Below are 144,179 nucleotides of genomic sequence, written 5' to 3'. Positions count from 1 at the left end.
ATGACTGCGAAGCAAGCAAATTTCATCCCATAGCCGGTTTTATGCTGCTGCTACATGGTGCGGTTCGCCTGCCGTCTGCTAGTTCCGTTGCTGAAGACGTCGTGGAAATCGAACATATCTCTTATTATGGGACGAGTTCACAGTAAAGGGGTGCCGAGAGGAGCACGTTTCTGAGCGCTGGCCAGTCCCGAAGCGCCCTCAGCTGCGAAGTCGATACGAAACCAGCTAGGCCTAGCGACGACTAGGGCAGTCTGGGACCAGCGCGCAGGTCGTCGCCCGGCGTTGCCGCAGGCAGTGTCGTTGCCGAAAGATCCACTTTTAGCACAGTCTTGCTGTCGTATCTCGAATCTAGGAAGCATATCCTTTCTGGTAGCATGGCTGTTTTGTATTTTCTTGTGCGGACGTGAAGTACGCCGAGCCTGCCGGCCGGTCGGCCAGCCTGGATACCGTCTGCCGACGTCTTAAAAGCGTGCTGAAGAGTGTTCTTGACGTAAATAATAAACCATGGGACAAGAAATGTGAAAAAATTGTCATTTTTGAGGATCGCTGACTAATACTGAGCTGCTGGTATAGGTAACAACTGTGATATGAGCAAATTTCTTGCCACAACCGCCTCGCAGCTGCCGCTGGCCCGACGTTCGGGTCCGGCTCGCCTGGCGCCCGCAAGCTCCGCTGCCGAAGGCGTCGAGGAGATTGACCATACTATTATTTTATTGTGAGATGATGCTGTTGACACTAAAGCTATTTGTGAAAAGTAGGCCTTTTTTATAGCGCAGGCGACTTCCGAAGCGCCGGCCGCTTGCGAAACAGGCTATAGGCCTAGCGACGACCACGGCAGCCAGGCAGCAGCAGAGCTCGTCGCCCGGAGCGCCCGCGAGCGGTGCCGTTGCCGAAAGCTCCCAACATAAGCAGGTATATGCTTTGTCGCTGCTCGAGTATAGCTGGCAGTTCTGATAACAAGGCGATCTTGTCTTTTCTTGTGATATTTGTACACCATCCCAAGCAGCGCTCAGGTACTGCTGCACGGCGGCGAAGTGTGACACCGGTTGTGGGCGCAGCTTGGGTAGAGCGGCGCAGCGATGCTCACTGGCATCTTGCAATGTGTTTCGCATCCTCACGCGAACCCGCAAAGGCGATATTAGCGTGCGATAAAAAAAAAGTCGCTGTCCTCACTCATTGGAATCAGATCCGTCAGAATCCGAGCTGCTATAGCCATGCCGTTGTTGTTTTTCATACGTATGTCAGCACGTGTGTGAGAAAGCAGACGATGCAGCAGTAGGTGCGTCACAACTTTTGTGGGCCCACGTGACCAGGCGAAGTAGTTGATCTTCCCCCTCTGTGACGTCACTGTACAACTCGGCGTTCCGAAACCGAAACCGAAAATCGTTCACCTAAAAATGCGATAATAAATTATTCACTGTGAATATAGGAATATTTGAGTGTGTATCATGCTTCCTGGAGCCATAAGAAGCGTTTGAAACTAAGAACGCGCGAACCAAAAATTTGGTGTCTCCACCCCTTTAAGGATCTTGAAAACACCGTGTGTCTTTAAAAAGAAACTGGCAAAGCAGTGCAAAAAACCAAAGATATGTTGCAGTGTACAAAAGCCTGTGATGCATTGGAGTGCACCATAGAGTCAGGAAAAATGCCAAGGAAAGACAAACATGCACAAGAACACCCAGCAGAATTGCAGACTCAGAGCTGTGGTCACCTTTGGAGTGTTAGAGAGCTATGCTACTCTTTTCAAGCAGAAAAGAGCATAGCTATGACCAAACAGTGCAGTTTGCAGCAGTCTGCCGGACTGTTAAAAGACGATCAAAAAATCAAGGCCCCACCGCGGTGGCTCAGTGGTTATGGCGCTCGGCTGCTGACCCAAAAGACGCGGGTGCGATCCCGGCCGCGGTGGCCGAATTTTGGATGGAGATGAAATTCTACAGGCCCGAGATGCGATGTCAGTGCACGTTAAAGAACCCCCAGGTGGTCGGAATTTCACTACGGCGTCCCTCATAGCCCGAGTCGCTTTGGGACTTTAAACCCTAATAAACCATACCAAACCAAAAAATCAAGAATTATGAGAACAGCACACATGAGAACTCACATCAGATTTTGGAATAGGAAGACTTCAGGATAAGGCCACTGTCAGGGGCACTATGCACCGTACTTTTACTGAATTATTCATGAGCATCAATCGTGTGGTGCAAAATTCCTTCTTAAAATGCATGCGTGTCCAGCTCGCAGCACAAACCTGACATCACAAGCAAGTGCACAGTGTTGCGTGCGGTACATGACACGCCCCTCAAAATCAAGTGTGTTATCAAGAATAGACATGTTGCATTTGATCTTCTCGAGAAATGTCCTCAGTGCAATTTTGCACTTCGGACATTTTCTAGCACATTACTCCGAAGGGAGTGGGGCCTTTTTTTTGGCCTCTTGGAACAGGGTTGACCTGGTGGGCGTCCAGCTGGCACCCTTTTGGAGCCCCTTGCCAACATGGTTGTGGGCAGCTGTCAGCCAGCGCCACTCTGCCTGGGCCACATGAAAATGGCACAGAAGCTGCCTGGCTGGAGGCCATGTTTCCTGCAGTGCAGCCTTCTCTGCACTGGAGTTGTCTGTCATAAATACGTGTGGTGCCTGCAGCGATAACAATAGCCGATTTCAGCACGCCTATCAAGCCAAGAACAATTGATAGCTTTTAGTGTTTGTTCTTCACGTGACCTGCAAGGATTCATCCTTGGATCTTTGTTTTTTGATTAACAATATTGTGGCTAGCTTTCTTCTAGAAATCTGACTTTACATCATCTGTTGCCAAACATTTGCACATAGTGTGAATCCTGGCGGATATCCGCTGCTTTCAGAGGACTGTTGTAATGAGGATCACAGACAAGAAAATTCTGCCGCAGTTTAAAGCAGTTGAAATAATATCACTATGCAGAAGTGACAGCGTATGCATACTCTGGACCCTGGCGTACTAGTAGGGGTTGGACTTTTCGGTTGAAACCAAAAAAAAAATAAAGAAAAAGGTCAGTATCCATGGCATAGATGCCATGGCTAGCTTGCTGTTAAGTAGAAATAACCCAATCTGCTTGTCGATGGAACTGCATAACCAGACCTGGGGTTAGGTCCGATATCGGTGACCAGAACCGACAGTGCACTTCCTCACCAGAGCAGGATTTGGCCGCCCTGGTGTAGTACTTGGTCAAAACCTCCTGTATTAATACACTAGTTAACCCTGTCTCCAGCGGCAGCTCAGCAACTGACCAAGGCAGCAGCCAGGCCTGTGACACAACAGAGGGTGCCAAGAATCTCTTGCTCTGGACAGACCGCCGCTGGAAACTGAACCTGGTGACTGTTAACTCTAGCCTTATCCAGTGAGGCTAGTCTTGCAAAGCTTTTTGAGGAACTAGCAGGCATTAAATGAGATGTCGTGGGGCATAGCGAGGTTAGGACAGATAAGGCATATACAGTCCTAAAAGAGGGCACATACTATGCTATCGTGGATTAGTGGAGATAGCAGAACTAGGTGTGGAGTTCCTTATCAGTCAGAATATAGCTGGCAACATAGAGGAATTTATATTATTAACAAGAGGGTGGCAGCTATCGTAAATAACCTTAAGTGCTAACTGAAGGTGGTACAAACGTATGCACCCGCATTTAGCCATGATGACCAGATCACTGAAAGCTGCTATGAAAACGAGGAATCTGCAGAGAACGAAATAAAAACACACTGCAGTGTACTGATAGCTGACTTCAATGCCAAGGTAGGAAAGGAGACCAGGCAGTAGGCGACTATGGTATAGGCTCTAGGAACAGCAGGGGGGGAGTTATGAGTAGAGTTTGCAGAGAGGAATAATTTATGGATCATATTCCTTCTGAAATGAAATAGACTTCATACTGTGCGCTCATCCTGGTATCGTGCAGGCTGTGGAAGTTCTCAGAAAGGTGCGTTGTAGCGGCCACAGGATGGTAAGGTCTCGATTTAGCCTATGCTTGAAGGGATGGGAAAAAACAGTGAGACGGAAGCCCATTAACGCGTTAGCGGTAAAAGGAAAAGTAAAGGTCTCACTGCAGAACAGATATTCGGCTGTAACCAAGGGCGACGACCTTAATGTTCAGGCATTGGACGATAGTCTCACATCTATCATTACGTAGTGTTCAGTAGAAGTAGAAGGTAGGATGGTAGACTGCTTACTGCCAAGCTCTCTGAGGAGACGGAATATTTGATTCAGAAACGCTGAAGCATGAAAGCCTCTAACCACAGGTACGGAATAGAATCAATACGGAATAGCTAATCAATAAGTGCAAGGTAACCGTCATAAGGAATTTTAATATGGAGAGAATTGAGTGTGCTCTGAAGAACGCAAGTAGCCAGTAATGTGAACATTTCAGCATTTTTGCTTTTATACTGTAGGCCCAAAAAGTTACGTATGCTTTCTTTCTAGTCTGTACAACAATTTTTTTACCTTTAGAGAAATGGCTGTTCGCATGTTTGTATGACCATTGCAATTTTACAGGAACTGATATCATTCCCTTTCGTGCCGCAGACATGTTAGTAAACTGCAACATTCTGTTCCCCTCTATTCTTCACTCAAACTTGAGCCGTAACTGCACCCTCACTGAGTGCATATGGCGAAGTTATGGGTTTTGTCTAGCACAGTGTTGAAATATCGTTCTTACATTTTTCATTATGGGGTGCTTTCGTGAACAATATGGCAGCCTAGAATTGCATCTCTAACACTGACCTACAACCTCTTGCAATGCTTGGCAGACAACCACATTTTATGGTGATGAAGTAATGGGGAAGGAAACATGAAGGCATATTTTCTTGAAGTTAGCTTCTGCAATGCACAAATTAAAGGCAGTGTTATTGTTTTTCCTACTTACGGCCTGACCTCCGAAGCAGAAAGGATGAGTGTCTTTTAGAAGTTGAAATGCAGCCATGTAGCCTTCTGTGCTCTGCTCATTGTGAAGTAGCACCGCTATTGGCACAGCACCAGCCATTGTAGCCACCAGCACCACCGTGGTTACTTTTGACAAAGACTGTACCTAGAAAACGGCCACGAAAGTACAGTGCGCGGGTGGAGGGCAGTGCGAAATGCGTAGGAGGAGGAGGTAGAAGAGGAAAGGCAGGGAGGTTAACCAAAGAATAATCGGTTTGCTACCCTACACGGGGGGAAGGGGGTGAGGGAATAAAAAGAAAGAGAAAGGAGGGTAACAGAAAATTGAAGTCACAGGGAAAGTCAGCGTTCGTTGAAGTCACAGCCTGTCATGCAGGCCAGGCCAGAAGAAGCCGAGCAGTGCCCCTTCCCCCTTTTGTCGGGGCAATCATGAAATAAGATACCACGTAGTACACTGATTTGCTTAACATTTCCTGGTGATAAAATGAGTCATGGTCTTGTCATTCTGACGTGCCCACTTTCCTCACGACACTGCTGCCATGCGGTGAATCTACCCAACAAGGGTGCATGCATTATGTGGTGAAGTCCACCTGGTAGGCGTGTAGTTGCGAATTTCTCTGGAAAACAGTGCGCAAGACTGCAGAACATTCTACTGCTTGCATAATCCGACTGGCGACATATCATTTGATCGACATATGCGTACTAAACTTAACGCTTTCCAGTTTTCAGCCCATTCGTGCGTTCAGTCGTTTCTTTTCGCACTGCATGTCAGGCATTCTTCGAAAATGAAGTCTTGTGCAGCTAGCTTCTCAACTATTATTACCTTAGTGATACTTGTTGGGTATGTTAAGATCGGCGAACACAGGCCTGGGAGGAATTCCAGTAAGACGTGAGTCATGCAACAAAGGTGCGGCGGGGAACAGCGGTGACGGCGGCGGCGTCAGGTGGCCAAGTCTGCCCACGGGTCGCCGGACGGAGTGACGCCGTGAAAGGTCACGCTGTTGATTTTACTTGAAAGGCGACTGCTACATTGACTGAGGTCCTGCGTTTCGGACATCAGGCGGGGGCGTACAAGGCCCCTCATTCACCTGCTGGGAAACGCAGCGCACTTACTTTCCCAGGGGGCACCGATCTCAACACAGTGCTGAATCGACACGACAGCCTTCGATGACGTGTCTTTCCCCCTGTCCACCGGCTGGGAAACGGCGTGGCCTTCCTTTCCCACGGAGGTGCTGCACCTGCCAATTCGACACGACAGTGTTCGAGGTCTGCTGGCTTTCCCCTTTCCCATCGACCGAGCTGCGGGAGAGTTCAGCACCGCCCCTTGACGTGGGTGGTACCGCCAGCGCCCACAACTGTCCACCTGACTGGAGAACGTTTTCCGAACTTTATTCCCTAGTCAGAGATCTCGGGAATACCAAGGGCATTTAAGGGGGTGTTGTTTTGTAACCACCACACTCCCATCTCGTCTGTAAATATGTAAAATAAACCTTATGTACAGTTTCCTCCATGTCGGAGTTCGACATCGTTCTTCGGAGCTGGGACCTGCGGGGCTGAACGAGTCAGTCAACTCCAGGACCCCCCCCCCCCCCCGTCTCCAACAGGTGGCTAGTTGGTGCATGTTTCCAGAAAAAGGGTTCAACACGTGCATGTTATAAAAACAGGGTTACACGTTCATTTTCATTGTGCTAAAGCACTACAGAGTTCAGGCGCTGACTGAAGGCAGCAAAAAACTAAATAGTAGCACATGCTGCACAACGGGCGCTATAGGAGCAAATATCAGACGCGTGATGCCCGGAAAAAACAAGCTAACTACTTTAACAGCGTTTATATTCATCAAAGAGAGTTGACAACATCTCGCTTAACTATCGGCGCCGACCTCATGCCCCCTAGAAAGCCTGCGGAAAAGAAAAGGTGTGTACAGTCGCCGTTAAAAGTAAATGGAAGGCGACTTTGTCAAAAAAATTAATTTCTTTAAATATAAAGCATAATGGTCCATGTTTGTTGGTGGACAGTGCAATTCGCGCAACCACAATTAGTCTGCACATATGTATTCAAGGATGCATGAATTAAGGGGGGGGGGCGTAATTATTAAATTTTTCGTTAATATTGCCTTCCATTTACTTTTGACGGCACCTGTACGTATCACTGCATCCACTGGTATACGTTGCACGGACACCAGCGGATGTGGTTTTCCTCTGTGCTGAGCCTGAGCTCGCTCGAGCTGCACGCAAAAAGAGAAAAAAGCTGTGCAATGACGTCGCGCCCACGCCTGCGTAAAGAGAACAAAAAAAAAAGCGACGAGAACCCAGGCAGTGCGTTTGAATCGAGTGCAAAGCGCCGCGTTGCACGCAAAGAGGAAAAAAAAAAGCTGGGCGCACCCTCGCGCAACGACAAAAACAAAAAATGCGACGAGGGCCGAGGCAGCGCGCGTGAATCGAGTCCCTGCATGAAACCAAAACCGAAACTTCTCTAGAGTCGCTTTGCTAACGCTAGGCGCCGCCAGCGCTGCTTCAGCCGACGGAAGTGGCGTGATGTCACGTGATCGCACTCCTGGGCGTCGTCTGCTCGAGTGCGTCTACGGGATATGGTTTGGCAATACGCTTCCCGGGCTACGATTACTGTGTTGTAACGAAAGGACGACAGGAAAGGGATAGTTTTCACTCTTCCCTGAAACGGCCCCGCCGCGGTGGCTTAGTGGTTACGGCGCTCGGCTGCTGACCCGAAAGAAGCGGGTTCGATCCCGGCTGCGGTGGCTGAATTTCGATGAAGGCGAAATTATAGAGGCCCGTGTACTGTGCGATGTCAGTGCACGCTAAAGAACCCCAGGTGGTCGAAATTTCCGGAGCCCTTCACTACGGCGTCCCTCATAGCCTCATAGCCTGAGTTGCTTCGGGACGTTCAACCCCAATAAACCAAACCACCTTCCCTGAAACGTCATTTCGAGCTCTAGATTGTTCCACGGTAGCTTGAAGTGTAATGCAAATATGTTTACGTGGACTGCGCATTTGTGTGAATTTAAGTATATCTGGACGTATTCATTCCGTATTTACGAAAGTACACTTTAAAAACATTGCCAACCCCAAAATGGGATTTCCCCAAACTCGAGTTTGAGCATTAGGTTGCTCAACGGCAGCTTGAAGTGTGCTGCAAATATGCTAAGGCGGACTGCCAATTTGTTAGAATTTAAGTATTCTTTGGAAGAATTAACTGCGTATCTAGTGAAGTACACTCGAAATACGTTGACAACTCGCAAATGCCATTTCTCGAAAAGTGATTTTGAGCACTCGACTGTTCAACGGAAGCTAGAAGTGTGCTGCAAATACGTTTAAAAGGACTGCCCGTTTGTTAAAATTGAAGTATATTTCGGGTGAATTACTTTCATATTTCTGAAAATACACTTTTAGTACACTGACAAGATGCTAAAACTGCATACTTTGTTTTTCATGTATTTTAAAACTGCTCGAAGTATGCTTTAAGTGAGGTATCTTTGGCATATTTTCAGAATATATTTCAAATACCAACCATGAAATTTCAGGAGCGTATTTCCTACATATTTTTAGTGCACTCATGAATACAAAATATTGTTACGTGACGGCAAGCGATGAAGAAAGGACTGCATGACCGATGGCGATGATATGATTTAATGTCTGCGAGCCTAGCACGAGCGCTCCTGCCCATGCCACTGCCCGCTTCGTCGTCGTCTGGTCCGTCACATGACTCGGGGCCACGAAGCGATCGTCCCGATCGCGCGAACTAGAAGAATGCCACAGACGATGACAAGCAGGACGTCACGATGGGCGTGGAAGAACACATGAACAGAGAAGAGAAGATGAAGGGCTTTCCGTCACGATGAAAGAGATGATGAGCGGGTGAGGCCAGGTCCACGAAGACTGAGGAGCCACCGGTTTCTGGAAGTCAACGTCGAGGCCCGTGGACACACCCAACGGCAGGGGCTTGGGTACCTGTTTCTCGTGCGAGTGTCGGTGGTCAATGGGTTCTCTGGTCAGTGGCGGCGGTCTCGGTTCAGTGGGGTCGTAGGTCGTTGGGTCTTCTAGGTTCTCATGGGGGTGGTGAGTGGGGTCCCAGGGCAGTTGCGGCGGTCGTTGTGTCGTCGTGTCTTCTGGTCGGGGCTTGGGGTGGGGCGGTGAAGAGCGGCGGCGTCGGGACATACCTGGCAGGCTGGGGAAACGCCGGGAGGTGCGAAGCCGTGAGCTCTCCACAGAAGACCTCGGTGTACAGCAGGCTCCTAAGCTCCGGGACCGGGATGAAGATGGTACCCAGCACCTTACACCAAATGTTTCGTGACGGAAAGCGATGAAGAAAGGACTGCATGACCGATGGCGATGATATGATTTAATGTCTGCGAGCCTAGCACGAGCGCTCCTGCCCATGCCACTGCCCGCTTCGTCGTCTTCTAGTCCGTCGCAATGTGTTTAAAATACAATCTAAATAGCACACCGAGTATTCCAAACGTATTAGTTTTTGCTAAGGGGCGCCACAGGCCAGCCTAGCAAGTAGCTCGCTGACAAAATAAGAGAAAACGGGCCACGGATCTCTGCGGCTGAAAAACGTGCATGAAGGTAACGCGCTTGACCCCTAGTGCACTTTTATCAGACGAGGAAGACGGAAAAACAGATAGCCTACATGTTGGAAGTCCATGAAAAACTGTAATTGGCGGCGCAAAAGGCGGCCAGCAGAGTTTCGGTACGTTTTGGGACGCCTAGCCGCTCTGCGCTTCGCGCTCCCACGTTGTTCCGTCTTTGACGCGCCTCGATTCACAAGGGTTGAGCAACAGAGGACTTCGAAGTGCCTCTCCACGTGCTCCTCAAACGAAGTTCGTGCAAAGGCACGCACCTGCGACAAGGAAAAGGAGCTGTGGATAGCTAATGTTCCATGGCCGCTCGGAGTGTTGGCTTCGTCTACGTACCAAGACGGTGGGCTGCATAACCAGCTCTGCTAGGAGCATTATTACAGAATTTAAATATATCAGTACGTACCAGTCATTACAAATTAGTCGTGACTGTGGCTCGGCAGTGACAGTGACGCTGCTGACTTATCGGCGCTCAGACTTCTCCGAGAAGCCCGTCGCCTCAGTCCTCGATAGGATCGCGCGCTGTCTGGGAGTGTTGGCTGAAGTGTATGCCGCTATTATTAACAAGGACTCCGCTGTCGTAATCGGGAATGGTGTCCATCGTAACGTCGGTGCAAACGTAAACGAAGTGATGACTACTCACAGAGGCCTTCAACGTCCGGCCGGCAGTAGTCTCCAATTCGGTTGCGTGCTCCAAGGCGGCAGCGCAACGCTCGATGCCAGCAGTCACGCAGTTCCCGTTTCCCACTTTACGTCACACTTCTCTTATTTCTTTATCAGGGAGCCTCGAGTTTGAATTAGAGTGACGGGAAAAGGATTTCAACTTCGAATCCAAATCTCTTAGCTATAAACACACCTTTCGCTGCCGAACAAACGGCGACGAAGCCACAAAATGACGAACCATCGAATTTTACTAACAAGAAAAATTTAAGAGTTGTCCCAGGTATCTTTTTAAACGGTAGCTGACACGACTGAGAAGCGTCCTTCACCGCTTCTCTACCCTCACAGCCACATCAAGCATCCTGTCACGTAACTCGACGCACCATCGCCTGAATCGACATCCGGATGGATACAATCACATTTGAATATGAAGTGTTCAATTGTTTCTACATATCTACCACACATTGCACATGTGTCAACTTCTTCGTTATTTTTTTTTTTGTGGCTGCACGTTCTAAGACACCCTTACCTAGCTTCAAAGCGTAGGGTACTGCCGTCTGAGTTATCATAGAACAATTGCATCCTGATCTGCCTTTTACAGTATCAATATATATCTACACAAAGCTTCTTTTGCATTGAATTAATCAAATTTTTACCTTCCGCGTTCTTAATCTCTCGTTTAATGCTATTTTTTTTCTCCGTCCTTGTGTCCGGCCTACTTACTGGTTGTTTCGTAGTTCTTTTGCGCCAGTGTGAGTCAGCACTCATTCTGTATAAGTATTTCAATACCTTAGCTGCTCACCACTCATTGTCCAATTTCCTCAGGCGTTCTTAATATTTTATTCGGAGCTTCTCGTGCTTCGAACGATTCCCACCCCATATCCCCCTGTGCCGCCTCGTTTGTGGTTTTTTCGTGGGCACCTAATGCTAATCTTCCAACCGCTCTCTGATTTACTTCTCATCTCGACAGAACTTCTGCCCTTAAGCACAGAACCGCATTCGCGAAAGTAAGCCCCAGCCCCATTATTCCTTTCCAAATACCTCTCAGCACTTCCTATTTTTTGTACCCTCATAATGCCCTATGTATAATTATCCTGGCATCTCTTCACCCTTTTGCCCTAAGAGATTGCTCGTGTTTGTCTGTGTATATCTGCCCTTCCTTTAGCCATAACCCAAGATAATTGCATTCGGCCACTCTGGGTATTTCATGGTCTTGTATTGTAAGCACCTGATCAGTTGCATCGTTGAAAATCATAACAGCTGACTTAGTTGCGCTAAAACTGAAACCTAGAGCGTCTCCTTTGTCTCCATAACAATTAACCAGAGCTTGCATATCTTCCTGGCTATCTGCTAATGGTACAATATCGTCCGCATACATTAAACCCGGGTGCTCATCGGCATTGCCGCTTAATCTGTACGACAGTTCTTAGCCTGTATTACTTCGTTGTAGCCTTCTTTCCGTATTTACTACATAAAGCAAGAACAGGAGAGGGGTAGAGGACAACCATGCCTTAGTCCTTTGTGTACCTCCACAGTTCTCGCACTTTTTATCCCTTCCCATGAGACTCCAATTTCACTAATGCGAAAGCATTTTTAAGCTATATCGGTGGGGCCGTGTCATCGCAAAACATGTCCGCAGGAGTTGCTACGTTATCATTAGAGGTAGCATCACGAGTGGTTGTAATCGAAAGAGGTCGATGTGAGGATGCTGCGCGAAAAAAATATGTCGATCAGGTGATTAGTTAATTATTTAGTCAAAAATGTCGAAAAAAATGTCTAAATAGCGCTGGCGTCGATATAATAAGTGGACAGAAAAGCAGCCGTTAACGAGTAAATAGTCCAAAAAATGCAGAGAAGGGAAAATAAAGTTCGAAATGAATTGCTATCTATTTGATGAGTGATAATTAATCAAACAAAAATTTGATTGACATAGATTAAGTACAATATTGCCACGTTTGCACAAGCAGCCACTAGGCGGATGCTCTTCGCAAGTCGCGTGCACCGCCGAGTGAAAGAAGAAGAAGATCGGTTCCGGCCTCCTCTGGGCGCTCTTGGCTTGTTCTCCGGTGCCGTACACGTCACCCCCCATTAAAGCCTTTCGGTTACGAGCCCCGACGGCTACGTAACACTGGTGGAGGTGCATTCAAGATCCCATGTCCCGGACCTCTTCTCGCAGCGGTTCAGCGAGTCCCGACCGACTCCCGCTGGTGTCTACGCCCGTTCATCGCAGCAGCCGCCGCATTCACGGCCTCTCCCCAGAGTTCGGTCTCCTTCCCGACCGCCGCCCCGTTCAGCTTCATCCCATGGCGCAGGCGAGTTCCCCTCATCTAACCCTCCAGCAGCCCCGTGTACCGACAAGTTTCCATGGCGTTCCTGCTGAAGACGTCGACGACTGGCTTGAACAGTTTGAACGTGTGGCCAACTTTAATCAGTGGAGTTCTGCCATGAAGCTGCGCAACGTATACTTCGCGCTGGAAGACGGCGCCAAAACCTGGTACGAGAACCGGGAGACCGGTCTTCAAAGCTGGGATGCCTTCCGCCAGCAGCTGCGCGATACGTTTTCCAGCCCCGACCGCCGCGACCGAGCGCGCCGCCTCCTGGAAGCCCGTATCCAAAAGCCCAACGAGATCGTCGCCATATTTGCCGAGGACGTGACCCGTCTTTGTCGGCGGGTTGATCCCGACATGACGGAGGCCGCGAAGTTGCGCCACCTGATGCAGGGGGTAAAGGAACATCTTTTCGCTGGTTTGGTGCGGAATCCCCCCCAGACCATTGCCGACTTCATCAGTGAAGCAACCCTCATTGAGCGAGCCCTGCAGCAACGTTCCCGACGAAACGAGTCTGCGTGCGTTCAGCCCTTCAGCTCAGTGGCCGCTTCGTGCAGCGCCAGTGAACATTCCTCTTTGCGAGAGTTGATCCGAGACGTAGTTCGCGAGGAGCTCCGGAAACTCCACATCATCTCGCCTGATCCCACAGCCACTGCCCTCACTGAAGTCGTGCGCGAGGAGATCCGGCAAGCGTTTGCACCGCCTCAATTGCTGCCCGAGCTACGCCCTCTGAGTTATGCAGCAGCTGTCCGTCAGCCCGCGGTGCCTCCCGCGCAGCCTATCCCGTTCGACTCGCTGCCGCCGTCCGTTCTGCCGCCACCCTCCTACCAGCGGCCACCGCAGCAGGGACTCGCCATGCAACCACCGGTCCGGAAGGCCGACATCTGGCGCACTCCTCGTCAGCGGCCGCTCTGCTTCCACTGCGGGGAAGCCGGCCACCTGTATCGGCGCTGCCCCTACCGTGAACTCGGGCTTCAGGGATTTTCACGTCACGCCCCGCGCCCACGGTTCGGTGAGCGACCTCGGGAAATCGAGGAATACCTTGCTGCCCAGCAGACTTCATCGAACGGCCGCCAACGGTCACCTTCTCCCGTCCGCTACTCGTCACCTAGCCGTCGTACTTTCAGCGATACGCTGAGGGGGCGGTCGCCAAGCCCACGCCGGGGAGACTGAAGGCGGCGACCTCAGGGGGCAGGTTGCTGAAAAACGAAACCGACGTCCCGAAGACCCCCCAGTGACGACGCAGCGTGATTCCGTGACAGCGATGCCGCCGCAGCGTGATTCCGTGACTCCGAGCTTCCCTCATACCGATGACACAGCTAGCGCCGACCTTCCCGTGCTTGTTGACGGGCACCCAGTGACTGCTTTAGTAGATACAGGAGCAGACTTCTCAATAATCAGCAAGCATTTCGCGGATCGGCTCGCAAAAGTTAGGACTGAATGGCCTGGACCCCAAATTCGTACTGCTGGTGGGCACCTTATGACACCTTTAGGGCGCTGCACTGCACGAGTCACCATTGCCGACTCCGTGTTTGTTGCGGTTTTCGTTATTCTGCCCAACTGTTGCAAGGATCTCATCCTCGGCCTTGACTTTTTACGACAGCATGGTGCCGTCATTAACGTTCCTCGCCGTTTGGTCACGTTTTCACCGCCTGCACCGACTTCCGCAGACGCCGAACGACGCCACGCACCTTTGCGCATCCTTGACGCGGATGTAACCGTGCCGCCACGCTCATGTACTCTCGTTAACGTCAGGTGCGATGACCAGTCCAGTGCTGCAGGGGTGGCCGAACAGAACACTGAGCTGCTGCTCCATCACGGCGTCTGTGTTGCCCGCGGTATCGTCCATCCGACCAACGGCCTCGCGGATGTACTCCTTACCAACTTCGGCAATGAGCGACAACGCATCGCTAAAGGGACCATGGTCGCCTACTTGGAAGATATCGCCGAAACTTCTGATTGCATCGCACTCCAGACCGGGACATCTGCCAGCCGAACGGCCCAATTCGCCCTCAATGTGAACCCCGCTCTATCACCTACCGAGAAGGATCGACTTGTCGGGCTGCTCTGTCAGTTTCAAGACTGTTTCTCGTCTGCCTCCGCGGTCAAGCAGACGCCCCTCACCAAGCAGCGCATAATAACCGACGAACGTATCCGACCAGTCCGACAGAACCCATACCGAGTGTCACCGCGGGAACGCGAAGTCATCGCCCAGCAGGTAGACGAAATGCTGAATGACGGTGTCATACAGCCATCGAGGAGTCCCTGGGCTTCACCTGTCGTCTTGGTTAAGAAGAAAGACGCCAGTCTGAGATTCTGTGTTGACTACCGCAAACTCAACCAGGTCACAAAAGAGACGTCTACCCGCTACCACGCATTGATGACTCCTTAGACCGGCTGCGCCATGCGCGCTACTTCTCCTCGCTCGATCTCAAAAGCGGTTATTGGCAGATCGAAGTAGACGAACGGGACCGTGAGAACACTGCGTTTGTCACGCCGGATGGACTTTACGAGTTCAAGGTCCTACCGTTTGGATTGTGCTCCGCTCCAGCGACATTCCAGCGAATGATGGACGCAGTCTTATCCGGCCTTAAATGGCAAACTTGTTTAGTATATCTGGACGACGTTATTGTGTTTTCCCCAACGTTCGAGGAACACCTCCAACGCCTTTCCACCGTGCTACGGGCTATAAGATCTGCCGGCCTCACGTTAAAACCTGAAAAGTGCCACTTCGGTTACGAAGAGCTCCTGTTCCTGGGCCACGTCGTCAGCCGTCCAGGTGTTCAGCCCGATCCCGCCAAAACTGCAGCCGTCGCCAACTTCCCTACTCCATCCGACAAGAAGACAGTCCGGCGTTTTTTGGGACTCTGCGCCTATTACCGCCGATTCATTGCAAACTTTTCACGAATTGCTGCCCCGTTGACGCGTCTCACCCGAGAAGATGTCACCTTCGCCTGGACAGACGAACAGCAAAAGGCATTCGAAGAATTACGGCACCGCTTGCAAACAACGCCTGTGCTTGCCCACTTCGATGCCCATGCTGAGACCCTGGTTCACACGGATGCAAGCAACGTAGGCCTCGGCGCTGTGCTCGTACAGTGGCAGGATGGCGCTGAGGGAGTCATCGCGTACGCTAGCCGGACTTTGTCTCGTGCTGAAACCAATTATTCCACCACCGAGAAAGAGTGCCTCGCTGTTGTCTGGGCAGTGATGAAATTTCGCCCGTATCTTTATGGCCGCCGCTTCCAGGTCGTGAGCGACCATCATTCTCTTTGCTGGTTGACGAACTTGCGCGATCCCTCCGGACGCCTTGCACGTTGGAGTTTACGTCTACAAGAGTTCGACATGACCATCGTGTATAAGTCCGGACGCCAGCACAACGACGCCGACTGCTTGTCCCGTTAGCCTATCCAGCCGGCGAACGAAGACGAAGAGCCCGACTTCCCTCTTATCGCAACTGTCTACGCAGTCACTGTTTCGCAGCGCCAACGTGAGGACCCGGGACTCGCTCCACTCATCGACTTCCTGAAAGCGCGTACTACGGAAGTACCCCGTCCCTTCGCCAGAACGCACTCCTCGTTTTGGCTCCTAAACGACGTGCTCTACAAGATCAACTTTTCTCCAACGGGAAGGGATTATCTCCTCGTCGTGCCAGACACTCTCCGCGACGAAATCTTGCTGGCATGTCATGATGAGCCCACCGCCGGTCATCTCGGCTATGCTCGAACTTTGGCTCGCATTCAAAAGAGTTTTTACTGTCCCAAACTTGCGGCGCCAGTGCGCCACTATGTACGAACGTGCCACGATTGCCAGCGACGGAAAATACCGTCTGTAAGGCCAGCTGGTTTACTGCAGCCTGTCCAAGTGCCCAGACTTCCATTCGAGCAGGTTGGCATGGACTTGTTGGGCCCTTTTCTAACTTCCTCTTCGGGCAACCGGTGGATAATAGTCGCTACCGATTACCTCACGCGCTATGCTGAAACAAAGGCCCTCGAACGAGGCACGGCAGCCGAAGCAGCGAAATTTTTCGTCGAGCGCATCGTCCTCAGGCACGGCGCCCCGTCAGTTGTCATAACGGACCGAGGCACAGCTTTCACGGCCAAGCTGCTGGAATCCGTCATGCAGCTGAGTGGCACTACCCCCCGTAAATCCACCGCCTACCATCCACAGACGAATGGCCTGACCGAACGTCTCAACAAAAGTCTCGCCGACATGCTGTCTATGTACGTGGACATTGAACATCGGTCCTGGGATGACATCCTACCGTACGTCTCATTCGCGTACAATACGGCGCAACAAGAGACCACGCGCATGACGCCCTTCTCTCTGTTGTATGGCCGCGAGGTGTCCACCATGCTAGAGGCCATGTTGCCCCATGACGGTCATGACCCCAAAGCTGGTACCGAGGAATTTACTCAGCGCGCCGAAGAAGCACGGCAGCTTGCGCGACTGCGCATCCGGAACCAGCAAGGCCGAGACGCTCGGCGTTACAATCACCGCCACCGAGTAGTGACCTTCGAACCGGACGACATGGTGTGGGTGTGTACTCCGATTCGACGCCGAGGGCTTTCCGAGAAACTGCTAAAGCAGTTTATAAGATTCCGCTGACATGCGAAAAAGTTTACATCGGCCAAACTGGCCGGTGTATAAATGAAAGGCTACGAGAGTACCATAACTCTCTGACTCCGGCTGACGGAGCAAACTTGCCTCGCCATTGCCGCGATCGCGGGTGCTACCCGTTGTTTTCGAATGTCACTTTTCTCGGTAGAGGCAAGGGTAAGGTTGTGCGGGAAATCCTCGAAGCATTTCACATTAGCAATCATGGAGATAACTGTGTTAGCACGGCTTCTATCACGTTGATGCAGAAAGAATTAGGTTACTTGTCCCGTTGACACTGCAGCTTGACTTTCTTACGAGCTCGCTGTTGTTGTTTTTTGTGCTGGTTTTGCGGTGCCGTTGAGCTGCGCATGCTCTGTTGGGTTTTCTCGGAGACTGGCTGTTTTTCAATAAAGCACAGTTGATAGTGCAGTCGTTGTGTGTGCCTCGTCTCTCCTTTGTCCCCGTCTTTTTGGCTGGTTTTTCTTAAGTATAATGTACCAACTAACCCAGATTTCAACTCTTCTGCTGAAGCAGTACTTCGGTCCCTACAGATTGGTCCGTCAGCTGAGTGACGTCACATATGAACTTCTTCCAGACGGCTCTTCTACTTCTCATCGCTGCCAGCGGAAGCCCGAAGTCGTCCACGTCATGCGAATGAAGCCGTACTTTTCGCGCGAGCACCGCTAGCAGCCTACCGCCACACCATAACCGCATGCTTCTTGTGACCGTTCATTTTCTCACCATCCTTGCTTACGAACTGCTTATTTTCTGCCATGTTCTTGTGAACTGCTTTTCTTACCTTCTTTTCTTGCGCATGCATCGGGTCGATGTTTTTTTTTTAGGGAGGGGGGTAATGCCACGTTTGCACAAGCAGCCACTAGGCGGCTGCTCTTCGCAAGTCGCGTGCACCGGCGAGTGAAAGAAGAAGATCGGTTCCGGCCTCCTCTGAGTGGTCTTGGCTTGTTCTCCGGTGCCGTCCACGTCACCCCCCATTAAAGCCTTTCGGTTACGAGCCCCAACGGCTACGTAACAATATGAATTAGCAGAAAAAACTTTTGGATGGCTGAATAGGCTGGAAGGGAGTATAGCAAGTGGACGCAAAGGAACCACGGCGCCAAATTTGAAAAACCAAAATGGTTGATTGTGATAAAACAAGCTATAATTAGAGTAAAATAATAGATATGTATTTAGAGCTTAAGAAAATAGCGCTAATTCAGTAGTTAAAGTAAGAAACAAAAAGGAAATGATAAACAGAGGCAAAGAGAGGCGACGAGTGCCTAGGAGGCGTCCGTGCTTTCGCGTTCTCCCGGGTCGCCGCAGTGATCTCTCAATTTTTGTCTCGGTTGATTTCCTGCAGAAATTCAGTCACCACCTGACCGATACCTTCATCTTTCAATATGTTCTACAGGAGTTCTCTGTTCACGATGTCGTAGGCACCGCTTATGTTCAGAGAGGCTAAATACAGAGGTCTGTTTTGCGCCCTAGCTTGGGTCACCCTCTGTGACAGAGCGCAGAGGGTGACGTTTAAACTTTCTGAAATGCCATGTCAGAGGAGGTTCGGTGAAAGAGCACTAACAGCAGCTAAGAGAGCTGTGTTGGAGCGATGGTCTAGGAAGCATCAGCGCGAAGCACAAGCCGCCGGCTCAGGCCAATTCTTTATCAGGGTGGTTGCCTAGTTTAACCAATTTTTGTTTCGCAGTCCTCCTGAAAGCAAACGAGCAAGACGAATTTTTTTCGCCTGGTCAGTGAAGATGGCCTGTAGACGGCATATTTATTTATTGAGCCTCATATTCATCCGGCTTATGTTTCTGTTAAACGTTGAAAGTATCTGTGTCTGCACTGTCAGTCAGTTGTCTTAGAAGCCGCAGCGGAGGCCTGGTGGTTTCAGCATCCGCCTCGCATGCTGGAGGTGCGGGGTTCGATCCCCAGTGCCGCCGGGTGCCCACCGGTGAAACAATGGGTACAAGCTTTCCCCTGGCCTGGTGCTCGGCTGAATCAGGATGAGACACTTGGTAAATGTGTCTTTGACTCCACCTTGAGCAAACGAAGGCAGCTTCTGCCATGGTGCTCTATGGCCGCAGATGCCCTTGCGCCATAAATATTCATTATCGGGTTGATGTACCCTCACAAACTAAATTTATTCTTTATGCTGATGACACCAGTATATTTACTGCCTGTCCAAATGGCAATGACGCTTTTGCAAAAGCAAACGATGTCTTGCGAGCTTTAGACATCTGGACGAGAAATAAACACCTAAAGGTTAAGGCTACAAGAACAAAAGCAATAATTTTTCAACCTAGAGGTAAACAGGCTGCCAAGATTACTGACCTAATATTTAAATCATCGAAGATTGAAACTTTGCAATGCGTTAAAGTTCGTGGAGTACATATTTCCGAACACTTGCAGTGGGATAATCACTTAAATTTTGTGTTGAAGAGACTGAGCAGTACGGTAGGAATGGTTTGGTTTGGTTTGTCGGATTTAACGTCCCAAAGCGACAAAGGCTATGAGAGACGCCGCATTGGAGGGCTCCGGAAATTTCGACCACCTGGGGTTCTTTAACGCGCACTGACATCGCACAGTACACGGGCCTCTGGAATTTCTCCTCCAAAGAAATTCAACCGCCGCGGCCGGGATCGAACCCGCGTCTTTCGGGTCAGCAGCCGAGCACCATAACCACTGAGCCACCGCGGCGGCGTACGGTAGGGATAGTAAATTGAAACAGGTGTCTTTTACCGGAGAGCGTGGAGTTGATCATATACAGGTGTCTGTTCGCATCCTACTTAAATTATTCATTTATAGTTTGGGGCATAACCACAGAGGGTAATCTAAAGAAAGTTGCTAATAACACAAAATAAATTTCTACGCAATATTGCTAACGTCTCATATCTGCAAGCTACCTCTCAGCTTTTTAAACAGTTATGTTCAGACCTAGTGAGCTATATAGGTTTAGGTTATCACGACGATATTATATTGGTCAAAAGCGCGGAAGGAATACCCTTACCGACACTGCCAGTCTATGCTTAGCCGATTCAGTGTACACCACCAGGTCTGCCCCATATTGGAAAATATATACCTGCCGGACTAATTACGGTCGATAAATGCTGCATGATCTGTTACCACGTATGTTAAATGACTACGTAAGTCAAGGTATCGATATTTCTAAAGTGCAGCTTTCTGATCTCATCCCCATGTTCATCCGTTGAATCTTACTCTATTATTTTGTGTACCATGTGATATGCGCTCAATTGGTGCAGTGTGATGTAGTTTATTTCGATAAGTTGAATGTTTCTACCACTTGCTACGGTTCCATTTTTACTGTTGTATACTTCGCTTTATAATGACTGAGCTAGCTGCGTCCTAGAACACTGTTTTTTTTTGTGCTGTTCTCGCTGCTGCTAGTGCCTGATAAGTGGGGCCAAGGACACCTCTAACCGTGCTTGAACGGCTTTTCCCTTGACTCCTTTTTCACTGTATAATGAGAAACAAAATAAAGATGAATGAATGAATGAATGAATGAATGAATGAATGAATGAATGAATGAAAAGATAGTATACGGACCGAGCACAAGAGAGTAAGGACCGAGTGCGTCACTCGACCAGAAAAAGAAATAAGCCCGTATGTCTACTGTCCTCATAGAAATAGTGTCTTGCTTTTTGGGATGAGAGGAAATGTTTTCGTTTCCACGATCCGTTCGTTTTCAGGTTTCATTTTTTCTAGATTTTGGGGAGGGGAGGGGGTAAAAATCTGACCATATTGTTTTTAATTCAAATTCTGGCACGAATCGGGTAATTCCGCAAAAGTTTCCGTAAGTTGGGTTTTTTCGCGTCCATTGTTTTGGAGCAAAATACAATTTACTGCAACCACTCTTTGTTGTGAAGAGTGCAGGGTTAACAATTTTTTGCTCAATATCTCACGAACATCGAAAGAAAAGGTTCCTAAAAACAAATATGTGCACCAAGTGAGATTCTTCAGTTATTAGAATTATTTCGCCGCGTTAACTGCTCTTCTACGCAGCACTTCATGTGACATGCATACGTGGCCTTCGAGTCCTGCGTAACTTGTACACTGCTAAAAAAATCATTAAACATTAAAGAGGCTATTTTAAACGGGCAAGAGTCCTGGAGCAGGACGTCTTTAGCGGGTATAGAGCTTGATAAATGATGCCGAATAAATGCCTGATGAGTACCCGTGTTTTTGTTTTGGCCTCACTTCGAAAAGGGACATCTTGAACCCATGCTCAAATTTAATTCGTGAAACAAGCGCTACTACAACAACAGGACGGCAACTACAGGGTTCAGATTTAGCCACATGATGAATAAAAAGCGTTACGTAGTCCATGGTAGAGAGAAGGTGTGGTTGATGGTCCTTTGCGATCACAAAAATGAACAAGGGAGGGGAAAACCTCAGGTTGCTTGAGCCAACGTTTCGACAAGGGGACTTGTCTTCGTCTGGGCAAAGCGTTCATCATTGGCAGGGATTAAATAGGGCCTTCGCTCCGAGGAGGAAGGCCCCGGGGGTGGGGACGGAAAGTGGTGTGAGGGGGGATATGTGTCAGGAAGGGGAGGGAGGTGAATCTTGATTCTTTGAGCTGCAATAGTGGAAAAACTTATATCCGGGGGGTGTGTAATGAACACAGGCTTTGAAGGGGCTGCGACGGGGGGTTGGCGCTGGATGGACCTGAAAAACTCAGGTAAGAGGATTAGTCAGCGTGGTACAGGGAAATGAGAACAAGGCAAACAAAATAGGCTGACCCTGGAATAGCGTTACGTAGGGTTTAGTCGCCAGTTGAACGAACATTCCTGTTAAAATTGCACAGGGCATCTGCTGATTTTCTTGCGGCGTCCTCAGTTTTGTTCAGCAAAACCTAAGCTCTGTATGCCCTTTCACACATACGTATATATTAACGAGAAACTCACTCCCTTAGGTCTGTGTGTGCTCTCTGCAAGTTGCATTTTCAGGGATGAACTGGGTTTAATCGTATTAATAAAAAAAAACCTTAGAGTGCACGGACTAAGTGAATAAAAAATAAGATTTTGACGCTATCAGGAGCTATTTTCACCAGGTTTTTCTGCGATAGGGTCAGTTTTTTGGCTTTTTTGCTTGTCTGTTTCTTATTTCAAATAGTCACTCTTTTGAAAGAAGAGCGTAGCATGAAGACAACACACAGAAGAGGCCAGGACAGGGCGGGCGGTACACTTGCCACTGAATGAGATTGAAAAGAGTTCCATCGACCACCAAAAACTTGCAAGCTCAAACCCGAAAAGATTGCAAACGCAATCATGGTAACAAGACTTAGACAATTGGGCGAGTTTATGTATGCTTGAAAGAATTTCTTTCTCCAGCTGGTCAACGGAGGGCGCCACTACGGCATTTCTCGATTTTATGCGCTCTCTAGAATTCCTTCTCTGGCCAACACAACGTTGCTGTATCCTTTGAAAGCGGGATTCCAGTAAGGTGATTTAGCAACAACGAGCTCGCAAGTTGTCATCAGATCATACTATGGACTTACTTTTACTTCAACGCTATCCAAGGGGAACCTCAATGCCACTCAAGCGAGAAATTTTTCGTGGGAAAACCATGCGAAACTTAGTCCATTTTTTCGGAGTAGAAAGCCCCAGAAATACATTGGGCAAAAAGGGTCCTTCCCTCCAAGAGTTAGCCATAAATACGCCACCTCGCTGGCCCCTTATCTTTGAGATAAGAAAGTTCAAAAATGGCCCGCGGAAATAGGACCTCTCCCCCCCCCCCCCTTCCCGCACACACACACCCTCCTGCCTTTTGTGCGTCACCTCGGCAGTCAACTCTGTCGGAAATGATGCAGGTAGCTCGTGACATCCCCGAAACAGCGAAGGCTGTAGTCACTGCTTCATTGTGCCTTGGGTGCCATACATACCAATGCAGCCAGTTTGCGGTTAATTTCCGGCCTATTGGTACTTATAGCAGCTTTTCACATCGTCAGCAATATTCGCGTACGACGGTATGAGTCCACCATGCCATTGTAGGACCAAATAAACCGAGAACAAACTTTTTATTTTGTCACTGAAGGAGAAAGGTTGCGATGAGTAGAACCCACGAGATTGCAGCGTGATGGATGCGGCCTCCTTTAGTACATTCGACAGCAGGCAAGTAGAGAGGTGCAAGTTCCAAAAGTGGTATTGTACAATAATAAACAAATAAACTCTCACAACAATATTTACACGAAGAGAGAAAAGCAAAACAGCCAGAACAAAGCTTCAATTTGAACCACTTCAACAAAAAAAAAGTGTCATTTCAAGAGAGTCACAAATTATAAAGAGCAACAGAAAATGGTCAAAAATAAAGGAACTAGACGGGGTGAAAAAAACGAAGACGACGCTTTTGCTGCGCGTTCTCCCCTTCGATTGCTGGGCTGGAGCGCGGGGACGAACCTCCTGCGTGAAGCCCCGCTGGCTCCGCTGCTCCGGCGGTGGCATGCGTACTCGGCGATGTGGCGGACGCCTCCTGCCGGCCGAGTCCGTCGACGGGCTGACATGCGAAGAGGACGGCAGAGACAGCGCCATTGTCTGGTCATTTGTGCAAGTGCTTAGGCTCGAACAGAACACAACGCTTCGCGCCCAAGGTAGAGTACTAGAAGAGTCTTCTAGGACACTCTACCCAAGAGGGCTGCGGTGAAAAAAAAAACGAAAAACGAAAATGGCTGCGGCTCAGCTCGGCTAGGCTCGCTTACGCAACCAACAGCAGGATGGTCCGACGCAGCTTGCCGCTAGCGCCACTAGGACCGCGCAGACAACTTCGGCACAGGTGGGCCAGCGCACTCGCCCACTCCTTTCACCTCACGATGGTTGCACTGAAGCGCTGGCCCGGGTATTGGCCGCGAGATCGACCGATAGGTGGCGGCAAAATCCCTCCACTAGTGTGGATCGGCAGCCTGCGGCGCCCGCTGAAACGTACGCTCATAGAAGGTTTTCTGTCGAAGAAAACGTGTCCTCTGCATTGAATGAGTGTTCTACTGCCTGAAATGTCTTCATTTTGCACAGAAAAGCGTAAAATCGGCAAACGCTGCCCAAAAGAAGCGCGGATTTCATCACGTTTTTTGTGCGTTTTTCTTGTACCCCGGTCACAGACGTGGTATATTTATTGCTTCGCACTTCCCTAACGGCAGTTTTCCTTTCTTTGCCATTTTATATCAATGCGCGTGCCACCATCCGTACCACAGACGTGATATATTGTATGGGTGGCTGAGGGGCAAATTTAGTGTGAGTGACTGCCAGCGGGTGCATTTCGCCTCATGAAGTGCAACTGTGGCAGGACACAGTGCTACACTTAGCAGATAAGTGCCATGCGCAACGTACATTTTTCGGAAACGTACTATGCATGCGCTTTCCCTCCTTCACTATTTTGCTGTGGAGACGCCAGTGGAACTGTCTTCCACGACAGGCGCTGAACGACGAACTTCAGAATGCTGGTTGCTGTGCTAATATTTTCGCACCGAGGCGCACGTGCTTTCCACCCTGACCTGCTTCAAAAAAGACACGGTCTGGTTCACTAGCGCTCTCGAGTCGAAGATTAAGCGGGTTTAATGCAGCGTCGGCAGTCTACTGCCCGCCAAGTGCATCCACATATGGTGAGCGCACATATCTGGTCTGACTAGACGGCACCGGCACTTTTTCGAGCTGCTCCTCAAAAGTAAATCACGCCGGCTTTGCACAAAAATTTTCCTCTCACAGGAAAGCTGACTGCTCACGCGTGTACCGTGTGAGAATGTTTCAGCCGACTGGAGTGAGCTCGCCGAACTCACTCGAGGCTGATTTTTACAACCAATTTCAGTGAAGTTAATAGCGTGGCGCAGCGCAAATGACTTTGAACGCGAGTGTCAATCGTTTAAGATGACAGTTCGGCCATGTGACAGAAGTATTACGGCCACTGAAGCTTAGGAGCTTCAGCGATTAATTTTTTATATGTTCATGGGCAGGTTATAATCAGTCGCCGCGAAGATACTGCAGATAACTGCATATGAGTGCGGTTACGTGTTTGAAAGGAGTTTTCAGACAACGAAGATTTCTTTCGCTCTGTAATTATCAGCAATGCCAGTATTATACAGAATAAACTTAAGGGGTATTTGGAAACGGGGTACCGGAATAATAGTCAAGAGGTACAGAGGACAATGGGAGCTAAATGAAGGGTTTTGAAAAGACCGCGGAGCCGAGGGCAGGGAAAACAGCGCCTGTGTGACGCTGCATGGGATCGAGACTTTGCTTTCAGCAATGTCTCGTTTCCTTCCCACCACACGAGATTCTGACTCGGCACCTGCGGGTGCTCCGGCGTCACACCGAAGTTGATGCACCAGTGAATCGTCCGGAGAAACGCACCCTACCAGCCCGCCAATACGGGCCGCGAAAAGTTTTCCGCACGTTCACACGGGTAATCGAGAGAGCGAGTTACGACGGATAATTTCAGTTTGCCCCATCCGAATAATGCGGATGATTGTGCGCCGTTTCGGGTAGATATATTCAGCACCAAAAGACCAGTGGGGCTCGTCCGTGGTTTGTTATATCCTTTCGCAGGAAAATTTTGCTTCTCGCAAACTAGCTATCATATACACGGCCTTCTATGGGAGCCAATGGGTGCATTTGAGGCCGCTCCATTGTTACTACGTACACTTGTTAAGAAAAAGAGGACGGGCAACGCGGTTAAGCACACTTAAACGCTTAACCGTGCTGCCATCCTCTCTCTTTGTCCCTTGTTAACCTGCGTCAGTCGTAACTAAGCACCACACACAAATGACCTCATCGGTATGGAACCAGCTAGCCTAAACGCAAGCTACAGTTTCTATGGGAGCTTCCAACGAGAATAGCCATGTCTTCACTAAAATCATTATTCTTTATCAATCGTTTCGCCGTACCGAGGATCCATCGTATACAGACTGCGGCGAAAGGCTGCGCACATGACTGATTCCCTTATCTCCAGCTGCTCTTGTTTGCACTGCTGAAGCAGAGCTGTGCAAAAAAAAAAAATGGCATTCGTGACCTCGCATAAATACGCTTTCTTGTGGCACTGTGTTGAGTTCTCACATGCAACGCGCAGCGCTGCCACATACCTCTACACATTCAGTCAGCAAAATAGACGGCTGAACACTACACCTATAAACTCACAAAATGCCATGCAGATCGGCAAGAGGGCAAATAAGCGTGTTTCAGGCGGTTCTATAAAGCACACTAGCTTTAAAAGAGTTAGCTGGTGGGCTAGATGCTTGTCAGACATAATCAAATGATTGTAGCGGCGAGGCATGCAATACACAAGAAAGGAGACAACACGGGCGCTTAGCATTTCCCAACCAGCACAGGTAATCGACCAAATATTGCAAATGGATGGCTTCACTGAGGTCCTTTATGGGACCGGCCTTTGCCAATGCGTTTCCAATACTGGGTCGATTGTCTGTGCTGCTTGGGTTGGGACATAAGCCTTCCCACATTAGCAGGCACATTACCATTTGTCTGTTCCTCTGCATGCATACATTACGCGCACTGTTCCTATTCATGAGCAGATCAAATATCGAAAGGGGAGCCACTCTGCTACCACTATCTCAAACGCAGAAAATTTGTTAAGTATTTGCCGCCTTACATTCATCGACAGCCAACCTGTCAACAATGTTTATAGCGACTGAATACATCGCAGAGTAGGACAGGACACAAGAAGACATGGACAATACGAGCGCTTTGTGTTCCTGTTGCTAGTGTCTTCTTGTGCCTTGTTCTACTCTGCGCTATATTCTCTCGCTGTGATCATGCACCAGCAAGCCCGAAAAGCCACGCTTTTAAACAATGTTTATTCAGGGAAAACAAAGGCTTCTTATGCTATCTTCCCCAAAGCAAAAACAATACGTGCCTTGGCTCGTGACGCCAACCAGGTGAAGCGACACACAAAGTTTTGTACAACCAGGAAGGTGAAACAGCTTTTAACTGACCACATTCTTTCTTCGTTAACAGCACAGACGGTGAGCTGACGCACTAATCACGCAGCCTAGTTATTTCGGCGGCCCCGATGATTGCGCCGATCATCTATTCTCTGTGTCTACCCAGCACTTTGCATAGAGTTAATTCAGGCACGTAGGTTTGTGAGGGCAAATCTCTGCCGTTCAATGTCAGATTTCTGCAAGTTTGCTTAAAGTTAGTTTTCTGTTCCAGGAATCTTTCACTGGGCCATCAATGTGTTTGACCTGCGTATTATTTTCCACATGTCCGTAGCACACAATATACCACCGCTTTCGGCCATTCTATGAAGGGGATTTGATGCTTTACCATGCATTCCAATTTCTTTCCTTGCGGGTCAGCATTCACACGCAGGCAGAGGCTCTTAGACTTGTTCAGGGCGGTCAGCACCATGTCCACGCTTGCTTTTCGAGCAATCTTTTTTTAAGCGTTGTTGAACGTTACGCTCATACGGTAATGCCATAACCTTTTTTTTTTCTTTTGCTTTTTCCAGGCTCGCCTTCTTTCTTAAGATTAGCACGCGTCATGTTATTTGTGTTCGTGCCGTGTCTTGGACACGTGTTTTTTTCCTTTCAGGGCAGATGAATAAGAGGTTTGCGTTTTATTTTTTTGAATAAACATTCTTGAATTCAGCACTTGTCTCTTGTCTACGCCCCTTCGCTCTGCGCTTTCACTTCCAAATGGATAACCCACATGCCCATGCTGCTAGTGAGCCAACGTTCTTGCCTGATAAAAATTTGTGGATCTGCTAGCATTCTACTGATAAAAAAAACTGCCTCAGGAATTTCACTCTGAATGACGGCACAAAATAGCGCAGCCACAATTCCTCAGCAACTAACCGTAAATTTTGGGTCCTTCCTCCTTTGTCCACGGCCGAAGCCCCGCAGCTTCATGCGTTGGTTGACCACTTCTTCCTCCAGATCAGGGAATCCTGGTCAAAAAGAGAGAAAGCAAGAGCTGCTCACAACCCGAATAAGCTAGTAAGCGAACCTAATTCATTCTTTATATCTCTTCAATTTATTTCCGCATGTTTCGTGGTGTCTTCTTGCTGCCGAAAGCCTCCTAAATCAGCCGCGTAGACACAGGAGTTCGAGTACTTTAATACTTCCCATCCGTTTACGAGTATCCACCTTCAGTTTCCCGCTCTTGTCCAATATCCAAGTCACCTTATGGGTTTACTAGTTTTTCTAACTTCACTCGTGTGAATGATAATTCAATTGCAGATATCTCAGCTGATCCTTTCCATGCCTTTAATGGACCCTCTGACAGCCAGAATATAAAATTCCTTGTCAGTTGGATTGAGCCTTGTGTCAGTTTATGTGTACAACGCTTTGTTTTTACAACATCTAAAAAGAGAAATTTTAATCTTCTTTGGATCACTCATGACCCTCTGACAGCCAGAAGATAAAATTCCTTGTCAGTTGGATTGAGCCTCGTGTCAGTTTATGTGAACAACGCTTTGTTTTTACAACATCTAAAAAGAGAAATTGTAATCTTCTTTGGATGACTCGTGACCCTCTGACAGCCAGAAGATAAAATTCCTTGTCAGTTGGATTGAGCCTCGTGTCAGTTTATGTGAACAACGCTTTGTTTTTACAACATCTAAAAATAGGAATTGCAATCTTCTTTGGATGACTCATGACATTTTGCATTTGCCTCGTTCCGTTCGTAGGCAAAGACGTTCTAGAAGAAGCACCGGTCCCCTGCTGTCGTGTTTCACCAGCTAGCACGCAACAGCATCATCGTGATCGTTTTCTCGAGGCAAAAGAGAGCGTAACTTTAAGTTGCATATGGCCAATGATTTCTTTTTTTTTTTGCATTCACTTGCATGATCTGTTAAGGGTCTTCTATCTTACCTCGCAACGCTTCATCCACTTCATCCAGAATAGCTAATGACGTCATCAGCAACCCGGCAGTAAATTCTGATTCTTTCAACAACTTCTTTTAGTCTGTGTTTGTTCTAGATAAAAAATTTTATCCCACCACTTTTCAAATAAAACGTTATTAAGGAATCAGTGACATTTAGATCAATAGTTATGCATTCTAAACCTTATATTAAATATATTTGCTAACAAATGCAGCAGTCCGGACGGAATATACAATCCGTTCCTTTTTCGTTACTCCATGTGGTTGTAAATATATATTTCCACCATAACTAATAAATTGTTATCTGGTACTGTTCCTTCTTCCTAGAAATAAGCCGAAGTGTTTCCTATGCAAATATCCAGTGATAAGCAACGTTTCTCAAACTATAGGTCAATTTCACGACTTCGCAGTCATGCAAAATGCCAGAACACTTCATTCATAAACACATTATGCTTTTTTTAGTGAAATAATTTGCAGTCTGACGTAAAACATTGGTTCAGACGCGGGTTTAGCCCGGCAGCGTAATTAGCTGAGTTAACGCATCGCATTTCGCTTTGCCTTGATGTTGGCAATCTGGTTGATGACATTTTTACAGAATACTCGACAGCATTTCACACCGTTAAATTATAAACTTCTTGCTGAACCTAATGCTGTAATTAATAACCCTCCTTTTGTCAACGCCGGGATTTCAATCTTCCTCCCATGTCGCTACCACTTCGTCTCCTAGGGTGACGCTGCTACAGTTTATGTTACACCGACATCAGGAGTGCCACAAGGCCCCGTCGTTGGGCCGTTACTCTTTTTATTACTCATAAATAGGCACCGCGGTGGCTCAGCATTTATGGTCGTCGGTTGCAGACCCGAAAGACGCGGGTTCGGCCCCTGCCACGCCGGTCGCGTTTCGCTGGAGGCGAAATGCTAGATGCCCGTGTACTATACGATGTGGGTGCACGTTGCAGAACCCTAGGTGGTCGAAATTATCCGGAGTCCTCCCCTACGGCATTCCTCATACTCTGATTCACTTTGGGGGCGTCAAATTCTATAAATCATAATACACATCAATGATTTGCATCCAACATTTCTTCAAACATTTGTTGTAAGCTGATTACAGCGTTTTATATGAAGTTAACAGTTTTACAGATCATTATCGCCTCCAAGAGCAATTTTTTAAGTTTAGAAACTGCTGCATTACCTTGGAAATGAAAATAATTTAGATAAAACATTCGTGATGTCGTCCTGCAACAAACCTTCCCCACATCCCTTTTTAGTTACTCTTTCAAAGGCCGTGCGGTTGATAAGGCTCTCAGAGTGGGTACTTTGGTGTCATTTTTGCGCATAACATGAAATGGTCCAATCACATTCATTACATATGTTTGAAAGCACTAAAATTTAAAGTTGCCTACGGTGTACGCCGGCCCATTCTGTCAGGGACACCAACTTACTAATCTGAACATATTAAATACGTCCAGGATTTGATGATTCTTCTGTATTTTAGATCCCGCAAGGCAATATTACTATATTACCAATTTAGAAGCATTCCAGAAAAAAAGCTGTGCGACTCGTACGGCATCGGTATTACCACGGCTTTTCTCCCTCTTGCATTTTTTGTCTTTGAAGCTTAGCCCGCGCTCATCATGTCGCCGCGTTGGATTATTAAATTTCTTTCAAACGACAACTCGACTAAACTTGCGGCTGCATCATCAACGAGAAGACATCACGACTTAAACTTGACACCCTCCAAAGCACACTCTAACATGTAAAATTCAGTTTCTTTCCTTCGCACATTTGAACACTGCAATTCATTACCTTGGTCTAATCCCTGACGTCCACCCCGAAGTTTCGCATCCGTCATCCAAGATACATACTCCAGGTCATCCTTGGCTGGTCTTTTTATTTTTCCTTTTCGTCTGTGCATTAATCTACCTTCTAAAACTTAATTTGTACTTACCGCTCTATTTTAAACCCCTGTGTATATTTTGTACTTTTTAAAGCCCCTTCTGCCATACGGCATATCAGCGCTGCGGTATGGACAAATAAATGAAAATAAATAAGTAAATAAAGAACGCTAGAGGGCACTGCGGAAACCGCATTGGATTAATGCGAAAGCACTGACGCCTCCTCGCCGCCTCTAGTTGCACTGCTTTGCCTCTAGCTACGCCTGTTTCCCTCTGTCGACTGTGTCGTCGCGTCTGACAATCGAATCACACAATTCATTAAACCATAGTTAATTCACCTAACTGTATATTTCATAACACTTAATTCACTGTATTCACAACTCCGACAAATAATCAACAATTATTCCATTTAATTCACACTTAATTCGTTTATTCACAATTTATTCATTTATTCATACTTATTCACTATTAATTCACAATCTATTTACTCTAATTCACCTTTAATTCATTCCAATGTATCATTATGTGACATTATACCTACAATAATCCACCTTATTTATAATTAATTCACCTTAATTCACTGCAATGCACCTTATTTGATCTTCATTTACTGCAGGCGTTTTTATAATTTGTTATTGAGTAGACTCCGATTAACTCCAAAGCCCCCATCGTGTCACCTCGGTACTCATTTCGGACATGCAAATTTCGCGCCGCGCGTTGGCACCGCCCACCTTTCTGGGCATGGGGGGGGGGGGGGGGGCGTCACTGACGCCCCACGTCACTGCCCACTTCCAGCGATCAAAATTTCGCACCACTCCGGCCCGACAACGCCCAATTTTGTCTGTTTTTTGCCTGTAAGTAATTAACTAATGATACGATCGGCACCAATTTTCTCACCCCGCATCCTCACATGATCCCCATTCGATCACAATCACTCTTTAAACGATATCTCATTACTGTGCCCCGCAGATGCTGCCGACACGTTTTGCGGACACAAACCCGTGGACATTGCCGAGTAATGCCTTCGCATTAATAAGAAATCATATGTGAAGAGTTTGCTGCATCGGTTACTGGAGGCAGGGTGGCGTTTTAGACTCAAAAATAAATGCTAATGCTTTGACGACCCCACACAGTGCGCGGGACACCACATACTGCGCGGGTCCACGCACATTGCCCAGGTCCACATGGCAGAGGCAAAGAGACACTGCTAGACTCTGTTGGAACAAAACGTATATATTCAAGAATTGCATGGCAAAGACTACATGATGCTGAGGCTGGGGTGCCCAAGCTTACATGCCGCCTTTTCAGAAGCAACGGAGGGGATGCGAAGTTCACCTTGTTCGTTCGCTCAGCCTCAGCTTCTGGCTGGTGGCTTGGGCTTCTCAAGCGCCTCGAGTACCTGAGGAGCGACACCCAGGGGCGTCGTCCCGGGCCCTGCTCGCCACCACCCAACTAACTGGCTTTTTCTACTACTTTTCGCGTCCATTCGGGCGATCCTTCTTTCCAGGATGGAGCGCCTCCCTCTCCTCTAAGCCTCAGCACCTGCGGCAGTCCTCGACCTCCCCCGCATTTTCCGAAGGCTTGGGCCTTTACTCCTCCGGCCGGCGCCACTGTCACTCTTGCGGAGTATGCTTGACCAGTTTAATGATTGTTGGCGTGGGAATAAAGATGACGGCCAGGCTGACGGCCTTCAAACCCCTAATGAGACCCTGGCCCCCGACACCCGACGATTACTAGCGCCATACACTCTCTTGTTGAGCGCCTCTGAGGTCCCACAAAGGGATGAGGCCGGAGATAGTGGCCCTCCGGAGACGGACGGTGCACTCCAACACTCGCTCATTCTCCAAAGAAATGTTCTTCCAACATTTAAAGTACATAAACTGATGCCGCTTGCCATGGCGCCGCAGCAGTACGATGGGTCCGACAGCACTCTCACTCCACATCGAATCTTCGCAGAACACCACGTTCCGGCAGTCACAACTGGACTTGTCACACTGCTGCGCTGAACATTGGCACAGATAGCCGCATGAAACCGAGTACCAAAGCCTCTCCCTCCCTTCAGTACAGAGTGGATGACATAAATATTTCAATATTTACAAAGTAGCTCCAACTTTCCGCGCGATCACGGTACAAAATAAAAAAGGGGCATAGCGGAAAGAAGCGAAGTATGTTACAGAACAGTCCAGGCTGATCTGTGAAGGTACTACTTCGTGGAGACAAAGACATAACTGGCAACTCCAGGGCCTTAGCTCATAACCGTGAACATTGTTATTAGTTGCAATATAATGCAGAGCTACTAACAATTTTCCAGCTCGGTTGGGTAGATGCCATCAGTCCAGTGTTGCTCTCCGCTTTTTTAGCTGCAGTCGGCATTCTCAACTTTTACCGGGTAGGTCTGTGCCCCTTTGTGTGGTTTGGGACTCGGCGGTGCTTGTGGCAGGGGCCTCCCCATGTGCCACCGGCGCGGCAACATTGCGCGCTTCGCCTTCCAGCAATGCATGAAGTAGATGAGGCTGCATTCCTGTGATAACACCTCGCACCTGTCGGAAAATACACGATAGGACGTTTCCTGCGAATTATCTGAGCGGCCCATTTCAGAGCTGTCCTCGTCTAAACCTTGGTTTTCACATCGCTCTTTTGGTGAGTACTGAGCTGAGCGATTTGCATGCATCGTGTTCACGCGCCGGCTCACGTTTCGAATTTTGAATGTTACTGGAGAAAGCTTCTTGACAACCTGGCATGGGCCTCTCCACTTTGTCTGGAGCTTTCTGGCTAACCCTGTCTGCCGTTGGCAGCTCTCGATGTACACGCTGTTCTCCACATGAAACAGCGCTTCCCTGATCACGATTATGCGTCTCTGACCTTGCACTTTATCGGCAGTCAGGCCGATGAAGTGCCATACCTGGCTTGCAGTTCTCTGGGATGGAAGATCCGAAATACATTTTAGTTTCTGCGGGTCAGGCCATAATGAGTCAACAATCTGCCCGAGGTATTTAACCTCCTTTTTTAGGAACTGGCACTTTGAAGGCCTAAGCTTAAGGCCCACTCATCACAGTCGAACCAAAACCATTTGGATGTCACGCAAATGTCTCTTAAAGTTGTCACTGTATGTAACTATTTCGTCGGTATACACGACACACAACTTTCCCCAAAGGCCTGACAGGATAAAATAAGCGGAACCCTGTCAGACAGCAGGGCTGTTGACCAACCCATTGCCATCCTTATTCATTCATAGTGCCCTGAGGCTGTACTGAATGCCGTTTTTTGGCATCTGCCAGGTCCATTGCTATCTGCTAAAATTCTTCCGCCAGGACCACTACCGCGAGGTACATGGCAGAGCCAAAGCTGAGAAAGCGCCTCCTGTATATGGGGATGGGGTACAGGTAGCTTCGAGTTACGGCATTGAGTTTGTGGTAGCCCACGAATAGTCGGTAGCAACCATCTGTCTTCTCCACTAATAGGGCCGGTGCCCCCACTGTGACTTTGAGTGTTCGACTATGCCATGATCAATCAGATCCTGCATTTGCCGCGTCATCCCCTCGCGCTGGGAGCAGCGGATGCGGTATGCGCGCTGGCAAATGGGTACCCAAGTGCTGGTTTGTATCCTGTGTTGTACAAGACCACAGCAGCTCAACTCCGAGTTGGTTGCGGCCTACACCACCGAGTATACATCCAGCAGGGCAGTCAGCGCCTCTCTCTCCTCGGACTTTACGTGAAAAAGATGGAACAAAGCGTCTTGAGCGACCGGAGGACCAGCATGCCCTACAGGGGCGAGAACCGTTTCGGTGGGCTCACGTCTCTCAATCGCAGTTGTAAAGAAAGCTAACGTTTTGTTTTTGGAGAGGCTCAGTGTCTGCTAGCTGCAAATAACCACCCGCAGAAGCACTCTGTGGTAGCCACTAACAGATACGAGGCGCGCGGCTGCTTTCAGGCTATTGCTAAGAGAATCGACGGGCTCAAGCACTCCCACGGTGCCGCTCTCTACATCTGAATACACATAAGCATATAAAACGTGCTCCGACCAGGGAAGGACGAAAGTCTCTCTGAACAGCTTTATGGCGATTAGGGAGAACACCTCCACCGATACCATGGTCTGTTGGATGTCAGTATCGCTAATGCAAATCTCAGCCATTTTCTTGTTTCCAAAGGGATCTTTTGTTCCCCCGCATGCACCGCTTACTCCAAGAATGAGACACCTACATTTTCCTTTCTCAAATAATCCTGTCTAAGATAACCGACACTCCTTTGGTAGAGACACTGTGTTTGGGAATATGTAGCAGGGATAATACAATGCAATTCCGGTGAGAGGTCAGTGGAACTGGTAGACCCCTCTTATGCCAAGAGGATCCCCCGTTACAGCTGCAAACTTGGTCGAAACTCTGCCAGACGCTTCCAACAACTTGCCATTTCATTTGTTTCGAAGCGTGTTAAAGCCGCTTGCCTTAAGCAATGTCGCCTATGACCCTGTGGCAATCAGCACTTCTAGGCAGGAACCATTTATCTTGCAGCGCACAACAGGGAACGTTCGTCGGGAAAGCAAGCCCCTGCCAGTTCATTTCCCCTGTTCCTTCCCCACGCACCTCAGGCTGGGGATGGCTTCTATAGTTGTTCGCAGAGCACTGGAGCCTGTCCATACCCTTGTTTGAGATGAGTCTCATCTGCTTCAGTTTGTGGCTCCCCTTGGCGCACGTTTGGACAGAGCCTTACATTGTGTCCGCGCCTCTTGCAAGCGAAGCACACGATTTCCTCAAAAACCTCTCACGCCACGACTGAAGCTTTGTGGCGTCGCCGGTTGCCGACGTGTGCTGAGTCTGCGCTTCATCCTTGTATTCTACCTGCTGCGCTAGCAGGAGTTATATGCGGCCTAGCCGCCCCTTGATAAAAGCAACCTCGGGGTTGAGCTCTGTACTCTCAAATACGCGTACTCTCCGTGCTCACTTGTAGCTTCTCATTTCGCTCCTCATCCAATTCGGCCTCCACAGCTCGGTCCAAATCGCTCGGCTTACGCAAGAGCACGAACCGGCGCATGGGATCTCGCAAATCGGCCGCAAACAAAGCGGGAATTTCCTCTCTCAGTAGGTACTCCGCATATTTCTTCATTAGCGGGTCACTTTCCTCTTCCCTCCATGGTGCACCACGTGCTACGCGCTAAGTCGCGAAGCAAACGTTCGCGTCTCCTCACCAACCATGTGTCCGGCCTCGCGGATCTTCCGTACACGCACATGACGGGGTTCAGTATTGAAGAGCTCGAACGTGACCTTCTTCAATTCCGAAGATGATTTTGCGGACCGAACCTTTTCGTCTCGACATGAAAAATCATGAGCAGGTCCTGCCATCTTTCACCATTCCTAGCAGTTGCGCATCAAACCATATCCCCATTTTCCCATTTTTTTAGGATGGAAAAGAAACGTTGATGGGAACCCCTTCTGATCACCCACAAACGAAGGAATAACACTTCCTAATACCACCAAGCTTGCTCCGAGCGATAGCTGCGGAGTGGAAGCTTCACATATACACACATTTTGTTCGTTCAAGACCTTCCGTGTCTCAAGACTCTTAAATGGAGCTCAAAGACGACAACCAGTCACGTGGTTTTCCGGGGATTAAAAATTTGAAGTCATGAATGCCGCAGCATTCACAGGACCTTTCTGTTTGAGACCCCCGCTTCTGACAGCACGTGTGTTGATTCCACATACTCCGCAGGTCCACAAGGGACGGAGATGCAAATGCCCCGCTTGATTTGGTTGGAACAAAACGGATATGTTCAAGAAGGACATTTCATCGAGTACATACATGATGCAGGGACTGGGGTGCCCAAGCTTACACGTCGCTGCGCTGGCGCCGGAGTCTTTGCAAGAAGTAGCGAAGGGACTGCTGAATGGACCTTGATCGTTCGCTGAGACTCAGCTTCTGGCTGATGGCTTGGGCACCTCGGGCGCCGGAGCACAGATTCTCATCGGTGTCCTCTAAGTCCTTGCTCGTTTCCTTACTCACCAGTCTTCCTCGTTTTTTTTTTTCTCGTCCATTCGGGTGATCCTCCTTTCCAGAGCCGGCGCCTCCGGCAATCCCCGTCCTCCCCCGCATTTTCCCACGGCTTCGGCCTTTTCTTCTCCGGCCGGCGCCACTGTCCCTCTTGCGGGGTGTGCTTCACTAGTTAAATGCTTTTGGCGTCGGAATAAAGATGACAGCTAGGCTGTCACAGTTCAGACCTATTATGAGCCTTCGCCCTCTACACCCGACGATTCCAGGCGGCATGCATACAGTCCCTTGTTGAGCGTCTCCGGGGTCCCAGAAAAGGAAGAATTCGCCAGAAATAGCGGCCCTCCGGAGACGTGCAGCACGCTGTCACAATGCTGGTCCCGAAAACATTGAGCTCATTTCGTTCCTTTTTCCGCTCTCCTATATGGCTGTGACAAGCTAGTCATTCAATTTCGTGCAGCACTCCAAAGGGGAGAAAAGCCTGCAGTGAATCACGCGCCTTTCAGGCTAATAATCTGTCTTGAGATGACGCCCTTTTATTCCGCTGCGCAGCTTTTAAAAGTACAATTATTGTGGTGTAAGACGTATGCATACCTACGCGCCATTCAAACTTCTCTATAACAGAGCGAACGCTGAGGTCATAGAATATAACATTTGCAGTCATTGGCAATAATTCTATGCTTGCACACTAAAGTGTTTTATGCTGTCATTCACCTAGCCGCATTATTTCTCACACTTTCTGTGATACTTGCATTTCTGTAACACATACATTTTTCGGAACCAAGCATCTAGATTTGCGCCCCTCTCGAATGGAATAACATGGAATAACAACCCATATCACAGTAAACACTGACATTCAGGCATCTTCCGGAATTAGCCGTTCTGTATCACCAAAGCGGTCGCAATTTCGCTTTACCGATAGTTTTTGTTTTGTTCCTTATTATTTTTGCGTATCATACTGCGTAAGCTGCTAGTTTTAAGGGTGCTGACTTTTCCCTCTGAGACTGCAGCACGTGTCTGTCATGTGAGCTTTCTGCTGCCCGGCTGTTACCTCCTGGGTTTGATGTGTTCCACGTACACCGACTGTAATAGAGAGGGCAAAGCGGTAGTTCTTTGTCGGAGCTGTGTTTTAAAGCGTTCTCGGTCGGTTTAAAGATTTCACACGAGGCAGCTAGAACGGACACGTTAGATGCCTCAGACTACAACCAATCGATGGACTTGCCTGGCATAGTTTACAGAGCTAGCACCACTCAAACAAGCTTTTGCATAGTTTTGTGGAACTGCACGCCATGCTATGGCTACTAAGGCCGAAGTTGTGGCAGAAAATGATTGTTACATGAAGCTTTATTTTAAATTCATCTTAGAATATCGGCGACCTTTCTCTACTGTTCAATTGATTTATGCTCCCGTTGGACGAAATGGTGAGCTTGTGTTATTCTGGCATTACTATATCATTACTGTCCGGTTGGTCCTTCGTCACGTGCCGCAGGCAGTCCAGACAAAATGTCCATGCTCCAGACTGCTTTCTGAATTGCCTCACCTGCGCTGCTCAAAGCTAAGCACGGCTAACCGGACGCTTGCTTTTCATGGTCAGCCAGAAAAAAAAAATATCAGTGCTGCTTTCTTTGATACTTGGACAAAAAAGCAATTTATTATACAATGCTGACAAGAGAAAACACTAATCATCGAATACATGAACAGTTGATCTGGCTTTCGCGAGTGGAGTTTATTCTTGGTTGGGTAGGATGTATGTCTTAAGGAAATAAAATCAGGAAGTTTCGAAAAAATAACGAGCCGCCACTTTTCTCACTCCTATATAAACATTAGTAACAGGATTTAGTACTTCCAGCGTCCACGGTGTTTGCCCACAATAAAACAACAGTGAGATAAACGGGTCCTGGGCACGAAGATGCCAACTCACTTTAGGCAAACGAGTGTGACTGAACTTCCGGAAGCGAGAAAAATGGCTTCAGGAAGCATTCACAAATCGCTCAATAGTATTTAATCAAATTTTCCAGTGCACAGCAGCCTCCTGAATGTTGGCCAGGAATGTTATCAGGTCTTGGGAAGTCTATATACGGCAGCATATTCGTGAGACAAATCATTTAACCAAAGCTCATGATCCCTATCTGCTGGCACAATGAAGGCCCGATTTGCCTGCATGTGCTGCTGGTTAGTGAGGCCATATACTGAGCTCGATACAGAATGTTAGCGGGCTTTTGCGGAAAAAATCTTGTAGGCTACCTTCCTGCGCTACACGCAGCATAAACACCCGCGAAACTAAAGCGTAGACAGCCGCTGCCGTTGCTCAGAGGGTAGGGAACCGTACCCAGCACGCAGATGTCTTGGGGTCAGATATAACAATCGGTTTTGTAATATGTACGAGGGGGGACCCAAAAGAAACCGGATTTTTCGCATAAAAACTTTATTTATTAACTCTTGCACAAAATTCCTTCAGTCATCTTCAAAGTACTCTCCATGAAATGCGATGCACTTATCTAGTCTTTTTTCCCACTATTTGAAGCATCTCTGGAACTCTTCAACTTTGATATCGTCCGGTGCCCTCTGCGAAGCTGTTTGTACGGCCACCACATCACCAAAACGGTTCCCTTTTAGACTTTTCCTCATTCTGGGAAAGAGAAAAAGTCGCACAGGGCTAGGTCTGGTGAATATGGAGGGTGGGGAACGACAGTCCATCCCCGATAGGCCAAATAGTGGGTCACTCGTAAGGCCGTGTGTGCGGGGGCGTTGTCGTGATGAAGGAACCAGTCACCTGATCGCCAACGTTCCTTGCGTTTCCTCCGCACATCCTCTCGCAGACGTCTTAAAACTTCCAAATAAAAGTGCTTGTTAACAGTCTGGCCAGGGGGAACAAATTCCTGGTGCAAAATTCCACGAACATCACAAAAGACAATGATCATTGTCTTCACATTCGACTTCAACTACCTTGCTTTTTTTTGGTCTCGGGGAGTTGGGAGACTTCCACTGGCTTAACGCTTGCTTAGTTTCTGGATCATACCCCTAACACCAACTCTCATCACCTGTAATGACTTTGGTGAAGAAGTTTGGATCACTTTCAATCTCTTTTTTTTAATCCCTACTCAAATTTAATCGAATGTTCTTTTGATGTTGTGTGAGAATGCGAGGAAGAAATTTAGCGAATACACGTCTCATTTGCAACTGCTCAGTCAAAATTCGCTGACAGGAGCTCCAACTCACCCCTGTCTCTTCAGAAATTTGGTCGATCGTGAAACGACTATCTTTGTTCCTTTTTGGCGGATTTTTTCAACGTTTTCATCGTTTCGAGACGTTAAAGGATGCCCAGAACGAGCATGGTCTTCGACACTCATCTCACAACGTTTGAAGCGCCCAAACCACTCGGAAACGTGTGTGCGGCTCATAGCACCCTCTTTAAAAGCGTGTTGCAACATTTGGTAAGCTTCCGTTGCCGATTTTTCAAGCAGGAAACAAAACTTCAAACACACTCTCTGTTCTTTTAAATTTGCCATAAAGATTTCGCAGGCGGAACAAAGTAACTGCAAGCGAAACACAACGCTACGCTCAAATGTTTGCCTACAAATTTATGTCGTCTGAACAGCTGTTTCGTGAGGTCTCTGCTAACCTCATCTAGCGGTAGAACTCTCTACTAAGCCTACGAATGGTAGCGCGCTCTCAGTTCGGTTTCTTTTGGGTCCCCCCTCGTATGTTTGTCTGAAAACTGTGTAAGTAATTTCGACTCATCAACAAAAAATTACGTTAAAAATATCTAGCATTCTCCTATGCCTTGCCCGGCCTCACTGTTCACTACTTTCTGAACACATATTCTACCAATTGTTTCACTGTAAGTCAATTTTTTTTAAACAGGCATTTCCAGGTATCAGAGGCGGTTTCTGCTGCAGAATAATACCTGCATTGGCAGACATCAGAAAACATATAAATAACGTAAATAGTTACCGGCTTGACTAATTTCTGATAATTAACTTTCAACTATAACAGTTAGGTTGTAGTTAGACACTCGTAGCCGGTCTTTTGTATTAGCCATATCAGTTTTTTTTTGTTTATTTACAGAAGACTGCTGGATTTATTGCAAAGCCTTAAGAAGGAGTGGGTTCTAAAATACACTTTGTCACAAAAGAAAACATCCTTGTAGTACACGCAACTCAGCACACAACACCGAAGAAATGAACGAGGAAAAGAAACAACATTATACAACATTAGACGACACCTCGCGATTTCTTAGAACTGCGAAAACGCGGTTACCCTCGCCACTCTGGCCCGACAAAATCGGCTTTTTGACCTCGTTACGTGCACTAGACGGGTTCCTTCGCCTGCATGCTTTCGAAAGCACATGTATTTTCACACGATTCTGCCAAATTTTGTCCAGCCACAGTGGCGAGGGTAATGGCGTTTTCGAAATTCAAGAAATTGATATAACCACTCCTAAGGACCGGCTACAAGTCTCTAATTGCAACCAGTAGCCTGTTTTAGGAAAAAACTTACCAGAAATTAGTTCGGAGGCAAATTAGTGAACATTATTTACATGTTTCCTCAGCTCCGCCAACGGGGGTATTATTGCGCCGCCTTTATACCTGAAAAGCCTACATTTAAAGATAATGCTCCACCTTCGCTGAAACACCTGGTATATGTATATACGTATATTGACAATCTGCTTCTGCAGTTCAGTGAAGTAAAAGGGGCCCAGAAACACAATTATATTTGACTGTTCTGCCTGTTGATCGCATACAGTGAGTTACAATGGTTCTATTAGCGTCGGTTACACCACGCATATTTCGTTTTTTTAAGATTTTAATGTCCTCCCAAAACAAAATCATGGCTCTGATGGTGTCCTCACACAGTGGCGGATTTTAGCAGTGGATATGACATCATTGGGCGCGAGCTTGATGACTAGACAAACAGTAAATGTACTGCAAATTGTGTGAATAAAGAGAGACACATTTTGTCACCTGTCGGTGTTTTACATTAGATCAACAAAAAAATCTTGTTTGTCTAGGATAAAAGCCCTGCAAAGCAAGTAAAATAAAAATACACCACCAGGGGCTCTGGCATGCACACGACCCTGCCAGTCTCAGCAAGAACGAGTAACAGAGAGCAGGCAACCATGGAGTGCAAACTTCCGCGACGTGCTCTGGCAGGCTGTTTTGATTGGTTGCGCCAGGTGCCGTCATTTGGAGAGCGAAATAGGAGTGGGAAGCCCCCCCCCCCCAAAAAAAAAATCGATTTGAGGAAAGCGTTTTGTTTGCTTCTGTTTTAAAATTCTTTCATTGAATAACTCCCGTTTCTGTGCATCGATTCCTGTAATTCTTTTTGAGTCAGCATCTGTGTGACATAAAGAATCCACCTGAAGTATAGCCGGTATCCCCCCAAGCAGTGTTTTGCAGCCCCTTTAAGCTGTGCCGCTCAAAAATTGCGAATCAGCTTACTCAAAGCGGAATGCGCCGTTAAACAATATAGTCAAAATTACCACTTACTTTTCAACGGAGCTGAAAACAAAAAAAAAATAATTGGCAGTTGTTGACGTACACACTGTGAATACACTACACCCACAAACAAACGTAGGATGCTTTTCGCGAGACAGTGCTCAAAATACTTGTAAAGAGCGAAAATTAAGGCTCTTTATTAGCCAACTGCCTGTTAAGTAGCATGCAGTTGTAGGATTGCCCTGCTGTTTGAGCTAAAATTCAAGTTGTCCAATTCAACATAGGCGAATATAATCGATCATGCAGCGCAGAACAAAAAATAGAAGTGACCACTTACTTTCATTGGGATCTGAAAAGAAACAAGGATTTCGAATTGTTTACGTATGCTTCGTGAACAAGCTACTCTCAAACTTAAACCACACAGATATATGGGTCATTCTGGAAAGAAACATTGCTAGAAATGCCTGTAAGGAGGAAATATTAGCATAGTTTCTGAACAAAGTGACTTATGCCATCACGCAATAGTGGGACTGCTCTAACGTGTGACCTAAAATTCAGTCTGTATTCAGATTTAAAATCGTTTGGATCTTACAGCTGCATAATTATCACTAAAGAAACACTTCATTCTTACGTTGGAGTATGAACTCTTGCCTTTCCAACTACCGGCGTGGTTCAGTGGCTTTGGCGTTCAGCTGCTGACCCCACGATCGCGAGTTCGATCCCGGCCGCGTCAGTCGTATTTTGATGAAGCAGAAAAACAAAAATGCTCGGGTGTATTCACATGTCAGCGCTTTGCTTTTAAAGAACCCCGGGTGTTCTAAATTAATCTGCAGCCCTCCACTACGGGCTTTTTCCACCCGCGTCTCTCTTCGGGGCATTAAACCTCTCAGTTTAACCCTCCTTCCACTAAATACGCCTTTTTCTTTGTGGACCACAATGATGTTGTGCGGTGAGAAATCACGTTAAGCACGGTTTTAACCGAACAAGTTCCTTTTCTGAAGGTGCCCTAACCATTCAGCAGATAGCCGAAACTATCAGATGAAGGATGAAAGCGTACAACGAAGGCCTTGTCTGACAACGCTAAGTGCTTCTATTTCCTTGACTCTACGGTGCTTCAAAACGAATTTGACCGATACTTGTTGCATATGAACTACATACCACAAATATCGATTTGACGCCTTATTGCCTCGAGAGCTTCATATGTTGCACCACCATAAGTAACGTCTTTATGCAGACCATGAAATTGCATTTGTGATAAGGTTTCAAGGTGCCTAGCTAATGCCAGATGGCTCATTCTTAAAGAGATTATTGCGGATGAATCAGGCAATGATGTCATGAAAAAAAAAAGCTTTTTTATACTAATTTAATGTAAAGAAAAAGCAGTACCCTAGAGAAGTATTCTACGGCAAATCTTATTCGGCTTGTATATCACTGATCTGCACTATTTGCTTCCGAACCGTAGCCGCCGTCGCAGTTAAGCGGTCATGGTGCTCGGCTGCTGACCCGAAAGAAGTGGTTTCGATCCCGGCCGCGGCGCTCCAGTTTCGAAGGATGCGAAACGCCAGAGAGCGGCGTACTGCGCGATGTCATGTAGGTTAAAGATATCCACATGGTCCAAATTGTCTCTCCCCTCCACTACAGCGTTCTTCTTAGCATGAGCCGCTTTGGGACGTTAAACCCATAAAATAAACTGAGCTTGTAACCGAACTCACACGTTCCATTAATCCGGCATGTCGACCACACATGCTTACTAATCACCGGCGATACATCCCTGGACAGAGGCAAAAATCTCCGGTGAATAAGGACCAATTTTCACCGCATGGGCAAAAAAATTCATTATGTTCATTTTTCGTAATCTTAGTGTTCATGATATCAGTTTTGATTTTTCTAGCAAACTATTTTGGAATCAATACGTTGATGGAGCCTACAAGAACATTTGGACACCTATTGCAATAACACACAAATGTAGGCATGTGTTACAGCACAAGATTAAGCTACTGCCGGGCAAAGTACTCACTGATTCTTCCTCAGTTCACGTATACATATTTGGTATGGGAAAACACGACAAAAAACAAATACATTTCTTAATTACGAAAGAAAGTATTGAGAATGATAGCTAACAAAACATATGATTCCACACAGAACTTTGGAAAAGATTTGAATTTATTAAAATTGGTCATTGTTGCTATAAACTGCTTATTGTCTTACTGTATCGTGCTGTGCAGCTGTGAAAAAGAATCATTTCTACCACTATGTTTCTACATTAAAGAAAACCGTCCTCACGTATAACACCCGACATCTAGATGTGTGGTACATATATGCCTCCCCACAAGAACTATACCCCTCAATAACTAACCTATAGCCTTGCAGTTCTCCCAAAAAGTTGTCCTCATAGGTCTCTAGCTATTGCCCGGTTGCCTAAAAAATGTTCGAAAGACATGTGCTTCTGCCGACAATAAGTAACAATGTTAACATCATGAGCCAACCTTTTTGACTCAGTATGCTGCTTTTGTTTATGCTGTAACCCCGTCAGTGCTATTTTCTTTCTTGTAAAACATAAGAATGGTTTTGTTTTGTTATCTTTTGAATCAGGCTTTCGAATTTTCTCTCTCCTGCTATTATTAGTTGAGGCAGTCAATTCGTCAAGCTACTCGTAGAAGTAGGTTTTTGCGGCTGTTCCATCCTTTCACACTGTACGAAGGAAAATAATATTTGATGAATCTAGTTGATTGGGAGGCCTCGGTAAAGAGCTTTATGTCACGCCAATGACGACACGCCGAATACGACACCGTCACGCTGACTCTAACTCCCTACAATGCCTGAACTAAAGTCTGTAAGTATTATTTTTTCTCACGTTCTATTACAGATTAGAACAATTTCCCTCAGTCGCTACCAACAGTGTCATTCTGTACAGCATTTGAATTATTGAAATTATCGTGCTGTTGGGATATGTATATCCATTTGTATCTCAGAATTATCGTTCTTTTACTGCACTCATATTGTATTGATGGCAAATGAAGGAGGCCTCTATAGGCACTAAGGAGAGCGACGCCTGAATACAGCTGCCGCCACATATAATTACAGCCTTGATTTCTTAAGCAGAACGTATTCATTATTAGCAGTGCTAAAGGACGCTTCCTTTACTCGGTTGCGAGGCTGTGTTTTTAGCGTCCCGAATCTCCACAAAATTCAGTTCATATACGCCTCCTTTCCCCCTATAAACGCCGCCGAAATGCCGACGTCGAAATGCCGCCGCTTTTAAAATTTGAGCACTGCGTACTGAAGCACAACTAGGTGACGTCATCCTCAGTGCAAAAAAAAAAAAGAGGGATTTTTTTTCCTGCTGAATTTTATTAAGCATCGACATATCTATGTTCTGGGCCTATTTCTGAGACATGTTCACCTGCGCTGTAAACGTAACTATAGAAGGCGCCGTAGCTAGGCTGCTATGAGCATCCAGATTATTTTCGTCCTGATTTGGCATGCCAAGAAGATTTTTTTTTCTCTAGCGCCACGCGTTGATGGCAGCGCTTACAAGATGCAATAAAGTGCCCCTTCGGTAGGAAGTTGGGGCCTACGCGGTCTTCGAAGTGCCCACGTCGTCTTCGAGGGGAGCAGTAGCGACCCTGTGGACGAACCCATCTCATCTTCGGTAACGAAAATGTTAAAGAGAAGAAGAACATAGGTATGTAAATGTTGGAGCACACCTAAATGGGCCTTCGTTCAACCTTCAGAGGGGGAGCTTGAAGAACCAAAGTAGAAGACCTTCAAATCACCGCGACGGAGCTTCCCTCGCCCGCAACAGAACGACGGCTGCTCCGTCTTTGTGCTTGGGCCTGCATCATTGTCCATATCATCTTCGTGCCCTCTCCTCCACCAAATAGTCTACAAGTGCTGTGAGGACAATCTTCGCACGTAACCAAACGACGTTTTCTTTTGCCGCAGGAAAAACCTTTTTATTGTGTATTAATTTGTGCGAACAGCAACTGGAAGATGATAGAGATTTCCCATCTGCACCGTCTATAAAAAGAGAATTATCGTTCGAAAGAAAAGAGCGCGGCTTCACGCATCTTCGTTCTTGGAGCCACCGAATAACATTGATCCAGCTGTAGGGGTCATGTGGTTTTGACTTACACCTGCGTTAAAAAAATGCACCATTGCTGCTAAATGAACGATAGAGAGCCGTAGCTTCTCTGGTCTCGCGGCAGGGCTTGATGAGAATAACGTCTGTTACAAAAAAAAATTAAACCGCGGATACATCGTTCACAGTGAAATGCAAATCGATAAGCACTTGTAGCTAATTCCTTCACGTCACGGTGAAAAAGAAACCAGCATAAATTGAGGGATCAAGTGATCAAAGTAAAAGTTCTGAGGGCACAATTCTGCTCGCATTGCGGAATGCGAAAGCAAGTGTTTCGAGGAAAAGAAAGGTTCTTGAGGAAAGGAAAAGGCGCAGTAGCTCTAAAATCTCTACATCTTGATGGACACATCAGCCGCACCTTAATGCATGCAACTTAAGGTTCATATGTCATCGGTTCAAACCCTTGCCGGAAGCTACCCTTCAACTTCACATCTCGACATCTCTGTAGACACATTAAGAAAAGATGTAGTCTCAGAAAGTATGCAACTGAAGATCCATATATCATTGGTCGGAAGCCCTGTCGCAAGCTAGCCAGTAACTTGACTAAAGTGTGTAAGCTTTATGCAAGGATAAATGCTATAACAGCACCGACAAGGCTGTACAACTAACGGTTGCTCAAAATTTGTGATTGTACTTGGGAATACTGCCACAACGTGGAGAGTCAACTAGTGATGACAAAGCTGGGATTTGGTCGTAACCTGCGATATCTTTTGCTCAAACAAGCGTCGTCGCTTTAGTCGGTGCGATTTTGCAACGCGCCTCTCTATTCATCATTTTTGCTAGCTGCACGTGACAGGGATTGTTATTCAGCTAGGGTGTGACGTCATAACTATACTTTTTGCAGCCGCCGCGGTGGCTCAGTGGCTATGGTGCTCGGCTGCTGTCCCGAAAGACGCGGGTTCGATCCCGGCCGCAGCGGTTGATTTTCTTTGGAGGAGAAATTCGAGGCCTGTGTACTGTGCGATGTCAGTGCACGTTAAAGATCCCCAGGTGGTCGAAATTTCCGGAGCCCTCCACTACGGCGTCTCTCATAGCCTTAGTTGCTTTGGGACGTTAAACCCCATAAACCAGCCAACCATACTTTTTGCGTCACGCTGGCGGCACGAGTTCGATTCCCACTCAGGACACAGATTTCTTTTCTCATTTTTTCTCTAATTTTTGATGGCATCATATGGCCGACGGCGTCACAGGGGACCATCAAGGTAAGCTGACAATGCAGTCATCAGAGTATGATTGCAATAACTTAATTACCGGAAAATGCGTAGACATAGCCCACGTAAGTCAACCACTTCGGAAACCATTTCTTTTGTTGGGTTCCGCGAACAGAAGTTCTAGCACCAAGTGGACTTGCATACTAGTGCACAATTTGGAAGTGCTGTTTCATGGTTATCTGCCAGGTCAATTCAACGCGTTTCTCTTCATTTTAAGCATATTTATGATGGAACATGCGGTTATTTATTGAATTCATTTATATCGCTTTGTGACTGCGCAATGGAAATTTCAAGCAAAAGAGGCCTATTGAAGTTTCAGAAAATTGCTGACATAAACGGGCCACGTCTTTTAGCTTTCTATTACCTAACATCTCTAATAGTAAACAGAGTAAATGTAATCAGCACGGTGATATTCGTACCTTGTCACCACTCAGAATGAAACATTGTTTGCAAGAAACATTGTTTGCAATGCAGTCCTTGCGTCTTTTCTCGTGAGTCAGTCTAGTTTTCTGCCTAATCCATTTCATCATTTAACCCTCAACCATGAGGTGCTCCTGACACGCTATGCGGCCTGACACGCCATGTTCACTGCAACAACATTGTTTTCATTCCGCGAAATACGATCAGCTTTTCCTGTTAGTTTTTATTTTTGTTCACTTCTCTGTCATGAAATAATGCTTTTCTAGGGCAATGCGATTCATATTCCCGTTCTGATAATCTCAGAGGTGGTTGTGATCGCATAGACTGAAAGATGCAAATCCAATATCCTTCACAGAATGTGTATGAAGGAAAGTACATTTATAAATAAATAGAGATGGTTTTTGTAGAGAAGCTGTTTAGGAGAAAAACATGGAATGGAAACCAGTCTCCGCTACCTATCTTGCAATGTAAGAAAGATCAACAAACTGTGAGTAGTAAACAATCTGTTTCTCCATCTAAGCTGTGCAGATGAGGCAATATAGAACACAAGCCAGGTTTTTGAGAAAAGGCAGACATTTCTAGTAACTACGTCTGTTTAGGGCATTTAAAGAGTATTACTGCTTTTTGGTAAGTCCCGTCAGCGCTAAATAATGTTTAAGGGGCACACTTTCAGTAACGAGTAATATGCATATTCGAGCTGCGTTGATACTGCACTGACGGCAGGGGTTGAAATATTTTTTGATCCGGACATTCCGGTAGGAGGCAGGTACCCTTGACTGAAACTATAACATGGCTAAATAAGCACAATTCAAAATAACCACGCAGTTCTCAAGTGAAAAAAACTCGCATTGAACAGAATAGACAAGGCATGAGTGATGTGCCTCAGCGTATAAGCCGTTGCTACGTTTTTGTACATCCGGTCAAATCTGGCGTACGTGACGGCCGTGTTTTACGTGCTCCTCCAGCTGAGGAGAGAGCAAACTTCAGAAAAAATTAAATCTAACCACAGGCTCACTAAGGCCTTGCGATACCCGTGCTACGTCGTAAAGCACAGGAGCTCAGAAAAGGCGGCTGTTGCGCAAGCTATCTAAAGATATGGCCGGCTGTACAGATCTAATACGAAGGCGTCTACTGCCCTAACCTTGTGTACAAGTTGTCAGGTTAAATAAGGAGAGTTTTATTATGCACATCCTATACTACGGCCATGTAGTGTCGCCGACATCCTTTACAGCCTAAAGCTGGTTACGTTACATGCTTGCATGCTGCTTATTCTCGTGGCACTTTACGCTGATTGCCGGATTGCCGGATATCCTGTAGCTAGGTTGTAAACAGCTTACGTGTGAGGACGTTCTGAAGCAGCACTTTCCAAGCATACTGTGAAGAAACTATATAGGGAACCACTTCGGCAGCAGGTTTCCGCTTCTGTAGATGTCTTGTGCTCAGGCTTTTACGCTATCAAGACGTCTGGCGCCTAGTAGAGGCATCTGAACGCCATGGAATATAAAAATCTTTAGACCTCTCGATAGTGTAATTCTCCCGATGTTTCCGCACTGAGTGCCAGGTTAGTAATGAAACTCTGCAAAGAAATAGACTCCCCTGTTCATGAGAGGTCTGAAACAAACCTCCTCAATTTCCCTGAAAAATGGCCAAAATGTATTCACGAAAGAGCTCTTTGTTCCTGTTCCCTACCACTAGTACACAGTGGGAGCTGTTTTTACACATTGAATAGTGTAATAAAACTTTGTGTGATATATTAAAGACGATATGGCCGAGAAGCTTTTAAAATGGTAGAGAGTCTGCAGGAATGGCTCATTAAATTATGTCGCTGAGATGCTCAAAGCACCGAAGTTTTAAACGAGACCTCTTAGTGTTTTTTTTCAAACACATATTGCGTTTCCTGGGTGGCCGCGATATATCTTTTGTGTTACAATCTTTAACAGTTTTTCCTGACTCTCTGGGAGTTGCCTATACACACATCATACAAAAAAAGGTTCGAAGAGGCGGGTTGGTGCATTTCAGGTGACTTTTCTGTTTTCTTTTTTCCAAACCTCGGACTCTGATTGGAGGTTGATTTTTTCGCTATTTTAAAAAGTGGCTTTCGACGTTGACTGTCGACAGAATATAGCACTTAGAAATAATAGAAGAAATATATTTTCTTGAATTTACCGGCTAATCTTAAGCAACATTCATACCTCAATTTAATTCTAAGAGCCCCACAGCCCGTAGAAGAGTCTCAATGGAACAGAACTGCAGCAGTTTAAGTGTATTTCCGAAATTTCTCCGCCTGTTGCTACTTGCGTGTATTATGGTCTTTGCCAATACTAGTGAAGAGTTATCTTCTATATACATTTTTCCTAAAGCACTTGAAATAAGGTTTCAGGAAGTGCGAGAGAAACTGTTGCTAAAAGAAAATCAACCATTGCCAATAGAGTTCACCACAGCGGCCTTCCTCTTGGATATAACGGCACTTATATACACTGCGCATATAAATATGCGATACGCACACACATAAAAATACGCCGGGCACGGTTCTCCCAAACATCTTAGAAAATGCAGTTGAGAATATTTCAGTAATATGTGAATGACAGTTCCGGTTAAATAAATGGAACGATTTTGCAACAAACATCCAGCAACTCAGTGGATCCATCGTGAAACCATGCAGACTAGGAGTGTAGGCTGAGAAGCAAGCACGTCTCCGACACATGCGGAAAGACGCCAGACAATGGCACGCCAGCAAAAGCGCTCAGGAACCCGAGGCGAGGATCGAAAAGATGCGAGAGCGTGTTTGCAGGCTAGTTGGTGCAATAATGCCATTGGTTTTAGCGCTCTCTCCTGTCAACTTCGTTTCTTCCTGTGCTGTGGTTTTGAGCTAGCAACCGATTCCAGTCGAAAAGATATATCAAGTTAGGCTTTCCTGTGCGCTGCAACAACAACCTGCTGCAGGGGCCGATGTCTACTTTGCACTTAATACAAGATTAGTGAGGAGTACATTGATGCATGCGTGATTGGCTGTGGAGCGCCTTCCGGGAGAACAGCTTCGCATCGCTGAAGTCATTGGCCTCAACGGCAGAAATTCCACCGACTGCAGGATTAGTGCCCCTCGCCAAATCAGCGTGATTCCCTCATGGCAGGTGACAGTGACCAAGAGGTGTGGGCTCCCGTCGTGCGCTGATTTTTGGACACAGTGAGAGTTTGACGGCACCTCGTAGCCCATAGACGTCGCTGCTTTAGCCTATCCTTTTCTGAAATTCGTTCGTTCGTGTTTTCGTTTGCGAGCTCATTGTATTTTCGTAAAGCCTTCAGTAAGCAGCGAGTGTATCAACTATGCATGCCGAGAGCACCGCTTAAGATTTTTAGGGGTACCTGAAGTACAATGTGGCGATCTGTACCGATCCAGATGAAATAAACAGCTTCTGAGAGACACGTATATTCAAGTCTTGCTCTCACTGCATCTGCCCTTGTTTATTTAATGGCTGGGACTCTTATATGCTAGTTGTGCTGGCAGAGGCCTTTTTTATTGATACTTTATACCTTACTGTAATTACTCTATTTGCTTGTGCCGATTAAACACTTATTACAGATCGTCTAAACAAGGCTTTCATTAGAGCATCAGCGCCCCCACAGCACACCTTGGATATTACTAGAAAAAAAAATGAAATGAAGGTGGGGAGACATCCCCTTTGTTCTAATGCACAACAGATATTTCCAGCCAGTGGCATATCTCACCTTCCGCGCGTGTGCCTCGGCTCTTGACTCTTTCGGTTCCCTCGACATGGGTCCTCCTATCTGCATGGCCTTTTCCCAGTTTCGTACACCGCACGTCTTCTCCGCCGAAACTGTGGCGACCCCGCACCTTCTGCATAAGACATGCTTGCTCTGCCAATTGCACTCTGAGCAGTTGCGTCGCTGAAGAAGAGGCACATAAAAGCATGTTGAGAGAAAGCGCTGCCATTTGCATTGCATACCTGTCGTTGCATGCTTTCTGTTGCTGGTTTCGTGGTTACTTGTACTTCCCGCAGTGAGTCGCAAGCACGATTCTTCTGCAGTGATGACCAAGAAAAAAATCTTTTCTGACATTCATGTGCTGCTCAACAATGTACTATGGAAATAATAAACTGCTCGCATTTCGGGTTGTCCGGGAATATTTGCCGTCTCTAACACGACACAAAGCAAGTCCGGTTTTAATCTTTATTTCCACGAGACATCTCCCGTATTCAAAATATACTCTGTCAAATTTCCTGCAATCTGACAGTTTTTTCATGTTAAAAACCACCTGTGACTTCTTCGGCGGCCACCTAACCAGGGCTGCAGGGCGTCAGATTCTGTAATGTTATGTCCTTTCGTTTCATTGTATTGCACAACGCAACTTCAAACAACGTATGTGGCGTGTCATTTGTGCCGGCAACTTCCAGCCCTCAACACCCAGCCTAAACCTGAAAATTCAAGCGTTTTTTCGAATGCCGAATCCAAATTTCATGTTTAACCGTCCAGTAATGTTCGAGCAACAGTATACTATTTTCTTCCGTTGGCGTCTGAATTGGCACCTGCTACTTTCTGTAGAGCTTCTCTAATAGTTTCTTCTTCTCCCCTACATCTACATATGAAAACACACGCTGCCCGTCGCTTCTACACCATTTACCTCAACCGTTTTTCATACCGAATAGTACATTTCTCGCGTGCTTTACACGTTGGACATCCCTTATTCTCCTTTATTGATCAGTCCTAGTATCATCTCTCCTTAAGGCTACAATGTCGGGTGTCCTCGGGGGAGGATGTGGATGTCCTCGGTAAGGTATGCTGCAGCGACCACAAAATGGTAAGGTCTCGTGTTAGCTTAGATTTGAAGAGGGAACGGAGGAAACTGGTGATGCGAAAGGCTATTAACGAGTTAGCATTAAGAGGGAAGGTAGAGGAATTCAGAATGTCGCTGCAAAACATATTTTCCGCTTTAACTGAAGAAGACGACCGTAGTGTTGAAACAATTAATGATAATCATGCAGCTATCGTTACAGAGTGCGCCGCAGAAGTAGGTGGTAGGATGATTCGACAGGATACCAACAAGCTATCTCAGGAGACTAAATATCTGATTAAGAAACGTCAAAGCATGAGGACGTCTAACTCCACAGACAGGATAGAACTAGTTAATGAATAAGCGCAAGGTAGCCGACATTAGAAAGTTTAACATGGAGAAAATCGAGCATACTCTAAGGAATGGAGGTAGCCTAAAATCAGTGAGGAGAAAACTGGGCATAGGTAAAAACCAGATGTATGCGCTAAAAGACAAACAGGGCAATGTCATCAGCAATATGGATAAGATAGTTGAATTAGCCGAAGAGTTCTACACAAATCTATACAGCAGCGAAGGTAATCATCAAGTTACTGAGGGAGGCAGTCGAGCACAGCAATGGGACATCCCGCCAGTAACGAAGAAGCAAGTAAAGAAAGCCTTAGGAGCAATGCAAAGAGGGAAAGCAGCTGGTGGGGATCAGGTAACAGCAGATTTGCTGAAGGACGGAGGAGAGATTGTGCTACAAAAACTAGCCACCCTGTATACGCAATGCCTTGTGACCTCGAGAGTACCAGAAGCTTGGAAGAACGCTAACATTCTCTTAATTCATAAGAAAGGAGACGTCAAGGACTTGAAGAATTACAGACCGATCAGCTTATTGTCCATTGCCTACAAGGTATTTACTAAGGTAATCGCTAATAGAGTCAGGAGAACCTTGGACTTTCGTCAACCAAATGATCAGGCAGGCTTTCGTAAAGGATACTCGACAATAGACCACATTCACACTATCAATCAGGTGATAGAGAAATGCGCAGAATATAACCAACCCCTATATACAGCTTTCATTGATTACGAGAAAGCATTCGACTCAGTGGAAACCTCAGCTGTCATGCAGCCATTGCGGAATCAGGGTGTGGAAGAGTGCTATGTGAAAATATTGGAAGATATTTATAACCATTGCACCGCTACTATAGTTCTCCATAAAGTCAGCAATAAAATTCCAATACGGAAAGGTGTCGGGCACGGAGACACGATCTCGCCAATGCTCTTCACTGCCCGCTTACAGGAGGTATTCCGAGGACTGGAATGGGAAGAGTTGGGGATAAGAGTTAATGGAGAATACCTGAGTAATTTGCGATTCGCTGATGACATTGCCTTGCTAAGCCACTCGGGACAACAACTGCAAAGCATGATCAATCAGCTAGACAGGCAAAGTAGAACGGTGGGGCTAAGAATTAACATGCAGAAAACCAAAGTAATGCTCAATAGCCTTGCAAGGGAACAGCCGTTTGCAATTGGTAGCGAGGTGCTGGAATTCGTAAGAGAATATGTCTACTTAGGGCAGGTAGTGACCGCAGATCCGGATCATGAGAGGGAAATAACTAGTAGAATAAGAATGGGGTGGAGCGCGTATGGCAGGTTCTCTCAGGTCATGAATGGTAGCTTACCAATATCCCTGAAGAGAAAAGTATATAACAGCTGTATCCTACCGGTACTCACTTATGGGGCAGAAACGTGGAGGCTAACAAAGAGGGTTCAGCTTAAGTTAAGAACAACGCAGCGAGCTATGGAAAGGAAAATGATAGGTGTAACGTTAAGAGATCGGAGGAGGGCGGAGTGGGTGAGGGAACAAACGCGGGTTAATGACATCCTAGTTGAAATCAAGAGGAAGAAGTGGGCTTGGGCAGGGCATGTAATGCGAAGGCAAGATAACCGCTGCTCCTTAAGGGTAACGGAGTGGATTCCAAGAGAAAGCAAACGTAGCAGGGGACGGCAGAAAGTTAGGTGGGCGGATGAGATTAAGAAGTTTGCGGGGATACAGTGGCGGCAACTAGCAAAGGACAGGGTTAATTGGAGAGACATGGGAGAGGCCTTTGCCCTGCAGTGCGTGTAGTCAGGCTGATGATGATGATGATGAAGATTTCAGCCACATCACAGACATAGGACACTGTTGGCGAACGTGCATCTTTCTAGTTTTCACGAATCTCTTCGAATTTCGCATTTGTTCCAATCCCAACGAGCGCTATTTCAAAGGCAACTGCATTGTTCATGCCATCGTCATTTCCGCGTTTGATTTTCTATGCACCGCCGCGGTGGCTCAGTGGTTATGGTGTTCGCCTGCTGAGCCAAAAGACGGGGGTTTGATCCCGGCCGCGGAGGTTGAATTTCTTTGGAGGAGAAATTCTAGAGGCCCGTGTACTGTGAGATGTCAGTGCACGTTAAATAACCTCAGGTGGTCGAAATTTCCGGAGCCCGCCACTACGGCGTCTCTCATAGCCTGAGTCGCTTTGGGGCGTTATACACCATAAACCAAACCACCAATTTTCTATGCAGTCACCAAGAAACTAGTGGCGGTTGTGTTTCGATGGACGCGAAGCGTAAAAAACACCGGTGTGCTGCGCGATCTTAGCGCACGTTAAAGAATCCTACGTGGCTTAAATTAAAATCTTATGTGGCCTCTTAAGCCCTCTCATGTTGTCTTCCATAATTCGCTGCACGGTTCTCAATTCAATTTGAACCCTGCTGATTAACATCCAAGTTACAGGTGCTGCAAGGACCAATCATGCTTTATTTATTGCGCCTCGCATGAGGGGGTAGCCGCATCCAAGTAAAACTGCGGGTTTCGTCCCAAAGCGCGTGCCAGAATAACCTCGGGGACACCTAATTCTATTATGTGTTGGCAATGAGATAGCAGTGAAGCTGATAATGATGCTTAAGCAAGGGAAATACGCAAAAAGAAAAGACACGGACGAAATGAGCAGAAGAACAGCCTTAGGAGCTGGTACTTAAAAGGGTGCTTAAGACCTGCATTCTAAACGTCCTGCAAGATATCATAGAAAAGCAAATATGCATGTTCTAAGACACACTTTATTTAAATTTAGAGCCGATGAAGGCGGATAGGGTTGTGTATGCCTTAATTTCTGGCATTTCTTGGAACTCTTATGGAATATGACATAATTGATGGACAAAATACAAGAAGAACTCCAACAGAAACTACCAGCGCAATGTATTTGAGAACATACGCGTAACTTTATATCCGACTGCGATTACCTCTCGAGGAGAGCAATTTTTAACGAATGTCACAGCACGCTCGCAGCCTAGTTTCTGTCTACAATATTTTTTGGGTCAGTGTTTTCGTAAGAACCGCATTTCCGCTCCCCATGCATTGCACTAAATACGAAGCCACACAGGCTAGCCTCAAAAAGGCGCCCCTTTTTTCTTCACATGTGCACCAGCAGGTTTGCACTGAATGACTTCAAACACGAAACAGTACCTGCTATGGAGCCTTTGCGGATTACATGAAAAATTACTTGGTCCTTTAGTTGAAAGTGTGATCGTCCTCCACATCGCTTCACGAACGGAACTAGGTTAATCTTCGCATTGGCGAGTGAAAGCAGTTAAGACAGCAATCAGAGTTCTCTGTTATATCTTCGTTGTCACATTTTGAGGCAATGAGCGACAGTATTTTCGGTAACCTTTCTTTGCTTAAGGAGCAGCTGCTGACCGGCAACCTGAACTACTGCTATGTGCACGCTTTTCGCCACATGGTAGCAATGGTAATGCCTCTATTTGCCACGGCAGCTTGCTTACTCAAATTTCGTTGGCTATCTTAAGTTCCATGTGCCAAAAATCGAGCGAAACTTGTTACGCTGTGCACATGCAGTGAAAAATAAGGATAACGGCAAAACAAGAACGTGCACTGCGATTGCACCTGAGTGAGTAGAGGTATTCTTGATGAATGCGATGTCATGTGTAAACATTTAATTTCTTTCTATTGTATTAAGTAGGCAGGGCGACAACTTCGGTAATAAAGAAGAGCAGGCAGTCTTCTGCTGGATAAGCAGATTCATAGGAACAGAGCCGAAGTTTAGATTTATATCAATGGTTTATATTTATTGTGGTTTAATGTCTAAGAGCAGGCGATGAAGGAGGCCGTATTAAAGGGCTCAAGAGTTTTCAGTTACATCTGGTTACTTAAAAAAGTTTCTCATCGTACATGGGCCTCTGGACGTTCGCCTTCATCTAAATGCGGCCGCCGTGGACGAGATTTAAACCCACGTTCTTAGTGTCAGCAGCCCAATGCCATAACCGCTAAATCACCGCGGCGGCTGATTTATATCCATGTAAAAAGTATTGTCGAATGAATGTACCTTCGTGGTAAGATATATATGTGGCCGATAATGGTAGAAGGTCGTGCCATCTTCTCAAGTTTTTTCACTATCAAGAGCTTATCTTCAAAGTGCAATCTTGATCGGATCTGTCACACAGTATACAAAAATTAAATGGCTGATTTAACGTTATTTTTTAATGTAATGCAATTTTTCACATCTGTTGGAAATTAACACGCAGATGCACAAGAAACAGCTGACTGCGCTGTTACGCGTACACACAGACAGCAACGACGCAAGCGTGTGGCTTTGAATGCATTGCGTGCTCACGCAAATCTTGGAAAAATTCACAACAGCATGCGAGCAGCAGCCGCACTCTAACGCACCTACTACACACCACATCTAATGAAAAAAAAATGCCCGTGCTTCGCTTATCAAACGACACGCCGTGCCCTCGGATTATCGCGAGCTGGGTAAACACGCAGTAATGCGACCGCAGACATTGAATCTTGCATGGTGATTGAGATCTGACGTGGGCGCGGGGATTTCTACGTACGTCAACTGCCTTCTGCTAGTTGTAAGTGCAAAAGAATAAAGGTACGTTGCGTCCAACTGTAGTCACCCGGCCGCGAGGAGTTGCTGCCGGCAAGGGTTGTGGGCATAATCTCGATATAAGCTCAAATGAGCTGCCTAAACGTTTTTGTCGTGGAAACGCGTGCAATCTAGACCTTTAGCGGACTATTGATTCTCTATGCAACAGCCTCACCGAAGAGTGCCAACACTCGATTAAGAGGCGTTACAATGCGGCCTCGTGTGTCGGCGCCTCACTTTTGCTCGTGCTTGCTCGATGATCCGCGTTCTGAAGTTTTTCTCTTAAATGAGTCAAATGCGCAGAGATGTATACATGTGGTACTTCTGGAATATTTTTCAGCATGTCTCAAAGGATATGTGCCTCTCAATGTACTACGCAGAAAACAAGGAAGACTACGCGCTCCTATCGGGCTTTACACTTAGACTGTATGCATACAAACGTACAGTCCCGTGTCAGATCGCGTACTCACAGCGGAATTTCCGGCCGCTCGTGAGAAAGGCCTAGGTAATAATGTTAATATTAGATGGGTCTAACCGACTTAACAGGAGAAATATTTCGTGAACGCGAATTCGAAGCATGCGACTGTAATACGAAGCTAGCGCTTGTGTTTGATCGATAACACGCACGCGCACAAACGCACACAAACGCACACACGCTCACGCACACACACAAACACATGCACCAGAGTAAATAAACAAACAGCTAACAGATAAAGAAAAAGCGCGAACTGTCGGAAAAGGTGCCATTGTAGGTCATACATGCGATGTGCACCTCAACCTTTTCGAAGTTCGCGAGTTCGTCGAGCTTAAGATCATAGAAAACTTCGCACGAAGTACCCGGGTCCTTCTAGGCCATATAATAATGGCTTCGAACCGAGCGCTGCCAGCACAAAACCGTCCTAACAAGCGCGACTGTTTTCTAGAACAGCAGAAATAGACAAGGACGGAGATAGATAAACACTGACACGCGCTGACTTGCAACTGAGGGTTTATTTTTTGGTACGTGTAAATAAATTGGTCAGGCTCCAACTAAGAATAACAAAACATACTGGTGATGCACACTTGCCCATCTACACTAAAAATAGCCAAAATGGTAAAACAGCATTACTTTCCTGCAGATAGAAATTCTAATCATTTGGCAGACAACGCTAAGGAGCGACAACGGACACATACATCCTTTAACCGGGGGATTCGAGCGGCTCCAATAATTTCTCGAGTTGGCGTGTTTGGATGTGTACTCAAAACGTTCTTCTGTTGCAAGTATGGCTGGCAAGTTTTGCTTTCACAACCTCGGCAGTGGATACCGAGATGCCCTTTGATTGTATTCTGAACATTGTTATTTTGTTCTTTCAGGCTCTCGTTCAGGCATCTGCCCGTCTGACCGACGTGTTGTTTTCCACACGAAAGTGAAATGGACTAGATGATGCCTTCTTGGAAGGCAACTAAATGATTCTAATGCTTTATGGCGAGATTTTGTGATGTGAGTTCGTCGTCAAGTTGTTTGCACTATTTTCCAAACTTTTCGGTAGCCGAAAAGCAACTCTTAGATGAGTTCGGTTGCCTATCTTCTTAAGAAAAGACAAAAATTGTTGTCTTTTCTTTTGCATTCGTGAATTTTGTGAGTTTGTTGTTTTGTTTGTGCTTTAACTTGCGAGCATCGATTCAGATACGGACACGAGCAGTTGCTTAGGATATCCTGCCTTAACAAGGCGATCAGCATTGTGTTTGAAAATACCTTGTTCAGAGTGAATCGAATATTTATTTAGAGCGTTACTGTAGCCTGACATATCCTACGTGCGTTTAACCAGCTTTGAATGGGACAATGCGAATGGGAGCAGAGGGTTGTTCCTTCGCGTTTCATAACATCAGCAAGTATGATTTGGCTTAAAACTTAATCTGAACTAAATAAATCCAAACGTGTCATTTTCAACTTAAGAAGTCAATGTGAGTGGATGAAGGTACTGAAGAAAACACTCTTGAATCTCTTGATGATGATGACTTGAAAACTATAAAGCATGAGAATTAGTTTGTTGCATATCAAGACGGCGTCATCTACTCCATTCCCCTGTCGTGCGGAAAACAGTACGTCAGCCAGACGGCCAGGTGCCTGATCGAGCGCCTGAGAGAACACAATAACAATGTCCAGAATACTGTTAAAGGGAAACTCGGTGTCCACTGCCGAGATTGTGAAAGAAAAACTTGGCAGTCATGCTTCCAACAAAAAAAAGTGTTGAGTACACACCCAAATAAGCTAACTCGAGAAATAATTTAAGCAGCTCTAATCGACCGGTTAAAGGACGCATGTGTCAGCAGTCCATCCTTAGCTTTGTGAGTCAAAGAATTAGAAATTCTATAGGCAGGGAAGTAATGCTGCTGTATCATTTTGGATTTTTCGTGTGCATGCAGAAGAGTGTATTACCTCTACATTTTGTATTGTTCTTTGGAGCGTGATCTATTTATTTCCACGTTCCAAGCAATACACTTTAAGTTGAAAGTCATCGCCGGTGTGTAGTACGTGTCTTCCTTCCGTCCTTGTCTATTTCACGCTGTTCTTCTTGCAAATGGTATCCCAACTCACTCAAGCATCGGTCCTAACAAGTCTGGCTGCCGGTGGGCAGCCCGAAACGGCTGGAGAAAAACGAACCCGTTCTGTGCAGCCACTGGAGGTGCGCGTAGCAACGCCAGAGGAAGGAGCGGCTGTTTCTGCGCCTTGGCAACCCACGGGTAGGGCGCAGGCAACTAGAGGTGGATGATTGAAGAGATCCACTGTATATCTACCGCGACGTTCGTTGCAATAGAATTCCCCGCTGAGCTTATTGTGCTGCCGCTATTAGTGCATCCAGTGAATCCTTCGGAGATACAATAGCGAGGGAAGCTCCTAGGGCTCACTTCGGTTTTCAATGGTCTCTACCGCGCGGTCCCCCAGTAAACTTCTTGCCTAACTGCAAACAGGTCAGCGCAAGCCTAGGCAAGCCAAGACCAGAAAGTATAGCCGCGAACGCTGAACCAGTACGAGAGTACAACGAAACAAGGACTTACGGCTTCCATGACGAGAGGCCTGCCGGCTCCTAAAAAAGCGAATGAGAACGTGCGGGAATTAACTGAGTCTTACTACTAACGATGACGGGGATGGAAATAATCTCTTGACCTGTGTTTCAAGCATTCGCAAGTTCACCGTATGGAAGCGCTTGAGGTGGATAGCATTGAGTAATTAGTCCCTTATTTCAAAGAAGAGAAAAACGAAAGGCGAAGAAATTTAAACGCGGTTCTGCATCCGCCATGCGTATTTAGCCAGTACTCCGGATTACTTGACCATTTTTGGCTGCTGGGCCACTGCTCCTGCTATTTATTAAAACAGCTCAGGAGGGGCACTTGCTGCAACTTGGCCCTGTAACGTGAAAACTCCCATCTTGGTGTCGTTTGGCGCCATCGTGAGTAGGCACAGACACAAGAATATTTTTTCTGTTGTTAAACCTGTTATTGGAATGAGACCGGCTCCCATGATGTTGAATACTTAGCAGCTTAACTAATTTTTGCAAGCTACCTTTTTAACAAAAAACAATTAGGGTACTGGTTGTAATTAGAGACTTGTAGCCGGTTGTTAGTAATAGCCATAATAGTCCATTTTTAGAATTGCGAAAACACGGCTTCCGTAGTCGCTCTGGCTCCATAAAATATGGCTTTCTCGACAAGTTACGTGAACTGGAGGGGTTGCTTTGCCTGCATGCTTTCCAAAGCGCACGTATTTTCTCACGACACCGCCAAATATTGTCGAGCCAGAGCGGCGAAGGTAATCGCGTTTTCGAAAAACGATAAACTGATGTGAATATTCCTAACGACCGGCTACAAATCTTCCAATTTCAACCAGTAGCCTGTTATAGTCAAAAATAATTATCAGACATTAGTTACGCGGTAAACTAGTGAACACTGTTTACATGTTTTCTGAGGTCCGCGAACGCAGGTATTATTGAGCCGCAGAAGCCGCCTTCATACCTGAAAATCCTGTCTTAAAACAAATTTTGCTCGCCTTCGCAGAAACACCTCGTATATGTATATGCGTATATCGATTATCTCCTTTTGTGGGTCAGTAAAGTTAAGTTGTGCCGCTAAAAAATGCGGATCAGCTTACCCATAATGCGGAATGCGCCATTTAAACAGTAAAATTAATATCACTTACTTTTGCACGTACCTGAAATCATAAAACAATATTCAAACTTAATGACGCGAACAACGTGGCTGCACTACACTTAAAGAAAAACATGGGACACTTTTCGAGAAACAGCGCTCGAAATACTTTTAAAGAGCGAAAATGAAGACTCTTTGTGAGCCATCTGACAATCTTAAGTACGTGCAGTTGTAGAATTGCCCTGTTCTTTGAGCTAAAATTCAAGTTGTCCAATTCAACAATGGCGAATAAAATGGATCACAAAGCAGAATGCGGCGCTGAACAAAAAATAGAAGTGACCACTTACTTTCATTGGGATCTGAAAATAAACAAAGATTGCGAATTGTTTACATATGGTTCGAGAACAAGGCGTTCTCAGACTTAAACCATACACATATATGGGTGATTCTGGAGGGCAACATTGCTAGAAATACCTGCAAGGAGCACATTTTAGCATGGTGTTCGATCAAAATAACTAAAGTCATTATGCAATAGTGGGAGTGCTTTGTCGTGTTACCTAAAATTCAGTCAGTATTCAGCATTTAAAATGGTTGGGAATATCAGAGGTCTATAATTAGCAATGAAGAAGCGCTTACCCTTACATTAAATTCTAAACCCTACCCCTTCCAACCACCGCCGTGGCTCAATGGCTCTCGCGTTCAGCTGCTGACCCCAAGATAGCAGGCTCGATCCCGTCCGCGTAGGCTGTACTTTCTTGAAGCATAAAGAAAACAATGCTTGGGTGCGATCAAATTTCAGCGGTTTTAAAGAACCCCGGGTGTTTTAATAAGTCTGCAGCCGTCCACCATGGTGCTTTTTCATCAGTGCCTCTTTTCGGCGCATTAAACCTTACAATTTTGACGCCTTCTTCCTCTAAATATTCTTCTTTCTTCGAGCACCACAAGGATATTGTGCGGTTAGATATCACGTTGAAACGATTTTTAAAGAACAAGTTCCTTTTCTGAAGAATGCACTAATCATTCAGCAGATAGCTCAAACTATCAGATGAAGGGTGAAAGCGTGCCCCAAATTCCTTGTCTGACAACGCTGACTGCTTTTATTTCCTTGAGCGCACGGTGCTTGAAAACGAATTTGAGCGACACCTATTCTGTATGAACTATATACCAGAAATGTCGATTTGACGCCTTATTGCTTTCAGAGTTTCATATGTTGCACAGGAATAAGCGATGTGTTTATGGAGACATTTAAACTGCAATCGTGATAAGGTTTTAAGGTGCCTAGCTGATGTCAGATGGCTCTCCGTGAAAAAGATTATTGCCAATGAATCAGGTAATAAAGTTTCGAAAAAAAAGATTTTTTGTCGTAATTAAAGGAATAAAAACAGCAGTACCTTAGGGAAGCATTCTTAGGCAAACCTTATTCTGCTTGTATATAACTTATATGCACTACATTGTTCCGAACAGTATCCGCCGCGGCAATTAAGCGGTCATGGCGCTGGGCTGCTGATCCGAAAGACGTGGGTTTGATCTTTTCGCCTTTGATCTTTTTGATCGGTCGCCTTTCAATAGATGCGATACGCTTCAGATCGGTGTACTGTGCGATGTCATGCAGGTTAAAGATATCCACGCGGTCAAAATTATCTCTCACCTGCACTACAGCGTCCCTCAGAGCATGAGTGGCTTTAGGACGTTAAACACATAAACTGAACTGAACTTGTATCCGAACTCACAGGTTCATTAATCCGTTTTGCCGACCATTCAAGTTTATTAATCACCGGTGATACAACCCAGGACATAGAAAAAAATCTCCACTTAGTAATCGCCACTTTTCACCGCATGGACAAAACAAAATTCATTATGTTCATTTTCATAATATCAGTGTTCATTTTTCTATTAGCCTATTTTTTTCAATGTGTTCACGGAGCCTAAAAGAACGTTTGAACACCTGTTGGAATAACGTACAAATGTAGGCCATATGTTACCGCAGAAGAGAAAGGTACTGCCGTACAAAGTACTCAATGATGCTTCCACAGTTCACGTATACACATTTGGTGTGGGAAAACACGACCGAAAATAAACTTCTTAAAAAAGAAAGTATTGAGAATTATAGCTAACGAAACGTATGGTTCCACACAGAACTTTGCAAAATATTTGAATTTATTAAAATTGATTACAGTTGTAATTAATTGCTTACTGTATCGTACTGTGCAGCTGTGAAAAAGAATCGTTTCTACCACAATGTTTCTACGTTAAAGAAAACCGTCCTCAGGAGTAACACACGTCACCTAGATGTCTGCTGCATATATCCCCGCACAAGAACTATGCGCTTCAATAATTAAACTATAGCCTTGAAGTTCTCCCCAAGAGCTGTACTCATAGGTTTCTAGCTACTGCCCAGTTGTTTAAAAATGTTCGAAAAACATGTGCTTCTGCTGACAATAAGTAACAGTGTGAACATCATGAGCCAACCTTTTTTCACTCAGTATGCTGCTTTTCTTTATGTTGTGACCCCATCACTGCAATTTTCTTTCTTGTAAAACACAATAATGGTTTTGTTTTGTTATCTTCTGAATCAGGATTTCGAATTTTCTCTCTCTTGCTATTATTAGTTGAGGCCGTCGCTTCGTCAAGCTACTCGTAGAAGTAGGTTTTTGTGGCTGCTCCATCCTTGTACCCTGTACAAAGGAAAATAATATTTGATGATTCTAATTGATTGGGAGGCCTCGGTAAAGAGCTTTATGTCACGCCAATGACGACACGCCGAACACGTCACCGTCAGGCTGACGCTAACTCCCTACAATGCCAGAACTAACGTCTGCAAAAATTTTTTTTCTCACGTACTATTACCGATTGGAACCATTTCCCTCAGTCGCTACACACAGTGTCATTCTGTAGAGCATTTGAATTATTGAAATTATCGTGCTGTTTGGGTATGTATACCTATTTGTATCTCTGCAATATTGTTCTTTTACTGCACTCATTGTATTGATGGCAAATGAAGGAGGCCTGTATAGGCACTAAGGAAAGCGACGCCTGAATACAGTTGGCGCCAAATATCATTACAGCCTTGATATATTAAGCAGAACGTATTCATATTTAGCAGTGCTAAAGGACGCTTCCTTTACTGGGTTGCGAGGTTGAATGTTTTTAGCGTCCCGAATCTCCACAAAATTCAGTTCATATACATCTCCTTTCCCCCTATAAACGCCGCCGAAATGCCGACGTCGAAATGCCGCCGCTTTTAAAATCTGAGCACTGCGTACTGAAGCACAACTAGGGGACGTCATCCTCAGTGCAACAAAAAGAGAGATTTTTTTCCTGCTGAATTTTATTAAGCATCGACATATCTATGTTTTGGGCCTATTTCTTAGACATGTTCACCCGCGCTGTAAACGTAACTACAGAAGGCGCCGCTAGGCTGCTATGAGCATCCAGATGATTTTCGGCCTGATTTGGCATGCCAAGAAGCTTTTTTTTTTTCTCTAGCGCCACACGTTGATGGCAGCGCTTACAAGATGCAATAAAGTGCCCTTTCGGTAGGAAGTTGGGGCCTACGCGACCTTCGACGTGCCCACGTCATCTTCGAGGGGAGCAGTAGAGACTTTGTGGACGAACTCATCTCGTCTTCAGCAACGAGAATGTTAAAGAGAAGAAGAACATAGGTGTTTAAATGTTGGAGCACACCTAAATGGGGCCTTCGTTCAACCTTCAGAGGGGGAACTTGAAGAACCAAAGTAGAAGACCTTCAAATCACCGCGACGGAGCTTCCCTCGCCCGCAACAGAACGACGGCTGCTCCGTCTTTGTGCTTGGGCCTGCATCATTGTCCATATCATCTTCGTGCCCTCTCCTCCACCAAATAGTCTACAAGTGCTGTGAGGACAATCTTCGCACGTAACCAAACGACGTTTTCTTTTGCCGCAGGAAAAGCCTTTCTATTCTGTATTTATTTGTTCGAAGAGCAACTGGACGTTGATAGAGATTTCTCATCTGCACCGTCTATAAAAGGAAAATTATCGTTCGAAAGAAAAGAGGGCGGCTTCACACATCTTCGTTCTTGGAGCCGCCGAATAAGATTGATCCAGCTGTAGGGGTCATATTAACTGGGGGTTATCACTTTCACCTCCGTTAAAAAAAAAGCACCATTGCTCCTAAATGAACCACAGAGAGCCGTAGCTTCTCTGGTCTCGAGGCAGGGTTCGATAAGAATAACGTCTGTTACAAAAAAAAAGAAAACGGCGGATACATTGTTCACAGTGAAATACAAATCGATAAGCACTTGTAGTTAATTCCTTCACGTCAGGGTGAAAAATAAACCAGCAGAAATTGAGGGATCAAGTGGTCAAAGTAAAAATTCTGAGGGCACAATTCTGCTCGCATTGAGGAATGCGAAAGCACGTGTTTCGAGGAAAGGAAAGGTTCTTGAGGAAAGGAAAAGGCGCAGTAGCTCTAAAATCTCTATATCTTAATGGACACATCAACCGCGCCTTAATGCATGCTACTTAAGGTGCATATGTCATCGGTCCAAACCCCTGCAGGAAGCTACCCTCCAACTTCACATCTCGACATATCTGTAGACACATTAAGAAAAGATGTCTCAGAAAGCATGCAACTGAAGATCCATATGTCATTGGTCGGAAGCCCTGTCGCAAGCTAGCCACTAACTTGGCTAAAGTATGTAAGCTTTATGCAAGGATAAATGCTTTGACAGCACCGACAAGGCTGCACAACAAACGGTTGCTCAAAATTTGTGATTGTACTCGTAAGTCAACTAGTGATGACAAAGCTGGGATTTGGTCGTAACCTGTAATCTTGCAACGCGCCCCTCTTTTCATCATTTTTGCTAACTGCACGCGACAGGGATTGTTATTCAGCTCGGGTGTGACGTCATAACTATACGTTTCGCGTCACGCTGGCGACACGAGTTCGATTCCCACTTACGACACAGTTTTCTTTTCTCATTTTTTTGACTAATTTCTAATGGCATCATATGGCCGACGGCGTCACAGGCGAGCATCAAGATAAGCTGACAATACAGACATCAGAGTATGATTGCAATAAGTTAATAACCGGAAGATGCGTAGATATAGCCCACGTACATAGACTGTGGGGATACACATGAATCCCCTGCCCCATTGTAACGGCCGCGCGTAATTATCACGCGATGCTATGCGCGCGCCGTTCGGGAGATTGCGAGGATGGGCACTCACGCCGCCTCCGCTTCCTTTCTCGCCCCGCCGCGACGCCGCAGCGGGGACTTTCCCTCTTTCCCCTTTCACAACGGAAAGACCTCCTCTCCACAGCCCGGGAAGAAGACGCGTTTCTCCCGAGGCTCGCTCGTCTTCTGGCGGGAGCCGTGCACACGCACGGATCAGAGATCTGCCACGGAGACCGCTGCCCTTATCGCCCGGCCACCGTGTGTGACTTGACCGCCGCGGGCCGTGAGCGAGGAGCCACGCGAGGTGAGCGGAACCTTCTTCCCCCACACTTTTGCGTGCGTTAATTCCTTTGTGTTATTCACCCCCGTACGCGAGCAGAACCCTCTTCCTCGTTACGGCGGTTGTAATGTTGCTGCTGCATTGTATTGCTCGGGAGCAATAAACGCTCATCCGAGTAGCATACTCGTGTTTGTCCCCTCTGGCCCGAACCCGCCGTGGTTGCGACTTACCGCACCGCGGGTTGGGGGTCACAGCTCTGACTGCTAGGGCTGGCACGCTGGTGCTAGAGAGCTACAACTGCTTCTAGCCCTTTGAGCGTTACTACAAGAATAACCCCCATAAGACATAGACCACTTCGCAAACCATTTCTTTTGTTGGGTTCCGCGAACAGAACTTCTAGCACCAAGTGCACTAGCATACTAGTGCACAATTTGGAAGTGCTGGTTCATAGTTATCTGCCAGGTCAATTCAACGCTTTTTTCTTAATTTTAAGCATATTTAGGATGGAACATGCTGTTATTTATTGAAGTAATTTATATCGCTTTGCGACTGAACAATGGAAATTTCAAGCAAACCAGGCCTATTGAAGTTTCAGAAAATTGCTGACATAAACGGGCCACGTCTTTTAACTTTCTATTACCTAACATCTCTAATAGTAAACAGAGTAAATGTAATCAGATATACTTACCCTGTCACCACTCAAAATGAAACACACTTTGCAATGCAGTCCTTGCGTCTTTTCTTGTGGTTCAGTCTAGTTTTCTGTCTAATCCATTTCATCATTTAACCCTCAACCATGAGTTGCACCTGACACACCATGCGACCTGACACGGCATGTTCACTGCAACAACATTGTTTTCATTCCGCGAAATGCGATCAGCTTTTCCTGTTAGTTTTTCTTCTTGTTCGCTTCTCTGTCTTGAAATAATGCTTTTATAGGGCAATGTGATTCATATTCCCGTACTGATAATCTCACAGGTGGTTGGGATCGCATAGACTGAAAGATGCAAATCCAATATCCTTCACAGAATGTGTGTGAAGGAAAGTACATTTATAAATAAATAGAGATGGTTTTTCTAGGGAAGCTGTTTAGGAGAAAAACATGGAATGGAAACCAGTCTCCGCTACCTATCTTGCAATGTAAGAAAGATCAACAAACTGTGAGTAGTAAACAATCTGTTTCTGTTTCCCCATCTAAGCTGTGCAGATGAAGCAACATAGAACACAAACCAAATTATTGAGAACAGGCAGATATTTCACGTAACTACGTCTGTTTAGGGCATTTAAAGAGTATTACTGCTTTGTGGTTAGTCCCGTCAGCGCTAAATAATGACTAAGGGGCACACTTTCAGTAACGAGTAATATGCACATTCGAGCTGCGTTGATACTGCATTGCAGGCAGGGGTTGAAATATTTTTTTGACCCGGACATTCTGGTAGGAGGCAGGGACCCTTGACTGCAACTATAACATGGCTAAATAAGCACAATTCAAAATAACCACGCAGTTCTCGAGTGAAAAGAACCCGTATTGAACAGAATAGACAAGGCATGAGTGCTGCGCCTTCAGCGTATCAGCCGTTCCTACGTTCTTGTACATCCGGCCAAATCCGTAGATGGCGTACGTGACGGCCGTGTTTTCCGTGCTCCTGCAACTTATGACAGAGCAAACTTGAGAAAATATCAAATCTAAGCAGAGGCTCATTAAGCCCGTGCTTAAGCTCACTAAGCCCGTGCAATGCCCGTGCTACGTTCTAAAGCACAGCAGCACAGAACAAGCGGCTGTTGCGCAAGCTATCTAAAGATATGGCCGGTTGTACAGATCTAATACGAAGGCATCTACTGCCCTAACCTTGTGCACAAGTTGTCAGGTTAAATAAGGAGAGTTTTATTATGCACGTCCTATACTACGACCATAGAGTCTCCGACATCCTTTACAGCCTAAAGCTGGTTACGTTACATGCTTGCATGCTGCTTATTCTCGTGGCACTTTACGCTGATTGCCGGATATCCTCAAAAACGTTCAAACCACAACAGTTCAGGTAACTTCTGAAACCTTGCTGTAGCTAGGTTGTAAACAGCATACGTGTGAGGACATCCTGAAGCAGCACTTTACAAGCATACAGCGAAGAACCTATATAAGGAACCACTTCGGAAGCAGGCTTCCGCTTCTGTAGATCTCTCGTGTTCAGGCTTTTACGCTATCAAGATGTCTAGCGCCTAGCGGAGGAATATGGATGCCATGGAACATAAAACACTTTAGACCTCTCGATAGTGTAAATCCCCCGATGTTTCCGCACTGAGTGCCAGGCTAGTAATGAAACTCCAAGGAAATAGACTCCCCTGTTGAGGAGAGGTCTGAAACAAACCTCCTCAATTTCCCTGAAAAATGGCCAAAATGTATCCAGGAAAGAGCTCATTCTTCCCGTTCCCTACCACTAGTACAGAGTGGCAGCAGTTTTTACACATTGAATAGTGTAATAAAAATTTGTGTCATATATTAAAAGACTATACGCCGAGAAGCTTTTAAAATGGTAGAGTGTCTCCAGGAATGGCTTATTAAATTATGTTTTTGAGATGCTCAAGGCACCGAAGTTTTAAACGAGACCGCATAGTGTTTTTTTTAAACACATATTGCGTTTCCTGGGTGGTCGCGATATATCTTTTGTGTTACAATCTTTAACAGTTTTTCCTGACTCTCTGGGAGTTGCCTATACACACATCATACAAAAAAATGTTCCAAGAGGTGGGTTGGTGCATTTCAGGTGACTTTTCTGATATCTTTTTTACAAACTTGCGATCTCTAATTGGAGGTTGATTTTTTGGTATTTTATAAAGTGGCTTTCGACGTTGACTGTCCACAGAATATAGCACTCAGAAATAATAGAAGAAATATATTTTCTTGAATTTACCGGCTGATCTTAAGCAACATTCATACCTCAATTGAATTCTAAGAGCCCCACAAGCCGTAGAAGAGTCTCAGTGGAACAGAACTGCAGCAGTTCAAGTGTATTTTCGAAATTTCTCCGCCAGTTGCTAGTTGCGTGTATTATGTTCTTTGCCCTATACATGTGAAGACTTATCTTCTTTATACATTTTTCCTAAAGCACTTCGAATAAGGTTTCAGGAAGTGAGAGAAACTGTTGCTAAAAGAAAATAAACCATCGCCAATACAATTCACCACAGCGGCCTTCCTCTTGGATATAAGGGCAGTTACATCCACTGGACATATAAATATGCGATACGCACTTACATATAAAAATACGCCGGGCACTGTTCTCCCTAACATCTTATGAAATGCAGTTGAGAATATATCAGTAATATGTGAATGACAGCTCCGGTTAAATAAATGGAACGATTTTGCAACAAACATCCAGCAACTCAGTGGATCCATCGTGAAACCATGCAGACTAGGAGTGTAGGCTGAGAAGCAATCACGTCTCCGACACATGCGGAAAGACGCCAGACAATGGCACGCCTGCAAAAGCGCTCAGGAACACGAGGCGAGGATCGAAAAGATGCGAGAGCGTGTTTGCAGGCTAGTTGGTGCAATAATGCCATTGGTTTTAGCGCTCTCTCCTGTCAACTTCGTTTCTGCATGTGCTGTGGTTTTGAGCTAGCAACCGATTCCGATATATATCAACCGATATATCAAGTTAGGGTTTCCTGTGCGCTGCAACAACAACCTGCTGCAGGGGCCGATGTCTACTTTCCACTTAATACAAGATTAGTTAGGAGTACATTGATGCATGCGTGATTGGCTGTGGAGCGCCTTCCGGGAGAACAGCTTCGCATCGCTCAAGTCATTGGCCTCAACGGCCGAAATCCCACCGACTGCATGATGAGTGCCCCTCGCCAAATTAGCGTGATTCCCTCATGGCAGGTGGCTGTGGCCAAGAGGTGTGGGCTCCCGTCGTGCGCTGATTTTTGGACACAGTGCGAGTTTGACGACACCTCGTAGCCCATAGACGTCGCTGCTTTAGCCTATCCTTTCCTGAAATTCGTTCGTTCGTGTTTTCGTTTGCGACCTCATTGTATTTTCGTAAAGACTTCAATAAGCAGCGAGTGTATCAACTATGCATGCCGAGAGCACCTGTTAAGATTTTTGGGGGTACCTGAAGTACAATTTGGCAATCTGTACCGATCCAGATGAAATGAATAGCTTCTGACAGATACGTATATTCAAGTCTTGCTCTCACTGCATCTGCCCTTATTTATTTAATGGTTGGGGCTCTTATATGCATGTTATGCTAGCAGAGGCCTTTTTTATTGATACTTTATGCCTTACTGCACTTACTCCATTTGCTTGTGCTGATTAAACACTTATTACAGATCGTCTAAACAAGGCTTTCATTAGAGCCTCAGCGCCCCCAAAGCACACCTTGGATATTACTAGAAAAAAAATAAAATGAAGTTGGGGAGGGATCCCCTTTGTGCGAATGCACAACAGATATTTCCAGCCAGTGGCATATCTCACCTTCCACTTGTCTGCCTCGGCTCCTGCCTCTTTCGGTTCCCTTGACCTGGGTCCTCCTATCCGCATCGCCCTTTCCCAGTTTCGTACTCCGCACGTCTTCTTCGCCGAAACTGTGGCGACCCCGCACCTTCTGCATAAGAAATGCTTGCTCTGCCAATTGCACTCTGAGCAGTTGCGTCGCTTAAGAGGCACATAAAAGCATGTTGAGGGAAAGCGCTGCCATTTGAATTGCATACCTGTCGTTGTATGTTGTCTGTTGCTGGGTTTGTGGTTACTTGTACTTGCCGTAGTGAGTCGGAAGCACGATTCGTCTGCAGTGATGACCAAGAAAAAAATTTTGTCTCACATTCATGTGCTGCTCAACAATGTACTATGGAAATAATAAACTGCTCGCATTTCGGGTTGTCTGGTAATATTTGCCGTCTCTAACACGACGCCAAGCAAGTCCGGTTTTAATCTTTATTTCCACGAGACATCTCCCGTATTTAAAATGTATTCTGTCAAATTCCCTTCAAGCTGACAGTTTTCTCATGTTAAAAACCACCCGTGACTTCATCGGCGGCCACCTAACCAGGGCTGCAGGGCCTCAGATTCCGTAATGTTATGTCCTTTCCTTTCATTGTATTGCACAACACAACTTCAAACAACGTGTGTGGCGTGTCATTTGTGCCGGTAACTTCCAGCCCTCAACACCCAGCCTAAACCAGAAAATTCAAGTGTTTTATCGAATGCCCAATAAAAATTTCATGCTTAACCGTCCAGTAATGTTCGACCAACAGTCTACTATTTTCCTCCGTTGGCGTCTTAATTGGCAGCTGATACTTTTTGTAGAGATTCTCTAATAGTTTCTTCTTCTCCCCTACATCTACAGATGAAAACACACGCTGCCCGTCGATTCTACAACATTTACCTCAACCGTTTTTCATACTCAACAGTACTTTTCTCGCGTCCTTTACACGTTGGACATTCCTTATTCTCCTTCATTGATCAGTCCTAGTATCATCTCTCTTTAAGGCTACAATGTCGGGTGTCCTTGTTATTGTAAGCGTAAGATTTCAGCCACATCACAGACATAGGACACTGTTGGCGCACGTGCATCTTTCTAGTTTTCACGAATATCTTCGTATTTCGCATTTATTCCAATCCCAGCGAGCGCTACTTCAAAGGCAACTGCATTGTTCATGCCATCGTTATTTCCGCCTTTGATTTTCTACGCACCGCTGCGGTGGATCAGTGGTTATGGTGCTCGGCTGCTGAGCCAAAAGACGGGGGTTTGATCCCGGCCGCGGCGGTTGCATTTCTTTAGAGGAGAAATTCTAGAGGCCCGTGTACTGTGCGATGTCAGTGCACGTTAAAGAACGTGAGGTGGTCGAAATTTCCGGAGCCCGCCACTACGGCGTCTCTCATAGCCTGAGTCGCTTTGGGGCGTTATACACCATAAACCAAACCACCAATTTTCTATGCAGTCACCAAGAAACTAGTGGCGGTTGTGTTTCGATGGACGCGAAGCGTAAAAAACACCGGTGTGCTGCGCGATCTTAGCGCACGTTAAAGAATCCTACGTGGCTAAAATTAAAATCTTATGTGGCCTCTTAAGCCCTCTCATGTTGTCTTCCATAATTCGCTGCACGGTTCTCAATTCAATTTGAACCCTGCTGATTAACATCCAAGTTACAGGTGCTGCAAGGACCAATCATGCTTTTTTTATTGCGCCTCGCATGAGGGGGTAGCCGCATCCAAGTAAAACTGCGGGTTTCGTCCCAAAGCGCGTGCCAGAATAACCTCGGGGACACCTAATTCTATTATGTGTTGGCAATGAGATAGCAGTGAAGCTGATAATGATGCTTAAGCAAGGGAAATACGCAAAAAGAAAAGACACGGACGAAATGAGCAGAAGAACAGCCTTAGGAGCTGGTACTTAAAAGGGTGCTTAAGACCTGCATTCTAAACGTCCTGCAAGATATCATAGAAAAGCAAATATGCATGTTTTAAGACACACTTTATTTAAATTTAGAACCGATGAAGGCGGATAGGGTTGTGTATGCCTTAATTTCTGGCATTTCTTGGAACTCTTATGGAATATGACATAATTGATGGACAAAATACAAGAACTCCAACAGAAACTACCAGCGCAATGTATTTAAGAACATACGCGTAACTTTATATCCGACTGCGATTACCTCTCGAGGAGAGCAATTTTTAACGAGTTAATGTCACAGCACGCTCGCAGCCTAGTTTCTGTCTACATTATTTTTTGTGTCAGTGTTTTCTTAGGAACCGCATTTCCGCTCCCCATGCATTGCACTAAATACGAAGCCACACAGGCTAGCCTCAAAAAGGCGCCCCTTTTTTATTCACATGTGCACCGGCAGGTTTGCACTGAATGACTTCAAACGCAAAACAGTACCTGCTATGGAGCCTTTGCGGATGGATGAAAAATTACTTGGTCCTTTAGTTGAAAGTGTGATCGTCCTCTACATCGCTTCACGAGCGGAACTAGGTTAATCTTCGCATTGGCGAGTGAAAGCAGTTAAGACAGCAATCTGAGTTCTCTGTTATATCTTCGTTGTCACATTTTGAGGCAATGAGTGACAGTATTTTCGGTAACCTTTCTTTGCTTAAGGAGCAGCTGCTGACCGGCAACCTGAACTATTGCTATGTGCACGCTTTTCTCCACATGATTGCAATGGTAATGTCTCTATTTGAAATGGCAGCTTGCTTACACAAATTTCGTTGGCTATCTTAAGTTCCATGTGCCAAAAATCCAGCGAAACTTGTTACGCTGTGCACATACAGTGAACAAAAAAAGGATAACGGCAAAACAGGAACGTACACTGCGGTTGCACCTGAGTGACTAAAGGTATTCTTGATGAATGCGATGTCATGTGTAAGCATTTAATATATTTTTATTGTATTAAGAAGGCAGGGCGTCAACTTTCGTAATAAAGAAGACCAGGAAGCTTTCGGCTGGATAAGCAGATTCGTAGGAAGAGAGCCGAAGTTTAGATTTATATCCATGGTTTATATTTAATTGGGTTTAACGTCTCAGAGCAGGCGATGAAGGAGGCCGTATTATATTTCTCAAGAGTTTTGAATCACCTCTGGTTCCTTAACAAAGTTTCTCACAGTACGTGGGCCTCTGGATGTACGCCTTCATCTGAATGCGGCCGCCATGGACGAGATTTAAACCCATGTCCTTAGTGTCAGCAGCCCAATGCCATAACCACTAAGTCACCGCGGCGGCTAATTTATATCCATGTAAAAAGTATTATCTAATGAATGTACCTTCGTGGTAAGAAATATAAATGGCCGATAATGGTAGAAGGTCGTGCCATCCTCTCAAATTTTTTTTCACTATCAAGAACTTATCTTCAAGGTGCAATCTTGATCTGAGCTGTCACACAGTATAAAAGAATTAAAGCACTGTTTCAACCTTATTTTCTAATTGTATTCAATTTTTCGCATGTGTTGGAAATTAACACACAGATGCAAAACAAGCAGCTGACTGCGCTGGGACGCGTACACATAGACAACGCCGATGTAGGCATGCGGCTTTCAATGCGTTGCGTGCTCTTGAGAATCTTGGGAAAATTCCCAATAGCATGCGACCAGCAGCCGCACTTTAACGCACCTACTACATACCACATTTAATGAAAAAAAAATGCCCGTGCTTGGCTCATCAAACGACACGCCGTGCTCTCAGATTATCGCGAGTTGGGTAAACACGCAGTAATGCGACCGCAGACAATGAATCCTGCATGGTGACTGAGAACTGACGTGGGCGCGGGGATTTCTACGTACGTCAACTGCCTCCTGCTTCACCGAATTGAGCCAACACTCGATTAAAATGCGTTACAATGCGGCCTCGTGTGTCGGTGCCCCACTTTTGCTAGTGCTTGCTCGATGATCAGCGTTCTGAAGTTTTTCTCTTAAATGAGTCAAATGCGCAGAGATGTATGCATGTGGTACTTCTCGAATATTTTTCAGCATTTCTCATAGGATATGTGCCTCTCAATGTACTGCGCAGAAAACAAGTAAGACTACGCGCTCCTATCGGGCTTCACACTTAGACCGTATGCATATATACGTACAGTCGCGTGTCAGATCGCGTTCTCGTAGCGGAATTTTCGGCGGCTTTTGAGAAAGGCCTAGATCACAATGTTAATATTAGCTGGGTCTAACCGACTTAACAGAGAAATGTTTCGTGAATGCGAATACGAAGCATACGACTGTAATACGAAGCGAGCGCTTGTGTTTGCGAGGGAGCTATGTGATTCAGATACGATCGATAACACACGCACACGCACAAACGCACACAAACGCAGACAAACCCACACATGCCCCCGCACATACACAAACACACGCACCAGAGTAAATAAACAAACAGCTATCAAATAAACAATAAATTGCTGGAGGTTAGCTTTGGTTAAACCTGGTAGGTTGCGTAAGCATCCGTAGCGTTCCATTCGGGATCATTACCGGTTGTAGACGATTCGGTTTCGATAGAGGCGCGGTGCGCCCGTCTAGCGGTGTCTTGAACGTGCCGCTTAGCAATGCGTTGTTCGCGTTCTTCATCTGTCTCCGAACCCGTTGTCGCTTCCTGGCTTCGTCAAGCCGACGTAGCCGCTCTTTCTGTTTATCAAGCGGCATAACGACGGAGCCGGCAAGCCAGCGAACGCATTTCATACCCCCTCCCCCCCCCGTTCTCCAGCCTCCTCTCCGCACTCCACAGCTGGCGAGAGCGCAGCGACGGCAGCGCCTCCACTCGGCAGCTGAGCGCCTACAGCTGTAGTGCGCCGTGCCTCGCGCTGCCCTTCAAGGTCAAACGTGCCTCGCGCCGCCCCGACGCGAAGCGCTGAAACATGTCGTAATATTGCTTACGCAATAAAAGCGCGAGCTGTCGGAAAAGGTGCAATTGCGGGCGATACATACGATGTGCACCGCAGCCTTGTAGAATTTGGCGAGTTTGTCGAGCTTAAGATCATAGAAAACTTCGCACGAAGTACCCCAGTCCTTCTAGACCAATAAAAATGGCTTCGAGCCGAGTGCTGCCAGCACAAAAACGTCCTATCAAGTGCGACTGTTTTCTAGAACAGCAGAAATAGACATGGACGGAGATAGATAAAACTCAGACAGGGGCTCACTTGCAACTGAAGGTTTATTTCTTGGAACGTGGAAATAAATAGATCAGGCTCCAAATAAAAATAACAAAAGATAGGGGTGATGCACACTTGTCCATCTACACCAAAAAAAGCCAAAATAGTAAAACAGCATTACATTCCTGCAGATAGAAATTCTAATTATTTGGCAGACAACGCTAAGGAGCGACTATGGACACATGCGTATTTTAACCGGGGGATTTGAGCGGCTCCAATAATTTCTCCAGTTAGCGTTTTTGGGTGTGTACTCAAAAATTTTGTCTCTTGGAAGTATCGCTGGCAAGTTTTGCTTTCACAACCTCGGCAGTGGATACCAAAATGCCCTTTGATTGTATTCTGAACATTGTTATTGTGTTCTATCGGGCTCTCGTTCAGGCATCTGCCCGTGTGATCGACGTGTTGTTTTCCACACGAAAGTGGAATGGATTAGATGATGCCTTCTTGGCAGGCAACAAAATGATTCTAATGCTTTATGGTGAGATTTTTTTATGTGAGTTCCTCGTCCACTTGTTTCCACTATTTTCCAAGCTTGTCGGTAGCCGAAAAGCAACTCTTACGTGAGTTTGGTTGCCTATCTTCTTAAGAAAAGACAACAGTTGTTGTCTTCTCTTTTGCATTGGTGGATTCTGTGAGTTCGTTGTTTTGTTTGTGCTTTAACTTGCGAGCATCGATTCAGATACGGACACGAGCAGTTGCTTAGGATATCCTGCCTTAACAAGGCGATCAGTGTGGTACTTAAAAATACCTTGTTCAGAGTGAATCCAAGATTTATTTAGAGCGTTATTATAGGATGACATATCCTACGTGCGCTTAACCAGCTTTGAATGGGACAATGCGAATGGAAGCAGAGGCTTGTTGCTTCGCGTTCCATAACACCAGCAAGTATGATTTGGCTTAAAACTGAATCTGAACTAAATAATTCTAAACGTGTCATTTTCATCATCAGAAGTCAACGTGAGTGGATGAAGGTACTGAACAAAACCATCTTGAATTTCTTGCTGGATAGCTTGAAAACTATAAAGCATGAGAATCATTTTGTTGCATACCAAGATGGCGTCATGTACTCCATTCCCCTGTCGTGCGGAAAACAGTACGTCGGCCAGACGGCCATATGCCTGAACAAACGCCTGAGAGAACTAAATAACAGTGTTAACAATTATTGCATGCAAAGAAGGCGCCATCTATTCCATTCCCCTTTTGCACGGAAAACAGTACGTCGGCCAGACTGCCAGGTGCCTAATCGAGCGCCTGAGAGAACACAATAACAGTGTCCAGAATACTGTTAAAGGGAAAGTCGGTATCCACTGCCGAGATTGTGAAAGCAAAACTTGGCAGTCATACTTGCAAGAAACAAAAGTGTTGAGTAGACACAAAAAACATGCTAACACGAGAAATAACTTAGCCGCTCAAATCGGCCGGTTAGAGGGCGCATGTGTCAGCAGTCCCTCCTTAGCGTTGTCACTCAAAGAATTAGAATTTCTATGTGCAGGGAAGTAATGCTGCCGTATCATTTTGACTTTTTCGTGTGCATGCACAGGAGTGTATTACCTCGATATTTTTTTATTGTTCCTTGGAGCCTGATCTGTTTTTTTCCACGTTACTTACACTTTTAGTTGAAAGTCATCGCCGGTGTGTACGTGTCTTCCTTCCGTCCTTGCCTATTTCACGCTGTTCTTCTTGCGAATGGTATCCCAACTCGCTCAAGCATCAGGCCTAGCAATCTGGCTGCCTGCGGGCAGGCCGAAATGGCTCGAGAAAAATGAAATTATTCTGTGCAGACACTGGAGGTACTAGAGGTGGATAACTGAAGAGACCCACTGAATATCTATAGCGACGTTCGTTGGAATAGAATTGCCCGCTGAGCTAACTGTGCTGCCGCTATTAGTGCATCCGCTGAATCTGGCGGAGATGCAATAGCGAAGGAAGCCCCTGGGGCTCACTTGGGTTTGCAAAGGTCTCTGCAGCGTGGTCCCCCCGTAAAATTCTTGCCTAACTACAAACAGGTCAGCGCAAGCCTAGGCAAGCCAAGACCGCAAAGTGTAGCCGCGAAGGCTGAACCAGTACGAGAGTAAACGGAAACAAGGACTTACCGCTTCCCTGACCAGAGGTCTGCCGTCTGCTAAAAAAGCGAATGAGAACGTGCAGGAAGTAATTGAGTCTTACTACTAACGATGATGGTGATAGAAATAATCTCTTCACCTGTGTTTCAAGCATTCACAAGTTCACCGGATGGCAGCGCTCGAGGTGGATAGCATTGAGTTATTACTCCCTTATTTCAAAGAAGAGAAAAACGGAAGGCGAAGAAATTAAAACGTGGTTCTGCGTCCACTGCGAGTGTTTAGCCATAACTCCGGATTACTTGACCATTTTTGGCTGCTGGGCCACTGCTCCTGCTATTTATTAAAACAGCTCAGGAGGGCCAGTTGCTGCAACTCGGTCTGTAACATAAAAACTCCCATCTTGGTGTCGTTTGGCGCCATCATGAGTAGGTACAGACACAAGACTGTTTCTTGTGTTGATAAAACCTGTTATTGGAACGAGAACGGTTCCAAGAATGTTAAATCCTTAGCAGCTTAACTAATTTCTGAAAAATACCTTTTTAACAAAAACAGTGAAGGTAGTGGTCGTAATTAGAAACTTGTAGCCGGTTGTGAGTAAAGGCCATACTAGTCTTTATTTAGAATTACGAAAAGATGGCTTCCGTAGTCACTGCGGCTCCGCAAAATATGGCTTTCTCGACAAGTTACGTGAACTGGAGGGGTTGCTTTGCCTGCATGCTTTGAAAGCACACGTATTTTCTCACGACGCCGATAAATATTGTCGAGCCACAGCGGTGAAGGTAATGGCGTTTTCGTAATTCGATAAACTGTTGTGAATATTCCTAACGACCGGCTACAAATCTCCAATATTTTCAACCAGTAGCCTGATACAGTTAAAACTAATTTTCAGAAATTAGTTGGGCGGTAAACTAGTGAACACTGTTTACATGTTTCCTGAGGTCCGTCAACGCAGGTATTATTGCGCCGCAGAAGCCGCCTTCATACCTGAAAATCCTGTCTTAAAACAAATTTTGCTCGCCTTCGCAGAAACACCTCGTATATGTATATGCGTATATCGATTATCTCCTTTTGTAGTTCAGTAAAGTTAAGCTGTGCCGCTAAAAAATTGCGAATCAGATTACTCATAAAGCGGAATGCGCCTTTTAATCAATAAAATCAAAATCACTTACTTGCGCACGTACCTGAAAACATAAAAAAATATTCACACTTGTTGAGGCGAACACCGTGAATACACTACACCCACAGAAAAACATAGGATACTTTTCGGGAAACAGTCCTCGAAATACTTTTAAAGAGCGAAAATGAAGACGCGTTGTGCGCCATCTGACTCTTAAGTACCATGAAGTTGTAGAATTTGAATGACGAATAAAAGGGATCATAAAGCAGAATGCGACGCTGAACAAAAAATAGAAGTGACTACTTAGTTTCATTAGGATCTGAAGAGAAACAAAGATTGTGAATTGTTTACATATGGTTCGAGAACAAGGCATTCTCAGACTTAAACCATACACATATATGGGTTGTTCTGGCAAGCAACATTGCTAGAAATACCTGCAAGGAGCACATTTTAGCATGGTGTTCGAGCAAAATAACTTAAGCCATGATGCAATAGTGGCACTGCTCTCTCGTGTTACCTGAAATTCAGTCAGTATTCAGCATTTTAAATGGTTGGGAATATCAGAGGCCTATAATTAGCAATAAAGAAACACTTACCATTAAATTAACCCTTTCGGCCCTAGATTTTTTATTTCGGTCGTAATTTTTTTGCTTGGCGTTTTTACAATGCCCAAGGCCCCATAACCACGCAGTAAAAATTTATAGCTCGTGGTGCGAGTATTAACTGATTTAGAGATATGGTGTCAAAATCCCACATCAGGGCTCAATGGGTGTAAAATGCGAAAGGGACCGTTCATGGTAATCGCAACCGATAAGAAAGAAATGAACGAAAAAATTTCTTTTTTTGCTGTGTGGAGACCTCTAAAGAAGCTTTATTTAATTTGTAAGGAATAGATGGATCTTGCAGTTGCCACAAAAGACGCCGCTCGCTCCTATTTACCCTGAGTTTTGTATCAGCCCCTCATTTTTCATTTTTTTTTGCTGACAGGCTTGTGTTCCAGCTTGTGAACGTCACATCAACAATACAGATGTTAAAAACTTGCCTAGCCTTCCTGGAAGGCGACTGGAGAAACTATCAAGGCTTTCCTCTAATCTGTAACGCACCCCTCTATCGAGCTTTATGAAGCGCTTCCTAAGGCCCAGCGGGGACCTCTGCACATCTATGTTCTTAGCTTGCGGAAACATAATGCATCTGGTTTGCACCTCTTTTCAAACCAGCTGTTTGCTATAGAAGAATTCTTAAAGTGGAAGATAATCTCGTCCTGTCTGTCTCTTCAACGAATGCTGTTCTCTACAGGCGACAATAAATTCCATCTCATCCATAGACTTATCAGTTGGAGATACCTCTCGGCCGGGGAGAAAGCAGAAGCTGTTTATCAGCACACCAAATACGCTTTCTCAAGAAAACATAGCTAAACACTCTGCATTGATCCGAGCGTCGAGGGTGCGCCGCACTTGCTGCGCGAGCAGTGGTGCGCGAGTTGCAGTGTGAATACCACAGTCGGTTCTTGCAGCTCAGAGCCGGTGCTCACAGGAGGAGAGCGGTAAAAAATGGAATAAAAGCGCGAAGCCAGGCGTGCATTAATTCTCGCTATTCCTCTAATCCGGTTGCCGTTCGCGACATCCGCATGGTCATTTCCAGGCTCGATCCGAATATTCACCTTGTATGATAGCGAAAATTTCTTTCTTCCAATTTATCAACAAGATAATTTTATTCTTTCGTCCATTTTCTGCGATCAACATTCATGTCAGAATTCCAAAAATGCCATTGGTATAGGTGCTTCCGCTAAAATACTAGCAGATTATCTTCTACAGAGGTCACCTATCATCACTCAATGGCCACCGCTGGCAACCGTTGAGCCCTGATGGTGTCAAAATCGCACATGCATGCCAAAAATGTGTTCAAACGCAGCGTCTACGCATTCAATAATATTTACAATGGGGATGTGAGCTTGGATTGGCGTTTCACACAACATATAAAATCTGAGCGCAGAAGAACGAATGGTTAGTGAGATACAAATCCACAAATTTTCTACACCTCGGCTTCTTCACTCCATGCCTCCCATGCTGCTGCTTCTTCTTCCTTAGACCGCACAGCTCAATTGAAGGGCGTGAACAGCGATGCCGATAGCAACAGGGATCCCTAAGAAACTTCTCTATTAAAATTTAGTAGTATGTTATTCTGTTACTGAGGCGTGAACGGAATATTTGTGTTGTGGTGTCAGTTGTAACCGCCAGGGCCGAAAGGGTTAAATTCTAAACCCTACCCGTTCCAACCACCGTTGTGGCTCAATGGCTTTGGCGTTCAGCTGCTGATCCCAAGATCGCGGGTTCGATCCCCGCCGCGTCGGCTGTGCTTTCTTGAAGCATAAATAAAACAATGCTTGGGTGCGGTCAAATTTCAGCGCTTTTAAAGAACCCCAGGTGTTCTAAATTAATCTGCAGCCGTCCACTATTGTGTTTTTTCATCGGTGCCTGTTTTCGGGGCATTAAACCTTAGAACTTTGACCCCTTCTTCCTCTAAATATTCTTCTTCGAGCACCACAATGATATTGTGCGGTTAGAAATCACGTTGAGCACGATTTTCACCGAAGAAGTTCCTTTTCTGAAGATGCACTAATCGTTTAGCAGTAAGCTGAAACTGTCACATGAAGGGTGAAAGCTTACCCCAAATTTCTTGTCTGACAACGCTAACTGCTTTTATTTCCTTGAAAGCACAGTGCTTCAAAACGAATAGAAGCGACACCTATTCTGCATGAACTATATACCACAAATATCGATTTGACGATTTATTGCATTCAGAGTTTCTTGTGTTGCACTGGAATAAGCAATGTGTTTATGGAGACATTTAAATTGCAATCGTGATAAGGTTTTAAGGGGTTGAAATATGTTTTGATCCGGACATTCTGGTAGGAGTGCCGGACCTTTCGAAGAACACTGAAGGCACGCACTAGGCGAAGCTCGTCTGTGCCCGTACTCTCTGATTACTCTCTGAACTCTTGACTGCATCTATAACATGGCTAAATAAGTACAATTCAAAATAACGTCGCAGTTCTCAAGTGAAAAGAACCCGTATTTAACAGAATAGACAAGGCATGAGTGATGTGCCTTCAGCGTATCAGCCGTTGCTACGTTTATGTACATCCGGCGAAGTACTTAGCTGGCGTACGTGAGGGTCGTGTTTTCCGAGCTCTTGAAACTTATGACATTGCAAACTTGAGAAAATATCAAACCCATGCGATGCCCGTGCTACGTCGTAAAGCACAAGAGCGAAGAAAAACCGGCTGTTCCGCAAGCTATCTAAAGATATGGCCGGCTGTACAGATCGAATACGAAGGCGTCTACTGCCCTAACTTGTGTACAAGTTCTCAGGCGAAAAAACGAGAGTTTTATTATGCACGTCCTATACTACGGCCATTTAGTGTCTCCGACATCCTTTACAGCGTAAAGCTGGTTACGTAACATACTTGGATGGTCCTTATTCTCCTGACACTACACTGATTGCCTGGTATACTCAAAAACGTTCAAACCACAACAGTTCAGGTAACTTCTGAAACATTGCTGTAGCTAGGTTGTAAACAGCATACGTGTGATAATATTCTGAAGGAGCACTTTAAAAGCATACTGCAAAAAAAACTATATGAGGGACCATTCCGGCAGCACGCTTCCGCTTCCGTAGATCTCTCTTGTTCAGGTCCTTATTCTCGTGACACTACGCTGATTGCCTGATATACTAAAAAACGTTCAAACCACAACAGTTCAGGTAACTTCTGAAACATTGCTGTAGCTCGGTTGTAAACAGCATACGTGTGATAATATTCTGAAGGAGCACTTTAAAAGCATACTGCAAAGAAACTATATGAGGGACCATTCCGGCAGCACGCTTCCGCTTCCGTAGATCTCTCTTGTTCAGGCTTTTACGCTATCAAGATGTCTGGTGCCTAGCGGAGTCATATGGATGCCATGGAACATAAAACTCTTTAGACCTCTCGATAGTGTAATTCTCCCGATGTTTCCTCACTGAGTGCCAGGTTAGGAATGAAACTCTGCAAAGAAATAGACTCCCCTGTTGAGGAGAGGTCTGAAACAAACCTCCTCAATTTCCGTGAAAAATAGCCAAATTTTATTCACGAAAGAGCTCTTTGTTCCTGTTCCCTACCACTAGTACACCGTGGGAGCAGGTTTTACACATTGAAAAGTGTAGTATAATTTTGAGTTATATATTAAAAGACGATATGGCCTAGAAGCTTGCTTTTAAAATGGTAGAGTGTCTCCAGGAATGGCTCATTAAATTATGTCGTTGAGATGCTCAAGGCACCGAAGATTTGAACGAGACCTCTTAGTGTTTTTTTTTTAACACAGATTGCGTTTCCTGGGTGGTGGCGAGATATCGTTTGTGTTACAATCTTTAACAGTTTTTCCTGACTCTCTGAGAGTTGCCATACACACATCATACAAAAAAGGTTCCAAGAGGTGGGTTGGTGCATTTCAGGTGACTTTTCTGTTTTCTTTTTTCCAAAACTCAGCCCTCTGATTGGAGGTTGATTTTTTTGGTATTTTAAAAAGTGGCTTTCGTCGTTGACTGTCGACAGAATATAGCACTGAGAAATGATAGAAGAAATATATTTTCTTGAATTTGCCGGCTAATCTTAAGTAACATTAATACCTAGATTGAATTCTAAGAGCCCCACAAGTCTCAATGAACCAGAACTGCCGCAGTTTAAGTGTATTTTCGAAATTTCTCCGCCTGTTGCTACTTGCGTGTATTATGTTCTTTGCCCAATACTAGTGAAGAGTTACCTTCTGGATATATTTTTCCTAAAGCACTTGGAATAAGGTTTCAGGAAGTGCGAGAGAAACTGTTGCCAAAAGAAAATAAACCATTGCCAATAGAGTTCACCACAGCGGCCTTCCTCTTGGATATAACGGCAGTTATATCCACTACACATATAAATATCCGATACGCACTTACATATAAAAATACGCCGGGCACTGTTCTCCCTAACATCTTATGAAATGCAGTTGAGAATATTTCAATAATATGTGAATGACAGTTCCGGTTAAATAAATGGAACGGTTTTGCAACAAACATCCAGCAACTCAGTGGATTCATCGTGAAACCATGCAGACTAGGAGTGTAGGCTGAGAAGCAATCACGTCTCCGACACATGGGGAAAGACGCCAGACAATGGCACGCCCGCAAAAGCGCTGAGGAACATGAGGCGAGGATCGAAAAGATGCGAGAGCGTTTTTGCAGGCTAGTTGGTGCAACAATGCCATTGGGTTTAGCGTTCTCTCCTGTCAACTTCGTTTCTTTCTGTGCTGTGGTTTTGAGCTTGCAACCGGTTTAAGTCGAAAAGATATATGAAGTTTGGCTTTCCTGTGCGCTGCAACAACAACCTGCTGCAGGGGCCGATGTCTACTTTGCACTTAATAAGAGATTAGTTAGGAGTACGTTGATGCATGCGTGATTGGCTTTGGAGGGCCTTCCGGGACAACAGCTTCGCATCGCTCAAGTCATTGGCCTCAACGGCCGAAATTCCACCGACTGCAGGATTAGTGCCCCTCGCCAAATCAGCGTGATTCCCTCATGGCAGGTGACAGTGGCCAAGAGGTGTGGGCTCCCGTCGTGCGCTGATTTTTGGACACAGTGAGAGTTTGACGGCACCTCGTAGCCCATAGACGTCGCTGCTTTAGCCTATCCTTTTCTGAAATTCGTTCGTTCGTGTTTTCGTTTGCGAGCTCATTGTATTTTGGTAAAGCCTTCCATAAGCAGCGAGTGTATCAACTGTGCATGCCGAGATTACCTGTTAAGATTTTTGGGGGTACCTGAAGTACAATTTGGCGATCTGTACCAATCCAGACGAAATAAACAGCTTCTGACAGACACGTATATTCAAGTCTTGCTCTCACTGCATCTGCCTTTATTTATTTAATGGTTGGGACTCTTATATGCAAGTTGTGCAGGCAGAGGCCTTTTTTATTGATACTTTACGGCTTACAGTACTTATAGCATTTGTTTCTTCGGATTAAAAAACTTATTACAGATCGTCTAAACAATGCTTTCGTTATAGCCTCAGCGCCCCCAAAGCACACCTTGGTAATTACTTATAAAAAAAAAATGAAATGAAGTTGGGGAGGGATCCCCTTTGTGCGAATCCACAACAGATGTTTCCAGCCAGTGGCATATCTCACCTTCCACACGTCTGCCTCGGCGTTTGTCTCTTTCGGTTCCCTCGACATGGGTCCTCCTATCGGCATCGCCCTTTCCCAGTTTCGTACTCCGCACGTCTTCTTCGCGGAAAATGTGTCGTCCCGGCACCTTCTGCATAAGACATGCTTGCTCTGCCAATTGCCCACTGAGCAGTTGCGTCGCTGAAGAAGAGGCACATAAAAGCATGTTGAGGGAAAGCGCTGCCATTTTCCATTGCATACCTGTCGTTGTATGATGCCTGTTGGTGGTTTTGTGGTTACTTGTACTTGCCGCAGTTTGTCGCAAGCGCGATCCGTCTGCAGTGATCACGAAGAAAAAAATTTTTTCTCACATTCTTCTGCTGCTCAACAGTGTACTATGGAAATAACAAACTGTTCGCATTTCGGGTCGTCCGGGAATATTTGCCGTCTCTAACACGACACCAAGGAAATCCGGTTTTAATCTTTATTTCCACGAGACATCTCCCGTATTTAAAATGTATTCGGTCAAATTCCCTTCAATATGACAGTTTTTTCATGTTAAAAACCACCTGTGACTTCTTCGGCGGCCACGTAACCAGGGGCGCAGGGCCTCAGATTCCGTAATGTTATGTCCTTTCTATTCATTGTATTGTACAACGCAACTTCAAACAACGTATGTGGCGTGTCATTTGTGCCGGTAACTTCCAGCCCTCAACACCCAGCCTAAACCAGAAAATTCAAGCGTTTTTCGAATGCCGAATCCAATTTTGATGTTTAACCGTCCAGTAATGTTCGAGCAACAGTCTACTATTTTCTTCTGTTGGCGTCTTAATTGGCATCTGCTACTTTCTGTAGAGCTTCTCTAATAGTTTCTTCTTCTCCCCTATATCTACAGATGAAAACACACGCTGCCCGTCGCTTCTTCACCATTTACCTCAACCGTTTTTCACACCCAATAGTACTTTTCTCGCGTGCCTTACGCGTTGGACATCCCTTATTCTCCTTCATTGATCATTCCTAGTATCATCTCTCCTTAAGGCTACAATGTCGGGTGGGCTTGTTATTGTAAGCGTAAGATTTCAGCCACATCACAGACATAGGACACTGATGGCGAACGTGCATCTTTCTAGTTTTCACGAATCCCTTCGAATTTCGCATTTGTTCCAATCCCAACGAGCACTATTTAAAAAGCGACTGCATTGTTCATGCCATCGTTATTTCCGCCTTTGATTTTCTATGCACCGCCGAGATGGCTCAGTGGTTATGGTGCTCGGCTGCTGAGCCGAAAGACGGGGGTTTGATCCCGGCCGCGGCGGTTGAATTTCTTTGGAGGAGAAATTCTATAGGCCCGTGTACTGTGCGATGTCAGTGCACATTAAAGAACCTCAGGTGGTCGAAATTTCTGGAGCCCGCCACAACGGCGTCTCTTATAGCCTTAGTCGCTTTGGTACGTTAAACAACATAAACCAAACCACCCATTTTCTATGCAGTCGCCAAGAAACTAGCGGCGGTTGTGTTTCGATGGACGCGAAGCATAAAAAACACCGGTGTGCTGCGCGATCTTAGCGCACGTTAAAGAATCCTACGTAGTCTAAATTAAAATCTTATCTGCCTCTTAACATTAGCCCTCTCATGTTCTCTTCCATAATTCGCTCAACGGTTCTCAATTCAATTTGAACCCTGCTGATTAACATCCAAGTTACAGGTGCTGCAAGGACCAATCATGCTTTATTTATTGCGCCTCGCATGAGGGGGTAGCCGCATCCAAGTAAAACTGCGGGTTTCGCCCCAAAGCGCGTGCCAGAATAACTTCGGGGACACCTAATTCTATTATGTGTTGGCAATGAGATAGCAGTGAAGCTGATGATGATGCTTAAGCAAGGGAATTACGCAAAAAAAAAGACACGGACGAAATGAGCAGAAGAACAGCCTTAAGAGCTGGTACTTAAAAGGGTGCTTAAGACCTGCATTCTAAACGTCCTGCAAGATATCATAGAAAAGCAAATATGCATGTTTTAAGACACACTTTATTTAAATTTAGAACCGATGAAGGCGGATAGGGTTGTGTATGCCTTAATTTCTGGCATTTCTTGGAACTCTTATGGAATATGACATAATTGATGGACAAAATACAAGAACTCCAACAGAAACTACCAGCCCAATGTATTTGAGAACATACGCGTAACTTTATACCCGACTGCGACTACCTCTCGAGGAGAGCAATTTTTAACGAGTTAATTTCACAGCACGCTCGCAGCCTAGTTTCTGTCTAGAATATTTTTTGTGTCAGTGTTTTGTTAGGAACCGCATTTCAGCTCCCCAAGCATCGCACTAAATAAAAAGACACACAGGCTAGCCTCAAAAAGGCGCCCCTTTTTTCTTCACATGTGCACCGGCAGGTTTGCACTGAATGACTTCAAACGCAAAACAGTACCTGCTATGGAGCCTTTGCGGATGGATGAAAAATTACTTGGTCCTTTAGTTGAAAGTGTGATCGTCCTCTACATCGCTTCACGAGCGGAACTAGGTTAATCTTCGCATTGGCGAGTGAAAGTAGTTAAGACAGCAATCAAGAGTTCTCTGTTATACCTTCGTTGTCACATTTTGAGGCAATGAGTGACAGTAGTTTCGGTAACCTTTCTTTGCTTAAGGAGCAGCTGCTGACCGGCAACCTGAAATATTGCTATGTGCACGCTTTTCTCCACATGGTTGCAATGGTAATGCCTCTATTTGCCACGGCAGCTTGCTTACTCAAATTTCGTTGGCTATCTTAAGTTCCATGTGCCAAAAATCCAGCGAAACTTGTTACGCTGTGCACATGCAGTGAAAAATAAGGATAACGGCAAAACAGGAACGTACACTGCGGTTGCACTTGAGTGAATAAAGGTATTCTTGATGAATGCGATGTCATGTGTAAACAATTAATTTATTTTTATTGTATTAAGTAGGCAGGGCGTCAACTTTGGTAATAAAGAAGACCAGGCAGCCTTCTGCTGGATAAGCAGATTCGTAGGAAGAGAGCCGAAGTTTAGATTTATATCCATGGTTTATATTTAATGGGGTTTAACGTCTCAGAGCAGGCGATGAAGGAGGCCGTATTATATTTCTCAAGAGTGTTGAATCACCCCTAGTTCCTTAACAAAGTTTCTCACAGCACATGGGCCTCTGGATGTTCGCCTTCATCTAAATGCCGCCGCCGTGGACGAGATTTAAACCCACGTCTTTAGTGTCAGCAGCCCAATGCCATAACCACTAAGTCACCGCGGCGGCTAATTTATATCCGTGTAAATCTTAAAATATTATCTATATTTTAACAAAGAAAAAAATATTATCTAATGAATGTACAGCCTTTGTCAAAAGTTTGGAGCCCAGGGGGCATGCTTTTGAGCCACACTGAGTTGTTCTTAATGGATCTCAAGCGCTCCAAATTTCCTGGACATGAGAAGATTTCTTGTACTGCCTACTGCAATAGGTAGGACTTCCATGAATGCTCCTGGAGTCCCAATATAAAGCTTAGAAGTGAACCCCCTGGGCTCTAAACTTTTGACAAAGACTGTACCTTCGTGGTAAGAAATATATATGGCCGATAATGGTATAGGGTCGTGCCATCCTCTCAAATTTTTTTCGCTATCAAGAACTTAACTTCAAGGTGCAATCTTGATCCGATCTGTCACACAGTATAAAAAAATTAAAGCACTGTTTCAACCTTATTTTTTAATTGAATGCAATTTTTCACGTCTGTCGGAAATTAACACACAGATGCAAAACGAACAGCTGACTGCGTTGGCACGCGTACACATAGACAACGACGATGTAAGCGTGTGGCTTTCAATGCGTTGCGTGCTCTTGAGAATATTGGGAAAATTCCCAATAGCATGCGACCAGCAGCCGCACTTTAACGCACCTACTACATACCACATTTAATGAAAAAAAAAATGCCCGTGCTTGGCTCATCAAACGACACGCCGTGCTCCCTGATTATCGCGAGTTAGGTAAACATGCAGTAATGCGACCGCAGACAATGAATCCTGTATGGTGACAGATCTGACGTTGGCGCGGGGATTTCTACGCACGTCAACTGCCTCCTGCTTCACCGAAGAGAGCCAACACTCGACTAAAAGGCGTTACAATGCGGCCTCGTGTGTCGGCGCCTCACTTTTGCTAGTGCTTGCTCGATGATCTGCGTTCTGAAGATTTTCTCTTAAATGAGTCAAATGCGCAGAGATGTATGCATGTGGTACTTCTCGAATATTTTTCAGCATGTCTCATAGGATATGTGCCTCTCAATGTACTGCGCAGAAAACAAGTAAGACTACGAGCTCCTATCGCGCTTCACACTTAGACTGTATGCATACATACGTACAGACGCGTGTCAGATCAAGTTCTCGTAGCGGAATTTTCGGCGGCTCTTGAGAAAGGCCTAGATCAAAATGTTAATATTAGCTGGGTCTAACCGACTTAACAGAGAAATGTTTCGTGAATGCGAATTCGAAGCATACGACTGTAATACTAAGCGAGCGCTTGTGTTTGCGAGGCAGCTATGTGATTCAGATACGATCGATAACACACGCACACGCACAAACGCACACAAACGCAGACAAACCCACACATGCCCCCGCACATACACAAACACACGCACCAGAGTAAATAAACAAACAGCTATCAAATAAACAATAAATTGCTGGAGGTTAGCTTTGGTTAAACCTGGTAGGTTGCGTAAGCATCCATAGCGTTCCATTCGGGATCATCACCGGTTGCAGACGATTCGGTTTCGATAGAGGCGCGGTGCGCCCGTCTAGCAGTGTCTTGAACGTGCCGCTTAGCAATGCGTTGTTCGCGTTCTTCATCTGTCTCCGAACCCGTTGTCGCTGCCTGGCTTCATCAAGCCGACGTAGCCGCTGTTTCTGTTTATCAAGCTGCATAACGACGGAGCCGGCAAGCCAGCGAACGCATTTCATACCCCCCCCCCCCGTTCTCCAGCCTCCTCTCCGCACTCCACAGCTGGCGAGAGCGCAGCGACGGCAGCGCCTCCACTCGGCAGCTGAGCGCCTACAGCTGTAGTGCGCCGTGCCTCGCGATGCCCTTCAAGGTCAAACGTGCCTCGCGCCGCCCCGACGCGACGGGCAGAAACCTGTCGTAATATTTCTTACGCAATAAAATCCCGAACTGTCGGAAAAGGTGCAATTGCATGTGATAGATACAATGTGCACCGCAGCCTTGTCGAAGTTAGCGAGTTTGTTGAGATTAAGATCATAGAAAACTTCGCACGAAGTACCCCGGTCCTTCTAGACCAATAAAATTGGCTTCGAGCCGAGCGCTGCCAGCACAAAAACGTCCTAACAAGTGCGACTGCTTTCTAGAACAGCATAAATAGACAGGGACTGAGATAGATAAACAGACAGGCGCTGACTTGCAACTGAAGGTTTATTTCTTGGAACGTGGAAATAAGTAGATCAGTCTCCAAATAAGAATAACAAAACACTGGGGTGATGCACACTTGTCCATCTGCATTAAAAAAAGCCAAAATGGTACAGCAGCATTACTTTCCTGCAGATAGAAATTCTAATTATTTGGCAGACAACGCTAAGGAGGGGCTACAGACACACGCGTCCTCTAACCGGGCGATTTGAGCGGCTCCAATAATTTATCGAGTTAGCGTGTTTGGGTGTGTACTCAAAACCTTTTTTCTGTTGCAAGTATGGCTGGCAAGTTTTGCCTTCACAACCTCGGCAGTGGATACCGAGATGCCCTTTGATTGTATTCTGAACATTGTTATTGTGTTCTATCGGGCTCTCGTTCAGGCATCTGCCCGTCTGACCAACGTGTTGTTTTCCGCACGAAAGTGGAACGGATTAGATGATGCCTTCTTGGCAGGCAACAAAATGATTCTAATGCTTTATGGTGCTATTTTGTTATGTTAATTCATCGTCAACTTGTTTCCACTATTTTCCAAGCTTTTCGGTAGCCGAAAAGCAACTCTTACGTGAGTTCGGTTGCCTTTCTTCTTAAGAAAAGACAACAACTGTTGTCTTTTCTTTTGTATTGGTGGATTCTGTGAGTTCGTTGTTTTGTTTCTGCTTTTACTTGCGAGCATTGATTCAGATACGGAAACGAGCAGTTGCTTAGGATATCCTGCCTTCACAAGGCGATCAGTGTGGTGTTTGAAAATACCTCTTTCAGAGTGAATCCATGATTTATTTAGAGCGTTACGATAGCATGACATATCCTACGTGCGCTTAACCAGCTTTGAATGGGGCAATGCGAATGGAAGCAGAGGCTTGTTGCTTCGTGTTTCATAACACCAGCAAGTATGATTTGGCTTAAAACTGAATCTGAACTAAATAAATCTACAAGTCGGTTTGCCGTGTCTGTCTTTGCGCCGTAAAATATTTCGCATTTGCTTGTTTCATAAAATTTTCTACCATGAGTTTCTACATAGTGAATTCATTATGTCGCCTAGCTACCGCTCCTCACGTGTCGACCAACGCAACAAGGTTGCTCTTCCTAATTGCCGCACTAACACCTTTTATTATTCATTCTTGCCAAACACATCTGAAGACTGGAACCACCTTCCCGCTGAGATCGCATCCATATCTGACCACACTCTTTTCAGGCAAGCATTGTCCAATTATTTTTGTGATGTCACCTAAGAGTTTATTAGTGCTTTTTTTTCCTTTCTGCCGTTTTTTTGTTGTTGTTATTGTTATTCATGTCTTGTATTGCTTTTCGATTTACTTTTCTAGTGCAATTATGTTCGTTTTCTCGCTTTTTTAGCCTTTCACGCTGTATGATTTATTTTGTATTTTGTACTGTATACCTGCCGCTTTCATGTTCTGCTGTTTGCTTTTTGTAACCCACTCCCCTCTGCAATGCTTCGGCGATTGAGGGTATGCGAAATAAATAAATAAATAAATAAATAAATAAATAAAAGGGTCATTTTCAACTTGAGAAGTCAACGTGAGTGGATGAAGGAACTGAACAAAACCATGTTGAATCTCTTGCGTGATGGTTTGAAAACTATAAACATGAGAATCATTTTGTTGCATACCAAGACGGCGTCATCTACTCCATTCCCCTGTCGTGCGGAAAACAGTACGTCGGCCAGACGGCCCCTCAGAGAAAACAATAACAGTGTTAACAATTCTTTCATGCAAAGAAGGCGTCATCTACTTCATTTCCCTTTTGCACGGAAAACAGTACGTCGGCCAGACGGCCAGGTGCCTGATCGAGCGCCTGAGAGAACACATTAACGATGTACAGAATACTGTTAAAAGGAAACTGGGTATCCACTGCCGAGATTGTGAAAACAAAACTTGGCAGTCATACTTCCAACAAACGAAAGTGTTGAGTAGACACAAAAACACGCTAACTCGAGAAATAATTTAGTCGTTCAAATCGCCCGGTTAAAGGACGCATGTGTCAGCAGTCCCTCCTTAGCGTTGTCAGAAGAGAATTAGAATTTCTATGTGCAGGTAAGGAATGCTGCTGTATCATTTTGATTTTTTTCGTTTGCATTCACAAGAGTATTACCTCCATATTTTTTTATTGTTCTTTGGAGCCTGATCTATTTATTTCAACGTTCCAAGCAATACACTTTTAGTTGAAAGTGAGCGCCGGTCTGCACGTGTCTTCCGTCCTTGTCTATTTCACGCTGCTGTTCTTGCAAATTGTATCCCAACTGGCTCAGGCATCAGTCCTAACAAGCCTGGCTGCCTGCGGGCAGCCCGAAACGGCTCGAGAAAAACGAACCGGTTCTGTGCAGCCACTGGAGGTGCGCGTAGCAACGCGAGAAAAAGGAGAGGCTGGTTCTATGCCTTGGCAACCCACGGGCAGGGCGCAGGCAACTAGAGGTGGATAAGTGAAGACACCCACTGTATATCTACCGCGACGTTCGTTGGCATAGAATTCCCCCCTGAGCTAATTGTGCTGCCGCTATTAGTGCATCCAGTGAATCTGGCGGAGATACAACAGCGAGGGAAGCTCCTAGGGCTCACTTGGGTTTGCAAAGGTCTGTGCCGCATGCTCCCCTCGTAAACTTCTTGCCTAACTGCAAACAGGTCAGCGCAAGCCTAGGCAAGCCAAGAGCAGAAAGTATAGCCGCGAACGCTGAACCAGTACGAGAGTACAACGAAACAAGGACTTACGGCTTCCATGACGAGAGGCCTGCCGGCTCCTAAAAAAGCGAATGAGAACGTGCGGGAATTTACTGAGTGTTACTACTAACGATGATGGTGATGGAAATAATCTCTTGACCTGTGTTTCAAGCATTCGCAAGTTCACTGTATGGAAGCGCTTGAGGTGGATAGCATTGAGTAATTAGTCCCTTATTTCAAAGAAGAGAAAAACGAAAGGCGAAGAAATTTAAACGCGGTTCTGCATCCACCATGCGTATTTAGCCAGTACTCCGGATTACTTGACCATTTTTGGCTGCTGGGTCACTGCTCCTGCTATTTATTAAAACAGCTCAGGAGGGGCACTTGCTGCAACTTGGCCCTGTAACGTGAAAACTCCCATCTTGGTGTCGTTTGGCGCCATCGTGAGTAGGTACAGACACAAGACTGTTTCTTCTGTTGTTAAACCTGTTATTGGAATGAGTCCGGCTCCCATGATGTGGAATACTTACCAGCTGAACTAGTTTCTGAAAGACACCTTTTTAACAAAAATAATTACGGTACTGGTTGTAATTAGAGAGTTGTAGCTGTTTGTTAGTAATAACCATAATAGTCCTTTTTTAGAATTGTGAAAAGACGGCTTCCGTAGTCACTGCGGCTCCACAAAATATGGCTTTCTCGAAGGGTAACGTTAACTGGAGGGGTTGCTTTGCCTGCGTGCTTTCGAAAGCACACGTATTTTCTCACGACACCGCCAAATATTGTCGAGCCACAGCTGCGAAGGTAATGTCGTTTTCGAAATTCGATAAACTGATGTGAATATTCCTAACGACCGGCTACAAATCTCCAATAATTTCAACCAGTAGCCTGATACAGTTAAAACTAATTTTCAGAAACTAGTTAGGCGGTAAACTAGTGAACACTGTTTACATGTTTCCTGAGGTCCGCCAACGCAGGTATTATTGTGCCGCAGAAGCCGCCTTCACACCTGAAAATCCTATCTTAAAACAAAATTTGCTCGCCTTCGCAGAAACACCTCGTATATGTATATGCGCATATCGATTATCTCCTTTTATGGTTCAGTAATGTTAAGTTGTGCCGCTAAAAAATTGCGAATCAGCTTACTCATAATGCGGAATGCGCCATTTAAACAGTAAAATTAATGTCACTTACTTTTGCACGTACCTGAAAGCATAAAACAATATTCACACTTAATGACGCGAACAACGTGGATACACTACAGTTAAAGAAAAACATAGGATACTTTTCGAGAAACAGTGCTCGAAATACTTTTAAAGAGCGAAAATGAAGACTCTTTGTGAGCCATCTGACTCTTAAGTACCATGCAGTTGTAGAATTGCCCTGTTGTTTGAGGTAAAACTGCAGTTGTCCAATTCAACAATAGCGAATAAAATTGATCATAAAGCAGAATGCGGAGCTGAACAAAAAATAGAAGTGACCACTTACTTTCATTCGGATCTGAAAAGAAACAAAGATTGCGAATTGTTTACATATGGTTCGAGAACAAGGCATTCTCAGACTTAAACCATACACACACATGGGTGATTCTGGAGGGCAACATTGCTAGAAATACCTGCAAGGAGCACTTTTTACCATGGTGCTCGATCAAAATAACTTAGGTCATTACGCAATAGTGGGACTGCTTTGTCGTGTTACCTAAAATTCAGTCAGTATTAAGCATTTAAATGGTTGGGAATATCAGAGGTCTATAATTAGCAATGAAGAAACACTTACCCTTACATTAAATTCTAAACCCTACCCCTTCCAACCACCGCCGTGGCTCAATAGCTTTCGCGTTCAGCTGCTGACCCCAGGATCGCGGGTTCGATCCCAGCCGCGTCGACTGTGCTTTCTTGAAGCATAAATTAAACAATGCTTGGGTGCGGTAAAATTTCAGCGCTTTTAAAGAACCTCGGGTGTTTTAATAAGTCTGCAGCCGTCCACCATGGTGCTTTTTCATTGGTGCCTCTTTTCGGTGCATTATACTTTTGAATTTTGACCCCTTCTTCCTCTAAATATTCTTCTTTCTTCGAGCACCACAATGATATTGTGCGGTTAGATATCACGTTGAGCACGTTTTTTAACGAACAAGTTCCTTTTCTGAAGATGCACTAATCATTCAGCATATAGCTCAAATTATCAGATGAATGGTGAAAGCTTACCCCAAATTCTTTGTCTGACAACGTTGACTGCTTTTATTTCCTTGAGCGCATGGTGCTTCAAAACGAATTTGAGCGACACCTATTCAGTATGAACTATATACCACAAATGTGGATTTGACGCCTCATTGCTTTCAGAGTTTCATATGTTGCACAACAATAAGCAATGTGTTTATGGAGAGATTTAAACTGCAATCGTGGTAAGGTTTTTTAAGTGCCTAGGTGAAGTCAGATGGCTCTCCATGAAAAAGATTATTGCCAATGAATCAGGTAATGAAGTTTCGAAAAAAAAAAAGATTTTTTTCTCGTAATTAAAGGAATAAAAACAGCAGTACCTTAGGGAAGTATTCTTAGGCAAACCTTATTCTGCTTGTATATAACTGATTTGCACTACATTTTTCCCAACCGTATCCGCGGCGGCAATTATGCTGTCATGGCACTGGGCTGCTGACCCGAAAGACGTGGGTTTTATCTTTTCGCCTTTGATCTTTTTGATCGGTCGCCTTTCAATAGATGCGATACGCTTCATATCGGTGTTGTGTGTGATGTCATGCAGGTTAAAGATATCCACGCGGTCAAAATTATCTCTCCCCTACACTACAGCGTCCCTCATAGCATGAGTGGCTTTAGGACGGTAAACCCATAAACTGAACTGAACTTGTATCCGAACTCACAGGTTCATTAATCCGTTTTGCCGACCATTCAAGTTTATTAATCACCCGTGATACAACACAGGACATAGAAAAAAATCTCCGATTAGTCAGCACCACTTTTCACCGCATGGACAAAACAAAATTCATTATGTTCATTTTCATAATATCAGTGTTCATTTTTCTAGTAGCCTAATTTTTTCAATGTGTGCACGGAGCCTACAAGAACGTTTGCGCACCTATTGGAATAACGCACATATGAAGGCCATATGTTACCGCAGAAGATAAAGCTACTGCTGTACAAAGTACTCACTGATGCTTCCACAGTTCACGTATACACATTTGGTGTGGGAAAACACGACCGAAAAAAACTTTAATAAACTTCTTAAAAAAGAAAGTATTGAGAATGATATCTAACGAAACGTATGGTTCCACACAGAACTTTGCAAAATATTTGAATTTACTAAAATTGATTAGTGTTGTAATTAATTGCTTACTGTATCGCACTGTGCAGCTGTGAAAAAGAATCGTTTCTACAACAATGTTTCTACGTTAAAGAAAACCGTCCTCAGGAATAACACATGTCACTTAGATGTCTGCTGCATATATCCCCGCACAAGAACTATGGGCATCAAGAATTAAATTGTAGCCTTGCAGTTCTCCCCAAGAGCTGTACTCATAGGTTTCTAGCTACTGCCCAGTTGCCTAAAAATTTTCGAAAAACATGTGCTTCTGCTGACAATAATTAACAATGTGAACATCATGAGCCAACCTTTTTTCACTCAGTATGCTGCTTTTCTTTATGTTGTGACCCCATCACTGCTATTTTCTTTCTTGTAAAACACAATAATGGTTTTGTTTTCTTATCTTGTGAATCAGGCTTTCGAATTTTCTCTCTCCTGCTATTATTAGTTGAGGTAGTCACTTCGTCAAGCTACTCGTAGATGTAGGTTTTTGTGGCTTCTTTATCCTTCTACCCTGTACAGAGGAAAATAATATTTGATGATTCTAATTGATTGGGAGGCCTCGGTAAAGGGCTTTATGTCACGCCAATGACGACACGCTGAACACGTCACCGTCAGCCTGACTCTCTAACTCCCTACAATGCCAGAACTAAGGTCTGTAAATATTCTTTTTCTCACGTACTATTACCGATTGGAACCATTTCCCACATTCGCTACCAACAGTGTCATTCTGTAGAGCATTTCAATTACTGAAATTATCGTGCTGTTGGGGTATGTATATTCATTTGTATCTCTGCAATACAGTTCTTTTACCGCACTCATATTGTATTAATGGCAAATGAAGGAGGCCTCTAGAGGCACTAAGGAAAGCGACGCCCGAAAAAAGCTGGCGCCAAATTGAATTACAGCCTTGATTTCTTAAGCAGAACGTATTCATATTTAGCAGTGCTAAAGGACGCTTTCTTTACTCGGTTGCGAGGCTGAATGTTTACAGCGTCCCGAATCTCCACAAAATTCAGCCTGAAGTTCATATACGTCTCCTTTAAATGCCGCCGAATTGCCGAAGCCGATATGGCGCCGCTTTTAAAATCTGAGCACTGGGTACTGAAGCACAACTAGGTGACGTCATCCTCAGTGCAACAAAAAGAGAGATTTTTTTCCTGCTGAATTTTATTAAGCATCGACAAATCGATGTTTTGGGCCTGTTTTGAGACATGTTCACCCGCGCTGTAAACGCAACTACAGAAGGCGCCGTAGCTAGGCTGCTATGAGCATCCAGATTATTTTCGGCCTGATTTGGCATGCCAAGAAGCTTTTTTTTTCTCTAGCGCCACGCGTTAATGGCAGCGCTTGCAAGATGCAATAAAGTGCCCCTTCGGTAGGAAGGTGGGGCCTACGCGACCTTCGACGTGCCCACGTCATCTTCGAGGGGAGCAGTAGAGACTCTGTGGACGAACCCATCTCGTCTTCAGTAAAGAAAATGTTAAAGAGAGGAAGAACATATTTGTGTACATGTTGGAGCACACCTAAATGGGGCCTTCGTTCAACCTTCAGAGGGGGAGCTTGAAGAACCAAAGTAGAAGACCTTCAAAACACCGCGACGGAGCTTCCCTCGCCAGCAACAGAACGACGGCTGCTCCGTCTTTGTGCTTGGGCCTGCATCATTGTCCATATCATCTTCGTGCCCTCTCCTCGACCAACTAGTCTACATGTGCTGTGAGGACAATCTTCGCACGTAACCAAACGACGTTTTCCTTTGCCGCAGGAAAAGCCTTTCTATTCTGTATTAATTTGTTCGAAGAGCAACTGCACGTTGATAGAGATTTCTCATCTGCACCGTCTATAAAAGGAAAATTATCGTTCGAAAGAAAAGAGCGCGGCTTCACACAACTTCGTTCTTGGAGCCGCCGAATAACATTGATCCAGCTGTAGGGGTCATATCAACTGGTGGTTTTCACTTTCACCTCCGTTAAAAAAAATGGACCATTGCTGCTAAATGAACCACAGGGAGCGGTAGCTTCTCTGGTCTCGAGGCAGGGTTCGATAAGAATAACGTCTGTTACAAAAAAAAAAAAGAAAACGGCGGATACATCGTTCACAGTGAAATGCAAATCGATAAGCACTTGTAGCTAATTCCTTCACGTCACGGTGAAAAAGAAAGCAGCATAAATTGAGGGATCAAGTGATCAAAGTAAAAATTCTGAGGGCACAATTCTGCTCGCATTCAGGAATGCGAAAGCAAGTGTTTCGAGGAAAGGAAAGGTTCTTGAGGAAAGGAAAGGGCGCTGTAGCTCTAAAATCTCTATATCTTGATGGACACATCAACCGCGCCTTAATGCATGCAACTTAAGGTGCATATGTCATCGGTCCAAACCCCTGCCGGAAGCTACCTTCCAACTTCAGATCTCGACATCTCTGTAGACACATTAAGAAAAGATGTTGTCTCAGAAAGTATGCAACTGAAGATCCATATGTCATTGGTCGGAAGCCCTGTCGCAAGCTAGCTCCTAACTTGACTAAAATATGTAAGCTTTATGCGAGGATAAATGCAATAACAGCACCGACAAGGCTGTACAACAAACGGTTGCTCAAAATTTGTGATTGTACTCGGGAATACTGCCACAACGAGGAGGTCAACTATTGATGACAAAGCCGGGATTTGGTCGTAACTTGCGATATCTTTTGCTCAAACGAGCGTCGTCCCTTCAGTGGGCGCGATTTTGCAATGCGCCTCTCTATTCATCATTTTTGATAGCTGCACGTGACAGGGATTGTTATTCAGCTCGGCTGTGACGTCATAACTCTACTTTTTGCGTCACGCTGGCGGCACGAGTTCGATTCCCACTCAGGACATAGTTTTCTTTTCTCCTTTTTTGTCTAATTTCTGATGGCGTCATATGGCCGACACCGTCACAGGGGACCATCAAGATAAGCTGACAATGCAGATATCAGAGTATGATTGCAATAACTTAATAACGGGAAGATGCGTTGATATAGCCCACGTAAGCCAACCACTTCGCAAAGCATTTTTTTGTTGGATTCCGCGAACAGAAGTTCTAGCACCAAGTGCACTAGCATGCTAGTGCACAATTTCTAAGTGCTGTTTCATAGTTATCTGCCAGGTCAACTCAACGCGTTTCTCTTAATTTTAAGCATATTTATCATGGAACATGCGGTTATTTATTGAATTCATTTATATCGCTTTGTGACTGCACAATGGAAATTTCAAGCAAACCAGGCCTATTGAAGCTCCAGAAAATTGCTGACGTAAACGCGCCACGTCTTTTAACTTTCTATTACCTAACATTACTAATAGTAAACAGAGTAAATGTAATCAGCACGGTGATATAATTACCCTGTCACCACTCAAAATGAAACACTGTTTGCAATGCAGTCCTTGCGTCTTTTCTCGCGGTTGAGTCTAGTTTTCTGCCTAATCCATTTCATCATTTAACCCTCAACCATGAGGCGCTCCTGACACGCTATGCGGCCTGACACGCCATGTTCACTGCAACAACATTGTTTTCATTCCGCGAAATACGATCAGCTTTTCCTGTTAGTTTTTATTTTTGTTCACTTCTCTTTAATGAAATAATGCTTTTCTAGGGCAATGTGATTCATATTCCCGTTCTGATAATCTCACAGGTGGTTGGGATCGCACAGACTAAAAGATGCCAATCCAAAATCCTTCACAGAATGTATGTGAAGGAAAGTACATTTATAAATAAATACATATGGTTTTTGTAGGGAAGCTGTTTAGGAGAAAAACATGGAATGGGAAACCAGTATCCGCTACCTATCTTGCAATGTAATAAAGATCAACAAACGGTGAGTAGTAAACAATCTGTTTCTGTTTCCCCATCTAAGCTGTGCAGATGAGGCAACATGGAGACACAAACCAAGTTGTTGCGAACAGGCAGATATTTCTCGTAACTACGTATGTTTAGGCCATTTAAAAAGTATTACTGCTTTGTGGTTAGTCCCGTCAGCGCTAAATAATGACTAAGGGGCGCACTTTCAGTAACGAGAAATAGGCATATTCGAGCTGCGTTGATACTGCAATGCAGGCAGGGGTTGAAACATTTTTTGATTCGGACATTCTGGTAAGAGGCAGGGACCCTTGACTGCAACTATAACATGGCTAAATAAGTACAATTCAAAATAACCACGCAGTTCTCAAGTGAAAAGAACCCGTATTGAACTTAACAGACAAGGCACGAGTGCTGTGCCTTCAGCGTATCAGCCGTTCCTACGTTTTTCTACACCCGGCCAAATCTTTAGCTGGCGTACGTGACGGCCGTGTTTTGCGTGCTCCTGCAACTGAGGAGAGAGCAAACTTGAGAAAATATCAAATCTAAGCACAGGCTCACTAATCCCGTGCAATGCCCGTGCTACGTTCTAAAGCACAGCAGCACAGAACAAGAGGCTGTTGCGCAATCTATCTAAAGATATGGCCGGTTGTACAGATCCAATGCGAAGGCATCTACTGCCCTAACCTTGTGTACAATTTGTCAGGTTAGTTAAGGAGAGTTTTATTATGCACGTCCTATAATACGGCCATATAGTGTCTCCGACATCCTTTAAGCTGGTTACGTTACATGCTTGCATGCTGCTTATTCTCGTGGCACTTTACGCTGATTGCCGGATATCCTCAAAAACGTACAAACCACAACAGTTCAGGTAACTTCTGAAACCTTGCTGTAGCTAGGTTGTAAACAGCATACGTGTGAGGACATTCTGAAGCAGCACTTTACAAGCATACAGCGAAGAACCTATATAAGGAACCACTTCGGCAGGAGGCTTCCGCTTCTGTAGATCTCTCGTGTTCAGGCTTTTACGCTATCACGATGTCTAGCGCCTAGCGGAGGCATATGGATGCCATGGAACATAAAACACTTTAGACCTCTTGATAGTGTAATTCCCCCGATGTTTCCGCACTGAGTGCCAGGCTAGCAATGAAACTCTGCAAGGAAATAGACTCCCCTGTTGAGGAGAGGTCTGAAACAAACCTCCTCAATTTCCTTGAAAAAAGGCCAAAATGTATTCACGAAAGAGCACTTTCTTCCTGTTCCCTACGACTAGTACACAGTGGGAGCTGTTTTTACACATTGAATAGTGTAATAAAACTTTGTGTGATATATTAAGACTTTATGGCCGAGAAGCTTTTAAAATGGTAGAAAGTCTGCAGGAATGGCTCATTAAATTATGTCTTTGAGATGCTCAATGCACCGAAGTTTTAAACGAGACCGCTTAGTGTTTTTTTTAAACACATATTGCGTTTCCTGGGCGGTCGCGAGATATCTTTTGTGTTACAATCTTTAACATTTTTTCCTGACTCTCTGGGAGTTGCCTATACACACATTATACAAAAAATAGTCCCAAGAGGTGGGTTGGTGCATTTCAGGTGACTTTTCTGATTTCTTTTTTCCAAACTTGCGATCTCTGATTGGAGGTTGATTTTTTTGCTTTTTTATAAAGTGAGTTTCGACGTTGACTGTCCACAGAATATAGCACTCAGAAATAATAGAAGAAATATATTTTCTTGAATTTACCGGCTGATCTTAAGCAACATTCATACCTCAATTGAATTCTAAGAGCCCCACAAGCCGTAGAAGAGTCTCAATGGAACAGAACTGCAGCAGTTTAAGTGTATTTTCGAAATTTCTCCGCCAGTTGCTAGTTGCGTGTGTTATGTTCTTTGCCCAATACTAGTGAAGACTTATCTTCTTTATACATTTTTCCTAAAGCACTTGGAATAAGGTTTCAGGAAGTGCGAGAGAAACTGTTTCTAAAATAAAATAAATCATCGCCAATAGAGTTCACCACAGCGGCCTTCCTCTTGGATATAAGGGCAGTTACATCCACTGCACATATAAATATCCGATACGCACTTACATATAAAAATACGCCGGGCACTGTTCTCCCAAACATCTTAGGAAATGCAGTTGAGAATATTTCAGTAATATGTGAATGACAGTTCCGGTTAAATAAATGGAACGGTTTTGCAACAAACATCCAGCAACTCAGTGGATTCATCGTGAAACCATGCAGACTAGGAGTGTAGGCTGAGAAGCAATCACGTCTCCGACACATGCGGAAAGACGCCAGACAATGGCACGCCTGCAAAAGCGCTCAGGAACCCGAGGCGAGGATCGAAAAGATGCGAGAGCGTGTTTGCAGTCTAGTTGGTGCAATAATATCATTGGTTTTAGCGCTCTCTCCTGTCAACTTCGTTTCTGCCTGTGCTGTGGTTTTGAGCTAGCAACCGATTCCAGTCGAAAAGATATATCAAGTTAGGCTTTCCTGTGCGCTGCAACAACAACCTGCTGCAGGGCCGATGTCTACTTTGCACTTAATACAAGATTAGTTAGGAGTACATTGATGCATGCGTGATTGGCTGTGGAGCGCCTTCCGGGAGAACAGCTTCGCATCGCTCAAGTCATTGGCCTCAACGGCCGAAATCCCACGGACTGCATGATGAGTGCCCCTCGCCAAATCAGCGTGATTCCCTCATGGCAGGTGACGGTGGCCAAGAGGTGTGGGCTCCCGTCGTGCGCTGATTTTTGGACACAGTGCGTTTGACGGCACCTCGTAGCCCATAGACGTCGCTGCTTTAGCCTATCCTTTTCTTAAACTCGTCCGTTCGTGTTTTCGTTTGCGAGCTCATTGTATTTTCGTAAAGCCTTCAATAAGCAGCGAGTGTATCAACTATGCATGCCGAGAGCACCTGTTAAGATTTTTGGGGGTACATTAAGTACAATTTGGCGATCTGTACCGATCCAGATGAAATAAACAGCTTCTGACAGACACGTATATTCAAGTCTTGCTCTCACTGCATCTGCCCTTATTTATTTAATGGTTGGGGCTCTTATATGCAAGTTATGCTAGCAGAGGCCTTTTTTATTGATACTTTTTGCCTTACTGTACTTAGTGTATTTGCTTGTGCTGATTAAACACTTATTACAGATCGTCTAAACAAGGCTTTCATTAGAGCCTCAGCGCCCCCACAGCACTCATTGGATATTACTAGAAAAAAATGAAATGAAGTTAGGGAGGGATCCCCTTGGTGCGAATGCACAACAGATATTTCCAGCCAGTGGCATATCTCACCTTCCACACGTCTGCCTCCGCGCTTGTCTCTTTCGGTTCCCTCGACATGGGTCCTCCTATCGGCATCGCCCTTTCCCAGTTTCGTACTCCGCACGTCTTCTTCGCCGAAACTGTGGCGATCCCGCACCTTCTGCATAAGACATGCTTGCTCTGCCAATTGCACTCTGAGCAGTTGCGTCGCTTAAGAAGAGGCACATAAAAGCATATTGAGGGAAAGCGCTGCCATTTGAATTGCATACCTGTCGTTGTATGTTGTCTGTTGCTGGTTTTGTGGTTACTTGTACTTGCCGTAGTGAGTCGCAAGCACGATTCATCTGCAGTGATGACCAAGAAAAAACTTTTTTTCTCACATTCATGTGCTGCTGAACAATGTACTACGGAAATAATAAACTGCTCGCATTTCGGGTTGTCCGGGAATATTTGCCGTCTCTAACACGACACTAAGCAAGTCCGGTTTTAATCTTTCTTTCCACGAGACATCTCCCGTATTTAAAATGTATTCTCTCAAATTCCCTTCAATCTGACAGTTTTCTCATGTTAAAAACCACCTGTGACTTCTTCGGCGGCCACCTAACCAGGGCTGCAGGGCCTCAGATTCCGTAATGTTATGTCCTTTCGTTTCATTGTATTGCACAACGCAACTTCAAACGACATGTGTGGCGTGACATTTGTGCCGGTAACTTCCAGCCCTCAACACCCAGCCTAAACCAGAAAATTCAAGCGTTTTTTCGAATGCCGAATCCAATTTTCATGTTTAACCGTCCAGTAATGTTCGAGCAACAGTGTACTATTTTCCTCCGTTGGCGTCTTAATTGGCACCTGCTAGGTTTTGTAGAGCTTCTCTAATAGTTTCTTCTTCTCCCCTACATCTACAGATGAAAACACACGCTACCCGTCGCTTCTACACCATTTAGCTCAACCGTGTTTTCTACTCAACAGTATTTTTCTCGCGTCCTTTACACGTTGGACATCCCTTGATCTCCTTCATTGATCAGTCCTAGTATCATCTCTCCTTAAAGCTACAAAGTCGGGTGTCCTTGTTATTGTAAGCATAAGATTTCAGCCACATCACAGACATAGGACGCTGTTGGTGAACGTGCATCTTTCTAGTTTTCACGAATCCCTTCGTATTTCGCATTTATTCCAATCCCAGCGAGCGCTACTTCAAAGGCATCTGCATTTTTCATGCCATCGTTATTTCCGCCTTTGACTTTCTATGCACCGCCGCGGTGGCTCAGTGGTTATGGTGCTCGACTGCTGAGCCAAAAGACGCGGGTTCAATCCCGGCCGCGGCGGTTGAATTTCTTTGGAGGAGAAATCCTAGAGGCCCGTGTACTGTGCGATGTCAGTGCACGTTAGAGAAGCCCAGGTGGTCGAAATTTCCGGAGCCCGCCACTACGGCGTCTCTCATAGCCTGAGTCGCTTTGGGACGTTAAACCCCATAAACCAAACGAACCATATTCTATGCAGTCTCTACGAAGCTAGTGGCGGTTGTGTTTCGATGGAGGCGAAGCGTAAAAAACACCGGTGTGCAGTGGGATCTTAGCGCAGGTTGAACAATCCTACGTGGTCTAAATGAAAATGTTACGTGGCCTCTGAACATAACCCCTCTTATGTCATCTTCCTTAATTCGCGGCACTGTTCTCAATTCAATTTGAACCTGTTGATTAACCTCCAAGTGACAGGTGCAGCTTGGATCAATAATGCTTTATTGCGCCACGCATGAGGGGGTATCCGCATCCCAGTAAAACTGCGGGTTTCGTCCCAAAGCGCGAGCCAGAAAAACCTCGGGGACACATAATTCTATTATGTGTTGGCAATGTGATAGAAGTGAAGCTGTTGATGATGTTTAAGCAAGGGAAATGCGCAAAAATAGACACGGACGAAATGAGCAGAAGAACGTCCTGCAAGATATCATGGAAAAGCAAATATGCATGTTTTAAGACACACTTTATTTAAATTTAGAACCGATGAAGGCGGATAGGGTTGTGTATGCCTGAATTTCTGGCATTTCTTGGAACTGTTATGGAATATGACATAATTGATGGACAAAATACAAGAACACCAACAGAAACTACCAGCCCAATGTATTTGAGAACATACGCGTAACTTTATACCCGACTGCGAATACCTCTCGAGGAGAGCAATTTTTAACGAGTTAATGTCACAGCACGCTCGCAGCCTAGTTTCTGTCTAGACTATTTTTTGTGTCAGTGTTTTGTTAGGAACCGCATTTCAGCTCCCCAAGCATCGCACTAAATAAAAAGCCACACAGGCTAGCCTCAAAAAGGCGCCCCTTTTTTCTTCACATGTGCACCGGCAGGTTTTCACTGAATGACTTCAAACGCAAAACAGTACCTGCTATGGAGCCTTTGCGGATGCATGAAAGATTACTTGGTCCTTTAGTTGAAAGTGTGATCGTCCTCTACATCGCTTCACGAGCGGAACTAGGTTAATCTTCGCATTGGCGAGTGAAAGCATTTAAGACAGCAATCAAGAGTTCTCTGTTATACCTTCGTTGTCACATTTTGAGGCAATGAGTGACAGTATTTTCGGTAACCTTTCTTTGCTTAAGGAGCAGCTGCTGACCGGCAACCTGAACTATTGCTATGTGCACGCTTTTCTCCACATGGTTGCAATGGTAATGCCTCTATTTGCCACGGCAGCTTGCTTACTCAAATTTCGTTGGCTATCTTAAGTTCCATGTGCCAAAAATCCAGCGAAACGTGCTACGCTGGGCACATGGAGTGAAAAAAAAGGATAACGGCAAAACAGGAACGTGCACTGCGATTGCACCTGAGTGAGTAGAGGTATTCCTGATGAATGCGATGTCATGTGTAAACATTTAATTTAGTTTAATTGTATTAAGTAGGCAGGGCGTAAACTTTCGTAATAAAGAAGACCAGGCAGCCTTCTCCTGGATAAGCAGATTCAAAGGAAGAGAGCCGAAGTTTAGATTTATATCCATGGCTTATAATTATTGGGGTTTAACGTCTCAGAGGAGGCGATGAAAGAGGCCGTATTATATTTCTCAAGAGTTTTCAATCCCCCCTAGTTCCTTAACAAAGTTTCTCACAGCAAATGGGCCTCTGGATGTTCGCCTTCTAAATGCGGCCGCCGTGGACGAGATTTAAACCCACGTCCTTAGTGTCAGCAGCCCAATGTCATAACCACTATGTCGCTGCGGCGGCTGATTTATATCCATGTAAAAACTATTATCGAATGAATGTGCTTTCGTGCTAAGAAATATAAATGGCCGATAATGGTAGAAGGTCATGTCATCCTCTCAAGTTTTTTTCACTATCAAGAACTTATCTTCAAGGTGCAATCTTGATCCGATCTATCACAGAGTAAAAAAAATTAAATGACTTTTTTCACGTTATTTTTTAATTGAATGGAGTTTTGCACATGTGTTGGAAATTAACACAAAGATGCACAACAAACAGCTGACTGCGATGGGACGCGTACACATAGACGACGACGATGCATGCGTGTGGCTTTGAATGCGGTGCGTGCTCTTGAAAATATTGGGAAAATTCCCAATAGCATGCGACCAGCAGCCGCACTTTAAAGCACCTACTACATGCCACATTTAATGAAAAAAATGCCCGTGCTTGGCTCATCAAACGACACGCCGTGCTCCCGGATTATCGCGAGTTAGGTAAACATGCAGTAATGCGACCGCAGACAATGAATCCTGCATGGTGACTCAGATCTGACGTGGGCGCGGAGATTTCTACGTACGTCAACTGCCTCCTTCTTCACCGAAGAGAGCCAACACTCGATTAAAAGGCGTTACAATGCGGCCTCGTGTGTCGGTGCCTCACTTTTGCTAGTGCTTGCTCGATGATCAGCGTTCTGAAGTTTTTCTCTTAAATGAGTCAAATGCGCAGAGATGTATGCATGTGGTACTTCTCGAATATTTTTCAGCACTAGAGCACTGCACGGGCCTCAATCTGGGGCCCGAGCCCGGCCCGGGCCCGAGACCTGAAGCCCGAGCCCGGCCCAGGCCCGCGGCTTCAAGCCCGGGCCCGGCCCAGGCCCGCTAAATTATCGCTTAGCGAGCCCGACCCAGCCCGTGAATCCTGGAGTGAAGCCCAGCCCGGGCCCGGCCCGGCCCGTTTCACAGTAACGCTTGAGGTACACTGCTCACTCTGAGCAAGTAGACTGCTACTAGACCGATAAGGAACTGGCCGACAAAGGTTCTGCAACCACAGTTTGGCTTGCAGAAAGTTGGTTCTTTTTAACCCAGAAGGAAGTGATTAAGAGTAGTGCTCGCCAGGCCCTCTTTTGGACAGTGATCTCGTGTAGGTGCGCAAAGATAAACTCGGAAGTTCCGAAAGCGAAATAAAAAGGGCTGCATACGCGCGTAATAGACTACTTTGCATTCCCCCATGATTTTAATCAGTTATATTTTGCCGCCTGGAAGAATAAACATTAAAGCTGCCTAGCAAGCAGTGGGCTGACATTTTTTTAGTGAACGCGATCTCACAGGTTGAAATCATAGCCGAACTGGTCGCCTTTCAGCAGAAACGAAAAGTTAAATGACCTGAGTATTTCATGGTGTGTATTTTGAAGACTATAAGAGTCCTAAACTTTGGGATGACGAATGATCAATGGCCAATTAAGACCGGTTGAATTTTACTCTTACTGGTGGAGCAGAAGATAACGTGCGAACGACGTGATAACTTACAGGGCAAAACCCTTGTCATGACAACCAGGCTGAAGAAGCGAGAAGAGAAAGATGTGCTTATTCGATGAGATTTACAAACTCTCGCGAGCTTTTGTGGCTATTTCATTTACGAGACGTTCCGGTCAGCTCACCAAAATAAAACCAAACGCGCTTTAGTTTGTGAATTTTCTCACATGAGAAAAATATAGCTATAAAATTAAGGCTGTTTTGGGAGCTTAAGGGCCCAAGGGGAGTCAGGCTGTGAGAGATACCGAAGCAAAGGGCTCCGGATCATTTCGACCACCTGGGTTTCCTCAACGAGCAATGATACTCCAAAGTACATGGCTGTCATGCTTGCCGCCTAAACAGAAATGCGGCCGCCGAGGATAGGAGCAAACGCTGGTTCCCCGACTTAGTAATCAAGCGCCTTGACCACTAAGCCATCACGACGTGGAAGTAAGGAAATAAATAAGTCAATGAATAAAGTTTAGTTTCTTTCTCAGCGCGTAATATAACCCATAGCTCATCCGTGTCGCTGCTCCAATGTCGCAGTTGTGTGCTTCACTCTGCAATAGTGAATGAATAGTCGTACACCAGCCGTTTCTGTACGGACCCAAGCACCACTCGCGTCCGCAGCTTTAAGCCCGAGCCCGGCCCAGGCCCGCAACTTCAGGCCCGGGCCCGGCCCAGGCCCGGCAAAACAGACCGTGTCCCGGCCCGGCCCGGCCCGCGGGCCGGGCCGGGCCTGGGCTTTCGGGCCGGCCCGAGCCCGTGCAGTGCACTATTCAGCACGTCTCATAGGATATGTGCCTCTCAATGTACTGCGCTGAAAACAAGGAAGACTACGCGCTTCTATCGGGCTTCACACTCAGACCGTATGCATACATACGTAAAGTCGCGCGTCAGATCGTGTACTTGCAGCGGAATTTTCGGCCGCTCTTGAGAAAAGCCTAGATCCCAATCATAATATTAGCTGGGTCTAACCGAGTTAACAGGAAAAATATTTCGTGAATGCGAATTCGAAGCATATGACTGTAATATGAAGCGAGCGCTTGTGTTTGCGAGGCAGGTTTATGATCCAGATACGATCGATAACCCACGCACAAGCACAAACGCACACAAACGCAATCAAACGCACACACGCTCACGCACACACAAACATATGTACCAGAGTAAATAAACAAAGAGCTAACTGATAAACAAAAAGCGCGAACTGTCGGAAAAGCTGCCATTGCAGGTGATACATACGATGTGCACCGGAGCCTTGTCGAAGCTAGCGAGTTTGTCGAGCTTAAGATCATAGAAAACTTCGCACGAAGTACCCCGGTCCTTGTAGACCAATAAAAATGGCTTCGAGCCGAGCGCTGCCAGCAAAAAACGTCCTAACAAGAGCGACTGTTTTCTAGAACAGCAGAAATAGACAAGGATTGAGATTGATAAACACAGACAGGCGCTGACTTGACATTGAAGGTTTATTTCTTGGATCGGGTAAATAAATAGATCAGTCTCCAAATAAAAATAACAAAACACAGGGGTGATGCACACTTGTCTATCTACACTAAAAAAGCCAAATGGTACAGCAGCATTACTTTTGTGCAGACAGAAATTGTAATTATTTGGCAGACAACGCTAAGGAGCGACTACGGACACATGCATCCTTTAACCGGGGGATTTGAGCGGCTCCAATAATTTCTCCAGTTAGCGTGCTTGGGTGTGTACTCAAAACTTTTTCCTGTTGGGAGTATGGCTGGCAAGTTTTGCTTTCACAACCTCGGCAGTGTATACCCAAATGCCCTTTAATTGTATTCTGAACATTGTTGTTTTGTTCTTCCAGGCTGTCGTTCAGGCATCTGGCCGTCTGACCGACGTGTTGTTTTCCACACGAAAGTGGAATGGACTAGATGATTTCTTCTTGGCAGGCAACAAAATGATTCTAATGCTTTATGGTGCAATTATGTGATGTGAATTCGTCGTCAACTCGTTTGCACTATTTTCTAAGCTTTTCGGTAGCCGAAAAGCAACTCTTACGTGAGTTCGGTTGCCTCTCTTCTTAAGAAAAGACAACAATTGTTGTCTTTTCTTTTGCAGTGGTGGATTCTGTGAGTTCGTAGTTTTGTTTGTGCTTTAACTTGCGAGCATCGATTCAGATACGGAGCAGTTGCCTAGGATATCCTGTCTTAACAAGGCAATTAGTGTGGTGTTTGAAAATACCTCTTTCTGAGTGAATCGATGATTAATTTAGAGTTTTACGATAGTATGACATATCCTACGTGCGCTTAACCAGCTTTGAATGGGACAATGCGAATGGGAGCAGAGGCTTGTTGCTTCGCGTTTCATAACTCCAGCAAGTATGATTTGGTTTAAAACTGAACATGAACTAAATAAATCTAAATGTGTCATTTTCAGCTTCAGAAGTCAACGTGAGTGGATGAAGGTACTGAACAAAATGATCTTGAATCTCTTGCTGGATAGCTTGAAAACTATAAAGCATGAGAATCATTTTGTTGCATACCAAGACGGCGTCATCTACTCCATTCCCTTGTCGTGCGGAAAACAGTACGTCGGCCAGACGGCCATGTGCCTCAACAAACGCCTGACACAGCACAATAACAGTGTTAACAATTCTTGCATGCGAAGAAGGCGTCATCTGCTCCATTCCCCTTTTGCGCGGAAAAGAGTACAAAGAATTAGAGTTTCCATGTGCAGGGAAGTAATGCTGCTGTATCATTTTGACTTTGTCGTGTGCATGCACAAGAGTGTATTACCTGTGTATTTTTTTATTGTTCCTTGGAGCCTGATCTATTTATTTTCACGTTCCAAGCAATACTCTTTTAGTTGAAACTCATCGCCGGTTTGTACGTGTCTTCCTTCCGTCCTTGTCTATTTCACGTTGTTCTTCTTACAAATGGTATCCCAACTCGCTCAAGCATCAGTCCTAACAAGTCTGGCTGCCTGCGGGCAGCCCGAAACGGCTCGAGAAAAACGAACCGGTTCTGTGCAGCCACTGGAGTTGCGCGTAGCAACGCGAGGAAAAGGGAGTGGCTGGTTCTGCGCCTTGGCAACACACGGGCAGGGCGCAGGCAACTAGAGGTGGATAATTCAAGACACCCACTGTATATCTATCGCGACGTTCATTGGAATAGAAGTCCCCGCTGAGCTAATTGTGCTGCCGCGGTTAGTGCACCCACTGAATCTGGCGGAGATTCAATAGCGAAGGAAGCTCCTAGGGCTCACTTGGGTTTGCAAAGGTCTCTGCCGCATGATCCCCCGAAAACTTCCTGCCTAACTGCAAACAGGTCAGCGCAAGCCTAGGCAAGCCAAGACCAGAAAGTATAGCCGCGAACGCTGAACCAGTACGAGAGTACAACGAAACAAGGACTTACGGCTTCCATGACCTGAGGCCTGCCGGCTCCTAAAAAAGCGAATGAGAACGTGCGGGAATTAACTGAGTGTTACTACTAACGATGATGGTGATGGAAATAATCTCTTGACCTGTGTTTCAAGCATTCGCAAGTTCACTGTATGGAAGCGCTTGAGGTGGATAGCATTGAATAATTACTCCCTTATTTCAAAGAAGAGAAAAACGGAAGGCGAAGAAATTTAATCGGGGTTCTGCGGCCACTTTGCGTATTTAGCCATTACTCCGGATTACTTGACCATTTTTGGCTGCTGGACCACTGCTCCTGCTATTTATTAAAACAGCTCAGGAGGGGCAGTTGCTGCAACTCGGCCCTGTAACGTGAAAACTCCCATCTTGGTGTCGTTTGGCGCCATCGTGAGTAGGCACAGACACAAGAATATTTTTTCTGTTGTTAAACCTGTTATTGGAATGAGACCGGCTCCCATGATGTTGAATACTAAGCAGCTTAACTAATTTCTGAAAAATACCCTTTTAACAAAAAAATTAGGGTACTGGTTGTAATTAGAGGCTTGTAGCCGGTTGTTAGTAATAGCCATATTAGTCCTTTTTTAGAATTGCGAAAAGAGGGCTTCCGTAGTCGCTGCGGCTCCACAAAATATGGCTTTATTGACTAGTTACGTGAACTGGAGGGGTTGCTTTGCCTGCATGCTTTCGAAAGCACAAGTATTTTCTCACGACATCGCCAAATATTGTAGAGCCACAGCGGCGAAAGTAATGGCGTTTTCGAAATTCCATAAACTGGTGTGAATATTCCTAAACACCGGCTACAAATCTCCAATATTTTCAACCAGTAGCCTGATACAGTTAAAACTAATTTTCAGAAATTAGTTAGGCGGTAAACCAGGGAACGCTGTTTACATGTTTCCTGAGGTCCGCCAACGCAGGTATTATTGTGCCGCAGAAGCCGACTTCATACCTGAAAATCCTGTCTGAAAACAAAATTTGCTCGCCTTCGCCGAAACACCCCGTATATGTATATGCGTATATCGATTATCTCCTTTTGTGGTTCAGTAAAGTTAAGTTGTGCCGGTAAAAAATTGTGAATCAGCTTACTCATAATGCGGAATGCGCCATTTAAACAGTAAAATTAATATCACTTACTTTTGCACGTACCTGAAAACATAAAACAATATTCACACTTAATGACGCGAACACCGTGGATACACTACAGTTAAAGAAAAAGGTACGATACTTTTCGAGAAACAGTGCTCGAAATACTTTTAAAGAGCGAAAATGAAGACTCTTTGTGCGCCATCTGACTCTTAAGTACCATGCAGTTGTAGAATTGCCCTGTTTTTTGAGCTAATTCAAGTTGTTCAATTCAACAAAGGCGAATAAAATGGATCATAAAGCAGAATGCGGCGCTGAACAAAAAATAGAATGACCACTCACTTTCATTGGGATCTGAAAAGAAACAGAGATTGTGAAATGTTTACATATGTTTCGAGAACAAGCCATTCTCAGACTTAAACCATACACATATATGGGTGATTCTGGAGGGCAATATTGCTAGAAATACCTGCAAGGAGCACATTTTAGCATGGTGTTCGAGCAAAATAACTTAAACCATGATGCAATAGTGGCACTGCTCTGTCGTGTTACTTAACATTCAGTCAGTATTCAGCATTTAAAATGGTTGGGAATATCAGAGGTCTATAGTTAGCAATAAAGAAACACTTATCCTTACATTAAAATGCAACGCTACCCGTTTCAACCACCGCCGTGGCTCAATGGCTCTCGCGTTCAGCTGCTGAACCCAAGATAGCGGGCTCGATCCCGTCCGCGTAGGCTGTATTTTCTTGAAGCATAAAGAAAACAATGCTTCGGTACGTTCAAATTTCAGCGCTTTTAAAGAACCCCGGGTGTTTTAATAAGTCTGCAGCCGTCCACATGGTGTTTTTTCATCGGTGCCTCTTTTCGATGCATTAAACCTTACAATTTTGACCCCTTCTTCCTCTAAATATTCTTCTTTCTTCGAGCACCACAATGATATTGTGCGGTTAGATATCACGTTGAGCACGATTTTTAAAGAACAAGTTCCTTTTCTGAAGATGCACTAATCATTCAGCAGATAGCTCAAACTATCAGATCAAGGGTGAAAGCGTGCCTCAAATTCCTTGTCTGACAAACGCTAACTGCTTTTATTTCCTTGAGTGCATGGTGCTTCAAAACGAATTTGAGCGACACCTATTCTGTATGAACTATATACCACAAATGTCGATTTTACGATTATTCCCTTGAGATTTTCATATGTTGCACCGCAATAAGGAATGTGTTTATGGAGACATTTAAATTGCAATCGTGATAAGGTTTTAAGGTGCCTAGTTGATGTCAGATGGCTCTCCGTGAAAAAGATTATTGCCAATGAATCAGGTAATGAAGTTTCGAAAAAAATATTTTTTTGTCGTAATTAAAGGAATAAAAACAGCAGTACCTTAGGGAAGTATTCTTATGCATACCTTATTCTGCTTGTATATAACTGATATGCACTACATTTTTGCGAACAGTATCCGCCGCGGCAATTAAGTAGTCATAGTAGTCGGCTGCTGACCAGAGAGACGTGGGTTTGATCTTTTCGCCTTTGATCTTTTCGCATTTGATCGGTCGCGGTTCGAGAGATGCGACACGCTTCAGATCGGAGTACTGTGTGATGTCATACAGGTTCAAGATATCCACGTGGTCAAAATTATCGCTCCCCTCCACTACAGGGTCCCTCATAGCATGAGTAGCTTTAGGGCGTTAAACCCATAAACTGGGCTGAACTTGTATCCGAACTCAGAGATTCATTAATCCGTTTTATAGACCATTCAGGTTTAATAATCACCGGTGATAAAACCCAGGACATAGAAAAAAATGTCCGATTAGTCAGTCCACTTTTTGCCGCATGGACAAAACAAAATTCATTGCGTTCAGTTTCATAATATCAGTGTTCATTTTTCTAGTAGCCTATTTTTTTCAATGTGTTCACGGAGCCTACAAGAACGTTTGCACACCTATTGGAATAACGCACAAATGTAGGGCATGTGTTACCGCAGAAGATTAAGCTACTGCCGTACAAATTTAAGTACTCACTGATCCTTGCACAGTTCACGTAGACACATTTCGTGTGGGAAAACACGACCGAAAAAAACTTAAATAAATTTCGTACAAGAGAAAGTATTGAGAATGATAGCTAACGAAACGTACGATTCCACACAGAACTTTGCAAAAGATTTGAATTTATGAAAATTGATTATTGTTGTAATTAACTGCTCATTGTATCGTACGATGCAGCTGTGAAAAAGAATCGTGTCTACCACAATGTTTCTACATTAAAGAAAACCGTCCTCAGGTATAACACACGTCAATTAGATGTGTGTTACATATATGCCCCGCACAAGAACTTTGCGATTCAATAATTAAACTATAGCCTTGCAATTCTCCCCATGAGCTATACTAATAGGTTTCTAGCTATTACCCGGTTGCTTAAAAAATGTTTGAAAGACATGTAATCCCGCTGACAATATGTAAGAATGCGAATATCATAACCCAAGCTTTTGCACTCAGTGCGCTTCTTTTCTTTCTGTTGTGACCCTATCAGTGCTACTTTCTTTCTTGTAACACACGATAATGGCTTTGTTCTGTTATCTTCTGATTAAGGCTTTCGAATTTCCCCTTTCTTGCTATCATGAGTTGAGGCAGTCACTTTGTAAAGTTACTGGTAGAAGTAGGTTTTTGCGGCTGCTCCATACTTGTACCCTGTACAAAGGAAAATAATATTTTATGATTCTAATTGATTGGGAGGCCCCGGTAAAGAGCTTAATGTCGCGCCATTGAAGACACGCCGAACATGACACCGTCACGATGACTCTCTAACTCCCTACAAAGCCTGAACTAACGTCTTTAAATATTCTTTTTTCCCACGGACTATTACAGATTAGAACAAATTACCTCAATCTCTACTCACCAGTATTATACTATAGAGCATTTGAATTATTGACCTTATCGTGCCGTTGTGAATTCTATATCCCTTTGTATCTCTGCAATATTGATGTTTTACTGCACTAATATTGTATTGATGGCTCATTTTTATATATAATGGCTGATTTATTTGTTTTAGGAATTTCTTTGTTATAGGAGTGAACAGCCCTTTTCCTTCATCAGTTCTCACAGCTGGTTGTGTGGTTTGGTGTCTTGTGCACTGATCAATATTGTTTGGTATTTCTCTGCTCTATAGTTGTGCTTTATCATTACTATTTGTATGCACCTCTTGTTTGGAGCATGTGAAGGCCTGCAGTACTGTATAAATCAATAAATAACTAAATAAAGCAGGAAGGGAGGGTTCTCGAGAACACAAAACAAAACAAAATAAACAAGAGTCGAGGGAGAGCGTGTCACGCAGGCCTGTCTGGTTTAGCTTGACAGTAGAGATGTTGCGATTGCAGATGGTATTTTGCATTGTGAAGAATAATTTATAAAAATAAAAAGCAAAGGAAAACATCAGTTGGTAGACATTAATTCAGTACAATATACCTTTCTTTACTGATGTAAGCATGACTACTAGCTCTTATACAGGCCAAGAGCTCACAATGCTTAATCTTTGAGTAATAAAAAATGAAACAATGAAGAATTTTGTGGCGGTTTTCCTGCTCCTCCATTGTCTATATAAACAATGCTTCCAACGTTTTGGTCGCGATGATATAAAATATCCCAAAACAAGCAAAGTCCATTGTAGGCTAGAAAAACATGAAAAATTACCATTTGAAATTTAAGCGCTAAAATCATCTCTGAGACAGCTTTTAAAATGTTCGTGACTAGCAGTCACCAATACTTGCAAGTGGTACGAAAAGCCGGAAATGTTCAGCGCCAGTTAGAACTCAAGCAGAATAACAGTAAGGCTGGTTTTCGATACCACTTGAATGATCCAAAGAGGGCACAGTCCAGTAGACCAGGGACGGTGGTTGAAACCAAGCTACGGGTCTAGCGGGAAGACAGCAGGTTCTGTGTCATCGTATTATGTTGGTCTCTTGAAGGACCTTGCCATAAATTGTATCGCTGTTATGCATTTTGTCAGATGGCGTACTGTGCTTGACGTAGCTAGGCACTGCTGTAAGGATACTGCTATACTGACCATAAATAATGTGTGCACACTTAACTCTGAAATTTCTGCAAGACAGAGTTTTGTAACTAGAATAAAGTAACGACAATAAGCGTGCATAATCAGTTCGCTAATTCACCTTGACACTTTTAAAGGCTGCTGCTCCATGTATTAATTACTAGAGTGCTGGAAGATATCAAGCCAGGCCCAGTGGAGCGCATCGCCGTCAGTTCAACACATGCATCGCGCCCTCGAGGCTGGACCAGTCATACGGCGTAATGCTGCGTCTTCAGGATACGTTTAGAGTGTATTAGTGAACGCTCTGTCTATTCGTCTCGAGCATAGACGCTAGCTGGTAATAGCGCATTATTTGTGTGGTATACGCCCGGTGCTTCACGAGAGGCTAGTCCGGTGTGTCATATAAAGAAGGTTAAAGCTTTCAAAGATGACACTAAAGTGTTTAAAGAGAGAGCCAGGAAATCTTCAATCCTAGTTTCTACAGGTTCGGACTGGTTTGGACTGGTTCTGCACTGCATTACAACATTAAACGGAGACTTTTGTGGGACCGAATGGCTTTTTCTTTTTGGGTTGTAAACGAAATGCATTGAAGGGCCATCAAATTAAGACATTTTGCGACTTAGTGCTTTATACAAAGGAGCGTGTAGATAGTGACACTCCCACTGTTTGGAGAAAATGTATGCTGAATACATCATATTACGTCGCACATACTTTTCCTCGCACAGAATTCCAGGATTTAAAGATGCGAAATCTGCGAAAGTAAATGCCGGTTGCCATCTTTTTACAGAATACCGATTTTATCTTTTGTACAGTGGGATTTCTGTTTCTGTTTATGGAAATTGAGCTTCTCGTATGTCCTCATCCAACAACTACGTCTATTACGACTTCCTTCCTATACAGTATTTAACCGAAAATTCCTATTCCTCATTTTTCGAGCATGCATGATTATTCGGAGTTTTTCGAGGACCCGCGATACAACCCCATAGAGCCAAATATATAAGGACTAAAATGGCGGACGCATAGCAAGTGATCGTATCGCTTGATTTACCCGACCTCATTCTCACCGCTGCCAATAGTCAAGCCGCCGTATATTGTCTACAGTGGAACTTCGTTAACTCAAACTTGAAGGGAGAACAAAATGTTGATATAAAAAAGCGGAGTTTAAGATAAAAACGAGCCTTCAAAGTGACGCGGCTGTTATTATCCGCTGGTTGGCACACTAAACGAGTTGTAGTATGGCGGAAGTATGGCGCCGGAAGTATGGCGGAAGCTAAGCGTCCGTTGGCGACATGTCGTAATGAATGCAGCGCCCAATTCGAAACGCGTCTGCTAACTTCCCTCGCTAAAGAACCTCGGCGCTCAGCTTTGACTGCGGCCGTCGTTATCGACTGCTTCGTAGCTCGAAGGAAAATTAGTCATCGTCAGTTACGGGAACGTCGATTTTGAGAGACGCAGTGGGTGCATATGCAGGACTTTTGAGCGTGTGTGTGTGTATATGTGTGTGTGTGTGTGGGGGGGGGGGTGAGCACTCGGGCAACGACCTGCAGACCCGGGAAACACAACTGCCATGTGCGGCCACCTGGAGATCGTGGGAATGCCACTGGCACTGCCAACATACATGGCATCCCCCTCACCCTCAAGCTCATAATATCACGAGGGCATGCCCACTTGGGAGTAAGAGATCGCGTGATTAGTGCCGAGGTGAAGGTCTCTAGACACGCCTTCTTCAGCAGGCCCCGCCTCCATCCAGGGATTTTAGGGAAACAAGACCATACAACCCGTTGACGAAGAAGCTCCCTTCCACTGAGGGGCACTCTCAGTTGCTCTTGCTTGTAATCATGTAAATAGTCTGTATAAAGTTTTTCTTCCTTTCTCCTCGGAACCCTTTCTACAGCCTTCCTCGTCCCTTCTCGGGCTTGACCGAGCTACGCGATTCCAACAACTGGTTGCCAGCGGTGTGATAGAAGCTGCCTCCCAATTTCTGGATGGCTCGATGAGATGTCCAAGTCAAGTCACCGGCTCCAACGGCCCCGGCAGCTACGGGACTGACGCCGTCAGCTGTATCTCCGCAGGGTGAGTGCCCGATGTTTCCCATTCATTTAGCCAGACCGCACTAGCACAGTCAGGTGTTAGTAGTGGGATTTTGGATTTCTGGGGGTGTGACATTCTGGCAGTTTTTGTTTTGTTCGATTAAAGCTCAGGCTTGTGTTTTAGCGGGAATTAGCGGCAAGAGGTGTAATCCGCGATGGACAAGTTCAAGATAGACGACCTCCTTGAAATTCTAGAAGTACCTGGAATATCAGCAGATCGCACTATAACGACGGAAGCAATTTTGGATGTTTTGCGGGCGGAGGAGGTTGCAATCGAGGAGGCATACGAGAAGCGGGAGACGATGGTAGAAAGAAAAGCGAAGCGAGAAACACGAAGGCTTCATCTGGAGAAAGAGAAGCGAGAGGAGCACGAAATTCGAAAACTACGAGAGGGGAAATAGAAGAGCAACCTGCTTCAGCAGCAGGAAAGACGAAGGCTCCGCTGCAAGCAAGAAATTGAATGGCAGGAGCTGTTTCGTAGGTGACTGGCTGAGTTAGAGGAACTACGTCAACGAGAAATCGCGAGGTCATACGTAGGGTTTAGTTCTTCAGATGGCAAAGAGCGAGAGCTCGTTTGAGATTCTTTTGAAAAGAAGGAAATTTCGAAGGTTTTCTCGCAAATTTTGAACACATTTGCTTAGAGGAACAGCTAGACAAGGCCGAACGGTCAATTATCTTGGTGGCCATTCTCACTGGTGACGTCGGCGGCGTATATGCGCGCCTCTCAGAAGAGGAGGCGGACAACTGTGCAATAGCGAAAAGTGCCCTCTTTCGCTTCTTCGGCTTAGTGTAGAGGCCTACTCAGATTTTAGTGATGGCAGCAGGTAGAGCTCCCAACGGAGTCTCAGCTAGTAGCCAGGAAACCCCGCTTGGTCAGCTAAGGACACGACAGTTGCGCAAGACAGCAACGACAAGGCAGGTATAAGCCCAGAAAGAACTTCCAGTTCAGCGGAAACGGCGGCCTGATCTGTCGATTTAAAGGCAGAGGAAAAAGATGTCTATAACAAAGCCGTAAGGGATGGTTTGGCCGGAAACTCGTGCAACAAAGAAATGCGTGACACGGTCGCTTCAAGCCCAAAGGTAGATGCCGTTGTTGCACAAGAAGCTGATATTTAAGTTCGAGCGCAAAGCAGTCAGCACGTATGCCACCACACCGCAGGAGTAAGAAAACTTCCTTCTGCCGGCCGCTGGGTACGCGATGACTTCCAGGGCGCAGAGGGAAAGCTTCGCGGAAATGGGTGTAACTGTGCGTCACCTGAGGGCAAATTTGAAGCGCCAAGCCAGAGCGCAATGTAAGCTTTAAAAGGCGATGCCGCTCAGATTGTTGCTGTTATCCGGAATCGCAATGATGTTGCTCCAAAATGTAGAATTCAGGAAAGCGACTGTTATGCTCGGCAGAATCTGAAGTGCAGGCAAATTGTTTTGGTATTCCGACGGATAGCACCAGCTGTCAGTCTGATTGTAAGCGAGGAATGCAGTCAAGTGGTGCATCTAAACAAAGAGCAGCTCTGTGTACGCAAAATCGCAGCGGCTAGGGACAGATCGCAAGAGAGCGAACCATCGTGTTCAGCGGAAATAACGGGAGCGAGAGGTTGTTCAGGTGAGCCGTCGCCTGGCACTCTGGGCAAAGAGCGAGTGGCCTCGCTGCGCAGGAATAGTCGCAAACACGACGAGCCTTTGGGAATTGATGCGTTGACTAAGGGAAAGGCCGGCAGCTTAGGGCCTGTTGGCAACAGGAGAGCTTTTGAGAGCCAAGGAAAGGCAACAGGTGAAGCTTCTGGAAAACGACCACGCGTGAAGCAGAAAGTGCGGGTCAAGCTTCTACATTTGAGGACCCCGCCTAATTTCTCGGAACTGCCACCGCGGCGCTCAAGAGTTTGGAGGCATCGCATGAAGGCCAAGTTAACAAGTCACCTGCTCCATTGTGGGACCGCAGCAAGGGTTGTCATGAGACATGTGACGCCTGCTGCTTGCTAAGGAAAAGAGAGCGCGGCCACCAGACAAAAGGGCACCGCAAAGCGCGCGTAAGCCGGAGGGTAACACAACATGCGGGGACCGAAAGAGGAGGTAGCGTCCATCTAGCAGAGGCGGAACTAACCAGCCTCTCAAATTTTAGGAAACCTTAGATGGTGTCGCGGTGGTCCGACTGCGTCCGCGCAGGGCACATATTAAGAATAGGAATCAGGGGACTCCTTGAATCGCAACCCAGAATTCCAGCACAAAGTGCTTCTTGTGGTTACGGTTTGCTTTTCGCTTTATCCATTTGGTCAACTGCAAAAATAAAAAATTGGCTGAGGCTTAGCTTGGTTAAGCCCGGTAATTGCGAAAGCAATTTCCCCTGGCTGCGACTAAGTTGGCTGGTGGTGTGTCTTGGTGGTGCTCTTAGTAAGGGTTATGTTATCGAAGTTAGTTAATGACGCTTAAGCTTCGCCTTTAGGAGTGGAACGCGACAGCGTGTTGTAGCGCTGCCAGGCAGTCCACGGAACGCCACCACCCGTTCGGCGCGATGCCTTCCCCCTTGAACGCGAAGCTTTTTGAGGAAAGGAAATCCCGCAGTAATTCTCTGGCATCTCGGTGGACACCCGAACCGCACCGTACAGAAAGGGAGGAACGCCACCACCCGTTCAGCACGATGCGTTGCCCTTTGAACCCAAGGCTATAGGTTCCCAAAGCATCGCCGGGTGGCGCTGCTGCGCCTGATGTGCAGCGCCATCTATGGGAGAAAAGTAAAAACTGGGGCGCTGCTCGCGCTGCTTTCACCACGCTTCTTTGCACGCGCGCTTTCTTGCACGTGCACGCGCCCGCGCTGTCGCGATGTATCGCCTGCATGAGCCGCAAGAAGATCGTTCAGACTGACGTGCAGTTCCGCAATGCAAACTTAATTAAAGAGGGGAAACTGGTTAGTCGCGTCTACTGTGTGGAGCAGACGATCGACGACGATGAGGCCCATTTGACTGCATGTAGAATGCGTTTCTTGAGTGAGTAATATCGTCGTACTGTATGACATGTAACTAGAGGTAAGTCCCCTGTATAATTATGTGCTCGAAATATGCGAAGTACTATCAGCTCTGCGAAATAAAGCGAGACACTTGTTGATCGTAGTTGTCAGTTGTTGCATGCGATGCGCAGGGCGATCCACTTACTCGCGAGTCGAAAGGACAAGCGACCAAGGAACAGTTCAACATTCTACTCCACCTTGGGGGATTCCCGTAAACATTTGACCACCAATGTTCACAATTACAATTGCGACCTGCGGGTCGCCTTCTCGCTTGAAATGAAAACTCTTCGGAATAACATTGCTTGCGCGCTTTCGAGAATTTTGTCTTCTTTGACTGCGTCTCCTGCACTCGCGCTCGGTGCGATTCGCAATGCACTACGGCGACCAGGAGGATGTCGTGACGGTATTGATGTGCACCGCTGTCGTACAAGCGTCATGATGACAGCAGCAGCGGTGCGCATCTCAGGGCCGGCCTGCCAGCCTGTTTGCCAGCCGGCCTGTTTGCCTGTCGCCGCCGTCAGAAAAATACGATAATATTGTTTGTTCGCGTTCATACCAAGCCCTGGGGTAGAGCAACGTCAAAAATGAATCATTTTTTACGATCGTCGGCCAATACCGAGCTGCTGGTAGAAACGATAACAGCGATACAAACATATTTCTTTTCCAAAACCGCTTTGCTGATGCCCAGTGCTGCTCGCCTGTTGTCACCTGGCTCCGCTGTTAAAGGCATCACGGAAATCGATCACGTCTTCGTTTTATTATGTGACGAGGAACATAGTAAAACGGCGACGCGAGTAGCACCTTTATTACAGCGCTGGCCAGTTCTGAAGTGCCCTCAGCTGCAGCATCGATGCGAAATGGTTAGGCTTAGAGACGACTACGGCAGCGAGGGAGCAGCGCAGTTCGTCGCCCGGCGTGGCCGCGGGCGACGTCGTTGCCGAAAGCTCGACTGTCCGCGGGCGACGTCGTTGCCGAAAGCTCGACTGTCCGCGAGCGGCGTCATTGCCAAAAGCTCGACTGTCTCGCCGATTGGTTCTGCGGCTTGCGACTCGCAGTCGCAAGGCTGGAAAATCGAGCGGCGAGCGACTTGCCTGCGCATCGTCTGCCACTTTTTTCGTGCACGGTAGGGACAGATTCACTGGCTCTCCGAAGAGCGAGGCCGCATACTCGCGTGTTCGCGGTATGAGTGGATCACCGTGTGCATACGCATTGGTTTTTACATTACAGCCTTCGTACTACCTCCTTTTTGCTTCGCCGAGACCGCGTCTGTCAGCGCGAAGATTGCGCCTCGCGCGACGCTCCCGTCGCACGTGCACACAAAGCTAGCAGGACGTCTCCTCCGGCAGCGCTCCGAGTTTCCGCTGCTCGCCGCTGCGGCGCGGGCGTCGCGCTCCCAAACTTGAGCTTGGGTTGGCTGGTCACGTAGAGCGAGCGCCTCCCCCACGGCAGCGACGCGTGGAGGATTCGCTGAGACGATCGCTACGAGCCGAGTTGGGGCCCCTCTTTTCCACAGCTGCTATGACGTCACACATAGGTCACGCTAAAGGTCAATGGTGGATTCTCCGGGACGACGGCTATGAGCGGAAACCTCGAGCAGTATTGCTTTCGCAATAAAAGGAAAGAAAACAAAGTTTGAGCTTTGCCTGCGTGATATTTTGTACTTTTCGTCCTTTCTTGCTGTAATGATAAAGCTTAAATAAATTTCATTTTTATGTAACCCATGAATGGCGCAGTTCCGTGTACCGGGAACGAGTTCATTTGTGAGATTTGGTCTCATCCGCGGTTATCTAGTAATGTTTGTTCTTTGATGGAATCAGTTATGTTTAAAGATTTGAGCAAAGTGTGTTGCAGCAGGCACTTGCATATAGGTTTAGCTGCGCTGCGAATTGTGAGAGTGTCCGCTGACTTGCGGGATTACAACGCAGTAGCTCGTGGGCCATTGTGGCGTAGATCCTCGCGTGGGCGGTATTATATTACTTCGAACTTTAATTTTGTCAGGTTTCTTTTGAGGCTTGGCCTACAAACGTTACCTGCGCTGACTGTCCTGTGCTATAGGTGGTATATACCACCTATAGCACAGGCTGCGGCTGCGTGCCAGTGCATATGCACTGGCACGCAGCCGCGCCGCGGCGCTGCGGTGCGCCGCCGCCGGCCGCCATGATTGAGGTGCACGTAGAAGACGAACTCCTGCTCAGCAAGCATGTTTCCTTCGCGTGTCGCGTTCAGACTGCCGTTCGGAATCTGCGTGCATTGTAAATTCGGCCGGTATGTCACTGAGCGCTAGAGCCGCACGAAACTACGTCGTAAACGAATGCCAATTTGATTGGGAAGCTGCGCTTGTTAGCGCTGCTCGAGCCGGCCGAGAAAACAGGCGCTGCGACGAAAGTTGGTCGCATGTTTAGTTCCCCTCAATTCTGGGATATAAGCTGGGATAGCAGTCAACGACAGGAGCGCTTCCGTGAAACCGGAGAGCCGCATGCAGCACACTCGCGGGAAAGTGATCGGTGACTCGGCGCCACTCGACAGCTGCGGCGTCCGCGGTGCATGAGCACATCGAGTAAATGTCTTGACAAAAGGGGCCGGTATTATGTCTTGTGTAGGGAGTCCTCTGCACACAACGCACGCACATGGCCGGACATCGGAAGCCTTCTTACCACTCTGGAGCAGTCGTTCTTCTGCACAAAGGTGGTCGTATAGATTGTCACAGCAGCCGCTTATAAGGCAGCAGACTGGGCTAGGTAGTTGTTCACTTTTGCACTGTGCAAGCCATGTTGACAAAATTCGACACGAGAGTACCTGCTAGCTTACACTTGATAGCCCGCGCTTTGTTAGTATCGTGTCTCTTTTCCGTGTCAGCGTCTGACAACACAGCGCACGGTGCAAAAATTTGTGAGCAGTTTTGATAAGGATCGGGTTTGCCGTGCAGCTCTCAAGCCATGCTGTATCACCCTGACGCAATCGCAAATTTCACATCGTCCTCGATAGGACGCCGCCTGGGTGGCCACGACTCCATCGAAAAACGAAGCGCATGTCCCAGAAATTCAAGACCAAAAAAAGCACGAGGTCACATCCTTTCATTCAACATATCTAAGCAAACTTTGGTGACCATCCTGCGTTTTTTTAGGATGCACTTTGTCCAAGAATTTTGCAGGTCAACCTAAGATTAAAGTATGAAACGTTATATCACGGTGAGATATGTAGTGCAGCTCGGAAATCAAGGCGCTGCGCATATACACAGTCCACAGTTATGCATGGAGCACCGCAGACGCGCCGCAGCTCTCGAGTGGCGCCGAGTCACCGATCACTTCCCCGCGAGTGTGCTACATGCGGCTCTCCGGTTTCACGGAAGCGCGGCTCTCATTGACTGCTATCCGAGCTTCTATCCCAGAACCGAGGGGAACCAAACTCGCGGCCAACTTTCGTCGCAGCGCCTGTTTTCTCGGCCGGATCGAGCAGCGCTAACAAGCGCAGCTTCCCAATGAAATTGGCATTCGTTTACGACGTAGTTTCGTGCGGCTCTAGCGCGCGGCGACTGACCGGCCGAATTTACGATGCACGCGGATTCCAAACGGCAGTCTGAACGCGACACGCGAAGGAAACATGCTTGCGGAGCAGGAGTTCGTCGGTTACGTGCACCTCAATCATGGCGGCCGGCGGCAGCGCTCCGCAGCGCCGCGGCGCGGCTGCGTGCCAGTGCATACCACCTATAGGGTCCGCTGACAGGGAAGCACGAACGAGGCTTCTCTTGGACATTGTAGCATACGAGGCTCGCGAGAGAAGGTAGATATAGTGCCCTATTAGCCGGTACGGTTTTACATCTGCAGTATTATTGGGCAAGTTTTGCACGTTTATGTCCTCTGCTGCCATGCCGAACGCAAGGAAGACTACATGGGCAGTTCTGGTAGTTGCGAATAGAAAGTAGCATGAGGGAAAATTTAAAGCCTTTGTCGATTCTTCCGTGCCCGAGTGACATCGAGAATAGTTTCAATTTGTCCGACCGATTAGCATACCAACTGTAATTTTCCTCTGTCTCGAAGTGTCATGAATTATGACAACACATTGAAGAAGTCCGAACACCTGAACCTTGCATCGGCGACGCACTTCGGGCTCGTCGAGGAAAATTTCGTTTCATTTCGGTTTTACTTAAAGGGGTGTAATGTGGGATCAGTTTTGTTTTCGTTTGGCCTGGCGGGACGGGTGGGTTTCAGACAGAGATTGATCTTGTTGTGCGTGGCTTGGCGTTTGTTATCCCGTATGGCTCGCGTCCCGCAGAAATTCCCTGGAGCTGGACATCCACAGCCGATGGAGAGAGGCCTCGAGTAGTGCAGAACTTGAGCCGCTTCTCGCACGTCCAGTCATCCGAGCTGCGTAGGAGCAGCTCATATTCCGGACGCATTGTCTGGCGGCGGCGCTGCTGTCATGAATGGGACGCCCCTCCCCCAGCCTAAGTCGATTAGCACGCGAACTCCCTTCACCGGGGAAACCACGGTGCCGGCGGCGACAGCAAGCACTGCGGGAACAGTGCATGGCGAAGATTGCCAAGGACAGCCGTAACTGACCCTCCGGAGAAAAACCGCGTGTCATGCACCTCATGTCATCCATCGTCAAAGGAGAAGTCAACGGCGAGCGGCTTCCCTACCTCGCGTGGGCTTGCACACAGCCTTGGGAACAAGTGCACCCACCTGCAGACCCGGGGAACGCAAGTCCCGCGTGCGGCCACCTGCAGGTTGGGGGAACGTCACTCGTGCTGTCTCCATAGATGGCATCCCCTTCATCCTGAAGCTCATAATATGACGAGGGCATGCCGACTTGTGAGTGAGAGTGCGTGGTTAGTGCCGAGGTGAACGTTTCAAGACTCGCCTTCCTCAGTAGGCCCAGCCTCTATGCAGGGATTTGAAGGAAACAAGACCATATAAAACCGAGAGACTCCCGTTGGCGAAGAAGCTCCCTTCCACCGAGAGGCACTCTCAGTTGCTCTTCCTTGTAAATCATGTAAATATCCTGTATAAATTTTTCCTTTTTTTTTCTCCTCGTAACCCCGTCTCCGGCCTTGCTCATCTCTTCTCCGGCCCGACCACGCTACTCGATCCCAACAGAGCCTGGGTTTTCTAGCGAGGGAAGTTAGCACACGCGTTTGGAATTGTGCGCTGCATTCAGTGAGGCACGTCACTAACGGACGCTTCATTCGCGCCATACTTCCGCCGCTCCTCGTGCGCTCAGTTTCGGTCGCGTGCGGGAAAAAGCGTCGGATTTGTTCGCGGCGCTGCAGGGCTTCAGGAAAAGAGTTTCTTTTTTTCTTTCAAAAACTGATGCGACATTGGTAGCTTGGTTTGGGCTAGTTGGTAACAGTCCTTAGAAAACAGCGCAAAAAAGCCCAGGAACAAAACTGAATTAGACGGGACAGACGCGTGTCGCATCCAGTTCTATGCAATCCCTGTCCTTTTTATGCGCTGTGATTTCTAAGAACGGATATGACATCGTCTTAGTCAAATGTTTAGGGGAATCACCCCAAGGTGGAGTAGACATCGTCTTATTCACGGCATCAAAGTCCCAATTGGGACTAACCACTCAGATACGATAATTAAAAAGTTCATTAGTAGTTTTGTTTATTGCCTGGATAGATAGAGGGTTTTTGCAGAATATTTTGTCCGCCGGTGCAGAGAGTGATATCCTACACCTATTATTCACTATATTATACCCAAGATTTTGAAGAATTTTTAAGTGTTCGCTGACACACCCGGTATAAGCGCGACAGAAATTACGTTCGCATCAGAAGTGATCGCATCGCTTGATATTTCGGACCTCACTTTCTCCGCTTCCAATAGAAGAGCGGCCGTGTAATGTGCATAATGAAACCTCGCTAACTCAAACTTCCAGTGAGATCGAAAATTTTATACAGTAAAGCGGAGTTGAAGCTAAGAAGGAGCCTTTTAATTGACGGAGCTTATATTATCCGCTGGGTGGCACAGTATGCGAGTTGCTGCGACCTTGTACCGGTCTCAGACATTCTCGCTGCACAAACTTGAAAAGTAATCACGTTCATGAAAGACACCCTTGCCGAGACCTGTTGTTTCGAATGTATTAGAAGACAGCAGCGTAAAAAGTGATAGGCGTATGGCTTCACGGAAACGATGAAAGAAAAGGAAATTCCCACTGCTTTTCAAAGCGTGAAGCTCGTACCTGCGACTGAACGTGGCGTAGCCCCGGATTATGTCCCAAACTGAAAACTGGCGTTTCGATAACAGCCAACACTTGTCTCTTGGTACGCAAGCCATCGCTTACGGCATAAAAGGTATGACCGGTTCTGAGTCCACTTTTAAGCTGTAGTCTATAGCCCTAATTGCGAAAGTCAGTGCCGACGAAGAGCTTCCTTAGGTAGTTTGTCGTCTTTTTCTGTATTGTTTTCTCCGCCTTTTTGTTTCGGGCCCTGCGTACGTGGGAGCCGAGCAGGTTCTGCTGCAGCGGGTTCGCTTTCCTGTCTGTACTTTGTCGCATCCCGTTCGTTCGTGGGCGACGCGACGAAGAAATGGCAGCCATCGAACACGCGCTCATGAAGGTGTCCACCGCCCATCACCTGGGCACTCGAGACGCAGGGAGATATTGAGTCATGCAAAGATTCAGAATGCGCACAAAACCTTTGGCGCCACCGTTGTGGCAATTAGAAATCGAAATTATTTGTTTGGTGCTATTTGATTTCTCCAACTTTCCGATCTTTCGGGTGTTTTCTCGGTCCCTTGACAATGCGCGAAATTCATCAGCGACTCTGGTTAATAAAAATTCCCTTTCGACACGTGGCAGCCGCTTAGTTTCTGCTCCATTCACTCGACCCGCCTCAAGAAAACAACACACTTGCGACGAGGACGGTGCGCGACTACTAAATTACATTATGAACATTACCTTACTATATTACATTATGAAAATTATGAATCCGTAGTTTGCTTCTAAACGCAGTATAACCTTGTTCTGTTTGAAGTTTTTCACACTAGCGTGACTTCAGAAATCTTCCACCCACGAATAAAACGAATACTGCCAGGTCCGAGAGCCCTGCTTTTATCACTGTGAAATAGACGTAACGAGTGCTACTGTGAAAAAAAAATTGTTTCACTATTTTACCGCTTCCTTTTTGTCTCGTAACCACCCTGCATTGTCGGTTTTCGGGACGGTCTCAGACAGACAGCGAATATTGCGCGGCAGACAGTCAGACTGCGTAAGTCCGGAAGCACTACCACCGAACCTATCCGCAGCTCTCAGATAAGCCTCACGAACCCCAAAGAACAATCGAGAAAATTCTGCCGGCAGCGAATCCCATGCTATCGGCCCATCCATCCGTTTGGTTTTTTGCGCGCTTACCTTTGGAAATGTTTTGTTATGCTTACAGCTAGAAGTTCTCATTTAGCCTTCTAAGCCGTAATATTTTGCCCGCTACCATGGAATATTTTATCGCATTACTCACCTCCTTCATCTACCAGGTAACAAAAAAAGTTGATATCGCGAGCATGCGCAGGTGCTCAGTAACGGAAACGCCTCCTGATGTGAGGGCTCCAGAGGTCTGCACCAAACAGGAAAGCGCCAAGCTCGACGGTGCGATCCCACAGCGAATGCGAACGACGCTAAGCCTATGCGACGGAAGCACCTGGGATATCGCGAGCTCAGACAGCGCAAGTTTGAAGCCAAACAGATAAAGCCGTGAAGCCCCAGCGCTGGTGACACGCGCGAATGAGTTGCCGTAACTTTCTTCTATCGCTAAATGAACGCTGAAGTGTTCCCTGGCATTTGCTATGAGATTCTTCTTTCAGCTTCAGTTTAAGTTCTCTTTTCGAAAGCATATCGAAGGCAAGACCTTCGATGCAGGTAATAATAGTTTTCAGACACCTTTCGGGCCCGGATGGTAGATATTAGGGCACTTGCCAAGTTATACGGACTACGGTTGCACGAATGTCCAGCGTGTGCTCAGTCGGCCCTCGCCTTGAAAATTGGGCTCCACTAATAAACTTGTACGAAAGTTCATCTTCACTGTACAATCTCCGTGCTTGTCTAGAAAGTCCATTTTACGCACTGCCGCCAGCAAGAAAAGTAGTTTGCTCTGCGAACGAGTTGCTTTTTTGTATAGAATATCTCAAACCAGGGTACTGAGCACAACGCCTCAATACAGTGAACCTTATGGTATGTCGATGCAGCTTCCTTCGCACTGAGGCACCCTTCTCCTCGTGCCACGTCCGGGTCTCTCTTCGTGTGCTTTTTGTAGCAGGTGAAGCAGGTCCGTATAGGCACCGAGGAAAGTCACGTCCGAATACAGCTGGCGCAAAACAGAAGGACATCCTCACTTTCTTAACCGGAACGTATTGAGATCTATCAGTGCGAAAAGACGCTTTCGTTTCTGGGTTGCGAGGCTGAATGTGTTTTCAGCGTCCCGAATCTTAACTACATTAAGCCTAACGTTCAGATACATCTTATTTCCACCTATAAATGCGCTGGAATGCCCACGCCGAAATGCTGCCACTTACAAAATCCGAGCACTCCGAACTGAAGCACGACTCGGTGACATCATCCTCATTGTATATCTTCTTTTTAGGCCTGTTTCTTAGACAGGTTAACCCCGGCTGTAACGGTAGCTACACAAGTCGCCGTAGCTAGGCTGTTATGAGAATTCAGACCATTCTCGTCCTCATTTAGCCATCAACGGCACGCGCTGATGCCAGCGTAAACAAGACACAATAAAGCTCCTCTTCAGTAGGAAGTTGGGGCGTACGCGAACTTCGACGTGCCCACGTCGTCTTCGAGGGGAGCAGTACAGACTGAGTGGACGAACCCAGCTCGTCCTCAGTAACGAAAGTGTTAAAGAGAAGAATAACCGAGCTGATTATATGTTGAAGCACACCTGAATGTGGGCCTCGTTCTACCTCCAGAAGGGGAGCTCGATCCATCAAAGTAGAAGACCTTCCACTCACCGCGATGGAATTTCACTCGCCCGGCGGAGGAGGGGTTTTCCGGCTTCGATCTTGTGCCTGCATCATTGTACATATCTTTGTACCGTCTCCTGCACCAAGCAGTCTACACGAGCAGTCAGGACATTCCTCGCACGTAACAAAAAGACTTTTGATCGGCAATACGAAGCCTTTCAATTCTGCATTAATTTGTTCGAAGAGCACGTGGAAAATGATAGATTTTCCATCTGCGAAGTCTAAAAATTGACTTTTGTGATTCGAAAGAAAAGAGCGCGGCTTCAGGCATCTTTGTTCTTGGAGCCGCGGAATAACATTTATCCAGCCGCAGGGGTCATATTAACTGGCGGTTTCGAGTTTCACCTCGTTAAAAAAAAATGCACCATTCCTGCTAAATGAGCCACAGAGCGCCGTAGCTTCATTGTCTCGTGGCAGGGTTCGATGAAAATAGCGTCTCTTACAAACAAAAAATAAAACGGCGGATACGTTGATCACAGTGAAAAAGCAAATTGTTCAGCATAAATTGAGGCATCAAGTGATCAAAGTAAAAATTCTAAGGGCACAAATCTGCTGACACTGAGATATGCGAAAGCAAGTGTTTTGAGGAAAGGAAGGATTCTTGTTGAAAGGAAAGGGCGCAGCAGCTTTAAAATCTCTCACGTGCCTCTCTTTCCATTATTGTTTCCTGATGCACGTCCTAGCAATTGCTATTCAGCTCGGGTGTGACGTCACGCCGTCACGCCGGCGGCACGAGTTCGATTCTCACTTAGGAGATAGTTTTCTTTTCTTATTTTTATTCTACTTTCTAATGGCGTCATATGCCCGATGATGCTGCAGGGGACCAACAAGATAAGCTGACAATGCAGAGTGTGATTGCAATAACTTACTAACCGGAAGATGCGTAGACATAGCGGACGTAAGTCAACCACTTCACAAACCATTTCTTTTGTTGGGTTCCGCGAACAGAAGTTCTAGCACCAAGTGCACTAGCATGCTAGGGCAAAATTTGGAAGTGCTCTTTCACAATTATCTGCCGGGTCAATTCATCAATTTTCTTCTAATTATAAGCATATTTATGAAAGTATATGCGGTTATTTATTAAATTCATTTATTTTGATTTTTGTCTGGACACTGAAAATTTCAAGCGCACCAGGCCTATTGGTTTCAGAAATGTGCCGACATAAAGAGGCCACGTCTTGTACACTTTCTATTACTTAACATCTCTTACATTAAACAGAGTAAAAGTAACCAGCACGGTGATATAATTACCTTTTCACCACTCAAAATGAAGCCCTCTTCGCAATGCAGTGCTTACATCTTTTTTCGTTGTTCAATCTAGTTTGCTGCGTAAGCCACTTCATCATTTAACCCTCAACCATGAGTTGCACCTTGAGTTGGCCTTGAATCCATTGATGGCCTTTCCTTACATCCTAGTTAACACAATAAAGTGAAATGCTGACACGGAATGTTCACTGGAACAGCATTGTTTCCATTTGGCTAAAATGCAGTATGCTTTTAATCTTAGTTTTTATTTTTGTTCACTTCTCTCTCATGAAATAATGCTTTTTTTTGGGCTGTGTGATTCATACTCCCGTTCAGAGAATCGCACAGATCGTTGCGATTGCGTGAACTGAACACTGTAAATCCAATATCAATCAGAGAATGTGTGTAAGGGAAAGCACGTTTATAAATAGAGGTGGTTTGCGAAGGGAAGCTGCTTGGAAAGAAACATGGCAGGGAAAACCACTCTCCACTGTCTCTCTTGCAATGTAAGAAAGATTAACAAACGGTGATGAGTGATGTTTCTTTAACAGTACTGCATACTGGGCGAGTTGGTTAACATACATCTTGCAAAATTTTAGCGCGAAAAACACGGACAGAAAGAGTAGATGACAGGAGCGCAGGGTAACAACTGGAAGTTTATTCGAAAACACGTAGAATTATAAAGAAAGAAAGTGCGATAAAATCGTTTGTCAAAAACCAAAAGAAGAAAACTAAACACAACCGTCACCGCCAGTTCCTGCTATCAAGGCGCAAAGCCCTTGCCAGATATGCTACCTCTTTTTCCCGTATAGCAACAGACGGTTTGGCCACGCACGTGTTATGAGCCTTGGCGATACAGTATGCCTCGTAAATTTCCCTACACAACACGTTGTCATGCTTGTACACAGTCGTAATGTGCTCAAGGCCCGGCGAGCACTTGCAGGTCCCGAGATCCTTGCACTCACGGCACTGCAAAACAAGGTTCGAAGACACCGGTTTTCTGGTGTCCAGTGAGTTCTTGTGCTCCTGCAGCCGCACATTGATGCATCTGCCCGTTTGGCCGTAATACACCTTCCCGCAGGCCAATAGCACCTTGTACACAACCCCCTTTTCGCAGGCGGTGAACTCGCTGGCATGACTGGCAGTACACTTTCGCGGGTCCTGCCGAGGCGGTGTCTTGTCTAGCCTGTTTCGAACTGCCGCGCACACTCTCCCGACCTTGTGATCAGCTGAAAACACCAGCTGCACATCATGCTTAGCTGCGATCTTCCGTAGTCGATGAGACACCCCGTGTATGTATGGTATACATGCAACCTTCTGGGGTGGCCGGTCCGCTGGTGTCTGAACCGAGGGGGAAGCCTCGCGCTTCAGTTTTAGCAATAGTCGCTCCGTAAGCCGGGGAAGATGCTTTTGAGGGTAACCAGCTTCTTGTAGTCTGGCCACTTGCCCCAAAAAACCCTCCTCAAATCGGTGGGCACACGACTGCCTCAGGGCTGTGGACATACCGGACATGGCTATGCCGTCCTTGACAAGTCTTGAATGCTGGGACTAGAAGTTTAGAAGGGGCTTACCCGCCTTTGGAGCATACACCCAGCAAACATGCTGATTGGTTAGCTTCAACTCCAGGACCAAAAACCGGATACAACCCTCTCTTGGCACTTCAAATGTGAAGTTGAGGCCCTGACCTCTTTCCTTGAAGATCTTTAGATATCAGGCGTCGTTCGGATGCTGCTGGACCCTTTGATGAAGACAAGGTAGTCGTCTACATACCTGAAAATTCGTCTTGTGACGTCCTTCAAATCGGCTTCCAGATTCCTATCTACCTTCGATAGAAAAATATCGCTGAGAATTGGAGCAACCCGAGAGCCGATACACACTGCCGAACGGTGAACGTACACTTTGTTTTCCCACATGATGAAGGTCGATTCTAGGTATGCTGAAAGTAGCTCGAGGAAACTCTCCACTGTCATGCTGCAGGCGTTTCTGAAGGCGATCTCATCATTGTCTTCGACGATGCATTCCTGGACGCACTTCATTAAGGTAGCATGGGGAAGGGAATAGAAAAGATCCTCAACGTCAACGCTATGTACATTACAGTTTCCAGGATTCTGCTGCGATAGGTACTGCACCACCGACATATTATTTGGGACAAGGAAAGGATCGTTAATCCTGAGGAGTCTCAAATGTCTCAGGAGAAAACTCGATACTTCGCAGTGCGGTCTCCTTGAAACTTTGCAGCACGCAATGTTTGAGTGTGTAGTTGTGCGCACCTTTTGGACATTAGTTTCACGCATGTTTTTAACCCGCCTGGAAGCGCGCACTAGTTCTCCCCAAGTGTTTCAAATTATGCTCTTGTGTGTCGGCATGTTCGTTTTGTGGGGGCAGCGTGGAGGGGCATCTTTAAATGGGCGTCCGCAAAGAACAATGTTTCCAATGTTGCAGCGCCTCCGCACGCGCCTCTTTGAACAAGCATGCGTGGACGCTCTGTCAATGAGCGAGGCTGAGATCTTGCGCAAATGGTCGACATACTTTATCGTCCTGCGCGGCGGTCGAGTATCGGCTTTCTTACTGCATTATTGACGTGCTCAGTGCTGCGTCACTGCGCATGTGCTTGACTGATCAGTGCATTAAGTTCATCTGTTTTGTTTTGTTTCTATGTTAACACACAACAAAATAAACTTCTCTTTCCACGCCGCCACCCAGTGATTAAGTTCTTCGGCGGGCGCAAGTCAGCCTTAATAAAGAGCTTTGTTTGCAAGTATTTCTGGTGTCTTCCTGACCGCTGGACTGCCGTCACTACAACGTGACATCTGGTGGAGGTGCTGGGTAGCCTTCCATGTTCCGGACACCCTCTACAAGCCGTGACGCCAGCCCTCTGAGTCATCAACCGCAGGACCTGAGTCCAGTCCACTGCGCTAGCCGACGCCTGCAAGGGGACGCACCAGAGTTCGGGAATCTGCCGGACCCTACCCGGAAGCGGAAGCCAGCCGTAACGTCTACCATGAGCTTGCCCCAGACGACGACTTCAATCATTCTTCACCAGCCCCGGGTGCCACCAACCTTCGACGCTTCGCCTGGCGCCGACCCCGAAGAATGGCTGGAGCAGTTCGACCGTGTGGCTATCTTCAACAAGTGGGACGATGCCACGAAACTTAGGTACGTCTTCTTCGCCTTGGAGGGACCAGCAAAAGTCTGGTTTGAGAAATTGGAAGCTAACCTCACGAACTGGGAAACCTTCAAGGAGCAGCTTCTAAAGACCTTCAAGAACGTCGTGCGAAAGGAGAGAGCCCAGCAGCTGCTCCAGTCTCGCATACAACACCCAAACGAGACCGTTGCTGTGTACACTGAGGAAATGAAGCGTCTCTTCCGGCGTGCCGACGCGAGCATGAAGGAAGAAGAGAAGGTGAAGTTGCTTATGCGAGGAGTTAAAGAGCAACTATTTGCCGGCCTCGTTCGCAACCCACCGAAAACCGTCGCGGAATTCGTAGAAGAGGCATCCACAATGGAGAAAACCCTTGACGCCCGAGCCCGCCAGTATGACCGCCAGCAGCGCTTTTTGTCAGCAAGCTGCATGGACACCGCTAACAACGATAACCTGCGGGAGGTTATACGTGAAGTTGTGCGAGAGCAGCTCCGACGGTTGCTGCCAACGGGAACGCAGCCCCAACTTTCATCTCTCACTGACGTCATCCGGGACGAGGTTCAACAGGCCTTGGGTGTGACGCCGACACCCACGCAGCCTCTGCAGCCCCCAGCCATGACTTACGCCGCAGCTGTGCGCCGTCCTGCATCTCGACGACGGGACCCAAGCCCCTATCGCCCTCAGCCAGCTGCGTTGGACCGCCGCCCACTCGCCCCAACCCGCCCGTCCTACGAGCGACGCGCGCAGCCGAGGAAATGCGACGAGTGGAGAACTCCCGACCAGCGCCGCCAACTATGCTTCCACTGTGGCGAAGCCGGTCACGTCATCCGGCACTGCTCATACAGAAGACTGGGCATCCGAGGGTTCTCTTACGACGTTCCACGACCCCGACCCGGCCAGCGACCAGCCGAAATCGAGTTTTTACGTCGGGAAGAATACTCATCGCTGAGCCGCCTATCACGTTCCCCGTCGCCATCGTCCCCGCGCTTTGTTTCTCCTAGCCGAGGTTACGTCGTGCGTGGACGCTCCCCCAGCCCTCGAAGGTTAATCTAAATAAAGCAGCCTCTGGAGGTGAGGTTGCTTCTAAGCGCAATGACAAAGATCCTCCATCGCCGAGTACTCAAGACCATGCCTCAACTACGACGACAACACCGACGACGACGACACCGACGACGACGACACCGACGACGACGACACCAACGACGACGACACAGACGACGACGCGGCCAGACTTGAAGATTTTACCGCTGCCCAGTGAAGTAACGTCGGAGTACGCCCACCGCAGCCACACTACTCGACGAAGCCGAGATCGGACACCGAAGACAACGTACAAGACCAGAACGCGAACAAGTGACCTTGAAGTTACGGTCGACGGTCACGCGGTTACTGCCTTGGTGGGCACGGGAGCTGACTACTCTGTCATGAGTGGCCCACTCGCTGTCCGACTCGGGAAGGTAACAACAACCTGGGATGGCCCTTTGATCCGCACCGCAGGTGCCAACCTGATTACGCCGTCAGGACGCTGCACCGCGAGAGTTACTGTAAATGGAAGAACCTATGCGATAACCTTCCTGATCCTACAGCAATGCCCGAGACACGTGATTTTGGGAATAGACTTCCTGAACGAACATCGGGCGATCATCGACCTTCGACCTAAGTCGATCAAGCTTTCCACGGAAAAAGCCATACCTGTTGCGACGAGCGTGACTCATCACGTTGCCTTAAACGTCCTCGATGAAGCATTGAGCGTGCCGCCCCGATCAAGTGTTCTCGTCGGCATAGGTACTGGAGACATCGAAAATGCCGAAGGCGTTATCGAGGGGAACACCCAGTTACTCCTGGATCGAGGATTGGGCGTCGCGAGGGGAGTCGCCGAAATACGAAATGGCCAAGCCCAGGTGTTGCTAACCAACTTCACCGAAGAATACCGGCATGTAAACAAAGGTACGACGATCGCTTTCCTCGACGAGCTGGCAGACATCAGAGACGTATTTGCCCTACCCGACACACCAGCAGAACTATCTGACCAAGGCCATCAACCCACGTTCGAAATCAACCCGGAATTACCCCGGAGCAGACAAGACCAAATACGCAGTCTTCTTCATAGGTACACCGATTGCTTCTCATCAGCATCGAATGTGCGACGAACCCGGCTTGCCAAGCACCGCATTGTCACAGACGAACACGCAGGACCACTGCGACAGAGCCCCTACCGCGTATCGCCGCTAGAACACCAAGCTATCCGCAAGCAAGTTGAGGAAATGCTTCGTGACGACGTCATCCAGCCATCGAGGAGCCCCTGGGCAGCACCGGTCGTCCTAGTGAAAAAGAAATACGGCACCCTTCGCTTTTGCGTCGATTACCACCGCCTGAACAAGATTACGAAGAAGGATGTCTACCCCCTCCCCCGCATCGACGATACACTGGACCGGCTGTGCAACGCTAAGTACTTCTCATCGATGGACCTGAAGAGCGGCTACTGGCAAATTGAAGTCGACGAAAGAGATCGCGAGAAGACCGCGTTAATCACGCCAGACGGACTCTTCGAGTTCAAGGTGATGCCATTCGGCCTCTGCTCTGCCCCAGCGACGTTCCAGCGAGTAATGGGTACGGTGCTCGCAGGCTTGAAGTGGCAGATTTGCCTAGTCTACTTAGATGACGTTGTTCTCTTCTCCTCAAGCTTTGAAGACCACCTCAGAAGGCTTCGGATAGTGCTGGAAACGATCAAGTCTTCAGGTCTGACACTGAAACCAGAGAAGTGCCACTTCGCCTACGAGGAGCTGCTGTTCCTTGGTCACGTCGTAAGCAAGGATGGAGTTCGCCCAGACCCTAAGAAGACGGCTGCGATCGCAGAGTTTCCACAGCCTATTGTCAAGAACGCTATACGCAGATTCCTTGGATTGTGCGCTTATTACCGGCGATTCGTCAAGAACTTTTCGCGCATCGCTGAACCTTTGACCCAACTTACCAAGACTGACGTGCCTTTTAAATGGGAAAGGCCGCAAGAGGAAGCTTTCAACGAGCTGAAGCGCCGCTTACAGTCCCTTCCTGTGCTCGGGCACTTTGATGAAAAAAGCCGAAACCGAAGTTCATACCGATGCAAGCGGGGTGGGCTTAGGAGCGGTCCTCGTTCAGAAAAATGGCAGACAGGAGAAAGTTATCGCGCACGCTAGCCGTTCACTGTCGAAAGCCGAAGCCAACTATTCGACGACAAAGAAAGAATGTCTCGCCATTATTTGGGCCAAGTCCAAATTTCGCCCCTACCTATACGGACGACCATTCAAGGTTGTGAGCGATCACCATGCTCTGTGCTTGTTGGCCAATTTGAAAGATCCCTCCGGCCGCCTTGCTCGTTAGAGCCTGCGCCTTCAAGAATTCGACATAACTATAGTCTACAAATCTGGCCGCAAGCATTCCGATGCAGACTGCCTATCGCGAGCCCCCGTAGACGCAGCACCGGAAGAGGAAGACGACGACGCTTTCTTAGGACCGGTAAGCGCCAGCAGTTTCGCGCAGCAGCAGCGCTCGGATCCTGAGTTGCAAAGCCTAGTTGATTATTTGAAAGACAAGACCGCATCGCCTCCCCGGGGGTTCAAGCGCCAACTGTCGTCCTTCGTCCTTCACAATTATGTCCTTCTGAAGAAGAACTTCGCGCCCAACAGGGCAGTACATCTTGTCGTGCCCAAAACTCTCAGGCAAGAAATTATGCAGGCATGTCACGATGAGCCGACTGCAGGGCATCTCGGGATTGCTCGCACGTTGCACCGCATCCAGGAGAAGTACTATTGGCCACGGCTAGCTACCGACGTTTCCCATTACGTCAAAACGTGCCGTGAGTGTCAGCGACGCAAAACACCTCCGACTAGACCAGCCGGACTCCTGAACCCCATACCACCGCCAATTAAGCCCTTTCAGCAAATCGGGATGGACCTCCTCGGCCCCTTTCCGACTTCATCATCAGGTAACAAGTGGATCATCGTGGCCACCGACTACATGACCCGCTACGCCGAAGCAAAAGCGTTGCCTAGTGGTACCGCAACAGAAGTTACAAAATTTTTTGTCGAACAAATTCTCCTCCGACACGGCGCCCCCGAAGTGCTCATCACGAACAGAGGGACGGCATTTACAGCGGAGCTGACGCAAGCCATTTTAAAGTACAGCCAGACAAGCCATCGGAAGACAACTGCATATCATCCGCAAACCAACGGACTCACAGAGCGTCTGAACAAGACCATCGCAGACATGCTCTCCATGTACATCGACGCCGAACACAAGACGTGGGACTCTATTCTGCCCTACGTGATTTTCGCCTATAATACTGCCGCCCGGGAGACAACCAGGTTTACCCCATTCTAGCTGGTATACGGCAGGAAGTCCACGACAATACTCGACGCAATGCTCCCGCACGTTCCGACGAAGACAACCTCGACGTCGCCGCCTACCTTCATCGCGCCGAGGAAGCCCGAAGACTTGCGCGGCTTCGCATTCAAGACCAGCAGCACACCGACGCCCGACGCTACAATCTGCGCCGACGAGACACGCATTACAAGCCTGGTGATCGGGTTTGGATATGGACGCCAGTTCGCCGCCGTGGATTGAGCAAAAGTTGCTGCGACGCTACTTTGGCCCATACAGGGTTCTCCGTCGCATCGGTGACCTCAACTATGAAGTCATCCTCGACGGCACGACAGCATCTCAGCGACGCCGCCCACACCCGGAAGTCGTACATGTCGTACGTCTGAAGCCATATTATGAACGCTAAAGGACTCGAAGTTTCATTCTCCGTGTTTAATTTCATTTTAAAGAATCGAGACGATGCTTCTTTGGAAGGGGGGTAATGCCACGTATCATTGTAGCGTCCGTTCTTTCGCGCAAGGCCGCAGAAAAGGGGTGTTATCATTTTTGTTCGTGACGCGAGAAGCGACCGGGCTAATCTCGATTGTTCACAGCCATGAACAGCTGCATCTATGTGTTTCTAGATTACTCTAGATGATCTCGACCTGCTATCTCGAAGTTTCCTTGCCGGCTTTAAATTGAACGATGCCGCGAGCAGCAAGCATTCGTAGATCGACGATTGACGAGCACGCTTGTTCCTTACGCCGCCACTGAGTGATTAAGTTCTTTTGCGGGCGCAAGTCAGCCCTAATAAAGAGCTTCGTTTGCAAGTATTTCTGGTGTCTTCCTGACCGCTGGACTGCCGTCACTACAACGTGACAATATCCCTGACCAGCCTACTCAACCGTCTAATGGTTTTTGCTGATAATTAATTTACTAATTTGTCAACGTCAATGAAACTTTTTGTTCGACTAATTATCAATCACCAACATCTAATACATTTCAATTCATTTCGAATTTTATTTTCACCTTTTTTCCTATGTTTTTACTATTATGCCGTCAACGGCCGTTTTCCCGTACTCAGTTTAGCGACGTCCGTGCTATTTTGAAGTTTTTTCGAGATCTCTTGCTCTAATTAATTAACTAATCACCCTATCGACATATTTTTTGCGCATTGTTCTCACATAATCCTCTTTCGATTACAAGAAACCGTTCGATGGTACCTCTTCTGAGAACGTCGCAACTGCTGCGGACACGTTGTGCGGAGAAGGTTTGGTGACACGACCCCAGAGACACAAACTAGTAAATAGCACTAATAAATGGAGCGTTTTTGCAAAAAACGTCCAGCTACTAAGTGGATCCTTAGGTGGAACCAGACTAAGAGTGTAGGCAGAGTAGCAGACGTGGAGAGACGCCAGACAATGGAACGCCCGCGAAACCACTGAGGAACAGGAAGCGAGGATCGAAAAGATGCGAGACCGTTTTCGCAGGCTAGGTGGTGCAGTACTGGAGTTGGTTTTTGCGCTTTCTGCCGTCAACTTTGTTCCTTCCTGTGCTGCATTTTTTGGTCTAAAAACCAAAGTTAGGATTTCTCGTGCGCTGTAGCAGCCGCCTGCGGCCGGGGCCATGTCTGCTTAGAAAAGCACATAATGCAAGACTAGTCGGGAGTATCTTGATGCATGCGTGATTGGATGTGGAGCGCCTTCCGGGAGACCTGTTCTGCAACGATCAAGTCATTGGCCTCAACGGCCGAACTTCCACCTACAGGAGGACGATTACCCCTGGCCAGATCAACGCGACTCCCTTAAGGAAGGTGACTGCGGCCAAGAGGTGTGAGCTCCAGGCGAGCGCTGATGTTTGGACACATTGCGAGTTTGACGGCAGTTCGTAGTCCATAGACATCGATGAGAGAACGATTGGTCCGTGCGAAATTACAAGAAGCTTCCAAAACGGGGCACCGAAGTCTGTCGGAAGAAGCCCTAAATGAAATTCTAGCCTTGGCCGGTCAGCTCCACAAACTTTTGAGCGGATTGCGCGGGCTACTTTGGGATAGCAAAATATACTCGAATTTCTAGGCAGCTACGGAAGAGAATACTGGGAAATGGCATCGGAGGGACTTCGCAATCAATTAAGACAGTGCAGTTGGCTCAGAAATCCTAGCACATTTTAGCGGGCAACTGGAAGTGAGAGGAGAGGGGAGGTTAGGAAACCACAGCTTTTTCAAGTGTTCGGCAGAGTGGACATTTCGAGTGCAGTATTCTGAGAAATGTTCCACTGAATCTAGTAGACGCCACCCGTGTGCACACATAGCAGAGAGTCTCTCGCTACCTATATCGCAATCGGATTACGAACGTGAGTTGTCTCTCCTCGCTATTCTGGAACAAGGGAGTCTGTCTGGCTACTGCGTTAAGTGCCGCGTCAGTAAATGGTCAGTAACAGAATATTGCCCTGTGCCAGGTACTCACATGTCAAATGAAGAAGCTGGGTGGGCAGGGCAGTATTCAACGCCAGTCGTCGTCTGCTCGCGTATTATATGGGCGATGTCAAAAGGCAGGTAACTAATAGGGGATTGGAAGGCTGAGTTCTTGCAAAGCCTTGATACCCTGGACATGGCGGCGGCCTTCCCACCAGAATAAAAAAAGCAAATGTTTTTGGATATGATTATCTTTGACTTGTAAAAGATATATCCTTGGCGGCAATGGTAAGCATGCCTAGATTACCAACGGCATCTTTTAATGGGAACCTCTGGCAGCCATTACGTAAGCACAAAGCGTGTCGACCGCCTCCTATAATGGGTGTACTGGGTACGGTTGGATCTCCTCCCACTCTTTCCTTACGCTTGTTTTTCTTGGTCCTTCTTCGCCCAGTTGATTTCGGCATGTAGATACGGCTCAAGGCATAATCGTTTGTCAATCTGTACCGAATCGGGGTACGACTCCAGTCGCTGCGCGCGCAACCAGTATGCGAAACAGCGTTGAGGCATTTTCTCCGCAAACTGAACGATTGAGAGACCCGATCAGATTGAACACCTCAACTAGTTAGCGAGCGCATCCTTGCGTTTATCTGCTTGTTTTCGTCAGTGACATCCCTTGTTAGCGAGCTTCATTTAACGCCTGTATGTTTGTTTACTTGAGGCCCCCCTCCCACAGTTTTACGACCGGTGGGGCGGGAATGCATTTTGTTCGAAACGCACACCGAAGCGCGGACACAGAAACCCTCTGCCATATTTTCTTAAAGCAAGCCTGTGCACCTGTGCGCTTCTGTGTGTGTTAGTGTGATTCTTCCATGTGTTGGTGTCTTTTTCTCTGTTCCAAAGTTCGTGGATTCCAACGGCGAACGACGAGCGAGAGTCAGTACGTGCGCGGAGTGGTCGAGTGTTCGAACTAGGGGAAGGGTGTACGAGGCCGCAGAACGCACAGAACACGTCTAAGCATATGAGAACTAGGTCAAGAAATAA

At 46.2% G+C, this 144,179-nt stretch overlaps 1 protein-coding gene and 1 pseudogene across 1 annotated transcript; both read right to left on the bottom strand.

Moving 5' to 3' along the window:
* Nucleotides 1-23,402: 23,402 nt before the first annotated feature.
* LOC149356100 (uncharacterized) lies at nt 23,403-127,843 on the bottom strand. The gene is made up of 4 exons (XM_089576256.1): nt 127,723-127,843; nt 51,723-51,902; nt 27,886-27,977; nt 23,403-23,582 (listed from the first exon to the last, which is right to left on the bottom strand). The coding sequence occupies exons 1-4, from the start codon at nt 127,841-127,843 to the stop codon at nt 23,403-23,405; spliced, it is 573 nt and encodes a 190-aa protein (XP_089432382.1).
* LOC149356101 (uncharacterized) lies at nt 34,262-35,835 on the bottom strand (annotated as a pseudogene).
* Nucleotides 127,844-144,179: the final 16,336 nt, after the last annotated feature.

Source organism: Amblyomma mixtum, chromosome 3 (assembly GCF_055824585.1).
Source record: "Amblyomma mixtum isolate Tamu chromosome 3, ASM5582458v1, whole genome shotgun sequence".
Taxonomy (NCBI): Eukaryota; Metazoa; Arthropoda; class Arachnida; order Ixodida; family Ixodidae; genus Amblyomma; species Amblyomma mixtum.
This window is presented reverse-complemented; position numbering and strand designations above follow the sequence as displayed.

What these genes read in the sequence shown, in the direction of transcription:
- LOC149356100 (XM_089576256.1), bottom strand. Translation starts at nt 127,843, where the DNA reads ATGCCCTCGTCATATTATGAGCTTCAGGATGAAGGGGATGCCATCTAT. An exon ending in TGCGTTCCCCGGGTCTGCAG is followed by an intron (nt 51,903 to 127,722) that starts GTGGGTGCACTT and finishes CCTCTTCTTCAG; the next exon opens with CGACGCAACTGCTCAGAGTG. An exon ending in CCGAGGCACACGCGCGGAAG is followed by an intron (nt 27,978 to 51,722) that starts GTGAGATATGCC and finishes CTTTTTGACCAG; the next exon opens with GATTCCCTGATCTGGAGGAA.